At 44.3% G+C, this 120223-nt stretch overlaps 3 protein-coding genes across 11 annotated transcripts; all 3 read left to right on the forward strand.

The window, feature by feature from the left end:
- Positions 1–7280: 7280 nt before the first annotated feature.
- Positions 7281–72708, forward strand: RPRD2 (regulation of nuclear pre-mRNA domain containing 2). 2 transcript variants are annotated; one of them, XM_019739934.3, is made up of 11 exons: positions 7281–8526; positions 36490–36619; positions 47474–47574; positions 48426–48503; positions 49774–49826; positions 50397–50523; positions 51890–52065; positions 59928–60210; positions 61451–61711; positions 63200–63400; positions 66548–72708. In XM_019739934.3, the coding sequence occupies exons 1-11, from the start codon at positions 8322–8324 to the stop codon at positions 69316–69318; spliced, it is 4386 nt and encodes a 1461-aa protein (XP_019595493.1). In that variant the 5' UTR covers positions 7281–8321; the 3' UTR covers positions 69319–72708. The 2 variants fall into 2 exon arrangements, with proteins under 2 accessions (XP_019595493.1, XP_019595494.1); XM_019739935.3 differs by lacking the exon at positions 48426–48503.
- A 4094-nt stretch (positions 72709–76802) lies between these two features.
- Positions 76803–89409, forward strand: TARS2 (threonyl-tRNA synthetase 2, mitochondrial). 7 transcript variants are annotated; one of them, XM_088799586.1, is made up of 18 exons: positions 76803–76991; positions 78659–78855; positions 79168–79291; positions 80199–80323; positions 81120–81237; positions 81334–81398; positions 81646–81724; positions 82832–82978; positions 83157–83255; positions 83549–83748; positions 84365–84527; positions 84742–84879; positions 85034–85111; positions 86771–86871; positions 87079–87180; positions 87323–87395; positions 87938–88052; positions 89044–89409. In XM_088799586.1, the coding sequence occupies exons 2-18, from the start codon at positions 78749–78751 to the stop codon at positions 89190–89192; spliced, it is 1983 nt and encodes a 660-aa protein (XP_088655712.1). In that variant the 5' UTR covers positions 76803–76991; positions 78659–78748; the 3' UTR covers positions 89193–89409. The 7 variants fall into 7 exon arrangements, 5 of the variants coding, with proteins under 5 accessions (XP_088655712.1, XP_088655711.1, XP_088655710.1 ...); XM_088799585.1 differs by lacking the exon at positions 76803–76991 and adding an exon at positions 78215–78361; XM_088799584.1 differs by lacking the exon at positions 76803–76991 and adding an exon at positions 78251–78370.
- Positions 89410–89544: 135 nt separating this feature from the next.
- Positions 89545–95378, forward strand: ECM1 (extracellular matrix protein 1). Of its 2 annotated transcripts, none has more exons than XM_019739942.3 (12): positions 89545–90066; positions 91227–91277; positions 91358–91459; positions 91615–91695; positions 91797–91886; positions 92179–92235; positions 92393–92407; positions 92558–92880; positions 93143–93517; positions 94022–94242; positions 94400–94487; positions 94896–95378. In XM_019739942.3, exons 1-12 carry the CDS (start codon positions 89997–89999, stop codon positions 95124–95126), a joined length of 1704 nt encoding a protein of 567 aa, XP_019595501.1. In that variant the 5' UTR covers positions 89545–89996; the 3' UTR covers positions 95127–95378. The 2 variants fall into 2 exon arrangements, with proteins under 2 accessions (XP_019595501.1, XP_074174872.1); XM_074318771.2 differs by having other exon boundaries at positions 92182–92235.
- Positions 95379–120223: the final 24845 nt, after the last annotated feature.

Genomic DNA, 120223 nt, shown 5'->3' on the forward strand with positions numbered 1-120223 from the left:
GCAGCACGTGACTGTACTTTTGTTCATTATAAAGTGCTCACAATGAGACTTCTTCTTCTTGTCTTGAGCAAGTCTTTCATCTTCCTGTGCCTCAAAGTGTTTTTTGTTTTTTTAAGGAGGGCACAGCTCACAGTGGCCCGTGTGGGGATCGAACCGGCAACCTTGGTGTTATTAGCACCACGCTCTAAACAACTGAGCTAACTGGCCAACACCCTGGGTTTTGTTTTTTTTTTTTAATTTTCTTGACCCCATACCGTATTGAGCAGTGTGCTCAATAAGGATTGCCTCCTATATGAGCAGGCATATGAGCAAAACAGATTTTAGAGGTGAGGAATCCGAGGCTTAGAGTGAGTACGTAATTTGGCCCAAGGTTGTGGTAAGTGGTGGAGCTTAATTTGAACCCAGGTTTGTTTGACTAGAGCCCAAATGCTTAGCCCCTACATATATTGCATACGAAATACGGAGAAAGGAATAGATGTGTTCTTTCAAATGAATGTTAATCTCAGAATAGTTCCTATTTGGGATGCTGTTATCACCTAAAATACTTTGCAAACTTTAGTAATTTCTTTCATAATCTGTTTCAAATTACATACAATGTCTTTCATTAATGGCAGTTATTTGTCCTCTGCAGAATTCTGGAAACAATTTTAAGTCATTTGAAATTTACAATAAAGTAAGGTGATCAAGGTAGATAATGTTTAGCGTTCTTCCTTCAAAAAAATCTGAATATAAAGTCATTGAACTGATTGTTCCCCCACATATGTGGCTTACTTCATGAATTTCCAAAAATATCTTGAACCATGGCAATATCATTGGAATAGATACCCAACAACTATTTTCAGACAAGACAATACAGTAATAATTAACACTGTTCAGCAATTTCCAGTTTTCAAGGTGCTTTTGCATGCTATTCAATGCAATATTCCTGGGGGTAAGAGGAAGATACAAATAATTTCATTTGGGGCAGAAGATGCTATTGTACAAAAGAGAAATTCCATCCAGTTGGAATGATCAGGGAAGTTTTCATGAAAGAGGCAATTTAAGGTAGCACTCGAAAGATGGGTAGAATTTTTATAATAGAAGAGGACATTTTAGTCAGAAAGAACAGAATTAATTATAAATAGAAAACTACAGGATATATTTAAGGAAAACAACAGTTTGCAGCCCAAGGAACTTGGAGGAAAAGCATTTGAGACAATACTGGGAAGTTAGATGGAAACAATCGTGGAAGGTCTTAAAAGCCAGGACTTTTACTTAACTTGGTAGGTAACAAGAAACGTGTGTGTGTGTGTGTGTGTGTGTGTGTGTGTGTGTGTGTGCAGAACTAGGAGATTAATCTGGTAATGGTATATAAGCTGAAGAGATAGACTGGGAAGCTGATTGCAATGCTGATACACAGTTCATTAGAATGGTAATGATAATGTTAAGTAGGGAGAAGAAGGGAATTCATGCAAGAGATTTCTACGTAGATGTCTATAGAATTTGATAACTAGATGGGAGGGCTGGAATCAATAATAACTAGATATCCAACTTAAATAAATCTGAATGCAGGTGATAAACTTAATCGTTGGGAGAGGATGAGGAGAAAGAATGAGAGAAGGGCTTAAAAATGAAACTTTGGTAAACACAAGGGGTGAGAAAACTAGCAGAGCCTGAATTTGAGTAGTCTGGTTGTAGAGGTCTTGCTCTTAATGGTCACACTCTCTAAGAGAAGAGTGAAAGGCTAAGATTGTAAACAATGCACTAAAATTGGCAATGAACAGGTCATTGGTGCCCTTGAATAGGGTGTTTCCTCAGCACCTGCTACTACAGTGCTTACCTATTTCACTGAGAAAAGAGAAGCAACTGAGGAGAATTCTGCACATTCTCACCAACAAATCTACCTGCCTACATAAACCTTTTACCTAGATTCTCTACCTTCCTGTCACAAGAAAAGAACTGTCTGTGGATCTATCACTTGATCCTATCCTCTTCTATCTACTTACTCAAGGAAATCAATCCAGAAATTGTCCCATCTCTATCTTGTATCAACATTCCCCCCAAATGTACCATTTGCATCAGCTACAATTATTTCTCATCTTGAAAAAAATAAACGACCCCTTGATCCCGCATTTCCCTTCATCTTCTGCTCCCTTTCTCTGTTCCCATTTTATTTCTTGAAAGAGTTGTGATATTTCTACTTCTCCTATTCTCTCTAGAAGCCTCTCCAATCACTTCACTTCCCTTGTCAAGATCCCCAATGATCACCTTGTGGCCAAATTCACTGGTTATCTCAGTCCTCATTTTATGCCACCTGTATAGCAATACCTGACAGCTGATTACTCCCTCCTTCTTGACAAATTTTCATTACTTGGCTTTTAGAACATTTTTCTCTGGTTTCTGATTTCACTGCTCATTCCTTTTCAATCTCCTTTGCAAGTTGCTCTTTATCTCAGTCCTTGGACCTCTCTTCTATCTATACTCACTCACTTCCTGGGCAACCTCATCCATCTCACAGCTTTGAAGGTCATCCATATACAGATAATTCTTAAATTGATGTTTCCTACCTACACCTCTCTCATGAACTTCAGACTCACATAGCTGATGCCATTTATGTGTCTGGTTTCTCAGCCTCGAGATGTCCATAATTGAAATCCTGATTCCTACTCATTTCTCACAAGACTGCTCCTCCCTCTTTCCTCCCCTGGTCCATCTGAGAAAATGGCAACTCCATTCTTCTAGTTCATGTAGTCTCAATGGGGCCAATATCACCCCATAGGGGAAAAATAATTGGTTCTTGGGGCATAAAAAATAATCTTAGGCATTACAATGCTTTGTCACCCTCCAAAGCTCAACTCTACCCAACAAAATCTTATTCCTCAATTTCTCTCATTTTTCGGGGTATGACACAAGCAGCAGTGACACTGAACTCACGGATGATACACAAAATGTATGCAAGGCCAGTGCTACAAAACTATGAGAAATAGGTGGCTGTGACTGGAGAACTTTCTCTCCCTCATTTGCCCTATTTTGAAGCCATAACACAGGAAGTGGTCTACACATGACTATTGGCTGCCATTTACTACCTTGTGAATGTTATGATTCTCAGTGCTTTGCATCTGACTTGGGCTTTGAGAAGCAAATAAATATAGCTTATATTTTATTATTTAATTCTACAAGTTACTCAATTAATCTTTAGCTATGTCAAATGCCGAGAAGAAAAAATGTCAACAATAGCTCAATGAATATCTAGCAGCTAGTAATTTTCTCATGCCAAATAAAAGTTAAAAGTTCACTAAAATTTTAGTATATTTTCAATTGTTTTACTTTATCTGTAAAATAAGTTTTTTAAATTAAATTTATTGAGATGACATTAGTTAATAACATTATATAAGTTTCAAGGGTACAATTCTATAATACAGTATGTTGTATTGTGTGCTCACCACCCAAAGTCTAGTCTCCTTCCATTACCATATATTTGACCCCCTTTACCTTCATCATCCACCTTCCACCTCCCTTCCCCTCTGGTAACCACCATACTGTTGTCTGTGTCTGAGTTTTTGTGTGTGGGTTTGTTGCTTTCAATTTTATATCCCATATATGAGTAAAATCATATGGTTCTTGTCTTTTTCCGTCTGATTTTTCCCCCTTAGCATGATACTCTCAAGATCCATCCATGTTGTGGCAAATGTATTTCATCCTTTCTTATGGCTGAGTTGTATTCCCTTAAATATATGTACCACATCTTCCTTATCCAATCATTCATTGTAGGACACTTAGGTTGTTTCCATGTCTTGGCTATTGTGACTAATATTGCAATGAACATAGGGGTACATATATCTTTATGAATAAATGTTTTCAAAATTTTGGGGTAGATGCCCAGAAGAGGAATTGCTAGGTCATCTGGTAGCGCTATTCTTAATTTTTTGAGGAAACTCCATACTGTTTTCCATAGTGGCTGTACCAGTTTAAATTCCCCTGCTGTGTAGGTGGGTTCCTTTTTCTCCACATCCTCTCCAACACTTGTTATTTCTTGTCTTATTGATAATAGCCATTCAAACAGGTGTGAGATGGTGTCTCATTGTGGTTTTGATTTGCATTTCCTGAAGAGCTAGTGAAGTTGAGCATCTTTTCATATATCTGTTGGCCATTTATATGTCTTCTTTGAAGAAGTGTCTGTTTAGGTCCTCTGTGCATTTTTTTTTTTTTTGAACAGGACTTTATTGGGGAACAGTGTGTACTTCCAGGACTTTTTCTAAGTCAAGTTGTTGTCCTTTCAATCTTAGCTGTGGAGGGTGCAGCTCAGCTCCAGGTCCAGTTGCCATTGTTAGTTGCAGGGGGCACAGCCCACCATCCCTTACGGGAGTCGAGAAATTGAACCGGCAACCTTGTGGTTGAGAGGACACGCTCCAACCAACTGAGCCATCCGGGAGCTCAGCAGCAGCTCAGCTCAAGATGCTGTGTTCAATCTTAGTTGCAGGGGGCACAGCCTACCATCCCTTGCGGGAGTCGAAGAATTGAATCGACAACCTTGTGGTTGAGAGCCCACTGGCCCATGTGGGAATCAAACTGGCAGCCTTCGGCATTAGGAGCATTGAGCTCCAACTGCCTGAGCCACCAGGCTGGCCCCACTCTGTGCATTTTTTTTTTTTTTTTTTGTATTAGTTTTAGGTGCACAAGACAAAGTAATACTTAGATGTTTATCATTTATATCCCTCACACTGTGTGAACCCCCCTCCCCCATCCACTATCCCTCTGACATCGCACAGAGCCATTACATTTCCACTGTCTCTCTTCCTAACGCTGTACTCCGCTTCTTTTAAGTATATACATACATATATATACATACATATATATAAAATTATAGTTGGCATTCATTATTGTTCAGCTTCAGCTTCAGGTGTACAGTGCAGTGATCAGGCGTCTATGTCTTCCCTGAGGTGGTCTCCTAAATGGGACAAGTGTCCATCGGATACCCTACAAAATCTTTAGCATTTTTTAATTGGATTGTTTATTTGTTGTTGTTGTTGTTGTGGAAATATAATAGTTTTGAATCATTTAAAAAAATGATTACATTGCTATTATTATATGTTTGTTTAAGTTGTAATTTACATATGTAATACATTACAATTTATGTAAGTAAAGTTTACTCAGCAAATACAGTTATAAAGTTGTTAAATATTAATAGTTTTAACATTTAAAATATTTAACTTAAAGATTTTAGTCATTCTTAACTGCATTGAATAGAAAGAGTAAGGTCTGGGTGGCCAGTTAGCTCAGTTGGTTAGAGCATGGTGCTGGTAGCACCAAGGTTGCCGGTTCGAGCCCCACATGGGCCACTGTGAGCTGTGCCCTCCTTAAAAAAAAAAAAAAAGAGTAAACTTCATGTTTACTCTTGCAGAAAGCACAGATATACACATAGTATTATACATATACAGATACACAGCATATCTGTGGCATTAAAATTTCACAGGGGTTGAGGGGATTAGGAAAAAATATCTAAAATGAATCTTTAGCGACAATGATAAGGCAAAAAAGGCTTTGAGAGTTGCTCAGGTCAAAAGCCTTGGTGTCAGACTTGTTTCTCCCACACTCCCCTTAAATCCATGGACATGCTTTAGGCTCTTCCCTCAAAATAGATCCAGGATCTGACACCACTTCTCGTTATCTTTTTTGTTCACACTCTGGTACAGATCACCATCATTTCCTTGCCTGGATTATTCCAACAGCCTCCTTAACTGGTGGCTCCGAAGTCTATTTTCAACATAGCAACCAATGTGATCATTTAAAAAGATCACCATGTAACTTCTCTGCTTAAAAGGACTCCCCATCTCATTTCAAAGCCAACATCCTTCCAGTGGCTTTGCAAGGTTCCACATGCACTCTCTCCCGTCACTTCTCAGACCTCATACTGTGCCACTTGTCCCCTCTCTTACTCTTCTCCAGCCACACTGGCCTCCTTATTCTTCCTTTAATATGTCAAGACATTCTGTTTTAAGAGCCTCTGCACTTGCCGTTCCTTCTGCCAGCATGTTCTCCTCCTCCTTTTCCATATCTGCTTGGTTACCTTGTTCTCGACATTCAGATTGACAAGGAGAAAATTCTGAGAAGTCCTAAATTAAATTACAGCAGGCCAGAGAGTGGAAGGAAGAGACAAAAAGGGGTTAATCAGGTAACAACGGCAGTGCAAAACCAACAAAAGACTGATTACACTGCCTTAGTGTGTCTTGGAACTATTAAATTAACTTCCAGGTGGCCATTTCCAGATTATCTAAAAAAAGAGAATAGCTGGGCTGTGACTGAACCTCAGGGGTCTCTGTTAGTTGTTTACGCATGAGTTTTATGGACTCTCTTGGGCCTATCCCCTTTGTCTATAGCTAATGTAAATTCTTTCAGAATGGCTTACAAATTTCTCCTCCCTACTCCATGTATAAAAATGCCCGCAAAACTCAGAGACTTGGACATGTTGTCTTTCCTACCTAGATATGTTGCTGGTGGTTTAGACTCCACGCCCCAAGACCTGTCTTCTTTTTTCACCAGCAATAGGCTAGTAAACTTTCTTTTAAAAAGGCTTTCAGCCATGAAGTTCAAAATTTTTTGTTTATCAAGATAAAGTGTCACTTCCTTCCAAAAGCCCTCCGGATTCATTAAACCACCATTCCCATGCCCATCTAGGATCACCCACACAATACCACCCATCTCCCTTACTCTGCTTCATACTTCTTAATAGAACTTACTACTCCCTGACATGTATTTGGTTGTGGTCTCCTGACACTAAGCCCTAGAGGGAAGGAATTTTTGTCCGTTTTGCTCTATCCAACATGTAGAACAGTGAGTGCTTGGTTCAACACGTTCAACAACTTTCTGTTGAATACTAGATATGCTTGAAAAACAGATTCTCTGCCTCAAGAAAAGTGAGTCTACTGGGGTGACATAAAAGAATTGAAATATAATAATTACATGTGTTCAGTGGGACACGGAAGCCTCCAAATCTGCCCAGAGGATTTACACAGACAGATGTGATAGAATGATGCTAATCAATATTACTTAAGGCTCTTGTAAATTATAATGTATTATGGAATTCTGAGATTGTGCCGAAGGTGGGACCATATTCTGTCTTTTATCTTTTACTCGTCTCCAAAATTTTACGGGGAAATTTTCGTTTCACTTACTTTACTTCCTCTTCATATAATCCACATAGTCTAGCGGCTATGAATGGTATGGTCCAAGGGGAATGTAAAATGTTTCGTCTGGGAGTCTGCGTAGTGAATGGCTAGCTGGAGCTGGCGCATGCGCACCTGTCAGAGGCACTGCAAGATGGCTGCCAGCCACTTGGTCGAGCGTCGGTGCCCCGAGGAGTCAGCAGCGGCGGCGGCGGCGGCAGCCGCCAGAAAGTAATAGTGGCCGCTGAGTGGTGGGAGATTCCCGGCCTTGTTATGTGAGCTGGATAGCCCCAAGTGAGAGACCTCGCTGGGAAGCAAAAGGCGGGGCGGCGGTGTAACCCCCTCCCCCAACCTCTCCTTAGTTTGACCAGTTCCCTTACCCTCCCCTCCCCGCTTTTCCTCCCAGTCCGCTACACGCTGATGTGCTGCGCAGGCGCACAATTGAAGCGCCTCCTCGGCTCTAGGAGTTTGCGGGCTCCTGCGCGCGCTTCTCGTTCTTCTCCCTTGATTGGTCAGATTGCCCCGCCATGACACCTCCCTCTGCTCTCTAGGTTGAGAAGGAAACGGGGAGGCGGGGCCAAGCGGCGCGTGCGCGATACTGTTGCTGTTCCTTTGCTGCTATTGCGTTGCAAAAAAAAAAAAATCCTGACTAGGTAGCCTTGGGCCTTTTCTGTGCTAGAGGATCTAAAGGAGAGAAAAAGATTTCTGCAACCGAAGGGGCAGTCGGGTAGTATGAAATTTAAGCTATTAACAGCCGCCCTAACAGGAGTGTGGGGATAGGAGTGGGAAAGGGCCTTAGCGTAAAGAGCCCAAGAGTATAAAACCATTAGTTTCGGGGCCAGGCGTTTTGAAAGGCTTTGCAAGGACCTGTTTTCTGCGTAATTCTTCCCTGATTACTGACTGGTTTACACACAACCCCTTGAACAATTCTGATAAACCTTCGAAACCCGCAGCCCCTCCTTGCAGCGTGTAGGAGCCGCCAGCGTGCCTAGCAGCTGGCCCGCCGATCCTACCTCCAGAAGAGCCTAGCGCGTGCACCCCCCCCACCCCCCGGCCTCCTTCCCCACCTACGGCTTTCACGCACTCGCAGTGATTGTTTTGCCCGCTCCCGCCGCCGCCGCCGCCGCCGGCGCCGCCGCCGCCGCCTGAGGAGCAGCAGCGCTTGTGCAAACCGGGAAGATGGCGGCCGGCGGCGGCGGAGGCAGCAGTAAGGCCTCCTCCTCGTCGGCCTCTTCAGCAGGGGCTCTGGAGTCCTCGTTGGATCGAAAATTCCAGTCGGTAACTAACACCATGGAATCTATTCAAGGCCTGTCGTCTTGGTGTATAGAGAACAAGAAACACCACACTACTATCGTCTACCATTGGATGAAGTGGCTCCGGAGATGTGAGTGTTGGGGGTGCCTAGGGGAAGGGAAGACCGGGGAAATGGAAGGAAAGACCGCCCGAATCGCTTGAGGTTTTCCCAGGGAGCCACTGCATTCGGTTGGGGTTGTTCACAGTAAAGCTTTGACCCGAGTGTTCCCAAACCCACACTCCTCCATTCCTAGCCAGGGTTTTCCTGAATTGCGGGAAGCTTCGCATTTCGTGGATCTGTAGCCACTGACTTGGTGTGACCTTGGGCCGTTGGCCCCAGATCTATAGAGATTTACACATTATATCTTTTCAAAGCCTTGTGAGGTACCGTTGACTTGACTGAAGCTTCACGGAAATTGTCGCGTCCGTTCGTTTCTTCTATAGGCCGTGAGGTGTTAATGATTTCTGGTTTTCCTGATGCTAGACACGCTCTGATCTTAATCGCCACTAGTACATCCAACTGTTTCGCTGGAATATGTTGGACCACTCTGTTTTCTACTGACCTGAAACTTGGGATGTGTAATAAGAAGGGTTTATCCGGATGAATGTTAAATAACGTGCGCTCCACGTTAGAGCTGAGGCGACCACCTGGGAGGTTTCCCTGTTACCTGTGTTTGCTGCAATGAAATACAGGCTTCTTGATAGTGACCGGAAACTACTGTGTGTAGTCAAGTATTGTCAATAATACTTTAAAATGAAAAAAAAAGAAACCATATCCGACTACTTTTTAATCACTTGAAGTACCTTTTTAAGGAATTGAGTTTGGTTTCATAGGTAATCATCAAAACAGGAAATCAAGAAATGAGCTTTTTGAATATATAGTGCTCCCCCTCCCCCCAGTTATTACTTTTTTGCCTTTGTGGGGCAGTTTTTCCACTTTGCTGCTTTACTACAGAAAAGAGGTCTAGTAAACTGTCAGGAAACGTGGATGGTGTGTGCCAAGGATCTCAAATCTTTTAGGAGGAAGTGTGGAGAATTCACTGTTGCTTCCTGCTGAGAAGAGAGGGTTAACTCTCTTCTCAGGGATTTTTGAATTTTAGGTCTTTTGTTGCTTCTGTATTTGAATGTCAGCTCTTTTGCTCCCTGACCATGGCTTGTCATCAGTGATACCCATCATCGAGTTGTTCTTATTCCACTTCTGCCATGGCCTCTGAAGTGTTTTGATTTGTGTTTACCTTTTCGGGAACAGATGGATAAAACTCGCAAGATCATGGGCCCCAAGCTTTCAACCATTTGTATATGTAAAGTTAATGTTGGGAGAGATGTTTTGTGGCTCTTTGAATAATAAATGCTCAAAGGGTTGTAGAACCAAGACGGATTACCTATATTTGCCGATAGCAGATCAAAGTTACTTTCTTTTCAAGAGGTAAAATTAGAATGTATAAAACCAAATATGATAACAGTCCTCAAAGACCCTTACATATTAAGTATCTGCTATGTACCTAGACCTTTATTGTCATTTACAGTATATCTCCTACCTGAAAATAACCCTCAGAAATAGATTTATAAATCATTGATATACAGATGGGGAAAATAAGGCTTGGAATATTACCTAAATTGCTTAAAATTACACAGTAAAGTGGTGGAATTAGGATTTGACTTCACCATATCGGATGACAGTGGCCACATTTAACTTTGTAAAATAACGTTCTCAAGATTACTCCTTAATGCACTTGGTCCACCAGTGGGAGCAAGCAGTGTTCATGTGAGCCTGAGGACGTGTTTTCCTTAAACAGAGTCTCCTTCCTGTTTTAAAATATTTTTACTAAATTATGCGAGCATTTAACATTTTCTACCTTTGGGCTCTGGTGCTTTACCTGTATGGTTACATCATTTGCAAGAATACGTTGGTCCTCATCCCTGCTTTGTGGGATTACAAATGACAATTGCAATATTTTTTTCTAGTCAGCAGTGATGAGATACACTGGAGTCAGAATTTTTCTGTCTCTGCTATTGTTGATATTGTGCCTGAGTTTATTTCCCTTGTTGATCTCTTACAAGGGCAAAAAATGATTGGTCTGGGAAGAAAAGACATCATTTGAAGTGCATTATATATAGTTTATAAAGTTAAATGCTTTTGACTTTGTAAAAACCTGGTTTTTGTTTTTCCCTACTGGTATGCAACTTAACTTTATAAAATAGTTAAAGGTAATTTGTAGTCGATTTGTGTTTACAGTTGACCCTTGAACAATGCAATGTTTTGGGGTGCCAATGCCTGAGCAGTCAAAACTCTGTATAACGATTGACTCCCCTCAGACTCAACTACAAATAGCCTACTGTTGACTGGAAGCCTTACCAATAACATAAACAGTCAATTAACATGTATTTTGTATGTTACATGTATTATATACTGTGTTCTTACAATAAAGTAAGCTAGAGAAATAAAATGTCATTAAGAAAAATCATAAGGAAGAGAAAATACAATATTACACGTATTTGTTGACAAGTACAGCCATGTGTAATAACTTCATATTTCTTCACAGTTGGAATTATTTTAGTTTGAGTTTGGTTTCTAAGTCAGCTTTAGGCAAATTTGTGAAGTAGGTGTTTTTGGCATTCCTGCCTTTCTGTCCATTTTCCTGATGGCACTTTTGCTTCTCTTTTTTTTCTGGCATCCGTTATTTAGTAATTTTTATTTAGATCTCTGAATTTAAGTAACTATGTTAGCTCTTCCAGAGATATTTTCATTTTGTCCTTTATTTCATAATGTATAATAAGAAATTTTTGTTCACTTTAAAGGAAATAATTTAGAGAAGGCAAAATATATTCCATGGGTGGGTCCTACTGATTTTATTTAGGCCTTTAATTTGTTTGACGGAGGCATTCATTACCGACATTTCTTAAGTGATCTTTCTGTAGCATAAACAGATGTCATTCCTGTGCTGTAAAATCCTCCAGTGATATCCCATTGCAGCAGGGTTAAGATCTAAACTTCTCTTACTATGGTCAACAAGTTCCTACACTATCTGCCCTGCCTACGACGGCGCAAGCTTCTAATCCCGTCTTCTCATTTAGGTGCAAGCTCAAATATTAACTCCTCAGAACGGCCTTCCATAAGGACCTTATTTCAAGTGGCCTTTTCAGTTGCTTTCTAGTACATCACTTTATCTGCACTATGAAATTAGCTTATTTATTCACATATTTATTGTCTGTCTGCTCCCACTACATGACAGGGCTATGCCTTCTTGGCTGTCGTATCCTCAAGCAGCTGGAACAGTATTTAGCACAGAGTAAGCAATCAGTAAATATTTGCTCACATAATTTTGTGAAATAGTTAATCGAGAACTTGAATTGTTCTAATTTGTTAATCAGAAAGAAACAGTTATAATTTAGTGAAAGAAATCGTAGATGGTTGTCGGCAGGTTGAAGATACAGCTTGTATATGGACTTGATGTGTAATTTGACCAGATTATCATTTCTGTACTTCATTTGTCACTCCCATTTTTAATGTAAAATGGGAAGCAGTACGGAACAGTAGAAAAATACATACTTTAGAATTAGACCTAAGTTCAGATCATAATTCCATCACTTAATACCTGGGTGACTATGCAAAGTACTTAAATTGTGAGCCTCAATTTCTGATCTGTAAATAGAGATAATAGTCTCTCAGGATTGTTGTCTAGATTTAAGAAGATAATACATGTATTTTAGCATATGTCCTGGCGTAAGGAAAACATTCAGATTATTATGTTGACGATCATGACGCAGAAAAAGATAGTCTTAAGATCTTGGGTATTTAGAATAATTACGGCAGAACTTCGTTTTGGGTATAGTGCTGGAAATTACATTCCCAGTCAGGGGCCGATGAATTGGACCTGCCTCTGTAGTGAATTAGCAAGTGCTCTGAAGAACTAGTAGGACAAAATGGAAAGTAATTGTGTTTATGATATCTCCATGTTGTCTTGTTTCTAAACATCGAATAGTTGGTCTGTTTTCTGTAAGGTGGTATGAGAACTTAAGTGAGTTTTTGAAGGAAAGGGGATATAGGAAAGTAGAATTATTTGTACTGCAGAAAATCTGCTAAGCTTACCCTTGAGTTATTTTCGGTACAAACTAAATATGTACAAGATTCAGAAAGTATAATACCTACCCCTCTACTGATCAACCCACTTTACCGTGTTTCCCCGAAAATAAGACCTAGCCGGACAATCAGCTCTAATGCATCTTTTGGAGAAGAAATTAATACAAGACCCTGTCTTACCCGGTCTTATAAGACCGGGTCTTATATAATAAAATGTATTACATAATGCCGGGTATAATATAATATCGGATCTTATATTAATCTTTGCTCCAAAAGACGCGTTAGAGCTGATTGTCTGGCTAGGTCTTATTTTCGGGTAGTAGTTATCAACTTAATGGTCAAATCTTTTTTCACTTAATGGTCAAATCAACTTAATGGTCAAATCAACTTAATGGTCAAATCTTTTTTCTTCTATCCCCTTTCTTTTTCCCCTCCCCCCTTGAAGCAAATCTCAGTGCAGTCTGGTATTTTTTTCTGTAAGAAAGACTGCTATATAAACATGGACTAGCAAAAAGAAATCTCTTCATACAGGATTAATTTTTTGCAGAGAATATGCAAAGTGTAGTTACCATTTTTGATCTATGGCAATGGTTTCTCTGTATGGGTCTCAGGATCCTTAGCTGGACCGTGACGATGGTGTTCAACAAAAAATTTTAACTTCCATGGCTGAGAGTCTTTTTGAAAGAAAGGGTTTATTAGGTCATTGCTAGCCAAACGGAAGACCAGTCTTGGATGTGGAGTCTAAACCACCAGCAGCTTGGCTAGGTAGGGAAGACAGCGTGTCCGTGGTCTCTGGGGTTTGCAAGCATTTTTATACATCAGGTAGCAGGAAGGGGGAAGAAAGGTGTAAACTGTCTGAGGGAATTTACATTCCATTAGCTATACGCATGGGGTGGGAAGTGGGGCCAGCTCTGGGATAGGCTCAGAGTCCACAAGAAGCAATGTCCCCTCCTGTGGATTGGCTGTGGGCAGCAGTCCGGAAAGCCCACGTGTAAACAAAAAGCGGAGGCTCCTGGAGTTCAGGGGTGCTTGGCTGGAATAATTTGCGGAAATAGCCACCTGGAAATTAATCTGAAATTCCAACAAACACAGAAGGAATATGAGCAGTCTTTTGTTTTTCGGTCCGCAGCCATGAACAGACTAACAGTTCTGTGTCCTTCTCGCATTCTCTGGTCGTGTATTTTAATTTAGGATATCTCAGAGTTTTCTCCTTGTCATTTGTAGCTGGACCATGAAGATGGTCATAATTTTATAACTAACTTTTATCAAGTGCTTACCATGGGTCATGCACTGTTTCAAGCATTTTACACACATTAATTCATTCAAGCCTCACAACTCTTTGAAGCAGGTATTATTATGATCCCCATTTTACAGATGAGAAAACAAAGGCACTGCGAGGTTCAGTAATTTGCCATGGTTACAGAGCTAATACATGGTGGAGCCAGAATTCAACCAGGCAACCTTGGTTTCTAGTGTGCACTCTTAGCCACTGTACCAGACAGCCTTTCCCACTCATAAAATACTTTCTACAATGCAGCAAACCCTTGATAACCTTATTTCTTCAAGATTAGGCCGTGTAGATGAACTAGAATGTTGAGATTTTAAATCTTAGTGGGTTTTGTGTGTGTGTGTGTGTGTGTTTGCTTTTTGTGGCCAAACTGATTATTTTGTGTGGACTTGAAGTTCTGATAGGCATTTATTTATGTTTTTGATTAATAATAAAAGGGGAAAACAAGTTGAACATGTTGGTTATTAAAGCTGCCTACTAGATAAAAATCTTTAAATGTGAGGTACATTTAGATTAAATAATAAACGGTTTTCTGGTGGCCAACACTGGTTGGATACAACAGTGGTAAGTGGGGAGTGCAGTCTGCCATCTTATATTTGATATTTCAAAAATCTGAGGGTCTAGGACCATTTTCTGCAGCGGTGGCCTCCGAAAAGGAGCTATTCCTTTAACTGTTTACTTTGTAATCCATCCTGTGTAGGAGACAGGTAGAGTATAACAATGCTGCCGTAGGCAGAAAGGTTTGTAATCACATATCATATGGGTACAAATGACTAATACAGGTGGGCTAGCTCTAGATTCTAACCGAGTTCCAAGGTAAATTTTGCTTATAAGTCCCTAGTTTACATTCAGTTCTTTTCACAAATATTTATTGAATATCTACTGTGCCGGGCACTGAGGATACAGCAGGTGAACAAAATGGAGAGATTTTTTTTTTTTTGCCCTCATGGCGCTTGTACTCTAGTAAGAGGAGACAAATAAAATTAATTAGTAAGATATTAAATATATTAGGAGCTAAAATATTAGAAGTGCCGTAGGGAAATGAAAAGCAGGGAAGGGGGATACAGCATGTTCAAGGGAGTTTGGAGTTTTAAATTAGGTGGTAAGGGGAGGCCTCCCCGAGGTGGTGATGCCGAGTAGGGAGGGGAGGGGAGAATGTTCCAAGAGAAAGAGAACAGAAAAAGACGAATATTTTGAGGTTAGAGTGTGCCAGCTGAGTTTAAGGAACAGCAAGAAAGCTTTTGTGGCTGGAAAGGAGTTGTTAAAATGCGGGTTAGCAGATGAACTCAGAGGTTATGGGGGTGGGGAAGGCAGGTCACAAAGAGTTTTCGAGGCATTGTAAGGACTTTGGCTTTTATTCTGCATGAGATGAGGAGCCATTTGAGCAGAGGAACTGAACTGATTTATGTTTTTCAGTGGCCACTCAGGTTGCTGCAGAACAGATACCAGTTAGGGGGCTGTTGTAGGAATCCCGGGGTAGGATGGTGGTTTGGACCAGGCTGTGGCCAGTGCAAGTGAGAAGTAACTTATTTCTGGATCTCTTTTGAAGGTAGATTCTACCAGATTTCCAGATGGGTTAAATGGGGGGTAAGAGAGGAGAATACCCCCCCATTCTGAAATTATATCCAGAAATAATTTTGGGGGGCCTCTGTGATTAGAAAGAGTTGACATTTATTGATATGGGAAAGGCTGTAAGTGGAGAGATTTTGGGAGGAAAATCAGAGATTTAGTTTTGAATATGTTAGGTTTGGGTTGTCTACATTTAATATCTTTATTAAGATATAATTCACAAATAGAAACTTCAGTCACAGTGTACGAGGCGGTTGTTTCAGGATATTCACAGAGCTGGGCAACAGTCAGCACAGGGTGTCTGTTTAATGTGTAGATTGTCCTTAGAGCCACCAGGCTGGAAGGGAGCTACAGGCGGTGCGACCATCACAGCGTGTCACCTGCTGCACACCTGGGCTACGGGCCTGTGCGCACGTCACCGTACTGAGTACTGCAGGCAGTGGTATTTGTGGATCTAGGCCTCTCGAACACAGGAAAGGTACTGTGCAAAGCGGGATAAAAGCTGGTGCACTGGTACCGGAGTGCCTTACTGGTCCCCCTTACCGTGAATGGAGCGGGCAGGACTGGACGTTCCTCTGGGTGGGTCAGTGAGTGAGCGGGGAGTGACCGTGAAGGCCTCGGACGTAGTGTGAGTCTGTAGACGACACACTCTGTACACTTAGACTACACTCCATTTGTAAAGCGACGGGGCATGAAATCAGGCACAAGAGAAAATGATGCGATCGAGAGACGTGGTGAGCACGAGGTCCTGAGGCTGCCGCCGCCGTAACACGGCACCGTCTACAGCGGACTTGTTAAGTGGAAAGCGTGCACTCGAACGATCACATGAGTCTCGTATAGTAAATACGTCAACCAGTAACAGTCATGTATTGTCATTTTCACGTAGTATGTACTGTACATGATTGTATACGTAACTGTGTACTTTGATACACGTGGCAGCACAGCAGGTCCGTTTACAGCGGCGTCACCACCCACAGGGATTACCTAGAGCTGCGATGTTACGGGCTCTGTCACTAGGCGATAGGTGTTTTCCGGCTCCATTATAATCTTACAGGACCACCGGGTATGTTCGGGCTGTCACTGCCGCGTTAGAAGTCAGTGTGGCATGAGGACCACGAGGAGATAGAGAAGAGGGTCAGAGAGGAGGCCTGGGGCACGCGGTGTTTTAGATGCCTCTTTCTACTTACTTAATCTGATGTGTTCTTGGCTGTAGTTCTTTTTGAGGTTCAAGGTAAACCTGAGCTTAGCTTCCCAAAGAAGTAATAAATCTGTTTCGATCTCTTGCATGTTTCCACTCTCATTTTAGGCTTAATAGCACATCTGGATTAGTGAGGCATAAGCTCTACTGCGATTCCCAATTGTAAAATTATTGCATCATCGGTCCTCTCCCTCCAGTTGGATGCACAGGCCACCTTTTCTTCATTCCATCGCCCTAGCTTCATACAGATGTGGGTGATAGTTTCCATATTTCCTGACAATGTTTCAGAACGTGGAACTACCTTAATTATAATGTATAATGATTGCAATCGTATAAACTAAAGGAGCATTTTTATCTATATTACGAGACTTTACAAGCCTTTAAGTTCTTCGTTTAGCTGCTGTATCTCAAATGCAGAAGAGTGGTATGATATACATGGCCCCAGGTGCATCTGATAGAATATGTAAGAAATAATTCCGCTGTACATCCGGTAGTAAACTGAATGAATTATGGAGCACATAGACATTCCCATAACTCAGTGTGAAGCAATATTGACAAACTTCAAACAGTCTGTGGTATGGAAATATCTTGAAAGGAAAATTTCGTTGGCAATGGAAAAATACTAATATTAAAATTTGCTCAAACAGGCCAGTCCAAAATTACAGGTTTGGCTGTAGAGAAGGGATGAGTGGATGTATGTGTGTAATTTCTGAGGGAACAGAGACTTTCCGATTTTATTCTGAGTGATTGGGCTTCCTGCGTTTCATAAACTGGTAAGTAGTTCCTCCTAGGCTTTGTCAAGCATTTATGATCATGTTTTTCACTTTTCTCAAGTATTTATTGTTTTATAGCTGTATTTTGTAAAGTCCAAAGGGGCTAGGTAAGTTAGTTGTTTTAAAATTTCAGGTTAATTTTAAAATTTCAACTATCTGAGAAATGAGGACAAAATGAGGCTTTTTAATGCGCAGAAGGCACTTAGAGACCCTAGTTAAAATTACTCAAAAACTTATCACTTGTACAAACCAGCTTGACGTGAGTTTCTCATCTGTTTGTCAAGGAAATATAGTAGTTGGTGTTTTGTTGTGTTTTCAGATTTCACTGTCCCCACAGATTTAATTATAGAACACTGGGAAAATGCACATCTTGTAGAGAAAGTAGTAGAACCTAGTTACTCCTTTTGGGAAAAGGCACCAATTCCATCTGTGCTTTGAAACATTAAAAGTCTTTCTGGCAAAGCTAAAGACAGTTTAAAAAATACTTCATTCTCTGTATTCTTCTCAGAGAGGAACATTGAAATAGAGGCTCTTTGATGAAAGAAGTGAAATGTGTAGTAAGCTGGGTGTAAGTTTTGGTTGTGGCTTTTATCTTTTCCCTCATCTCTTTTCGTCCCTCCTCCTCACTCGCTAGTGTAGTTTCACTTACTTTCACTGTATGGTTCTTGGGTACCCACTAGCAGAGAGAGAGGGAGAGGGAGAGAGAGAGAGAGAGAGAGACTTTATTACCCCTTAGTTAAAGTTGCATTGTTAGAGGTGAAAAGATCTTTTAATGTTAGGAATTATAACTTAACAATGTTTAATTTTAAAAAGGCCAGAATGAATCCTGTGCTGTTGTGTTCCCCTTACCATCACAATAGGTTTAAAACTGTAGTATAATGCATCATTTTTAAAAAGCTAATGCATAGAAAGTGCCCCAACTAGAATGTAAGCCCACGACAGCAGGGACTTTTTTTTGTCCACCATTCTGTCCTCAGCACCTGGAAGAGGGTGTAGAACATACAAAAGGCTCAATTAATGAATCTTCCTTAAATCTGACCCCAGACCACAATTCGAGAAATGCTGCTATAGACGTTACACAGTTTTGTCAGATTTACGTACGTAAGGAGATGTACAGTATTGTACGCCGTTAGCTGGCCGATAACAGGACTTTGGACTCCAAGAAGCATTGTTATAGTCAGTACTTCACCTCTTAAAGCCTCCAAACGGGGATGAGAATAGTACAGCCCACCTTATCTGATTGTCGGTGATATTAAACATAATTCATATAAAGTGCTTTGCAAGCTACCTAATATTTGGAAAGCACAGCAAATGGTAGCTGTTGTCATTTTTAAATGCAATTATGGTATGTCTACATTGTATTACACCATGTTTCTCATTCAGGCCTGTCTACTTAAGTTTTTTAAATTCTTCCAGTTAATCCTGCATACTCGAGGTGAAATTTTAAGGTTCATAATCCAAAGGAATGAACTTGGATTTTTATTAATACTAGTGAATGCCTGGAGAACACATTAATTTGAAAACTGTTTACCTATTTTGATTATTTTAAGTACCTATTTATATAACAACATCTTACAGTTCCAGAAATTCATAGCATTTAACAATCTTTCATATGTTTTCGTAATTATTATGCCAATAAGAAAATACATCTCAAAGAAGGGATTTCAAAGGTATAACAATGTTTTAGTATTGCTGGATTTTTAAAATAAATAACCTATTAAAAACAAGAGGGTTTCTAAAAAATTGAAGTTGGAGTAATAAAGACCAAATATTAATCATATTTTTATTTAAATTTAAAAAATTTAAATTAAAGATTTTCTTTTTTTTTAAAGAAAATTTCATACCAAGACATTTTAGAAGCTCCCTCTCACTTTTTAAAAGATTTAAAAAACCTGATCATAGAAAAGAGGTTTGAAATTCATTTATAGGGCTTCCTTACACGTATATACTGTGGTGAGTATCAACTAGGTTAAGAATTCATTTTCATCTCTCAGATTGCCATGTGCAGTACTTATGTGTAAACTGACAAATGTGGATAAGATACAGAGAAAAGAAAACATAGCAATGAACAAAAATAACAGTATGACTTTGTACTTTGTACAACAGCAAAAAGTGGTGATGTTTAGTTTAGGATTTCACTGTCAAAGTTTAGAAACTAGCGAATTAGAGTTAAACCTCGTTTCATGCTACTGGACTTTAGTACCTTTACCAAAATGCTTCATGAATTTCCAAGGAGGGTGATGGGGGATAGGATAGTCAGCATTTTCTAAATTCACTTGACCATGGAATCGTTTTTTTTTTTTTTCTTTCTCGTTATCTCACGTGATTAGCGTTGCAAGAAACATGCTTTGGGAAGCTTTGTTATGGAAATTTTTCTAGGAAACCCCCAATTAAAGAACAGCACTAATTTATATTTGTGTATAGTAAAAAAGGCTTCATGGAGGAAACAGTCATTCAAAAAGATGGGATGCAGGTGAAAGAAGGCATCCCAAATATAAATAAAGGTCTGCATCAGAAGCAGGGAGTGACCGTCAGAGGTACACATGGCCAAGTGAGGAAGGAAAAGACAGAGAAGGAATAAAAGGCATGATTTTTAAGGCATAAGGGGCAGAACGTATGTTAAAAAGAAAGTAACTGTGTGTAGGCATTCAAGCTACCATAGCGATTGTAACACTGGAGCAGTTATTTTTTTGTAATACTGATTCAGTATAATTTGGGATTTTATTCAAAGCTTTTAGAATTCCAACACCGAAATCAAATCAGCAAGGTCAGATATTGAATATATTTCATACTTTTAAAATAATCATATTCTAAAACATCAAGTAAAATATGAATTGATAAACATAAATATTAAACAGATTAGCACTCTAATAGGAATCATCAGCTGCTCCCAGCTTTGCTGCTTCCTTTGACCTTGGTCTTTTTGCCTGAGACGCCCTTATAATTGTCTAGTGTGGTGCAAATGGTTGGGTTGGACTTTTTGCATATTTCACTCCCTGACTGGTGCTTTGAGAACCATCCGTCTCTGGTTAGTTGTTCAAAACTGCTTGAAGTTTTGATTCTTTTCTTGGCCAACTTGGGAAAGCTTGCCCTAATGGAGGTCTAAATCCTTTCTTTCCTCAAGGAGAGATACTTTTTTTTATGGAGGGTTTATTCCCTTAGGTGCAGACCCACCCTGTAAGTGGGAGGTGACAAGGTAGAGGGGACTTAGTCCGGGGTTGCCTGAGCTGGTAACTAGAGTGAAGACTTTGTGGTGCAAGTTAGAGGGAAGGCGGTGGGTGAGTGGATAGGAAACAGATAGAGATAACCAAGAAAGGTGAGCAAAGCTGCTTTGTTTTATGCCAAAAAAAATACTGTGTTTGGCCTTTAAAACAACACAGTAAACTGCAATATCTGACACTGATATTATGGTTAAAAAAAAGAAATAATACATTTGGGCTAAATGTTAGGGTGCCATTATGATGATCTAACCAAATGACAAAGATCTGAATTAGTACAGTGGTAGTGGAGAGGGCAGACAGGATCTAAGGTGTTTAGAAAGTAGAATTTGGTAGAACTTGCTGACCAGTTGCGTGTTGGGGAAGAAGTTAGAGGAAAGCTTGGAAGACGGATGCTGTAGATTCGTTCTTGGGTGACAGGGAATTTGGGAGGAAGAGCTAGACGATGAAAGCAGGTTTGAACATATGACGTAGGAATGTTTCCCCGAAAATAAGACCGGATCTTATATTCATCTGTGCTCCAAAAGACGCATTAGGGCTTATGTTCAGGGGATGTCATCCTGCAAAGTCATGCTAGGGCTTATTTTCAGGTTAGGTCTTATTTTCAGGGAAACACGGTAGAGGCCGTGTGAGAAGAGTTGTTAGTAGATAATTAGCCATTTAGATAATGCTTATAATCCTAATGTTGGCTAATATTTGTTGATAGTTCTGTACTTGATGCTATGCAGGGAGTTTTGCGAGGATTATGTCATGTGATATTGACACCCTTTGAATAGGTAGGCGCTGTTGGTGTCCTGTTGTGTAGCTAAGGGGAGCAGTGTTTCGAAAGGGGCGTGCCGTTGGAAATGGGGGCTGCGCTTTGAAGCCAGGTCTGACGGACTGAAATCTGTTCGTAACGTAACCACATACCGTATTGCGGAGGGAGCTTTGGGCTAGAGAGGTAGACTGGGAATTGTAAGCCTATTGATAGCAGGTCATGGCTGAGCCCTTCGAGGGGCAGTGTTTTAAGTGAGAAGAGAATAGGGCCAATCAAAGAACGGGAGAAACACCAGTTTCGGGGGTTAGCAGAAGAACAGGTGTCCTGGGTGGGTGGAGGAGAGAATCAGAACAAGTGATTGCCCAGAAACTCAGCGTGGAGCAAGCTTCCCAGAGGAGCTTCAGGGGAGCATGGTTCTGAGGAGGCGCACAATTGTACTGGGCAGAAGGGTGAATGGGACGACTGCTGTGTCTGGTTAGATGGCACGCTAGCTATTTTGCAGGATCCTGCCACTAAAAACATAACTAAATCCTGCAAAAATTGCAGCTAACGTAATTTCATTTTAATTTTTAATTTATTTTTTTTTAAAGATTTTTATTGGGGAAGGGGAACAAGACTGTATTGGGGAACAGTGTGTACATCCAGGACTTTTTTCCAAGTCAAGTTGTTGTCCTTTCAGTCTTAGTTGTGGAGGGTGCTGTTCACTTTCAAGTTGTTGTCCTTTCAGTCTTAGTTGTGGAGGGCACAGCTCAGCTCCAGGTCCAGTTGCCATTGCCAGTTGCAGGGGGCGGAGCCCACCATCCCTTGTGGGAGTCAAACCAGCAACCTTGTGGTTGAGAGGATGCGCTCCAACCAACTGAGCCATCTGGGAGGCAGCTCAGCTCAAGGTGCCGTGTTCAATCTTAGTTGCAGGGGGCAGAGCCCACCATCCCTTGTGGGACTCGAGGAGTTGAACCAGCAACCTTGTGGTTGAGAGCCCACTGGCCCATGTGGGAATCGAACCGGCAGCCTTCGGAGTTAGGAGCATTGAGCTCTAACTGCCTGAGCCACCGGGCCGGCCCCAACAGCTATCGTAATTTTAAAAAATAAACTTTAGCATAGCTTTGGATTTACAGAAAAGTTGCAGCGATAATACAGAATTCTCGTATACCCTGCATCGTGTTAACATCTGACATTAGTAGAGGCTGTACTTTATTTGTGGAATTCCTTGATTTTTGCCTAATGTCTTTTTCTGTCCCAGTATCCTGTCCAGAATTCCACGTTATGTTTAGTCATCCCGTCTCTTAGAGTCCTTCAGTCTTTAACAGTTTTGAGGAGTACTGATCAGCTATTTTGTAGAATGTCCCTCAGTTTGGGTTTCTTTGTTGTTTTATGGATTAGTTGGGTTGTAGTTTCCTGGGAAGAAGAACATAGAGGTAAAGTGGCGTTTTCATCACATCGTACCAAAGGTATCCTAGCAACATGACATCGCTGATGATGCAGGCCGCGATCACCTACCGCAGTAGTGTTTGTCAGGTTTCTTCACTGTAAAGTTACTCTTTTCCCCCCTTGTCCTGCTGTACACGTTGGGAAGAAGTCACTGTACACTACACGTGCAGGAGTGGGAAGAGGTTCCCCCTGGAGGGGGCAGTGTATGTGGAAATTATTTGAAAGTCTATGTATGGAAACTTATAGGCGTCATTTTGATGCTCAGCGTCTGGTGTCACTTACAAAAGTGAAGACTCAGCTCATATTCTTCACTGTGAAGACTCAGTTCACAGGAAAGCCAAGGTTGCCTTAAAGGCAAATGCCCATATAAGCACAAAAGAGAGACTGGCTTTGGGCCCCAGCCCGTGAAAGCTCTGTGAGGAGGATGGTACATCAGACCAAGGTCAGTACCACCCCTGACTTTGCCAGAGCAAATGCAGATAATGTGTTGAGAGGAAGCGCCTTCTGATTAGGCTCTCTGACTTCCCACAGATAAAATGCAACAAAATATAAGCTCGCAATAAAAGAGAATTATGAAACACAAGGAAATCAGCCACTATGAGTGAGATCTGGTAGAAACAAACCCCTAAAGACTTAAACTGTTGGAATAGTAAGATATAAAATATAAAACAATTGTGTATAAAATGTTTAAATTAATAAAAGATGGAATCTAAAAGACAGTAAGAAATTAAAGGCTCTCAGACGTGCTTACGTAGATTTGTAGAAGAACCAAAGTGAAGTGTTACAAATGAAAAATAACAGTTGTTGAAATTAAAAGTTCAGTGAATGTATGGATGAATGAAATGAAAGATGGATCGAAAGTAAATTCCCAGGTTGTAAGCTTACAGTTTTAAAGGCTCTTCCACCGCCGTGGTAAGATTAGACTACTGGGAGCAAAGGACAGAAGCAGAGAGACCTATTATAATAGCACTGTAATGGCCCCGGGGAGAGGTGATTGTGGCTTTCACTGACTGGCAGGAATCAAGGTGATAAGAAGTCAATGATTTCTCGATATCTTTTAAAGATAGAACAGATTGCTAACAGCATGAGAAAAAAGAGAGGAATTCGAGATAATTCCCAGGTTTGTGTCCTGAGTGATAGAAGGATGGAGTTGTCATTGACTAAGTGAGGAAGGCTTTGAGTGGACCAGATTTGGGGGAGATCAAGAGTGTAGGTTTTGCGTTTGTTTTTGTTTTAAATTTTTCGTGGGGAATGTTGGGGAACAGTGTGGTTTTCCAGGACCCATCAGTCATTGACCTTCAATGTAGTTGTGGAGGGTGCAGCTCAGCTCCAAGTCCAGTCGCCGTTTTCAATCTTAGTTACAGGGGGCGCAGCCCGCCATCCCACAACCAACTGAGCCATCCGGCCGTCCCTCCGGCCGCTCAGCGGCAGCTCGTTGTCTTCAATCTAGTTGTGGAGGGCGCAGCTCACTGGCCCGTGTGGGAATCGAACCAGCAACCCTGTTGTTCAGAGCTCACGCTCAAACCAACTGAGCCATTAAGGCGCCCAAGAGTTTAGTTTTTAACATGTTGATTTTGCGATGTCTTTTAGGTAGTAGTTAATGGAGATGTCCAGTTAGATAGGTAGGTACGTGGGTCTTGAGTTAAGGGAGAAGGTCTGGGCCTTTGCCAAGGGGAAAATGCGAAAGCATAAATAAACAATATTGGGAATGGAAAAGGAGACATGCCTATAAATAAGTAGAAATTTAAAAATTATATGAACAACTTTATGCCAAGAAATTTGAAAATTCAAATGAAATGGACAAATTCCTGTAAAAAAAAATTTAAGAGCGATCCAAGAAGAATTAGTAAATTTGAGTAGTTCTGTAAATACTAACCAGATTGAATCAGTAGTTTATAAAATCTTCCTATGAAGAAAACATCAGGCCCAAGGAACAAACATCTTGGGCCAGAGAGCAAGAAGGTGCTTAAAGATGAATGTGATCATATCCAAAGTATGTAGAAGTTTACTCGGAAAGGATTTTACTGACTGCGTGTGGGACAGTTTGTGTCAAAAAGAATAACAGTAATGAATGAAGAAACCCCCCCCCCCTTGAATCCATAGGCATGTTATTAAAAGAAAAGAAAGAGAACAGGGAGGGGCAAAAAGGGGAAACTCTTCTTTATAGAAGAATGTCAACCAATAAGTTGCATATGATTTTTTTTGTATGTTCAATATTAAATGACGAAAAAAAAAATTTTTTTAATAGTGAATGGTAAGTGAGGAAGTAGAGAGATATCTGGCCATTGTAACAGACGGTTAGTTCCAAGTATTTGAATGAAAAGGTAGCTGCGATGGATTATGTAGTTAAACAGTGGTTATTTTCAAATGTGAGTGACTTCAGTATACTGGGAGCCATTACCTAGTTTTTTAAAGCTGTATTACTAAAGTACATGGTAAATAAAAGTTAAACAATACACGTGTTATAAAATGAAAAGGAAAAGTAAGTTGCCTTCTGTCTTCTTCCTCTATATGCCCAGTCCCATTATTAACAATTTCTTGTGTACATTAAAATCGTTGTGCAAACATCACTACAATCCATCTCCAGAACTTGGTTCGTCTTCCTAAACTAACTCTGTACCCATTAAACAATAACTCCCATTCCTCTGTCCTTAGCACCATTCTACTTTCTGTCTCTGAATTTGACCATTCTAGGTGCCTCATATAAGCGGGATCATACAGTATTTGGGCTTTTGTGACTGGCGTATTTGATTTAGCGCGATGTCAGGGTTCATCCATGTTAGGCTTGTGTCAGAGTCTCTGCCTTTTCTAAGGCTGAGCAGGATTCCACTACACACACACGCGGACACACATCCATATCCCGTTTTGTTTACCCATGTGTTCTTAAAAGAGGACTATCTATACACAGAGATTTTTTAAAATTATAAACAGATGTTCAACTTTACAATTAATAATTTTGAAAGCCTAGAGACAATGTCCATGAAAATAATAACCCTACTAGCTCAGGAAATGGAAAACCTGAAAAACGCCTCAGACCCAGCCGGTACTCAGCCACATTTGTGTGATCGTGTATGTGTGTTTGCTTTTATTAACGTGTGTTTTATGGCTAAGTATTAATTTGAAATAATGTTTTGTACTTTCAAAATTTAAACAAGGATGTTTTTCATATCCAAGTGGATGTTTTTCTCAGGGTGCATCAGATCTCATCAAATTTTAAAAAACCAGAAAAACTCTGTAACTTATATTCATGAGCTCTAACTATTCAGCATTTAGTCTATATTACATTTTTCTATGATGAGTAATGCTGTTTAGATCCTTTTATACCTATATCTTGAGGCAAGAGTGGAAATGCTGGATTGAAGGGGATGCAGCTGTTTAACTTTACAAGTACTGCCAACTTGTTTCCCATTTAAAACCTCATCGAAAGTACTTTGAAGCGATCAATACAATTGATAAATCTTTAGCCAGACTAACTAAGGAGAAGATATAAATTACTAATAAGAAGAATGAAAAAAGTACAGCTCCTGCAGACATTCAACTTCTAGAAGTTGTATAGTTAGGTTTTACATTTAGGTCTATAATGCATTTTGAGTTAGGTTTTGCAGATGGTATGAGGTACAAGTCGTGTTTTTTTTTTAATGGATGTCCAACTGATTCAACACCGTTTGTTGAAAAGATAGTGCTTTCATCATTTTTTCATTGAATTGTCTATGCACCGTTGTCAAAAATCAATTAACGATATGAGTCTATTTTCTGGACTCTGTTTTTCTTATTAGATAGGTAGAGAAAAAGTCAGGGCACAGTATCTAACTGTGACAACTGGTTGACAACAAGTTCTGTGGAAACTAATTCTTCTAAATTTTTTGTAAATGTATAATTTTACAACTCCTGGGCTCAGATGTGCTTTGTTCGGGGTGTTGGCACTGATAGTGACATGTCAGATGATACGCTGGTTAATATATTGTTTTCTCACGAGTTATGCTTTCCTGCTCTTTGCAGCATCTGTCTTCCTCGCCTGTTAGAGAAGTGTAAGGCGTGGGGAGTGAGATAGATTGTCGTGATGTACGTAAGCTTAAGCATATAGTCACCAAGGTAAATTTCTTAAAAGAATCCGTACGATATATTCTAGGTATTCAAGGGAAATGTTTTGGGAATTAATTTGTTTGGATCAGCCACACTAGTGTTTCCCTGCATTAATGTAAATAGTCAATAGTTGTCTTGTGCTATGATACTCATTGAAGATGAAAAGAAGTAATCGGACGTTTGGGGGCCCCAAGTTAGACTAAGGCACATAGGCAGTCAACAAATACATAGAAAAGAAGTAAAAGGTATAATTCTGTCTTCAAAGAGTTTACAGTTTAGCCGAGGAAAAGCTGATACGTGAAACACTGCATGATATTAACTCTAAGAGCAGTCCGAGTTCGGAGCAGAGAAAGATGGAAGTGTTTTGAAGAGCTTTCATTGAGGACCAGGAATTTGACTTGGATTTTGAGATGAGAATTCTAATGAATGGAAGGAGAAGAGTAAGATCATTTTAGATGGGAGAAAGTGTGAACATTTTTAAAAATCTTTGAGCAAACAGTTCAGCTATGTGATTAACCGACATTTGTATTATGCATGAACAGAGTTTTGGTTTGATCAACTCTTTAGAACATTTTGCTGATTAAATATATGTGCATAGTTATTATCCTGCATAGCTATTAGGTACGAACAGTTAAACAAGTCCTGTAAATATATTCAGTATCGCTACAGGCACACCAGCCATTGCTGAAGTCAGCTGAGAAAACAATTGGCTTGAAGCTCTAAGACTTCTTTGGAGACGAGGGTTCCCAAGTGGTTGGGCCTCTGAGTTTTTGGCAGCCTACACGTTTCCCGGGCCTCCTACATGTTAGCAGCCAGAAACGGAGCAAGGGGAGTCCTGGGAGTGGGCGAGTTAAGAATCATAAAGCCTTTTTTCTCCCCGTTTTCAGAGGCGAGAGTTAAAGAAGAAACTGTTATCATATCTTAATTTAGATGAGTTTAATTAGATGGCGTTCTCTCTATACCCATCTGATGCATACTAGCTTAGGAGGAAGGGAAACTGGGAGAAAACAACTACTGTCAGGGAAGTGTTTGGGTTGCTCTGCAACAAGTACAGCTATTCAACATAAATTACTGATTCCTTCCAAAAGCCGTTTGGGCTATTATATTCATTTTAAGATATGGAAATAAAGGCGCAGTGACATATAATTTCAGCCAAGGTCCTGACCCAGTTACCGCGTTTCCCCAAAAATAAGACCTAGCTGGACCATCAGCTTGAATGCGTCTTCTGGAGCAAAAATTAATGTTAGACTGGTCTTATTTTACTATAAGACTGGGTCTTATATAATGTAATACATAATATAATATAACATAACATAACAACATAATATAATATAAAATACTGGGTCTATAATATAATATAATATACCGGGTCTTATGTTAATTTTGCTCCAAAAGACACGTTAGAGCTGAAGGTCCGGCGAGGTCTTATTTTCGGGGCAACGCGGTAGACTTATAGAAGATGGGCTTGGTTAACAAGGGATGGGAGTAAAAGATGATTTCTTCACATCTTAGATCATTGTGTGGTGTTATCCATGAGATTCCAGAATATGCGTATTTGGGGGTAATTGATAGAGAGAAGCAGAGAATTTGGAGCATGGGGGAAGATTTTGGAAGGGAGGCGTGGCTGGTATTCATTTACCCAACAGAAGAGATTTATTGTATACCTGCTAAGTAGCTGATTGGCACGGAGGTGGGTACAAAGCCACAGGGGTCTGGTGGGCTCCGAGGGACCAGTGCAGCATCTGCAAATGAGCTGTTTAGCCGTCTTGAGGAAGGGCATAAAATGGAGCAGCAGAGGAGTACTTTCTTTTTAATCTTTAAGGTATTATTTTAACTACATAAATACTTGCCTAAGGCAAATTCCAAAAGGTGTACAATAAAAAATAAATTAGTCTATCATGACTGCCCTGGTCTCTTGATGGCTCGGTTTCCTTCTGTAGCGGCATCACTGTAGCAGTTACTTGTCTGTCTTCCCAGAGGCATTCTCTGTGAATATAAAGTATGTGCTTGTCGGTATTTTTTATACATGTAGAGTAGCACACTAGACCCGCTGTATCTTGTGGTTTTCACTTTACATCTTGGAGCTAGTTCTACAGGGACTATAGAATGTCCTTGTGTTTTTTAATAGTTATGTGTAACTCAGTTGGGTGACGGTAACCTTATTTAGCCAGGCCCCTGTTCATGGATTTTTAGGATACTTCCAGATGTTTGTTGGAAATAGTGTTGCGAAGAATATCTATACTCAGATCTTTGCACAGAGAGGAAAGCGCATCCGTGAGATAAGTTCCCCGCAGTCTGGCTACCGTATCGAAGGCGGTGAAACGAGACGCAGAGATCAGTGCTCAGCAGGTTTGTTGTAGTAACGATGAGAGACCGATAAGGTGCTGGCACAGGGAATGGGGCGGGAGAGGATGCAAGAAATGATGTCATCCATCAATTCTAAGTTGCACATGGTTTTTTCACATTTTTGCATGTTTGAAATCAGTGTGCATTTTCCAGTTGATGGCTTCAGTCAACTAATTGGAAGTACTTGTAAAATTTCTTGGTGGCACACAAAATGGCGCATGTTATAAACAATGGTTCCTTAAATTCAGAAAAAATATCGTTATAAGGAGGTAGGATTGACAGGACTTAGATATAGAAAATAAGGGGTAGCAAGAGTCGAGGTTGATGCAGCATTTTTGTTTTCACTTTCAGTATGTAAACGGTTTTTCTATTTTCTGTATGGTCTTCATATTTAATAGTTACATTAACTTTGTGAATTTAATAAACCAACTCCACTATGGTGATTATTTAGGTTCTAAGGTTTTTTTTGGCTCTTTGCAGATCACTGATAACACTGAAGAGATTTGTTCAGAATTGGGCAATATTTGGATTTAGTAGGTTTCTAGATAATTGTGTATAATGATATTTAACAAATGTTCTGAGTGCAAAATCATTTAAAGAACTTCTGAGTTGATACCTTATAAATGTTAAGAGACGACTTTGAAAGTTTTCGTTGATCGAAGTCATTTTATTTGGGACTCCAGTTCTAAAATAGTACTTAAGACCACAGACGAGCCTTAAAATTTGTTCCTAATTACAGTATTTATGGTTTTTTTTTTATAAACAACCTTGTACAGACATATACGCATGACGTATGTAATTGGTAAGATATAATTCCATGGAGTGAATCACTCAGAAATGAAATCAGTTGAATGTTTTGATGCTTGGAATTCCACCAGCAAATTTAGGGAGATGCAAACTTACTGGTTCTTCTGTTTCTCTTCATCTTTGTGAAGATAATTTTATTATTTCTTCCAGTTCATTAGTTAGTATTTTTCTGTGGCCTCTAATTGCTTTCTGAAAATAATTGCCGTTGTCCCTGAACGTTTAACTTTGTTGTTAATTGTTCTTGCTCTTAAGTTCTGACTACTTATAGATGAATTCTGATAAGTGTAACTATGATGTGACTTCCATTAACCTATAGACCTTGAGATCTCTAATTTCTGTGTTGGGATGTTCCTTGTACTTCACTTTATGGAGCATGTGCCAGGCTTCCCATACTGTGTATCACTGAGTTAGTATGTTGTTTTCCAGTTCCAACAAGGACACCTGATCAAGAGAGAATTTTACGTACATTCAAGTTTGTTGGTAAATCTGTTCCCAGGTAAACTAATTGTAAATCTAGGCCCCAAACAAAATATTAAAGCTGTTTGTTTTTTAAAAAAATAGTTCAGTAAACAAAGTAAGCACCTCTGACATCTGTACGTATACCACTGTTCAGTATTTTAAGTTCATAAAAGAGAAATAAAATTGTAGTTTAGCTTTAAAAGGGGCCTTAGAAACCATTTGAATGCATTAATTTTACAGAAGCTTAGGCTAGGTCTTAGCTTAGCACTACACGTAGGTGACCACGTCCTGATGTGATCAACTCCCCTTTCACACTCATAGTGTCCAGTTAGATGCTGTATGGGACGTTAGATGCTATGTGGGACGTTAGCTGCTCTGCGGGACGTTAGATGCTGTGTGGGACGTTAGATGCTGTGTGGGACGTTAGATGCTCTGCTGGATGTTAGATGATCTGTGGGACGTCAGATGCTCTGTGGGATGTTAGATGCTCTGTGGGACATTAGATGCTGTGTGGGACGTTAGATGCTGTATGGGATGTTAGATGCTCTGCTGGACGTTAGATGATCTGTGGGATGTCAGATGCTCTATGTGACGTTAGATGCTCTGTGGGACATTAGATGCTGTGTGGGAAAGAATGTTCCGTCCTCATGTAGTGGTTGGTGGAGCAGTGTGGCACTCAGATTTCCTCTAAAGTTCAGTGTTCTATTACCTTGATGTAGTAGATAATTATTCTTGTTGACCCTCAACAGAACAACTAAGTGATTTTAAGGAAGTCAGGATTTATATTTTTAAAGAGAAGATACAGATTCTTTGGAAAAAGGTGTAATTTTCTTTTGATTTGTGTGGCACTGCCATTTTTGTACTAAATATTCTCACAAATAAATATTTATTTAATTATAGGGTATTAAAGCCAGAGGATATATTATAGATAATCTAATACAAATCAGTTATCTTATATGTTCTTTTTTCAATACAAAAAATCATATTGTAGAAATTTTGGGAAATAACTGTGCGGTTTTATATGTGGTATATGTACATTTTTCTTTCCTGTGTTTTTCACTAATTCTAATGCAACGATCTGTATGTTATTTACAGACACTTATCAACTGCATAATAATGGATGTACCTTTACTTAGCTACTATTGTTATTCTTCAGGGTACTTCTCGTTTTTTCTATAATTATAAACAACATTTTTGTCCATGTGGCCTTTTCTTTTTGTTTTTCCTTTCAACATCCATCCTCGTTTTACAAATGGAGTCAGATTAAAGCTAGTGGAAGTTAATCCTTCCCAAGGGTTACAACTCAGGTGTTCTGACGCTTCTTCTGCTGCGCCCTTTCCCTTGTACCGTCATGCTTGTTCTCTGTGATTGAAGGGCCACTTGGGGTGAAAACACTTTCTACGTTATATCAGCTGCCTTAACCCATTTGTGGAACAAGGCAGGGCAGACATAAAATATTAATAATATGTCGAGTTAAAATTATGTAACCCTTCTGCCATCAGGTTAATTTAACAATTTTATTTTGAAGATACTTCAGCTTAAATCAGTAACCCTCCTTTTCCTACTGTCAGTCTCTTTCCCCTTCTTCATAATGCTTTCAAGAGGGTTTAGTACTTAGTTTCTAGATTGTTGAGGAATTACTGTTGTGAGAACACTAACTTTATATCTAGATGAATTCATACAGCAGCCCCTAGAAACCTAACTGTACCTCCAGGGAAGTAGTCGCTTTCTATTCTGTAGTTTTGCAGAAGGCAGCTGCCTGTGGGATTATTAACCAAACCAAATGGAAACTACGCGTTGTTCTTCACTCCTTTTCTTTTCCTTGTATTTTCCTTCTCTTTTTTTCTGATTTATTCATTCATGAAATAGTTACAAAAGCCTGTTATGTGTTTGGCATGGTCCTAAGTGCTGAGAATTCAGCCATAAACAAAACTGACAAAAATCCTTCCCCTCACGAGGCTTATGTTCTCATGGGTTGGGGGGTGACCGGCAAAACAATCAATTATGTAGCATATTGGGAAATTACGTGTTATGTGGGAAAAGAAAGCAAGGAAGGGTGATAGGAGTGCTGCGGCCTGGTGTTGCAGTTTTCCTGGTCAGGGAAATAGAGCAAGTCACTGAGAAAGTGACATTTAGGCAGAGATTTAAAGGTGATGGGAGAGCAAAGCATGAGAATACATGGGCAGAGGGAGCGAAGAGCTCCAAGGACCCAAAGGCAGGGAGCGTGCTGGGTGTGGTGCACAGTGGCCAGGATGGGGCGAAGGGTGACCAGGACCTGGGAGCGGAAAGAGAAAGCGGGCGGAGAGAGAAAGCAGGCCGGTGTTCAGACCTTCAGGCCATTGGAAGGACTTGGATCTTTTCTCTGAGTGAGGAGGAGAGCAATTATTGGAGGGATTTAAGCAGGGGAGCAATATGGTCACATTTCTGCTTTCAGAGGATCACTTTCTGAGTTGAGATTAGACTGAAGTGGGACAAAGGTAGAAGCAGGGAGACCAGTTAGGTGGCTACTACAGTAATTCGCGCGAAAGGTGATTGTGACTCAGATCGGTAGGCAAGACGTGTTTTGTTTTGTTTTAATTTGTAGTTTTTAAGTAATTTAAAACTGGTTAGTCCAAACCTATATCTGATACACAAATTAATCACATCAGATTGCTATGTCCCTTGAGTCTCGTACATTTTATGCCACTGATTTGTTGATGAGACTGGGCCAGTTGTCTTGTGGAATATCTCACCATCTGGATTTGTCTGGTTTCTTCGGTGCAGTGCTATTAGCTCTTTGTATTATTTCTAACAATAAAATTGTTTGCTGCTTTTTCTAAAACACCCTTCTGTATAAAAGCTTTTCATAGCTTCTTGATAGCCACAGAATAAAGGCTAACACTTTTTAGCTCATTATTTAAATCCCACCAGAAATTACCATCTTTGCCTAATCTCCCGCTGTTCTTCCACCCGAGCCTTTCTGGTCAGGCAGAAATAGAAATAGACAGTGGTTAAGAACGAAGATTCTGGAGCCAGCTGTCGTTAAATCCCAGCTTTACCGTTTATTAGCTGTGGATTCAGACAATTTACTTCACTCTGTCTCTTAAGTGGAGATAACAAATCAGTTGATATTTGCATCACCTTTAGAACAGTGTTTCATAAGTATTTGTCAAATAAATTAAAAATGCTGGCCTAAATTTCCCCTTCTCCAAAACAAACCCTTATTGCACTGTCCTATTCAGCACCTTTGCTCATGACTTTTCTCACCGGACTGCTCTTCCCTTTCCTGCCTACCCACGGAAATTTAAATTCTCCTTCAAACATTGAACTGATATTAATTGAACACCTATGGAACCACGGCTCTGATCCAGGTGCAGATGCTGACTTAGTCCTCGAGGACGTGACAGTGTCTCACCTTCAGTAAGTTTCTAGAACTCTACGGAGGATGCAGACTAACGAGGTCCCTGCAGCGTGCTAAGTGTTATGACAGGTTGAGTTCAGGGTGCACCAAAGGCAAAGTCACATGGAGTCAGGAAGCTTCTGGGAAGACGTGAGGTGTAAGCTGAGACTTGAAGAAAGAAAAGGAACTAGCCCATTGAAATGGGCGGCAAGACCGAGGCAGAGGGTGGCGCTTGGAGATTAGAACAAAGTGCAGTTCTCCAGACGGGAGCTTTTGGGGAGAGAGCGGCTAACGGTGAGGCCAAACAGGGAAGCAAGAGGCAGGTGCCAGTGGGTTTGAAAAGTGTTAGGATGGGCCTTCTCACCTCCCACGCCTGTGGGCATCTTCCCAGGCTCCGCAGCCAGCTTCTCTCATTGCTCCTGAACTTCTTCTGTGCTCTGACTACAGTGGGGGGTTGGCATTGGGGAAAGTGGCAGTAAAATAGTCTGAGGTGACTTGTTTTGGGAAGAAGTAGAAATGAGATAGGGGGTCAGACTCTGACATGAGTTAAATAGAAAATTTTGGACTTTTTCCTATGGATGAGAAGAAAATACTAAAGATTATTCAGGTTGGGTAATCACAGAAAAGGAAAATTCTCAGAGTGGGAGGGAGAGGTTTCTAGGAACTGTAATTCATTAAAAATGGAACTTTGGTTTTTGAAGGGGAGAACAGATGAGACTGGAAGAGAAGGTTAAGATCCAGGTTATAATGGAGACTAAGGTATTTGGGCATTTTCCAGTAAGAAGTTGGAAATCATTGACAGATTTGATATGAGAGGATAATGTTTGCATATCTGACTTAAAACCTGAAATCTTGAAACACTGTCCTGTGGGTGAATAGAGAAGAGCGCTCAGGTGAGAACCCCGGGGAGCAGTGACATTTAAAGCATGCCCGGAGGCAGAGCTGCCTCTGTACCTGCCCACCTGTGTATATGGGGGAGGAGCCAGGGAGGTTGGGGGGAGGAGTCAGGAGAATGGTTATGATAGAAACCCAAGGAGGAATTACTAACAAATGATTCTGTCTGCCCAAAGCCACAAAGAAATAACATTTTAAAAAATCTCCATTGGGTTTTAATAAGTTGGAATTTATTGTTAACCTTGGTAATTGCTGTAACCTTGGAGTAATGGCAACATAAATGAGATAGCATAATTTATATGAAGCTCTTAGTATAGTAGATTGCGTATTTGAGTTACAGAATGAAAAGGTAGCTTCTGTAATTAGGGCATTAAGAGCAGTCACAGTGGAGACAGCGAGTACATAAAACTCTGAAAGATCTTGACTGACGCAGATGTGTTGATCTGGATGGATTTAAATATGGATGGATAGATACACTTTTTTGAGAGAAGTAATTCCCATCTAATGAATTCTGCTTTCTCTGTGAAATTGCATGGAAGCTTCTCGCCTGAGAGTGAGAAGGAATGCGGTAACTCGGGGCTTGACAAGAGTGGTCAAAGTTTGAAATGGCTCTTACAGCAAATGAGAAGAGATGCTGACTGAGGGCGTTGAGGGTCCAACTGAAGGAGCCTGAATTTATATGGTTTCAGTCCTCCTGGTGTGATTTTTCTTCAGCAGGACCCAGGAGCAGAAAGAAAGGTGAAGTAAAGGCATTCTGTTAGATGAATCCGGATTTAGGATTTTGTCGCATATGCTAGAAAGGATAAATTTCGGGGGAGGAAGAAAAGACAATGAAGGTTTAAATAATGAATCAAAGACTCTGGAATTGATTGAGAAAGAATTGAATATTGGAAGAGACTGTAGAGAAAATAAAGAACTAAGAGTTTGTTGAAATTGAAGAACAAATACAATGGAAATGGGAGGTTGTGGTCAGAAATGGGGATTTTGAAATGTACAAAGGAGTGGTTCTTGGAAGTCACTGAATTTGAGATCAAGAAATCGAGAGGCCAGAAAACATGATGGACCATCCATATGAATATGAAAAGTGTCCAGGATAACAATGAAACTTGGGGTGGCGTTGCTCAAGGTTCCAGATGGTGAATTGATTGGGCCTCGTCATGGGCCTTTGAGAAAGGTGGATGTAGGTGTGTTTAGGGGATCAAATTGCCGACTTACCAGAACATCATCTAGCGGTGAAAGTAGCAGCATTAGCAGTGGGGCCTGTCTTCCTTCCGGTAGATGGGAGGACTTGGGTGTGTTTGAGTGGTATCTGGACTGGCTGATGAAAGGGGTCTGTCTGCAGTAATCATGGAGATAAGAGGAGGTGAAGCAATTTGCCCAAGGTCACATTCCGATTGGATTCTAAAGCCCTTGCTCTTTCCACTAGCCCTGGTGTTTTTGCAGCAAGTCGAGCTGCTTCCACTCAATTTTTTATCTTCCTAAATGTTTGGGAGAACAGTTTAGTTTTGTTTTAGCTTCTCCAGAGTTAATGAGTTTTTTTAGTGCCAAGTATCTACAAAGTGAAGTAGAAATTACTCGAGTACCTTTGAACAAAACCTTAACCTGAAGCAGACAAGGGTTTTAGGCATTAGGTTCAATAAATTAATCACATTAGTTCAATTATCGTCCATCCATCCATCCAATCACGGTTACACAGTTTGAGAACACTATTTGGAATAAGTTGAACTAAGTATAAATGGACTCATTTGCTTTTCTTGTCTTTTGTCATGTCTAGCTGCCTATCCCCACCGTTTGAATCTCTTTTACCTTGCCAATGATGTCATACAGAACTGTAAAAGGAAAAACGCAATCATATTCCGTGAATCATTTGCTGATGTACTTCCTGAAGCAGCTGCTCTGGTGAAGTAAGTAAATTCCTACTGCTCTTGGGATCTAAGCTTAGAAAATTTGGAATTTTAGTTTTCCTTTTGACTCATTATTCGTAAGAATTGTAATAGTTGCACATGCTTGGAGAGCCAGGGATATTTTGCCGAAATTGTTCATTGCAACTTTCCAGCTAGTACACACATTTTTCCTTTGTTCCCTTTTTGGAAGCTTGTCTTTTATTTACTGTCTGCCTCCTCTCTCCTAACTTGACCATGTATATCTCCTGGTGGTACTCTCTGGCTGTACTTCTTTCAGACTGCTGCTTTTGTTTTTGTGGTTTTGTTTTTTTCACACATTTTCATACTTCTTTCAGAGTCTGAAATCTTGCCCCCTCCATGAAATCTGTGTAATTAAAGGGAAATGGAAATATGTATTCCCAACTCCACATTGATTTACTCCATTCTTAGCAAAATTGTATCCAGTATTTCCTGAAGTACTGGAATACTTATTTCCGATCTTATTTTTGTCCTGTATTAATTGTTTTTCTTGTGTTTCGTTCATATTTGTAAGTTGTTTGGTCAAGAGAGACACACACAATTGGAGGATAAACAGTTATATGGAACAATCAAAATAGCTAAATATTTCCTCAAATTATATATAACGTATAACGTATAAATATATGAATATTATATGTTATTGATCCATTTGTCAGCATTAACCCTGTCAGAACTGAATGATCCTGTTCCTTTGGATCGTTAACTTGAGATGTCTACTTAGGTATTACAAAAGATTAAAATAGGGTCCTACTTGAATGTACTAAGTAATAAAGATTTATACACATGTCAGAAGTACATAAAATAATAATAATAGCACCTAACATTTATTGGACACTTGAAATTGACCAGATATTATACAATATTGTATATGTGTGCCTTAAGTCATTTAATCCTAGAACAGCTTAGAAAGTGGTTACTACTATTACCCCATTTTAAGGAGGAGGAAACAGTGGCTTAGATTAAGTCGGTTGCCTAAGTTCTCAGAGCTCCCTGGGTGGCGGTGCCGGGCCATGGAGGGTGGGGCTTGCAGAATTCCCACCCACTCCGTGGAGACCCCAAAGCCCATGCTGTTTGCCACTTAACCACTAATCCATGCTGCCGCTCTACATAAAGAAACCCAGTAATTTTGAAAAAGAAAAGCAGAATGCTGGATGATCTCCACTTAGAGTTTCTGCTGTATATATCACTGTAGTCTTTTTAAAACTTAAACTAGTATTTCCTAGATTTAGATTTCATGACCTAGTTCACCGATTAATATAGGGTTGTCAGCTTCTATTTTACCGTCTAAAGATACTTCAAAAATAATTACTTTGTATTACTATTACTATTTCACAGGAAAAGGTGGGAAGGACTAATCTCAGAATAAAGAACAGTCCTTTAATTAAAATTTTAAGCTTTGAAAAGGTTCTTAATGAAGGGTATCTTCAGAAACCTCTAGTACATAAAAAAAAAAAAAAAGTGAATTAAAACATTCCGAGACGGCTGCCTTCTGTCCTCATTATTATTCACCATTGTGTTGGAGATGCCATTCATTTCTAAATAAAGGATGCATTTAGAAGAGACAGAATTGCATTGTTTGAGGACAATATGATAGCCTACATCAGAGGTAGGCAGCCTTTTTCTGTGAAGGTCCAGATAGTAAGTATTTTCGGCTTTGCAGGCCATAGGATCTCTGTCACCACCACTCTGCCATTCTAGCATGAAAGCAGCCATAGACAACACATAAACGAGTTGGTGTGGCTGTGCTCCAATAAAACTGTCTTTACAGAAACAGGACGCAGGCCAGATAATGGCCCAAGGTTGGTAGTTTGCCACCCCTGGCCTACATAGAATCAATTCATAAGCGAGTTCCGTTAATTAGCCAGATTCAAGTTCAACATAGAAAAGTAGCTTTTCTGTACGTGGTAGCAGTACCCAGTTTAAAAATGTAAGTCCCAGGCAGGTAAGACAGATGAGGGAAGTGGGTTGAATGAGAGGAAAAATACATCTAAAGGGGCAGCAGTTCCTCATAAAGAAATATGGATCCAGTGCTAACACTTGCTGCCAGACGTTCCAAAGACTTTCCTCATTTTAAAAGGTCAAAATCTGGATTTTTATATGCAGTCTCCAACTTTTAAATGTGTGAAGCTAAGTCACATTTTAAAAATGTGTATTGTTAGCCAAACTAAACGCACCTGATAACTACATTTGAGCCATGGGCAACCTATTAGAGACCTCTGCATGAAAGCGTTTATTCCTGTAATCCCTTTAAGGAGTTACTTGACTTCACTTGATTGAAAGTTGCTATGGGGTGGACTCACTCATCTTAAGAGAGATGAGCCATCTTCCAGATGAGTTGGGGAACTTTTTTTGCTTTCCAAATAATTGTCTAATTATTCCAGTTCCTTTTTATTAAATTGCAGCGTATCCTTCCCTCACTGGTTTGAAATTCCATAGGCTGAGAACCTGGAGATTTTGTTTTAGACATGCTGGTTACTATTGTCATGAAAATATATGTGAAAGGGAGGGTCATAAATGAAGCTAAACCATCCTGATGAGATTTATTTGCCATTTATGTCCTAGACATCCTAGCTGAGGGACAAAAATGCCAGTTCATCTGCATGTGTCCATCATTGTGAGAACAGTATAGTTGAAACTCCAATTTGAAGTACAAGGAGAGTGTCTGTGAATGTCTGAGTCGAGTTACCACCTGGAAAACTATGGACTATTCTTCCATTTCTATAAGTGTTACACACACACACACACACACAGTTGTAGAAAAATCCCTATAATAAATGAAGGTTTGCTTGTATTATGTCAGGATTGTGTGATAGTAGATATCTTTGATGTTGGTGGAACTTTCCTAAGGCCTGTTGCTATCCCAGGCTTCCATAAAAGGCAGTCATTTTTGCTTTAAAATTCTCACCTTTAATTGAACTGAAAAGTGAATTTATGCTTGTTATCATCAGAGCTGTGTGTGTGTGTGTGTGTGTGTGTTTTGACTCTGATGGTATGGAGAGAATTGTGTGTATGACCTTTGTTGGGAAAAGATGTCACGACAGATTTTGCGGAAACAATGAGCTTGGTACTCTGAAATAAAGCCAACATAAGAAGGGTTTGGGGTGTCCTCACAGCTAGTTGTTGGTTAGGGAAGAAAGTCTTGAAACTATTTGGAGTTTGAATTTTGGCAGTTTTCTTACTTTTTTACTAAACTGTCAGACCTGCCTTTCACTGTCTTTACACACTTTCTCTCAGAGACTTATCTACTCATGGTTTTAACTGTTACTCGCGTAGTAATAACTGCTATATCTATATCTCTGTTGTCTAAAACAGCAGTGCGCCTTATATTTGTATAAAGCCCCACTCCTATAATTTATGTGAAAATGTTATAAATTGAAATTGTTATACAATGTTATGTGAAACTCACAGTAACCAACTTTGTAGGTGAGCAGACTGGATTTTATTATTCCGTTTTACAAAATGAGAACACTGAAGCCCTGAACAGTTAAGAAATTGCCCCGAGTAAAATGACAACTTAGTAAAAGAGCTGAGACTGGAACTGAGGTTTTTTTTGACTCTTAGTCCTCTATTATTTCTGTTCTACCACATAGTCCTAAACCTAACTTAAAGATTTTTATCTTATAATGGCCCCTTAGTCATTTTAAATTCTTATCCCTTCATTTCTAGTCTCTTACTAGGGGCTGATTCTTGTTTCTTCCTCTTTTTCTCTCTGCCTTCTAATCTCTATTTGTATTATCTCTGTTTGATACATATGTATTATTAGAACAGTCTTCTAACTAGTTTCTCAGTTTCTGATCTTTTCATTCACTTAAGGCTACATACATTTTGGTGTCCAGAGATCTAATGGTTTAAGAGCATAGGCCCTGGAACCACGGTACATGGGTTTGAATCCTCTTCCGCCACCTCCCAGCTCTGTAACTTTAGGCAATTTAAATTAGCCTCACTTTTCTTATCTGTATACTGGAGCCAATAATAGGCCCTACCTTACAGAGTTTGGGAACTAGATGAGTTAATAATACATACAAAGAGCTTAGAATAGTAACTGGCATATAATAATAAATGTTAGCTGCTGCTATGAGGATGAGGATGAGGATGGTTACTTCTACTATTAACCAACTAATGTCGCCAAATCACTGCTCTGATCATTCTTTAACGTACCTTTTTATATCGCTTTATGATTTAACAAATTCCTTTCCACCTTTGTTATTTTCTTTGATTCTCAGACTAATGATATGATATAATTAGGGCAAAGATTATTATCTTCATTTTACAGGTGAGGATACTGAAAATAAATGATATAAAACTACTTTAAGATAGGTAATTGAACATTTAAAAAAATAAGAAAGAATGAGGTCATGTCACTCGGTAGCCTTCACGGAGCTTTTTTTTTCACTGTGCAAGTACCATCATCCAGGCTCCTTGGAAAGGTCCTTACAGCCCTCTGCCATCAAATCAACCTTCCTTCCATCCCGTCACCAGCTCTCCCATGTCCAAATAATGAACCATTGCTCTAGCCAAATACTCATACGTTTTAATGTAAGTGCTTGGGAATTTTTCTTCCTGGAATCTCTCTTCTTTCTTGGGAAGCAGTAGAGCTTAGAAGTTAAGAATGCAGTCTTTGGAATCAGGTTGCCTAGGTTCAAATCCTGGATCTACCACTTGTTAGACTAGTTATTTTTCTGGGCTTCAGTTTTTTCACCTGTAAAATGTGAATCATAATCCAGCTTGCGCATTTCGTGCCAACTGCGCTGTCCTGATTGTTGCCGGTGGTGTTGGTGAGTTCGAAGCAGGTTCTCTCCAAGCCTGGGCAGACCCATGGGCATCCCCTTCTGGCTTATACAGTGGCTGTGAAACAACTACTGGTTGGTGTTAATAAAATGGATTCGATGGAGCCACCCTTCAGCCAGAAGGGATTCAAGGAAATCGGTAAGGAAGTCAGCACCTACGTTGAGAAAATTGGCGACAACCCTGACCTAGTAGCATTGGTGCCAATTTCTGGTTGGAATGGTGACAACATATTAGAGCCAAGTACTAACATGCCTTGATTCAAGGGATAGAAAGTCACCCGTGAAGACGGCAATGCCAGTGGAACCACGCTGCTTGGAGCTGTGGGTTGCATTCTGTCACCAGCTTGTCCAACTGCCAAGCCCTCGTGTCTGCCACTCCAGGATGCCGACGAAATTGGTGGTGTCCCTGTGGGCTGAGTAGGCAGGTGTTCTCAAATCCAACATGGTCGCCTGTATTCTGATCAGAGTTATAGCTCAAGTCCCGTCTGTGGAAATGCACTGTAAAGCTCGGAGTGGACTTCTTCCTGGGGACACTGGGGGGTTCCGTGTCAAGGATGTGTTGAAAACATTTATCGTGGCTCAGGTGATTATCCTGAACCATCCAGACCAAATCAGTGCTGGCTATGCACCTGTGCTGGGTAGCCACTCAGCTCACGTTGCCTGTAAGTTCACTGATCTAAAGGAGAAGATTGACCACCATTCTGGTAAGAAGCAGGAAGATGGTCCCAAACGCTTGAAGTTACTAATTTTGTTTCTGGCAAGCCGATATATGTGGAGAGCTTCTTTGACTATTCTCCTCTGAGACTTTTTTGTTGTTGTCCTCTCGTGAATATGGGACAGACCGTTTCCGTGGGTGTCATCAAAGCAGTGGACAAAAAGGCTGCTGGAGCTGGCAAAGTCACCACGTCTGCCCAGGAAGCTCAGAAGGCTAAGTGAATACCTGCCACCCCACACTTAATCAGTGGTTGGAAAAGCTATCTCAGAACTATTTGTCTCAATTGGCCATTTAAGGTTAATAGTAAAAGAACGGTCAGTGCCTGTAAAACATAAAGTCTATTAAATTAAAACCATATAAAATACATGATAATTAAAGCTAAAAGGACAACAGTGCATCAAAAAACCAGAAGGAAAGGAGGATGTTTTATGGACCATCTGATTTTTTGTGTGGCAGTTTTATTAGTTTTCAAAATTAGTGCTTTTTAATGGAAACAACCAAAAATCTGTCACAGAATTTTGAGAGCCATTAAAAACTTCCATGAGGAAAAAAAGAAAAAGAACATCCCTGACCTAGATCCTTCACCAGCAAGTTCATCAAATATGGAAGGAAGAAATCATTCCAATCTGTACACACTTGGTCAGAGAAAAAAGAAGAGAGACAATGCTTCTCACCTTATCTAAATGAGACTTAGCATGACCTTGACACCAAAACTGGCCCAAGAGTGTATGAGAAAATTATAGACCGGTCTTATTCATGAACACACATGTAAGAAACAACCTGAGACAAGCAGAACATAAAGAGTATAATACATCATAACCGTGTGGGGTTTGTCCCAGGAATGGAAGCATGGTTTAATATTGGAAAATTTAAATTCATATAATTCACTGTGCTCACAAATGAGAACAGAAAAATTGAATGATGATCTCAAAAGGTGCAGAAAAAGTGAATGAAAAATTCATTTATTAGAAAACAAACCAGAAATAGCAAAGAACTTTTCGTCTAAGAAACACATCTCCCCAAAATAAAAATCTATAGCAAACATGTTACCTAAGAGGAACAAAACTAGGATGGTGCCCAATAGCAACATTTCTCTTTAACTTTGTAATGGAGTGCCTACCTAGAGCAGTAAGGGAAGAAAAAAAAAGAACGTGCACGTAAGAGAGAGAAGATATAAATGAAAGAATTGAAAAGAGAAAAAAAACAAAATTGTCATTAATTGCAGATGATATGATTGTACGCATGGAAAATGAAAAAAATCTACAGATAAATCATTACCATTAATTGAGAGAGTTTAGCAAGATTGCTGGACTTACTGTAGTAAAATTATTTTAACTATATATATGCCAGAAACAAAGTAAGAAAATGAAAAACATTTTAATTCTTTATACTGGGAAAAAAAGAAAAGAAACACAATTGATTCTTGTTACTCACGGTAATTATGTTCCACAAAGCTGTCATGAACTCAATTAACAAACACTGAATCATTGTTCCTGGGGGAAATACAGGTGCGAACAAGGCCTTGGTTACATTTTCATCAGTGGATCACTACATAACCTTCCTTTATGTGTGTTTGCATATAAAAATACCTTATTTCATATATATTAATGTATTGTTGATTCATTAACACTGACCTCACAGCTAACAACACTATAATGCCTAAACAAAGTTTAATACATGTGCTTAATAACACTACACAGAACTTTACCACTAAGCTTGGAGGCCATTTTAAACAGCAAAATCATCAACAAAAGCACAAAAATGCAAGGAAATTTGGCACTAAATAAACTATGAAAAAGACATTTGTTTCCCGTTTAATAGCTGAAACAAGATGACAGGGATTACCTTGTTTGAGCCTCATCTGGAACATACACATCAGCCAACTCAAAATTTTCGCTACACGTCCAAGAATGACTGCAAAAGCAAAAGTATTTCTGTTGGGGTTACAAATAAATTTTAGCAAGTGAATTTAGCAATTGCATTTGCAAATATAGAATGTGCGATTACTGAGGATCAACTAGAAATCTTAAAAGATATGCTAAAGATCTCTATAGGAAAAATTATAAAACATAATTGAGAAACATTGTAGAAAACCTAAATAAATATTTGTGGATCGGGAAGACTGAATATTTAACAATGTCAGTTCTTCCCAAATTGATTTTATGAATCCAATGCAGTCTTTATTAAAATCTTAGGAGGGGTTTTCCCCCCAATTTTACAAATTGACTTTGAATTTTATACAGAGCTATAGAGAATTCCCACCACCACCACTCCACAAAGAGAGAGAGAGAGAGAGAGAGAGAGACAGAGAGAGACAGAGAGAGAGAAAGAGAGAGAGAAAGCCGAGAAACTCTGGAAGAATGACAAGGTGGGAAGACTGGCTTTACCAGATTTCAAGACATAACCATGAAGCTATGATAAATAAGGCAGTTTGGTATTGGCCCAGAGATAGCCAAAGAAACTAGTGGAATATAATACAAAGTCTAAAAACCGACCAATGTATATGAATATTTGATTTGTGTATAAAACTACACATAGTGAAAAAAGCTTTTTCATAAATATTGCTGGCACAGTTGGCTGTTTATATAGAAAAAAAGAAATTAGATCCCATTCGCACCATACAGAAAAATTAATTCCACTTATTTTGGAATTAATTACCTAAACATGAAAGAACTATAAATCTTTTTGAAGACAATGTAGGAGAATATCTCATGACCTCACCTCATAAGATTGATAAGTTCAGCTGCATTAAAATGAAGAACTTCCATTTATCAAAAGACACCATAAAGAATGAAAAAACAAGCCACACAGTGGGAGGAAATATTTGCAGTGCAGTCAACAGTGGGATTATAAAGAATGACGAAATAAGAAAAAGACAAAAAAAGGGAAGTTTACCTGGCACTTACATTAGAAATTAAATTGCTTAAATATTTATTAATATCACTTTTATTTTTTATTTTTATTTTTTAAGATTTTTTTTTTTTATTGGGGAAGGGGTATAGGACTTTATTGGGGAACAGTATGTACTTCCAGGACTTTTTCCCAAGTCAACTTGTTGTCCTTTCAGTCTTAGTTGTGGAGGGCGCAGCTCAGCTCCAGGTCCAGTTGCCGTTTTCTAGTTGCAGGGGGCACTGCCCACCATCCCTTGCGGGAGTCGAACCAGCCATCCGGGAGCTCAGCAGCAGCTCAGCTCAAGGTGCCACGTTCAATCTTAGTTGCAGGGGGTGCTGCCCACCATCCCTTGCGGGACTCGAGGAATTGAACTGGCAACTTTGTGGTTGAGAGCCCACTGGCCCGTGTGGGAATCGAACCGGCAACCTTCAGAGTTAGGAGCATGGAGCTCTAACGTCTTGAGCCACCGGGCCGGCCCCATTAATATCACTTTTAAAACAATAAATGTGAATAACAAAATTTTTTTTTTTTACAAAATTTTTTTTAAAGTTTAGTGAGGAGAGTGGTGGTGGTTTGAGTTCTTAAAGATCTCTAATACATGGCTTAATAGCAGACAGCTAAATTCTCTTTGATGCTTCTGCGTTCAGTCTGTTGTGATATCATGTGTCATACAACCTTAGAATTGCCGAGATATAGCGTTACATATAAGTTCAGTCAGGAGAGAGAAACCCCACACCAGTAATTTAAACGAGGAAAATGTAACTTAAAGAATTGTTAAGTAGGGGTGGCCAGTTAGCTCAGTTGGTTAGAGCTCTGAACGACAGAGTTGCCGGTTCGGTTCCCACATGAGCCAGGGAGCTGCGCCCTCCACAACTAGATTGAAGAAGAACGACTTGGAGCTGATGGGCCCTGGAGAAACACACCATCCCCCAATATTCCCCAATAAAATTTAAAAAAAAAAAAAAGGAAGAATTGTTAAGTAGAGAAAAGGTAACTAACTACTAGAAAGAATAAAAGAACTCTAAGGTGTGACAGATGATATAGTATTTGCAGAAAGCAGGTACTCACTTCCTCTTCTGGACCCAAGGGAAAAGTGAGAAAGGAGCCCCCCTCTCCTCCCAGCTGAGATTCAGAACTGAGGAAAAAGTGGATTGAGACAAGAATATGCCACCTGCCACTATAGTGGCCAAGAAACAAGGTGGAGCGCACTCACCACTTAACGCTAAAGCAACCCTCCCCCACTCCCTCTGTGCTAAAGACACGCTGCCAGGATGCCTGAATGCAGCGTGAAGCTCTCTGGTCCAAAAGAATCCCTACCGCCTCTTCCAGCCTCTCATTGTCACTCCAGGGCCCTCTGTTGGCACTCTCACAGTGAGCCAAGGGGAAGTAGAGTGCAGTCTGGCTCCAGTGTCACTAAGAAGGGGCATTTAGAGCGGAGAGGCAATAAATTAATAACTGGCACACACCTACCACGTAGGGTATAAAATTGTGAAGTCCACCAATACCAACAGTAGCAAGATTGTGGCATGATGGGAACTTTCATACACTGTTGGTTTGAGGGTTGATTGGTATAAAACAACCTCCTTTTACAAAACAGTTTATTTATGAACACCCTGTGACCGTGCACTTCTACCCCTCCCGAGTCATCCTCTGGGAAACTTGCATGTGTGCAGAAAGTCTATGGAAGAGAATTTTTGTAGCACTATTATTCGTGGTAATAAAAATATGTAAACGCCCCACATCTTTTCTGCAGTAAAATGGATGCTAGTAACCTCCCTGCATTGTTTTTATGTTTCTTCTACAGTTCCTATAAGATAGGATTTTAATTTTTGCTTCTGATGGTTTTTTTGTCAAGCATTTTTATTTTAACAATTTTCCTGCTAAAGTAAGATGGCCAACCTGACACAGAAGCCCACCTGTGAAGCAGGATAAAGTGATGCTCCTTACCTCCACCCTTCTAGATATGTATTGTTATAATATTAAGTGATAGCTTTTTGGAAAACATGTTATAGTATGTGATTGATTCATATTTTCAACCTAACCTTTAAGAAAAAACGAACTATTCACATTGTTAAGCCTTGCCTTACTCTGTACTAGTGCAATTGGTTTTTTTGGACCAGGTTCTTCATTGTTAGATTTCACCTTACTAGATTCAGTCTATCTTTTGGGATACCAGTTGTGTCAGTGAGTGCACTGAGTAGCCCTCTCAACTTTTCATCCATCAAAAAGTTTAGTGTGTCGTCCTCATCTATGCTATTGATAAAAAGTATTGAGTAAGAGTACTTAAGGTTTTAGTCTTAGACACTGTAGAAAAGCATTGTTTTAAGTAAACATCAAAAGACATTTGGAAAATAATTGGTTGACAACTTTATTTTCAGATTTCTAGTTTGAGATATAAGTGAACATTTTTATATATGTATCTCACTTTTTCTTTCTCCTCAGGGATCCATCTGTCTCTAAGTCTATAGAACGGATCTTTAAAATCTGGGAAGATAGAAATGTATACCCAGAAGAAATGATTACGGCATTAAGAGAAGCTTTGAGTAAGTGTCTTTTCTCTCCTAAAAGAAAATTGGAGTCATTGTTCAGTCTTTAAAATTATATGTATTTTTATAGAGCTGGTCCTATTGCGTAATAATGGAAAATAAAATTTTGGATCTGGTCTTATTTGTTTAAAATTAAATACTTCTAAAAATGTGAATTAAAATTGAAATAGAATTGATTTGGGGAGGGTTGGATTTTGTTTTTGACTAAAGAAAGTCAAGCATATTAAGTGATGATGGCCATCTGGTTATTTTCCTCCTTTTGAGTGTTTAAACTGTTCATTTTTTGTGTGTTTAATAATTACTACCCTGTTCTCTTACTGTTGGAGAATTTTTGGAAAGGGTTTCAGTTTTCACTAAGTATTTAATATTAAACATATATTGATATTCTTCAGTCTCTATTTTGGTTTAGATTTGCGGTAAGTTGGGTACCTGTTTTTTAAAAAGTTATTTAGTTCCTGTGTATTAGATGCATGGAATTAAGTCATTGAATAGAAGCTGGTAATATCTGATATCATGACCATTATTTGGTTAGAAATTTGTTTTGAAAATAGCATCTTCTAAGAAGCTGTTAAATTCTTCATTGAATGTGTTAACTGGTATTTTTAAGCTTCCTGCCCTATACTTCTCAAAATCTGTAATTTCATTTACTATAGAAATCATGTTTATTTGACGGCTTCTTAGAGATCTGGTAGGTATTTTTAGTTTTTTAATAAAAGTGGCAGTAAAGGGAAGAAAGAAGCGGCACACAGTCTCGGATTGCCTTTTTTCATGCTACAATTTTGGCACTGAAGTGGACAGACAGACAGCTTCCCATAATGCCAGATTGCAAAAACTGAAATGTTTTCCAGGTACCACTTTCAAAACTCAGAAGCAGCTGAAAGAAAATCTGAACAAACAACCGAATAAGCAGTGGAAGAAATCACAAAGTAAGGAACAAAATCTCAACTAATATAAAATTAACTCCTCTTTTGGGAGCAGAAGAAAATGTAGACCATTTGACATCGTACGTCCATAAACCATGGGCAAGCCTGTGTTTTCCAGGCCTGGGAGGCCCCCAGTGACTTACACTAAACAAGCCATCATGGAGTCACTTCTTTAAAAACAAACAAACAAAACAAAACTACCTTTAAGCAAAGGACATGCAGGAAAAGGGTTTAAATGAGTGAAGATTCAAGAGTAGTTGGGGGATTGAAAGAAGAACATGATACTTGGTAGTGGCCAGGCTGCCTCTCGGGTTGAAAGATGTCCGAATTAGAGGCAGCTGGCATTAAACAGCAGAGCTCAAGAGGAGCCTAGGCATTCAGAAGCATTTCTGTGGGAGCCATGACATCCTTCAGATTGGGGGACACACTCTGCCAGATTAGACATGGGCCTCAAATCCTGGCCAGAAGCTCGTTCTCTAACAGGAGCTCCTGCTATGTCTGTCATGCTTACCCAGCATGGGACCAAGGGAGTGGAATACTGCATGCGATAGACGGCCGTGGGCCACACTGAGGAATATTGAGAAAGACGTGAAGGTGTGGAGGGAACAAGGTAAAAGGACAGTGAGAAGTGGGAGGTGAAACAAGACACTTGGGATGGTTTTGCTCCAGCAAGCGCATGGCACTCATCAGGATTAAGGGAATCCTCTGACATCATTTTGGTTCTAAGTTGCATGCCTAGGAACCCCAGGAGCCGCCATTTCAGCCACAGTTCAACCACAGTGATAATGTACTTAGAGCTTGTCTTGCCTGTTTTGCTGAGAACTGAGTCAGCAGGAAAAGAAATCCAAAGCTAAATAACATAGGAATAGAGTTGATGTCTGTAAGTGATTGTCTTCAGCCAGTGCGAGGATTATTGGATGTCCTGCTCCTGGACACTCTTAATTTGAGGTATTGAGATCCTTTTATACGCAGTCAGACTAGGACAAACGGTACTACACGTGTCTCCCAATCAGTAATTCTAGGACTTGATGACTTAAAGGGTCTGTTGGAGGTAAGTAGGTCAGTCCTCTCTAAACAATATATTTTTATATTGACCATACTTGGCGGGGTTGACATTTGATAATCCTGTTTATTTTAGGAATTATGCTATGATTTAAATATGCATGTTTGGCGTATGTTCAAAGTACACCCTTAACTAGAAAAGCTAAAATTTTCCTGAATATTAGTCAACTTTTTCTATCTGTATTGATGACTTTTTGTTTCATTCCAACAGCATCCACGAATCCAAAAGCTGCTCTCAAGTCTAAGATAGTTGCTGAATTTCGAGTAAGTTACAGCATATGTTTGACATGCCAAAGCATTTTACCCCCTTTTTGTGTTACCGTTGTCTGTGTAGTCCAGTAAGATTTCTTTTTACACAGTTGTACATCAGTTATATTTTAAGTTCTAAAGGAATCCAGATTGGGATCAGATTACTTGGAGTTTCATCTGTTCCCCTAATGGAAGAAACAACCTTCTTAGAGAATACCTATTACGGGCTTTCTGTACTGAACCCCCCAGCTGGGAGTTCATCTTTCTGTGAAGCTCTACTAAATTAGAATTTGCTTAGAATTAACATAATAAAACTATTTATATAATTGAAATGTAAAGAAGATATAAGTAGACCTTTGTTTTAGTCTTAACTCTATAACCATAAATTAGATATGAATAATTAAGGAAAAGGATCTTTTAAAGCATATGACTAAAAATAGGGTTTTGACATGAGAATTGACATCGCTATCTCTGACTATGAGGAAATGTGAAGGGTTTTTCCCTCTTGGGGTTTTGTTAGGTTTTAATGGGGAAAGATAAATAAGTCAATCTCGTAAGTGCAATTGGACTCTGCTCTGTGTTCAGTCTCAGGCGCTCATTGAAGAGCTGTTGCTGTACAAGCGCTCAGAAGATCAGATCGAATTGAAGGAAAAGCAGCTGTCGACTATGAGGGTGGATGTGTGCAGTACAGAAACTCTCAAATGCTTAAAAGGTAATTTGTACCTCCTTTTACCTAGAATAACTCATATTTTCTTTCCAGGTTTGTCATTTTCTAATGATGAGACTGGCTTCCCCAGGAAGACAACCTTAGTTTGTAGAGAGCAGCTTGGGGCTCCCAGGATTTCTTAAGTGAAGTCCTGCCCTTCACGCTGTGCCCCTTAGACTGGCACAGTGGTACATGCAGGTTACATCTCCACAAAGCTGGAGAAAAAGAAATTTAAAAAACCCCAAGAAATTCTGCCATTTTCATCACTTCTAGTGCTTTCTTGATGTATTGGCTTACATATAGACAGCTGTATTTCACGTGTGTGGTTCAGTGGTTCGGGTATGTTCTTTCATGAGGTTACTGTATTGCCTCATAAAATCTAGTTGGTTGCTCTCTTTTCCTTACATTGTAAATTACAAGGACTAATCATATTAATAATTAATTAGAATATAAATCTCATGGAAGTAGAAATTATCTTATTTGTTCACTGCTATATCCAGCGCCTAGAGCAGTGCTTAGTCCGTAATAGGCTTTTCATAAATACTTTTGAAATAACAAGTAAATGGCTACTAGATATTCATTTTGGTATCTATTCTTTGCTTGCACCATGCTTTAAATTTAACATGTTACCTAATTTAATCTACACAACAACCCAGAAGCATAGTAAAATCCTCCGTTTTGGACATGAGAAATCCAGGGCTTCATAAGGAGATGAGTAGCTTATCTCAGTTACCCAGCTGGTAAGAGCCAAAGCCAAAATTTGTGCCGTTATCTAAAGCCATATTGCAACAGTCATGAGAACGAAGTATACTTACTTAGGAGCATAAGTAGTAGTTTGTAATGTCACTGTTGTTACAAAGCATAATTCATGCTTTGTGCTCTTCTGATACGAAATTATCAGGGGTCTTTTTCTGATAGGAAAGATGAATTTTTAGTGTGATTCACACAGAGGTCATTTATCTTTTCTGAGCCTAAGCTTTCTCATCTGAGAGCCTATCTTCTGCATTCCATAGGGTAAAAGTTAATGGTAGAAGTGAACAGAATCCAGCTTCATCCATTATTCCTAAGTAGCAGTGTGGCGTCAAGTTTGTGAAAAAAACTAATCAGCAGATTTTCTTTTAGTTGGACTTTCTTTTGTTTACCTTAATTACACGTGCCTTCGTCATGCCCTCTTGTTTAACTTGCAAATTCACAGGAATCATTTTAATGATGTCCTGTGATTTGGAGAAGCTTTTTAAAGGTGAAACTATGAGACTAAGATTATTACACACTAAGGCAGCAAGAACAGGTTCACAGATCACCTAGAGTGGGGTTTTCTTCAAAAGATTACACTTTTTTTATCCTGAAATGAATACTTCCTCTATTATTTTAGATAAGACAGGTGGGAAGAAGTTCTCCAAGGAATTTGAAGAGGCAAGCGCCAAGCTGGAGGAATTTGTGAATGGATTAGATAAGCAGGTGAAAAATGGGCCCTCACTAACAGAAGCACTGGAAAATGCTGGAATTTTCTATGAAGCACAGTACAAAGAAGTAAAAGTGGTGGCCAATGTAAGTAGTAATTAATTAAAGCTCTTCCATGGATTGCTTACTACGTGGCAGTGACTGTTCTCTGTGTTATCTAAGTCTGTGAGGATAAGCAGTTATTACCTTCAGTTCACAGGTTAAGAAGTTACTTTTGAAGAGGGTCGGTAACCTTGTGCAGCTAACGTACAGAGGACATCCCAAAAAATGTAGACACATTTTAAGAAAGGAAAAAACTATTAAAATTTGCTGATAGGAACCACTTTGAGCACCTCTTGTAATTGCAGAAGTCAAACGTGACTTGTATTCATCTTTTGTGTTCGGTATATATTGAGTATTACAATTTTAAGACAGTTTTTTCCTTTCTTAAAATGTGTGTACATTTTTTTGACACCGTCTGTATATGGCTAACAAGTGGTGGAGTCTAAATGAAGACCTGGGTCTTTCTGACGCTGAAGCTCATTCCCGCCCTGATTGTTAGGCCTCAAGGTCTTAGCATTTCAGGGAGGTACTGTTACAAGATATAAAATCAAGCTGAAGTATGTGTACCTTTTTTTAAAAAAAAACACAGAAAAACTCAATAGAAACATTCTGTTACTAAATTTCATGTAAGTGGACTGAATTAAGGGCCCTCTTTGTCCCCATCTCCAGTGGAAGGGGAGTTGATAATTAGACATTTGTCGAATGGCCTCTGCATGTACTTACGTAATTTTTTCTTACGTTTTAATCACTATCTATGATCGTAAAAGCACATGGTATTATAGATCCCACCAGTCCCACTTCCTAGGCGCAGTTCCTTTTTAACTCATTTAGCTGTTTTTTTTTCTGGCATTTGCCTCCATATTTCTAAATAATAATGCCCATATTGTTCTTTGTTGGTTTGTCCTATTTAATAAATATCTATTAACTTCTTGATATGACAAAGGAGGATTTAGCTTATACATTTCTATCCCTTTTCCTAATATTATTATATAACTTTTAAATCTGTGGCTTACTGTTGCAAGTTGAAGTATAGTTGAACCTTGAACAGTGTGAGGTTTAGGGGTGCCGACCCCCATTCCCTGTGCAGTCAAAAATCTCCATATAACTTTTGACTTCCCCCCAGACTTAACTACCATGCAGCCACCCCTCAGTACTCACTAGGGATTGGTTCCAGAACCCCCTGCAGATACCAGAATTTGTAGTGCCCATGTAAAATGGCACAAAATAATGCACACTTTCAGCCCTACTCATCTGCAGATTGAAAATAGCTATTTTTGATCCGTGGTTGGTTGAATCTGCCGGTGTAAAACACAGGGTTACAGAGGGCTGGCTGATTATATATTTACTGAAAAAAATCACGTATAAGTGGACCCGTGTTGTTCAAGGGTCAACTCGACTGTTTGTGACTGCTAACTCTAGACTCGCCCCATTTTGTAAGAGAGGATATTAACATCCCTATGGTTTCCCATTAGTTTTCATCCAGCCATTTTCCAACTTCAGTGAGCTATATACTTTTATTTTGTCAAGGTTAATGATAGTTACATTCCATTCTATAATCATATTTGTCTTACTTCCTTGCTGTAAAGGTTGAAAATTAATAAACAAAGCCTACATCATAATGTTATAAACATGGTTCACTGCAAGGTCTTATGGTAACTGTGATTATGTTAATAGATGTTTGGGTTTTTTCCCCCTAGAGTTTCTTTTTTTCTTGCATTGTTTGCCTTCTCATAGGCCCCACTGCCCAATTCTCTTATCACATCAGATATTTTGAACCTACATTTTCCCCAAAGGCCTCCCTGCCCAAACTTCCATTCTCCTGCTTCAGTTTTATGTCTTAGATTCTATCCTAGGACTTCTCTTTACTGCTGTTCTTAGATGAGCCCTCTATTTTTCAGATTCCGTGTCTTCTTTTCTTGGTACCTCTCGTTGTGCTGGAGCACATCCTCAATTAATTTCCCCAAAACGGGTTTTCAAGAGAGAAATTTTCTGAATCCTTATGTCTAAAAATGTCTTTCTTTTTTTCACATATACTTTGATATTTTTGGCTGGGTAGAAAGTGTTTCACTCCGCAGTTTAGAAGACATCATTTCATTGTTGATATGAAGTCTTTGCAAGATCCTTTGTAGATGACTGCTGTGTTTTTTTTGTCTGGAAGCTTTTAGGGACTTTATCCATGGTGTTCTGAGATTCTTACAATGATGCATGCGTGTAAGATTCTGTTTTTCATTCATTATCGGTTACTTGGTGTGCTCTTTCAGTCTAAAGATTGGTATTCTTCAACTCTAGGATAATTTCTTTCTCTCCATTTTCTTTACTTTCTCTTTCTGGAACATTGATTCATCAGATGTTAGACCTTCTAGATCAGGGGTGTCCAAACTTTTTTCAACGTTTTTCATCAAGGGCCATATGCGGTAAAATACATAAACAGCCAAGCCACTCGCTCGAGGTGAAGTACGTATTGCCTCACCTGGTTTATTTAAGTAAACTAAATATATTTTTGGAATTTGCTGCGGGCCAATTAACAATGGATTGCGGACCTCATTTGGCCCGCGGGCCACAGTTTGGACACCCCTGTGTCCCATGTTTTCTCAATCTTGATCTTTTTGTTCTGCTTTGTTGAAGATTTCAACTTTATCTTCCAGCTTCATCTTTTCGTATTTTTATACTTGACACTCATATTTTAAATTTCTAAGAATTCTGTTTTATTCTGTTCCATTTTTTTATTTTTTTTACAGCAATTCTTTCTGATTTTATGGATATCTAGGGCCCCTGAAGATAACAAAACCTTTTTCTCTTTCCTGAATTGTCTTATTTCCCTCTGGAGTCTTTTTTTTTTTTTTTTCCTCCTTGGTCTTCCTCTTTTATAATTTTGACTTGCATCAAAAACTCAGGTATCTCTTTGTCCATTCATATTGAAGAATGAGGTATGAAAAAGTTGATTGGGGAGTCTGTATCCATGGGTAGGAATTATCGGCTCCTTGGGTTTAACCTTTTAAGTCTGTGTAGTGAGGAGCTGGCTAGGAGGGCAGGAAGAGCCCTAAATGCCAGAAGGCTGGAGGCTTTTTGCCAGGCTATTTTACCTCTAGAGAAGATCTCATATTTTTTGCCTGGGACTTAGGGCCATGGCCACCAAGTATGAAGGTTGCAGAGGGGTGTGTATTGAGTGATTGGTACTCCCACTTTTAATTAATTGTCCTGATTTCAACCCCACTTCTCAATGCCACCCTTTTATACTCATCATTTTCTGGATCAAAGCTTTTCAGGGATTCTGCAGACAGATCACCTCTCCCAGGTGTCGCTCCCCTTCTCGTATTCCTAACCTCATTTTCCTCCACCCTGCCTCATCACATCTCATGTCTTCCATTCACTTTTTGCCTTCTAAAAATCTGTAGAAATCTTTTTCTCAAGGATGCTTCTTCTTGTTGGTTTATAGCTTTGTATCCCTTTATTATTTTATAGGCGGCTCAGAAGGTAGAAAGCATGAATGGGAATGGTGAGTTCATCACTTTGACCCAAAAGACCATTTTATCATTTTGAATAGTGACCTGTAATCCCTAGCCTGTCATTTATATAAAATCATTTAGTCTGCTTTGGAGGCTCCTCATCAAATGACTGGGAGAGGTTTATTCAGCAAGCATTTATTGAGCACTGATTCTGTGCCAAGCATTGTGCAATAACAGAGGAAAGAGACACTACTCTCATAGAAGTCTTTGAGCTGATGGAAAAAATAGAGTGAAATACAAAATTGCAATTCTGTGTGATAAATGCTATAATAGAGGTAACTACAGGGTACTCTGAGAACAGATTGAATAGATACTTCCCGTAGTTTGGGAGTGGTGTGGAAGATAGGGATAAAAAGGACTTTCCCAAAGGAGCTGAAATTGCAGTAAATCGATAAATGAAAGCCCATCGTCTCTGAAGAGCATTGTCAAAAGCATGGGCACCTAAGAGCGAGGCAAAATTGGTGGCTCTGAGAGCAGTTTCTTGTTGCTGGGTATGTATGAGAACATGATAAATAAAACTGAACAAATAGTCAGGAACAAGAGTCTCAAAGTGGTAGGAGGCAGTTTGAGGATTTCAGTTTTGCTAGTGACGTGATCACATTTACATTTCAGAATCAAGACAGCAGAATGGCAAATAAGAGAATATGAGGGGCAGGGAGACAAGTTGTTTTCTCTCTGTCGCTGGTTTTCAGCAGTTACACAATGCTATGCCTGGGTGTGGTCTTCATAGTCATCTGGTTTGGCGTTTGCAGAACTTTTAAAATCAGTGGTGTATTAGTTTGTTGGGGCTGCTATAACAAAGTACCTCAGATTGAGTGGCTTAAACAACATTAATTTATTGTCTCTACTTCTGGACGCCAGGAGTCCAGAATCAAGGTGTCGGCATGGTTGATTTTTTTCTGGGACTGTGAGGGAAGGTTCTGTTCCTGGCTTCTCTCTTTGGCTTTTCATGGTGGTTTTCTCCCATGTTTCTTCGCATTGTCTTCCCTCTGTGTGTGTCTCTGTGTCCAAATGTCCCCTTTTTATAATACCAGTCATACTGGATTAGCCCGTCCTAATGACCTCATTTCAACTTGATTACTTCTGAAAAAACTCTATCTCCAAATAAGGTCACATTCTGAGGTACAGGGTTAGGACTTCAACATACGATTTGGGAGGCGGGGCAGGGGGAGGACACAATTCAACCCATAATAAATGGCAGGATGGTTTTCATAAATTTTAGGAAATTCTTAGCTGTTACCTCTTCAAGAATTGTTTCTATTCCATTCTCTTTCCTTTCTTCCTGGAACTCTATTAATATGTGTATTAGGTCTCATCACTGTGTTCCAAATGGCTTTTTTTATGTTCCTTTTGTGTTTTCTATCCTTTTAATCTCAGTGCTTCTTTCTAGGTATTTTCTATTAACCAGTCTTCTAATTCATTAATTCTCTCTTCTGCAGAATCTTATCTACTGTTAAGCCCATCTATTAATTTTGGTTATTGATTTTTCAGTTCTAGAATTGCCATTTGATTCTTTTTTAGAAAGAATTCAATTTTCTGGTAAAATTCTGTGGATCTGTTTTTGTTTTTCATCTTTGCTGCTCTTTTTTTTTTTTCAGTCTTATTTTTTTATTTGGCAACAATCTCAACCTTAAAGAAATATCTTATGTACATTATGAAGATCTTTTTTCCTGAATCATTTGAAAATAAGTTGCTAAAACCCCATCATCATATATTTTCATGTGTGTTTCCTGCCAATTTTATTCTCCTTCATAACTATAAGGTATAGCTATTTAATCAGGAAATTAATCAGTACATTGACACACTATTATTATGTAATCCTCAGATCCTGTTCAAATTGACCACTTTTTAATAGCAAAAGATCCAGTTCAGAGTCACAGTTTGCATTTATTGCATTTCTCTTTATTTTCCTTTGATCGGGAATAATTCTTCAGGCTTTTCCTTGACTTTCATGACCTGAATGTATTCAAAGTCAAATATTTTGTTTAGTGTCCCCTGATTTGGATTTCTGTGGTGTTTCTTTGTGATTGAGTGTATGCATCGTTAGTAGGAATATCACAGACGTGATCCTGTGTTGTTCTTATTTTATTCTTTCAGTTAGCACACAAGTTTGATTTGTCTCCCTACCTGTAATATTCCCTTTGATATCTTTTACTAATGTGGCATTGTCTGGGCTTGTCCACTGAAAAGTTTTCCCTTGGTAATTGCTTTGGGTTGAGTTGTGTACCCCAAAAAGATATGTTTACACTCTGACTGCTAGTACATGTGAGTGTCACCCTTCTTGGAAATAGGGTCTTTGCAGATATAATCAAGTTAAGATGAGGACATTCCGGGTGTAACTGACGTCCTCATAAGAAGAAGGAAATTTTGGATACACACACATGACAACTGAGAACATCATGTGACAAATGAGACATATTGTAGCGATGCACCTGCAAGCCAAAGAAAGCCAAGGGCCAAGGCCACCACCAGAAGTCAGGAAAAGGCAAGAAAGGATTCTGCCCTGTCTCAGAGGGAGCTTCTGCCGGCTGACGCCTTGATTTTGGACTTCTAGCCTCCAGAACTATGAGACAGTAAATTACTGTTGTTTTAAGGCACCCATTTGTGGTACTTTATCACCACAACCCTAGGAAACTAATACAATAATCAGTAAGTGTTTTATACAGAAGTATTTTGAAACTATGTAAATGTTTCTCATCAAACTTACAATTTATTCATTTATTTATATCATCATGGACTCATAGTGTCCTATTTATTCATTGTTTTAATTCATTACTACCGATATTTATTTTGATGTTCAAATTTTCCCACATTTGGCCAGTGAGAGCTCCTTTCAAGCCGCTTTCTTTGTTCTTTTGACATGTCCCCATCATTTTTGAGCATTTCCTTACTTTTGGAACAAGGTGTTCCAGACTCATCTTGCACTTTCCCACTCAGCCCTGAATCAGTCGTTCCTCCAAGGAGCCTTGCTTCCTTTTCGTGAAGAAGCGTATGTAGAAACCAAGGATTGAGTACTAGGCTTACTCATTGCTACTGGGCTAGCACTGCTGCCAGACTGTATCAGTGTACAGAGTCAGGAACTCATGTTTGTATGTATGTGCATACGACTTACGTACACACACATTTACGTCTATATTGATTTCTGCATCTGTATACTCGTATGTTGAAAACCAGGAGTTCATGCTATTGTCACCAATCCAGCCCAACACCACAGGTTTGTTCTAGTTTCCTTCCTTCCCACATGTGTAAATGCTTTTCTGTCCGTGTAAAACCTTGCTCCCCTTGTCTTCAGCATAGTCACTTACCTGGTCAAGCCCCTGCCTGCGTGTCGCCGCTCTCCCGGCACTTCTCTGCCCACTCGCCTCTGGCCTTGCCCTTCACCTTGCTTAGGCTTCCGTCCCCCATGCAGTGCCTTTCTCCCATGCAGCCATTTTTCTCACCCCATTTGGGCTCCGTTTTCTTACTCTAGGCTATCGATGCTTCCCCATTAGCTCCAGCGAATGAGTTTTGGGCCGAATTGTTCAAGAAGGGAAGAAGGAAAGATTTTTCTCTAATTTCTTGAATATATAAAACATAACTATTTGGTTTTTGTCAGGTAATTCCAGTCTTGGCTTCCCCTGTTCTGTTTCTACTCTTCGGTCATTTGGGCCTCCCTCTTAGCACGCGTGCTGCGTTGTTATTGAACTCCAAACACTGTACATGACAATTCTGACAGCGTCTTCGGGTGATTTCTCTTCCTCTAGGAAGGATTCACCCTTACCTTTGCTGAACAGATGTTGTGAGAGCCAATCGTATTGATCAAATTGAACCTGAATTGACGTAAAGCTGAATTGCAGTTTGGCAAGGCTTTGTCTTCCTCTGGTTCATCCAGCTTCTGGGACGACTAAGAGCCTGGAATGGTCGCGCGGGCCCCTTCTCCATGGCACAACTTGAACTCTAATCCTTGCCTCCTCCGCACCATCTGACTGCGTTCAGCCCCGCTTTGTTTTTCGGAGGCTTTCTTCTTGGCTTCTTCATTCCCTCCTAAGCTGCTTCAGAATTCAGCAACTATCCTGAGGGAAAAAACAATAGCATATTGTTGAGCCGGTTCTGTCCTTCCTCTTTCATCAGAATCTTAGCCTTTCAAGTATATTGGTTGATTAGATGGATAGAAAAAAGCAAGGGAGAATGAATTACAGATATAACCTCTAGGTTTCTAACTCAGACACCTGCATGGATGGTAATATTCACTTAGGGAATACAATAAGTAGAGATTGGAAACTACCCCAGGCTTGACAGATGACGATATTTTCTTTTTTTATACCAGTGATTTAGTTAATAATAATGAGGAAATCTGATCAAAGTCAGAAAGTAACTTCTTGGTCCTTTTCTCAGAGGAATAAACGTTTTTTTATCTTTTAGGCATACAAAACCTTTGCTAATCGAGTGAACAATTTAAAGAAAAAGCTGGATCAATTGAAGTCAACCCTTCCGGATCCAGAAGAATCACCAGTCCCTTCCCCAAGCATGGATGCTCCCTCCCCAACTGGTTCTGAGTCTCCTTTTCAAGGAATGGGAGGTGAGGAATCCCATTCGCCAGCCGCAGAGAGTGAGAAATCTGCTACACCTGAGCCTGCAACCGATAATCGTGATGTGGAAGACATGGAACTCTCAGATGTGGAAGATGATGGGTCAAAAATCATTGGTATGTCCTTACGTGATTAGCAGACAACTTGTTCCTTATCTCTTACCTGCTTTACTTTCCTAGCAATGAATCTATCACAGGCAAGTGTTAAAAGATAGTTCAGACACCAAGGTAGCGTTATGGTCTCTAGAGCAGTCAGGATTTGGTCAGCCACGTGGCCTAAGTATCATTGCTCAAGCTCTGTGTTGTTCAATATGGTAGCCACCGAGCTACATGTGACCACTGAGCATCTGAAATACGGCTTGTCCAACGTGAGATGGGCTCTAATTATAAAATTCACACTGGATTCCAGAAACTTAGTACCCCAAAAAAGAGGGAAAGTATCTCATTAATTATATTGAGATAAAACATTATTAAAATTAAATTTTGTAATGGGGCTACCAGAAAATGTACACTTACATATGTGGCTTGAATTATATTTCTATTGAGCAGCATTGCTCTAGGGGGAGGGGCACTTATGCTGCAATTCCTTATTCTCTGTCACTCTTGACTTTCAAGATTCTAAAGCCAGAGATTATTAATTATACTTTCAAAATTAACCTGAATTGGTGAATTATTTCTCTGACATTCCCCTGCTTTTATAATTATTAGGGAGTTCGACTTCTGTTGAATTTAATGCACTATGCATACAGTGCATAGCCTTTTAAGTATTAAAAAGACATCAAGAGTTAAAACATTTCAGTTTCGGGGCGGCCAGTTAGCTTAGTTGGTTAAGGTTGCCTGTTCGATCCCCACATGGGCCACCGGGAGCTGCGCCCTCCACAACTAGATTGAAACAACTACTTGACTTGGAGCTGATGGGTCCTGGAAAAACACACTTAAAATAAAAATAAAAAAGAAAGAAAGCTCTCAGGTTAATGAAAAAGTGAAAAAACAGGACAATTTATGACATAAGTATCATTACCAAAAGCCAGAACACAAATGTGTACCAAATAATAGCATGCTTCCAGAAATGCACAAATTTAATACACAGATACTGAGAAAAGATGCAAAGAAGTCATTGAAAGGTAAGATAAAAGATGAATTTGGGAAATTGATTTTAAGCAGGTGTTGGAGTCAGGAAGGATCATAGATTATAAAGAGCACGACTTTTTAAAAAGTCATGAACTGAGTGGTTTTCTCTAAAGCATAGTGGTTTTTACCCCCAAATCAGGAAATGTTAGGACATATCGTTGCATACTGGAAGCAGAGTCTGGAAAGTAGTAGGACGCAATAATATCTGTTTTCTTTGTTTAAATAGTAGAGGACAGGAAGGAAAAACCTGTGGAGAAGTCAGCTGTTTCCACTTCTGTACCTACAAAGCCAACGGAAAGTACCCCAAAGGCGTCTTCGTGTACCCCAGTGCCTGTGACCGTGGCAGCAACCCCGCCTCTTCCAAAGCCTGTGACTACTTCTCTTCTGGCCCCTTCTCCAGCACTGGCTTTGCCAAACCTGGCTAATGTGGATCTGGCCAAAATCAGTTCCATCCTTAGCAGCCTGACATCAGTCATGAAAAATACTGGTAAGTGAGCCCAGGAAGAAAGACAAAAGGCTGACTTCAAGCGTTTTTATTGAACCGTCAGTCTGGTTTTTTGGTTTACTTTTTAAAATTAAAAGTAATAGTTTTAATTAAAAAATAAAACCAACGCTTAGTCATTATAGGAAAATTAGAAAATAAGAAAATAAAATAAATACCTATAATCCTACCCCAAAGGAAACCACTGTGTCTAACCTTACCAGTGTATGTATAGATGAATGTTTGGGGAGATTAAATATTTGTAATAATTTTTCTTGCAATAATTCAAGCATGTTGCATATACTGTGTTAAAAGCAGCTATTTAAAATTTAGCTGTATATCATTCAATGGTATACAGCTAAATATAAACCTTTTTATTATTAGACGTACAGTGTGTTTCCAACTTTTTGTTTGTTTCCAACTGTTCACTGTTAAAAAGAATAATGAGCAACCTTGATGTTAAAATTTTATGCACAACTCTTCCTATAAGTGTTGAAGAGTAAATAGGGCTTTTTTTTTTAATGGAAATTTTAATGAAAATGCTAAACAGCAGCTCCATGTACTCATCACTATCTTCAACTGTATAAACACATGGCCTACCCAGTCCTGATTATTTTGAAGAAAATCCCAGTTATTTCATTTCTTCATGAATACTTAAATATAATTTCTAAAAGACAAAGACAAAAAAATTAGCATCTAAGTTTTTTAAGTCTTTTCATGTTATAACTAAAAGATCTCCAAAAACTATTTATATTCCAAGTACTATATGAAAGTTCCCGTCAGTTCCTCAGCTTCTCCAAAACTATTTTGTGTGATTTTAATCTTTGTCAAACTCAGTCTTAAAAAATTGTTTGTTTTAATTTGCATTCCTTTGATTAAAGTATTTTTCATTTGCTTATCATTTATTTTTCTTTATGAAATACATGTTCACATTTTTTATCATTAAAAAAATAAAAATTAGTTTATTTTTATATACATTTTCCCCATGTTAAAAATCAATCCAGTGTTTTAAAATGTAAAAATGTAAAGGAGGTTGCTTATATAATCTCATTTTATAGGCCATTTGAAAAGCACAGAACTCACTAATCACAGACTTACGCAATGGCTGAGTTCCACAATTGCAGTGCCTCTGCTCGTTATAATCAGCCAGTAGTATTTATCGAGCGCCCACGCGACTCTGAGGTGTAGGTTTCATTCGTGAGAGAAGAAAGAAATGGGTTCCTTAGTCTATTTCTATTGGAGCTGTCAAAACTAATGGAATACATATAAAAAAAAAACTTCATAGGTGTTTATTTTAGGAGTGTTCCAACTAGACGGGAGCAAATCTTAATCCAATTTTCAAATTTGTGTCTTTGTACAAATGATGATATGGACCATTTGTGAATCAGTCACAGAATAATTCCCGTTAAAAATAGCAAACTCGTTTGAGTGGAAAGTACGGATTTAAAGGTCATTTTGAATTGCATTTTCTTAAATTAATCTTTCTGCCACTAGGGGTCAGTCCTGCATCAAGACCTTCTCCGGGAACGCCCGCAAGTCCCGGAAGTCTCTCCAGTGGCCTGAAAACACCTGCACCTGCCACGACAGCGTCGCACAATCCTCTGGCAAACATCCTCTCGAAGGTGGAGATCACCCCAGAGAGCATTCTGTCTGCTCTTTCCAAAACCCAGACACAGTCAGCCCCTGCCCTGCAAGGTAACGGACATGTACCCAAGGGACTTGAAGGATGAGTGTTTGTCTCGGGCTCAAACCTGCGTCCCATGTCTGAGGAATCCCAAGCCACGAAATATACAATACAGTGAATTCATTATTCTATTTATATTTATCATCTCCGAGCTGACATTTCTAGAATCACAAAATGTCAAAGCTGAAAGAGACTTTTAAAATCATCTAGTCTAATCCTCTCCTGTTCAGGTGAGGAAATGAAGGCTCAGTGAGGCGGTGTGACCTGCTCAAGGTCACTGATGACCAGAGACTAAACCCAGGTTTCTTGACTAGAGTCCAGTGTTCTTTTTCCTACTCCATGACCCTCCGAGGGGCTGCATTTGTCCCAGCTCTTAGTACAGGTCAGTGTATGTTGAGGTTTATGTATTTTAATGTTAACTGAAGCTAAAGGCAGTGAGAAAGATCAGTGTACGATCAATACCTTATGAGATATGATTGGCTCCTGTTTTATAAGGGCCTCTGTGGTAACGTAGTAGGTCTGTTTTCTTTTTGCCTACGTATAATCTCTACCATATTTTAACCTCTCTATTCAACTTTACTGGTTATCTCTTTTATGCCTAAAACTGCTTCTAACATTTTTTAATAAAACTTAACCTGCTCTCTGTTCTCAGACCTTCCAGATACCAATACGGCTTTTTATTTTCAGCATCTCAATAAAATTATGCAATGAATTACAAATACCAGAAGAATATCTTTAATATAGTGATTTACTCAATGTCAGGTTCTCTACCAGGAGCCTCCAGGGGCCATTTGACAATGTCTCTGAAGACATTTTTTGTCACAGCTGGAGTGCTACTACATCTAGTGGGTGGAGACCAGGGTTGCTGCTAAACATCCTACAATGTACAGGACGGCCCCCACAATAAGGAATTTTCAGCCCCAAATGTCAGTAGTGCTGAGGTTTATATGAATACGGAGCGGTACAGGTATCTGTTAATTTTCCTATTTCCTAAACTGTTCTGTAGGTGGTTCAGCCAAGCATTGTGTTTTAGTGAACTCTGTCTTAAGATACAAGAGAATTCTGTTAATAGAACTAAATACTAATCCACAGCCCCCATGTGTTGGCACCAGCAATAAAGAATGATAATACAACAGCCCATTTTATGCTACTGATTTCAGGGATGGTTAGCCTGAGAGATTGGCGTGTTTGTGATTTCTCCCTCCTAGTCCTATAGTTAGAGTAAAAACCTTGAGCTCACTTCTGTTGTAGCTTCTTACCTGGATACAAGACTTATATCTCAAAGAAGCAGCTTTTCCTTTCCGCAGATCGTTACAACACTGTCACGTGGACTTTGTCATCAGGCAAAATTTGAACAGAACTAGGGGTGTGCGCTGACAAAATGAGAAGTGGGAACCCCAGAAAACAGCCTTTGTGGGCTAACGGATTAGTTCATCACCTTTCATTTCCTTACAGAAAGTGGAATTCTCCTTGACTTTTAAAAGACTGTGTCCAGCAACTTAAATACATGTATTTCTTCAAAGACTGTAAAGGAAATCTCTTAGAACTTTTCCTCTGATTGTGTCACCCACAGCCCTTACTGACAGATTTTCAAAACAAAAGAACAACCTGAGTGGGCAAAGGGTGTGGAGAAAAGTAGTATGTAGTAGCACTAGACTGTACCACCTGTCACCAGAAATCTGAGTAGTAGCTTTCCTAACAGCGTGGTCTTTTGAAGAATTTATCCCTCAACAGCTGAAAGATACGCTGAAATAGCTTTTAAATCATATGAAATTGTCATATATCACATTCTAGTGCCTGAGGACTTCCGGTTTGGGTAAGAACAGTCACTACTAAGAATTAAATCATACCGTTAGAAGGGGGAAAATTACATAGCTAGGGAACTTTTTGGAAATGAAACATGGATTTTTTTTTTTCAGGAGGAGAGCTGAAACGATATTTCAGTTATTTGGATATTATTGAATATTCGATAACAATACAAACCATGCACCATTATTTAGAAGTAGATGGCAGTTAAAAATGTTACAAGGATGGAGCCTTAAAATTCTTCAGACCTTACACTTCTTAGCAAATATACGTTAAAATTAAAATTTTGAAGAAACATTAATTGAGCTATTATATGAAATATTTTCTTTCACCATATCATTATGAAGGAGCAGTTTTAGCATATGGCTAAAAGCTGTAAATTTGGGTGAAGTGTACACAAATTTTCATTTATAACCAGAAATTGGGTAAATTTTCCAAAATACGATTGAATTTATAGGACCTTCTCTTACCTTTTTGTCAAGTGTTTTTCTGAAAAATTTTCTTCAGGCACAGTTTGCTTTGGTGGAATTCAGCAAAGAATTCCTTCTCAGTGCTTCTGAGAAGGTTTTGTCTGTCAGTGAGTAGGATTGACTCTTACCAGAGTCATCCTAGGTAGAGCAATAATCCTTGAGTTTTCCAAGCCAGAAGATAGAAATTGTGTGTTTTCTTATGAGAGGATCAGTGCACCCAATGGTCTAGTTTTGTAAGTCTTTGTGGCGTGTGTTTGTATGTTTATTATTGCTACATTTTACAACCAAAAATGATAGCTGAGAGCATTGTTTCCCCAGAGGTAACACCAGTCTAGCAAGAGATCTTGAAAAAAGTGTCCTGTTCAAATAAATTGCTGCAATTTGCATATGCTATCTCTCACTTGAGAATAATAGTGTACATTAACTTACTAGAGACAATTGTGGTTGGAAAGAAAGGGTAAGGCAGAATATCTGTATTTAGAGAAGCAGTTCCACATACCAAACATTAAGAAATACTGGCTTAAAGTGTTATTTTAAGAGTGATTTTGCTTCATTTCTCTTCCTGCTTTGTCTTGTTTAAACTGTGAATGATTCTGACACTAAAATCTCCCCCTTCCGGTTCCCTTTTGTTATGCTGTGTTGGACTCATTTCATGACTGTACTGGAAACTTTTCAGTGGTTTGCTTTCTTTATATTAACAAATAGGTCCAGTGTTTTCTATGACATTCAGCCATTGCTTGTCTGGTCTGGATTCCCTTTGGCCTCATACTTTAATATCTGTCTGGTTCCCACTGGAATGAATGACAATATCCTATTGGCCTCAATTGTTTTTATTATGAGGTAGGGAGTTCTTTTTAACTCATCTAATCCTTGTTTCCACAGGCCTGTCATCTTTGCTTCAGAGTGTTACTGGGAACCCAGTTCCAGCCAGTGAAGCCGCATCCCAGAGCACGTCAGCTTCCCCGGCCAACACCACAGTCTCCAGCATAAAAGGAAGAAATGTGCCCTCCAATACCCAATCCTTTATTCCCAAAAGCTTCAACTATTCTCCTAGTTCATCAACATCCGAAGTCTCTTCATCTTCAGCCAGCAAGGCCTCAATTGGGCAAAGCCCAGGGCTCCCAAGCACCACTTTCAAGCTCCCGTCCAACTCTCTGGGGTTCACAGGTGCCCACAATGCCAGCCCTGCTGCGCCGCCTTCTGAGGTCGCCATGTGCCAGTCTTCAGAGATCTCCAAGCCAAAGCTGGAGTCCGAGTCCACCTCCCCGAGCCTGGAAATGAAAATCCACAACTTCTTAAAGGGCAATCCTGGTTTCAGCGGCTTAAACCTAAACATCCCCATCCTGAGCAGTTTGGGGTCCAGCGCCCCAGCAGAAAGCCATCCCCCGGACTTCCAGCGTGGCCCGACTAGCACGTCCATCGACAACATCGATGGAACCCCTGTGCGGGATGAGCGCAGCGGGACGCCCACCCAGGATGAGATGATGGACAAGCCCACATCCAGCAGTGTGGACACCATGTCCCTGCTTTCGAAGATCATTAGCCCGGGTTCCTCGACCCCCAGCAGTACGCGGTCACCACCGCCCGGGAGAGAGGAAAGCTACCCGCGGGAGCTCGCCAACTCTGTCTCCACATATCGACCCTTTGGCCTGGGCAGTGAATCGCCCTATAAGCAGCCTTCGGATGGAATGGAGAGACCATCATCCCTGATGGACTCTTCACAGGAAAAGTTCTATCCAGATACTTCTTTCCAGGAAGATGAGGATTACCGAGATTTTGAGTATTCCGGGCCTCCACCCTCTGCCATGATGAACCTCGAGAAGAAACCAGCCAAGTCCATCCTGAAATCAAGCAAGCTTTCTGATACTACGGAGTACCAGCCAATCCTGTCCAGTTACAGCCACAGGGCCCAAGAATTTGGGGTCAAGTCTGCTTTTCCTCCATCTGTCAGGGCTCTTCTGGACTCTAGTGAGAACTGCGGCCGACTGTCCTCGTCCCCTGGGCTCTTTGGTGCCTTCAACATCAGAGGGAATGAACCTGGGTCTAACCGGTCCCCGTCACCGAGTAAGAGCGATTCATTTTTCACCCCCGACTCCAACCACAATAGCCTGTCTCAGTCTACCACTGGGCACCTCAGTCTGCCACAGAAGCAGTACCCAGACTCTCCTCACCCAGTCCCACATCGTTCCCTTTTCTCTCCGCAGAACACCCTTGCTGCCCCCACGGGCCACCCACCCACATCAGGCGTGGAAAAAGTCCTGGCCGCCACCATTTCCACCACTTCGACCATTGAGTTTAAGAATATGCTTAAAAACGCCTCGCGAAAGCCCTCCGATGAGAATAAGCATTTCAGCCAGACCCCCAGCAAAAGCGCTTCCAGCGATGGTGTCAGCCTGTCAAGCCTCGCCCAGCCCAGCCTGCCGGCCACTGAGCAGCAGCAACAAGAAGAGCACTTCCGCATAGAAACGCGCGTGTCCTCCTCCTGCTTAGACTTGCCTGACAGCACCGAAGAGAAAGGGGCGCCGATAGAAACCTTGGGTTACCATAACGCAGCCAATAGGAGAATGTCTGGGGAGCCAATACAGACTGTAGAGTCCATCCGAGTTCCTGGGAAGGGAAACAGAGGACACGGGCGTGAGGCTTCACGGGTGGGTTGGTTTGATCTGAGCGCCTCGGGCAGCTCTTTTGACAATGGCCCCTCAAGTGCCTCTGAGTTGGCCTCCCTTGGGGGTGGGGGCAGCGGAGGCCTCACTGGCTTTAAAGCAGCACCATACAAGGAACGGGCACCCCAATTTCAGGAAAGTGTCGGCAGCTTTCGTTCCAACAGTTTCAACTCGACATTTGAGCATCATCTCCCCCCGTCCCCCTTGGAACACGGGGCACCCTTCCAGAGAGAGCCAGTGGGGCCGTCATCTGCCCCACCTGCCCCTCCTAAGGATCACGGTGGTATCTTCTCTCGAGATGCACCCACGCATCTACCCTCTGTGGATCTTTCGAACCCCTTCACCAAGGAGGCAGCCTTGGCCCATGCTGCCCCACCCCCTCCTGGAGAGCACAGCGGAGTTCCTTTCCCCACCCCTCCCCCTCCTCCACCCCCGGGGGAACATAGCAGCAGTGGTGGGAGCGGTGTCCCCTTTTCTACTCCACCCCCTCCTCCCCCTGTTGACCACTCTGGGGTCGTACCCTTCCCAGCCCCACCACTGGCAGAGCATGGAGTGGCAGGGGCAGTGGCAGTGTTTCCCAAGGACCATAGTTCCCTCCTTCCAGGGACCCTGGCTGATCATTTTGGGGTGCTCCCAGGACCCAGGGACCATGGGGGCCCCGCCCAACGGGACCTCAACGGCCCTGGCCTTAGCCGTGTACGAGAGAGCCTGAGCCTACCCTCCCATTCTCTGGAGCACCTGGGCCCAGCCCATGGAGGAGGAGGTGGGGGAGGCAGCAGCAGCAGCAGTGGCCTGCCCTTGGGTCCCTCACACAGAGACACCATCAACCGGAGTGGTATGATTTTGCGGAATCCCCGGCCAGACTTTCGGCCTAGGGAGCCTTTTCTCGGCAGAGACCCGTTCCACAGTTTAAAGAGACCCAGGCCCCCTTTCATTAGGGGCCCTCCGTTCTTTGCACCAAAACGCCCATTCTTCCCTCCCAGGTACTGATGGAAACCAAGGGCAAGGCGTTTTGAACAGTCTAGAGAGCAATGGAAGTAGGAGTTTGGTTTATTGTTGTTTTTATTTGTTTCCCTCCTTTGATTTTTTTTTTTTTTTTTACTATGACAAAGGGCCTCCCTTCCAAAGTAAAAAGTCGTATACGCTTACATTTCACTATTTCATCCAGTCCTCCCTCCCACTGCACTTAACTACCTTCCCCAAGTTGTTTGTATTTTAAAGGGGGTGGGGGGCAGGCAAAGAAACACAACCAAAGCCACTTCCTTTGGCTGGGGATTTGACTGGCGGGGAAGAAAACATCTTACTTTACCCATCTCCTGAAGAGTATTATTACATTTGAAATAAAACTTCCGTCAGTACAGATCATAACATGTGCAATGTTGGGGTGTTATTTTGGGCTTGGCTTATCAGTAGTCAGTGAAGGGGTTCCGCTCCCCTTCTCTCTCCAGCTGAGTTAACAGCTGTGACAAACAAGCTTGGCTCCCTTCCCTGTGTGCTCTCTGCTGACAGCCAAGAGACGTTGCCGGAGAGGAAATGTGGGAGACCTTGGACCTGTCAAGCTGTTTTGTTTTGTTTTGTTTTGTTTGAAAGGCATGTTGAAGTTAAGTTCTTTACTGAGTTGCTCCTAAAATCTGTCTTTAAAAAGCCTGTTCTAAAGTACTGTGAGGTGGTAACTTTGAGGAGATTCAAACCTCATTCTGTCCTAGTAAAAAATGTTCCCCCTTTATCCCTGGAATGAAAGAGGGAGCTGGATGTAATTGGGAGGTTAAAATAAGGAGTCATTACAATGGGGAGAGTTAGAGACAGGAACCCTTAGCGGTGTGAAGTGACCTGCTCATCCTCCATAAACTTTCTTGAGGTAGCGTCACCCACCGAGCTCTTGCTTCCTGCTTTTCTTGCTTGGCTTTTCTTTTTCTCCTTCAGTTTTCACTTCTACTTTGCCCAGCACCTACAGTTGACAGTTGTTACAAAGGTGCAACTGTAGTGTTACCCCTGTATCTTTAAATATAAGTAGACATTGTTACCACGGTGCCTCCCTGACGTAAGTGATACTTGGTGGTGGTTTTCAGCAACGCTATTAGGAAAGGGAAGTACTTGTCTTCTGTCTTCCCTTTCGCCTTGTCCTGCCCCGTGTTCACCCACATGCTTGGTATTTCAAGGGGGGAGGGTCAGCAGCGTCTTTCTTTACGTGATACCTCTTCAGATGTGTCTGAGTAGCAAGTGGATGTCACTGTCATTACAGAGAAACAGGAGCACCTGGTAAATGCAACTGCACCCCATTCTGCAGAGAGCAGCCTGTCACACGTCAAGAATCCTCACCTCCCGCTCCCACCAGGAAATAAGAACGTTTCTGCCCGTAGTCATTTCACACAACAGAGAAGTTCTGTTCTTTTCCCTGGATTGAAAGGCTTCCTATTTGTATTTCTGCAACTAGTACTGGGAAAAAGACAATCACCGCACTTTGAGTGTTTATATCTTTATATCTAGGGACACCGAAAAGCAAATGTTGTTTTACTGCTGTTTTTTGTTAATTAGTGTCTTACCCCAAGGTACACACTGGTAATCTCCAGCTAGATAAGTAAAACAGTAGGCGTTGAGTTTTTTAGCGAATCCTGGTAAGTTTCCTATTTTCTCCCAAGTTAGTACGATGTGAAACTAAGCGTGGGGTTGCTTTGGGGTCCTGCAATGACAGTGAAGTTGGGGGGCATGGCCAGTGTAGTGACCGAAGGTGATTCTTTGTCTCCGAATGAACTTGCTTTTCCGATAAAGATCAGCATCAGCCAGGTGTGCGTCATAGTTTGGGAGTTTCGTGTAATTTATTCCATGTTATTTATTTGGGCTTGACGTGTGTTCTGTGGTTAGGAGGCTGCAAATCATTCGTCTCCCTAATGCATTTCTGGTCCTAAGCCTATTAACTGTTCTTTCTTTGACCCTCTCAAGCCTCTACCCTGTAGCTCTCCCCACAAAAATGCATGATACCTACCATGGCCTTGTAGGTGGGATAGGGGACATAGTGTAGCAAAGCAAAGAAACAGCATAGTGACCTTGAGTCCTAAGACATTTGTTTAGGAAAAAGGAGAAGAGACTGGGTCTGGGCAGGGGGAGGGGGGAAGAGTTCTGTTTGGCTCAAAACTGAACTAGAATTTTATTTTTTTTGTTGCAGAAATTAGGTGGGATGTTTTTCATTCTAGAATAAAAGAATGTGAATTCTTTCTGCTGCTCTTGTTTAAGCTAAAAGTAGTGTTTACTTGAAAAGGCTCTCTGACCATTTGATTTTATCAGAAAATGTGGGGCTGTCAGGAAAGTGGCTTCTTGAATGTTGGGGCAAGGTAATTGTCCTTGAAAGCACGATCGCTAATACATGAAAGGAAGACCTTGTTGTACTGTTTAAAAGATGGACTTTTTTTAAGGGTTGGGTTTTTTTTGTGGGAGTTTTGTTTTTTAAGCCACAAAATCCTCAGTGCACTTGTTTCGGGGTGGAAGTGAGGATTTGTGACTGTCAGCTGTTAACTTTAAGGAAATCTGTCTACAGCAGTAAATGAAGACAATGTATATATGTGATATAGCGAAACAAAAAAGACAATTCTGGCATTCATAACATGAAACAAAGGGGTTTTATTTCTGTGTCTGTGATTTAAAATTCGGTGCCCATGCTCTGACTTTTGTATTTCAATCTGAGTTTCAAAAATAAACAAGATATTTTTTAAAGAAAGCATAGCATAGTGTGTCTTGGCAAGGACATGATTCATGAAAGTATATGCGAAGTTAACTGAGGTCCTTGGTGCTCACTGTAAAATCACAGACAGAGAACCGGTAGGGGTCGCGAATACACTGGTACCTTAAAACTCAGTGACAGTATCAGAAATAGAGTCCTTCGGTATTTCAGAAGTGTTTGCTCTTCAGTCAGCTCGAATGAAAGCTCTCCCTGCTTGCCTCTGCCCTCCCAGAGCAAGGAGGATTTGGTTTGATTCCAGGCAGGGTGAAATGATCAGAGAATAGGACTTTGATCCTTTCCGGTCCCGGGAATACAATGTCTGTGATATATATGGTACCGCAAACCTATCTAGATAATGTGAATATGCTAAACTTCCTAACTGCAGAATATTCACTATCCTGAAGTTACTGGTTCGTGCAGAATTTAAGCTTCAGCTGTTATTGTTTTGAAGCCGCTGTAAATTACTGCTTTCCCCCTCCCTTTCTCCTCCCCTCCCCCCTTTTTTGAATCGGGGGTGCCTGTTATGATTAAAATTAGACATGTTGGATTGATACTCTCACGTGTTCAGTGTGGAAAACAAAACAAGTACGTGCTTTAGAGGCAACAACAATGAAATCCTTTTGAAATGTGTATTAATATCATTTAATAAAATAACTAGTTCTAAAGGTTTGACATTTTTCTTTGAGATTTGGGGCTTTAACCAGGGGCCCCTGGTTTCTCTGGTGAGTCAAGTAGGAGGAAACCTCCAGGAGCTGAAACTGCCGTTTTGTGTTTGGAAAACCTACATTTTTCTTCAGCAAAGACCCTACATGACTGTCCAGGGCTGAAGGTGACACGAGCTACAGAATGCAGAAAGAAAAGCCTGGATATCTCTCTGAAGATATGATTGGATTGGCTTTTGGTCTCAGAGTGCGTGGGGGGAGAGTGGGTGGTGGGTCTGTCCGCACATTTCCGAGGCGCGCACACAGATACCACAGACCACCCATCTCGCCCTTCCCTTGTGACCACTTGCACTTTCCTCTCTTCCGGCCATTCCTTTTTTTTTTTTTTTCAGGTCTGTTTGTCCCAGTATTATGGTTTTGTTTTCCAGTTTAATAAAGTGTGGTTTCCTTTGTTGTGTGGTTCACTCTTCCCCTCTCACATGGATCTTGTCCAGCTGTCGCCTTTGACTTCTGCCCTCGGTGTCACTGAAGGCACTAGGATCTCCATGGCCTCGCAGGTTTTCTGTTTGATCCTTTGTGTAACGCAGTTTTGGAAAGCGATGAATGATGGGTGGGGTGAGATCAGAGACGGTCAGAATGGAGGGTATTGAAGGGGGATGTACTGTATGGATAGTTCTTGTGTGTGCCTTCCAAAAGTTGTGCAACTGTGAGCAAAGAAGCATTTTTAAAGCAAGCATAGAATCGGGGTGGTGGTGACAGGTCCTGGCCAACTCTTCGCCCACATCTCCCCTTCTCGCTGCAAATTGGCAGTCTCATGCGGAAGCCACACACCCTGCCCCATCCCTTTTTCATAGTTCAGTGCGGTTTAATAAATGCATTGTTGGATTTAGGGGTAGAGAGAGTCACAACTTCCAGATCAGGCCTGGGTCACTGGCAGGGTAGAGGCTCTGAATAGCAGCCTTGATTACGTGTCACTTCACATATGTCAGCAGACACTTCAGAAATAGCATCGGCCTGGGAACTCACCCAGCAGGTAGGGTGTACCTCTGAACTGGCTGCTTCTGGAATCAGGCTCACCTTTCCTTCAGGTCCCATCATGGGACCTTGACTTGCCCACCTGATTTCTTGTCTCCACCTCCAAGGAAGCAAATGTTTAGACTTCCTCACTGGCCTCTCTGGACGTGTTCAAAATGTCTCCTCTCCCCTAAATTGTTTCACGTAAGCTGATCTGGTATAGGAGGGATGAGTGAGTTACCCCCTCATGTAGGTAGACACAGTAACAAACTATCCGAATGCGTGTAGGGTACTGGGGTGTTCGTCATACTTGTTTATGAGTAACTGGGTGGGCAAGTCCGGTCAGCTGCTGCTCGCAATTGCTGAGTAATAACTCACTGAGGCTGCACAGACAAAGCTACAAGAAGGATATAAGGGAGCTATCGCCTCTTAAGTAAACATCCTGTCCCCCCCGCCGCCCCGCCCCACGTAGAAATAAAGAGGCACATAGGCTTTAAAGGAAAAGAGCAAGTGCAGTGTAAAACCATCCAATTATTCCTGACCGACTGCTGGGGGAGAACAGGAGAAACCTTGAATGCTTAGTTACAAGTTTGAGGGGAAGGGGACAAGAAGACCGAGATATATTTAGAAATTGATATTGCAGTTACCTTACGGTTCTTTTATTTTTTTTTTCTGTCCTTTCCCTTTGTTCTCCCTGTGGCAAGAGTCCAAAGTTGAGAACACAGCTGTGCATGGAGGGGCTAGTGAGCAATGCCAACAAACAACTACAGGCTGCAGCTTTTTGTGTTTGACTCAAGGGTGTTGGCTAAACCAGTCCACACTGGACCTGTTGGGATTCATAGCACATGAGATGTCCCAGCAACTTCCTTTCTCATCCCGGTTGTAGCCCCTTATTTCTGAGAATGATTCAAGTTCTTTGCCACGTAATTTGTGGAAAAGAAAGAAGAGGACTTGCGACTTCATGCATTTTCCTTGGGGTAATTCCGTTGGAATGGGTAGAAAGAAGAGATGGGCAACAAGCAGTTCCTTCTGTGTCGCCTGCCCCTGGCTAGGAACCCTTTGCGCCTGCGTGACAACACGTAAGGTCCCCTACCTTCTGGGTGGCCAGTCATTGCTAGGGCAGTAGAGATGATTGAAGGATTAATTTGAAATCTTTGTTACCAGATAGTTGGCCTTAGTTGTATATTGCCTTCTATAGATGTATCTAGGACCTGGCAGAATACTTTGCTCTTTCCTTAGTTTTTTACTTCAGCTTTGAACCTAAGTTGATATCCCTGCACTGGCTCCTGAGTTTGGGAGACGTCCCTGTTTTTTTTTCCCCTTGGCCTTGACCTGACAAACCAGGGATGTTTAAAAGGTGGGGCTAGAGAAGGCTCTGCCCTTGTTTCTCTTCTACAGACTCAGGAGATGTCTTGGGGAAGGGAAATGTTACTAGAGGTTTTAGATGAGCCCAAGGCTTTTTCAAAGCCAAGTTCAACTTATCCCCCTGCTCCTGATAGAAAATTTTCCCCTCCTTATTTGCTTGGCAAATTTGGCTGGATTTTTGCTCTTTTTGTGGCATCTTAAAGCAGTGTTAAAGAAAAGCTTGGCCCCATCCCAGATCTTTATTATTAAGGGGGAAAAAATTTAATAACCCTAACCTCCCCACACCACCTACTGTACCTTTAGCCACTTGGCTAGTTCTTTGAGCCTCAAGCATTTGGTGGCAATGAGATAAACGTTGATATATTTTACCTTCTTAAATTTCTCTTACCTCAAGTATCTTTTCTACCTCTGATGCAGGGAAATTTTGCTTGTAAGAGCTAAGATTGATTTGGGGGTATGTGTTGATCTGACGACAAGTGGAAAATGTGCTTTGCCTTCCGTGGAGAGTATTCTTACATAAAGTTTAAGATTATAAAAATACCACTTCACCCAAAGCTTTACCTAACTTAGGGTGTCTATTCTAAAAGTGGAGTAAAGCTGAGAATTTACCAAAACGTGACTAAGGGTCTGGGATACCCTTTACTGAGAATTCCCTTTTCCCTAGACTTCTGTGAAATCTGGCATTATTTCATTTGGTAGAACAAAATTGGTAAGACACCTCTTTTCCTGGCTTTTGATTGGACCCCTCTCTTCACCGTATGTTAAGGGCCTTTGGTACCCCAAAGGCTCCCAGTAATGTACCTGGACAGAAAAGGGGAGCTGTGCTACCAAACATGATGCATGCTGACTCTTCGTGTCTGAGAGGCAGTGGAGCATGGCGTATACAGGTTCTGAATTCAGATGGATTGGAGCTTCTCTCAGGGTCATTTTCCATGTTTTAAAGGGAACATACGAAGAGCTTCTATTTGTCAGGGTTATTCTAGGAATTGAAGATAGTAAAGGCGCAGCAAGTAGTACATAGTAGGTGTTCGGTGATGTTCTGGGTGGAAGGTAAGAAGAGTTTTAGCGATAGATGTTTGCCACGCAGACTAACGGGTTAACATTCCCTGAGGCGGAGACATGCTAGGCACCAGTCAGAAGTTGTAGAACTGGCTACTGATGAATTGACCTTAGCTAGCTTGTTCTGCTGGTTTGCTTGCTACGGGGGGAGAAATGGGTCACTTGGCATTCCTTCCTCCACTGTAACACAAGCTGCATGGGTGATGATGTAGTAGTCGACTGATCAGCATTGCCTGAGCACCCAGCTCTGCGTTGCGCATAGTGAACAGTCAGCAGATGTCTGAGGGATGAGTGCAGAGAGCCACCATAACAGTGATGCTTACTTACTCCACCATCCCTCTACTGTCCGCACGAAAGAGGGCAAGGCAGAATGATGAACGAATGTGGGTGTCAGTATATGTATCATTTGGAGTTCAAGTCAGTACAGTGATTGGTACATTCTTAATTCGGTAATTATTTACTAAGCACCTACCATTTTGTTGCTGGCAGTGTAACACTCCCCTGTCCCAGTTGGTGCAGGGCCACGGGAAAAGTTCTGCCTGTTGTCACATTTTTTGAATGCCATTTAAAAATTCTCACTACCTTTTCCCAACTACACACACACGTAATCTTCCTCTTGCACAGTCTTTTTTTTTTTTTGTATTTCAGGGTGTCTGACATCAGAAGGTGGAGCCAAGATCCAGAGTGGTGCCTGTGACACATCAACTGCTGCCTTCCCCAGACAGAACCTCTGGCCTCTGGAAACCTAGATTCAACAGCTTTCTCTGACAGCACTTCCTTCCTGCACAATCCTTGGTTCCATCACCACTGGAAACTTGAGAACCAGCTCTAACTGTCCCCACTCCCAGGTGAGGGGACTAATGGGAATTACTGAGAACCTCACAGCTGCCCCCAAGTCCATTTCCCCTCACACTTGACTACAAATCTGCCCGTGTTTCTGTTTTTTACTGGGTAAAATACATCAATATACTTAGTCCCATGTCCTAGATACAGCAGGGAGAGGGAAGAGAAGGGATAAAGGAAGTTGAGAGCTGAAATGGGAACCAGAGGCAAAAGTCTTGCATAGGAAGTAGACCTCTTTCTGAAGTGATGGGGGAGTATATAGGGAGTAAACGCTATTACCAGCAAAAGCCTTGTGTGGAAGAAGAATACAAGACTTGGATTGAATCCAGCAGCGGCACTTAACTGTTTGACCTTAAATCATTTACCTTCTCTGACCTTAAATTCCTCGTCTGTAAGAAAGGACTCTTAAGAAGTGCCCGCTGCAGATTCTCTGTTCCAATCCTTCATGCTGTTAACATTCATTTATTCTAATACTAGCTTGTCACTATTGTTGCTCGTTACCATGTACCACGCATTATATTAGATGATTTACAAAAAATCAACCTCAACAATGGGAGTGGTGCTATTATTCTCTTTTCATAGATGAGAAAATTGAAGCATAGAAGAAATTAAATAATTTACCTAGAATTACATAGTGAATGGCAGGCAGATCCAGGATTTACACTAGTTGTGTCTGGTTGCAAATCTATGCTCTTAACTTTTCTACCTCAGCAAAGACTACGTAACAGAAAACTTAACGTTTAAAAGGAAATGACTAACTGCCCTTTCCGGTCCGTTTTTTTCTCCCACTGTGACTAGAGTTCTCCTACAGTACCCCTGTCCTCAAAGCCTCAGGACACCTTATAGCTACTTTGGGCTGAAACTGCAACCGTATTTCCCGGAAAATAAGACCTAGCCGGACAATCAGCTGTAATGCGTCTTTTGGAGCAAAAATTAATATAGGACCCAGTCTTATTTTACTATAACATAAGACTGGCTCTTATATAAGACCGGGTCTTATATTCATTTTTGCTGCAAAAGATGCCTTACAGCTGATTGTCCCGCTAGGTCTTATTTTGGGGGAAACACGGAAGTCTCGCTCTTGCCGGTGTAACAGTTTAGGTCTTCCCGTCAGCCGGAACCACCCACACCACTGCTCATGCTGTGTGGGGTGTACCTCTCCGGAGTTCCTGGAGGTGGGCCCAGGCCAGAGTGGCAGCTGCAGTAACCAATTGTCATGGGGATTGTTGGGCCAGAAGCCAATGAGGCGTCTGGTGAAGGACAAGAGGCGTTGATTTGTTTGAGGATGTAGGCACCGGTCTGAAGGAACATGGGGCTGTATCAGAGGTGGCGACGGCTCCGGCTCGCAGGGTTACACGCCTGCGCGCTACACACGGTGCGTGAGGTATCCAAAAGTTCCGAACCTGCCGAAGCACGAGGTGTAGGTGGTCAACCCAGCCTGACACCCCCTGCTCCCGCCCTGAGTCCCCGGGCCCGGCTACGCTCGCATTTAGATGCTCTCTTTCCCAGGGTCAACAGCCTGGGGCGCGCAGGACGCCCAGCGCAGGGCCCTGTATCCTCTTAAAAACTAGGGATTAGAACCACGGCCACTTAAATGTCCTCATCTCCCGCCATCCCCAGTCGCAAGAATGACTGATGGGGCCGGGATTAACTCCTAACATCTTTCCTCCAGGCAGCTGTGTCGACCCCTCCACAGTGGTTGGTAGAGCGGCTGGGCCTTTTTGAAGAGCTATGGGCTGCTCACGTAAAGAGGTTAAAAAGCATGGCACAGAAGGAAAACCGGACTATTAAGATAACACTTCCCGGAGGCCAGAAAGTGGAGGCTGTGGCATGGAACACAACCCCTTACCAACTAGCCAAGCAGATCAGGTACCAGGCCCACTTATTACCTACCAATGTTATCCTTCTATCTCTGTACTCTGAACCTGAGCAGGGAAAGAAAACTTCCTGTTTCTGTTCCATCCCATCAAGACAGCTTTTCCTGAGGATTCATGTATTATATGCATTTGTTTCAGAGTCTGCCCTTCCTCTATTATCTATTGGGGAAAAAATGATAGGTTCTATTGCTCTGGTAACACATTTCCCCTTTGCAAGTTTGGAGTTGCTAAGTGATCAGCCCCTCTCTTCCCCTGTGGTTTGTAACCCTGTCTTTTTCTTTATCCCCACCCCCTACTGCTGAAGTTCAACACTGGCAGATGCTGCAGTAGCTGCTCAAGTGAATGGAGAACCTTATGATCTGGAACGGCCCTTGGAGACAGATTCTGACCTCAGATTTCTGACATTTGATTCCACAGAGGGGAAAGCGGTAAGTTTCTTCCTTATGGCAAATACAGTGGCTACTAAACTAAAAAATATTTAAGTAGGCATTTCTAACATTTATTTCTTTTGCCTCAGTTTCTCCATTTGCATTTGGGAGGGAGACCTACCACAGATTGCTTGTCTTGACTATTCCTGGCTAAGCTGGAAACTTATGATGAAAGTTTTTGCGTAGCGTAGGTCCATTAAGCAGACATCATTTGTGCTAGTGAAAGGGAGAGAAAATACATTGAAAACAGCAGGATTTATGCCAGGTCAGCCAACGCACCCCCAACTCTTGAGACACCCATTATAAGTCACCTGTAGCGTATATTTAATTCTAACGTGGCTTCTACAACTGAGCTGCACAACCTGGCCTGCTCCCCATTTTGTCCTCTTAATGTCAGCTTAGGTAATGTAGATGTCATCTATTAGGATCCAGAAAATGGAGTTCTCATGTCACCTATGTGACACGGTGACCAATAAATGGTGACCAAATCCTAGAGCAGTGGTTACATCACACTAGATTCGTGGGATAGAAAAAAAAAAAGGACTAAAAGACTGAGCAGTGCCCTTAGGAATCAGTCCTAAGAAAGTAGTTTACTCTGAAATCCTAAAGGAGATGTTATGGAAGAGCAAAGGAAGACCGGCCAGCCTCCTACAACTGTGCTCTGGGACCGGGAAGCACCGAGGAGTGGGGCTGGGGGCATTCTCTCCTTCGCACTGCTTCTACTGGCGTGCTTTCTTTTCTAGTCACTCTTTTCCTTTTTAACTATGTAGTGGTCACCACCTCTGTTTTGTGGTAGTTATTCCTAAAAGAGCCGGGCTCACTTCACACCAGCTTCTCGGAGAAGATCAGAGAGCTAGTGTGAAAGGAGAAGGTTGTGAACTATTGAGCTCCTTTCTTGTGAATGCAGGTGTTCTGGCACTCCAGCACCCACGTTTTGGGGGCAGCAGCTGAACAACTCCTGGGTGCCGTACTCTGCCGAGGTCCAAGCACGGAATGTGGCTTCTACCATGATTTCTTCCTGGGAAAGGAGCGGTGAGCAGTGCAAGGAAGGAGGAGGGTGATACTGGGTGGTTTCTTTTTTTTTAGAGACTTCACCATATTTTATTTTTTCAGGTGTTTTGAGATATAATTGACAAAATTATATTTTTAAAGTGTACGATGTAATAAGGAGGTATTCGTATACATTGTGAAAACATTCCCACAATCGAGTTAATTAATACATCCATCACCTCACTTTTGTTTATTTTCCGGTGAGACCGCTTAAGATCTACTCTAAGCAAATTTCAATTATACAATACAGAATTATCAACTGTAGTCACCATGCTATACATTAGTTTCTCAGCATTGCCTTTAGCTTATAACAGCAAGTTTGTACCTTTTTCCTGAGGTGCTTTCAGAGACCCTTTTCTGGGGCCCCAGGCATGTTCGGTTTGAAGGAGCAAACTGGGAGGAGGGCCTCCAGGCCTCAACTGTGACATTGGTGCCGCCTTCTCCATTCATTCCTGTTCCTTCCCTTCTATCTAATTCTGCTGGAAACTTACCTCCTCTAGACTTTAGGAATTCTTCAGCTTTCACTTCATCCTTCATTACTATTGCTTTCATTTTGTCCATCCAGGTTGCCTGCCTTCATCTTTTCATTTCATACCTAGAGCATTTGCTCCGGCTGTAAAATTTGTACCTGATTTCCGATGCATGTTTTCTGTCAGATTGTCTTTGCCAATCATGCTAGATGTTTCTGGAGGGCAGGATTTCACCCCCTAGCCAACAGGTATGTCACCCAGGTGATGCTTCTAGGAGGATGCAAGCCAAGCAAGTTTCATCTTCCCAGGACTCTCCGGGGCTCAGAGCTGCCTGTTTTGGAGCGGATTTGCCAGGAACTTACCGCTGCTGCTCAGCCGTTCCGGAGGCTAGAAGCTTCCCAGGATCAGCTTCGCCAACTCTTCAAGGTGGGGAGGGAATAGCAGAGGCAGGACAAGGAGTGGCTCTCTCGCAGGACATCTTTGTGGGGGTCAAACCTTGTCTTCACTCTTCCCTTCTTCCAGGATAACCCCTTCAAGCTTCGCCTGATCGAGGAGAAAGTGACGGGTCCAACAGCAACGGTGTATGGGTGAGAGTTGCGAAGAGGGAGAAAAACCGGGCGAGGTGGGGATGGCCAGAAGGAGGATAAGGAAAAGAAGATAGAATCCGTTGCTCCAGAAAAAGAAATGGGATCACAAATTGATTTTTTATCTCCCGTTGCGCTCTCTGTGAAACAGTTCTTCACTTCCTCTTTCTGGCAGCTAAAGGCCATGAGAGGGAGACAAGGAGAAGCCCAAGAATTGGGGAACCACTCACTGGCCCCTTCTGTCCCACAGGTGTGGCATGTTGGTTGATCTTTGCCGGGGCCCCCACCTTCGGCATACAGGACAGATTGGAGGACTGAAGCTGCTCACGGTCAGTTATGAGGACAGACAGGCTGACATGCCTGCCTTCACTGGAGTGAGCAGGGGAGGGGGAGTGGGAAAATGGTCCTCTCAGCCCCTTCTCCACTCTGACAGCTAAGTGGGGAGTCCAGGAGGAGAAAGACACTTAGTCCCTGCCTTCTCTTATAGAAACCTTGAGTCTGATGGCAGGTACAAGACACCCTGCCAGGGCCCAGAAGCCAATTCAAATCCCATGGTAGGACATCGATGCTAAAGGAGACGGAGGGACAGGGTCATGGAGGGCGAGCTCCTGTGACTAGAGGGGGCGTGGGACGTCATGTGACAGGCACAGGGAGAATACGCTAAGGCAAGGGAAGGCCTTTTATGAAAATACTGTCCCTGGGCAAGGTGAGTTATTAGATGGAATGGGAGCTTCTATGTAGAGCAAAAAGCCCTGGACTGCAAACCTGGCCCTCTGTGCTTCGTCCTGGCTCTGCCACATAGGAGGTGTGTGGCCTGGGGCAAATCTCCTTACCCATTTTTAGCATCTAAGAAATGAGGCTGTTCATTCCTGTCCTACGAGTATATCCACATGTAGAGACAGAACCACCAACAAACGCAGGGGGAAGTGTTTGAGGAAAAGTAAAAGTGCTGTGAGACTGTTTCTTGGTGGTACTTACTGTTCAAGGAAAGAACAGCAGAAGCGTTTGATTACATGTGGCCAGGAACAGGGAATAGTGCGGGAGATGGAGTTTTCTAGCAGCTCCGTGGGAAATGAGGGAGGGACTGAGAGGCCGACATTTGGCCAGAGCTCCTGGTCACTGTCCTGAGCACTCACTGATCAGAAGGGGAGGAAGTGAGTACAGGGTGCTGGCAGGGCCGCGGCCGTGAGTATGGGGAGAAAAAGGCACAGGATAAGGCTCAGCTTAGGCAGGACACATGTAGGAATCAAGAGCCGGGCACCTCCAAGGCTGTAAACATGGTAAAGGGCGTCTGGAGGACCATCCTGCTGGGGCGATGGTGGGAACAGTGGTGTGTGCCTGCGGGGCTTATGCTGACAGCATCCTGAGGGCTTTGAAAGGGGTTGGGTGGCTTCAGTGGTCCCCGCCTTCCCTTTGACTCCCTGTGTCCTCCACAGAACTCCTCCTCCGTGTGGAGGTCTCCAGGTGCCCCCGAGACTGTGCAGCGAGTGTCAGGGATTTCCTTCCCCACAGCGGAGGAGCTGAAGGCCTGGGAAGAGTGGAGAGAGGGAGCAGAGCTACGGGACCACCGGCGCATTGGGAAGGTACAGAGACTGGGAAGATGGGGGATGATGAGAAGGCTGGAGAGAGATGAAGGAACCCGACTGTGAAGCTGGGAGCAGATTCATAGCCCAACAGACTCAGCAGCTCCGTCACGTATCTCTTCTGGGTCCCACATCCCTGCATCCCCCTTGAAGTGACCACGGCTATTCCTGATCCCAGGAACAGGAGCTCTTCTTCTTCCATGAGCTGAGTCCTGGGAGCTGCTTCTTCCTGCCTCGAGGGACGAGGGTGTATAACGCACTGGTGACTTTCATCAGGGTAGGGGCCCAGGGCCGGGGCAGGGAGGACTCGGGAGGGGCCGAGGGCCTGGAAGAAGCCAAGTGTTAAGGGAGGGGGATCGGAAGCACAAACACAAATACTGTAAAGTGTGGCGATCGGACTGAGGCACTAGCAATGTGTGGTCTGCCGCGGGGGCGTGTGGAGTTTACTTGGTACCTAGTAGGTGTGGCTGCGATCAGTATGACCTGAGGGCCCAGGACAGTCACACAGCTGCCACCTCTCTTCTCTCCTGCAGTCACTGTGACCTGCCATGTCTGTACCCTGCTTTCCAGGCTGAGTACACCCGCCGTGGTTTCTCAGAAGTGAAAACCCCCACACTGTTTTCTACGAAGCTCTGGGAAGTGTCAGGGCACTGGGAGCATTATCAGGAGGACATGTTTGCCCTGCAGCCCCCGGGTCCCCAGAGGAACCACCCCACCAGTCACCCCACAGACACACTCGCCCTCAAGCCCATGAACTGCCCTGCACACTGGTGAGCCGGATCCTGGAGGCCTGGGTCCTCCCCGGGCTGGGGGTCCTCTCAGGGCTGGGGCCTCCCAGGGCTGGAGTCCTCCCAGGCTGGGGTCCTCCCAGGGCTGGAGCCTTCCAGGGCTGGAGCCTCCCAGGCTGGGGTCCTCTCAGGGCTGGGGCCTTCCAGAGCTGGGGGCCTCCCAGGGCTGGGGGCCTCCCAAGGCTGGGGCCTCCCAGGCAGCAGGTTGCTGAGTATAAAGTAGCAGGAAGCCACTTGCAGGAGTAGCGGGATGCCTGACTCGAGTCTGGAGTGTGCCCTGTAGCTCCCGTGTGAATCGGGCAAATCATTGAACCTCTAGGCCTCAGCCTAGAGCTTAAAGTTGCTGTCCAAGCTTTGTTTCACCTCAGTGCCTGTCACAGCGCGGGGCACAGTAACTGATGTCTGTCATTGTCGTTACTGAGAAGTCCCCGTGGAGCCAGGCAGGGCTCTGACCGTGATGTGTGGAGTTGACAGGAGTCGGAGGGCACGCAGAGGGCGTTGGCGGCGGTGCAGGGAGAGGAGGCACGGGGCGGGCTCAGGAGCAGACTTCAGAGCGAGTGCTCCCTGCGCCGCTGACCCCTCTGCACCCCAACCTCAGCCTGATGTTCGCCCACCGGCCCAGATCCTGGCGAGAGCTACCCCTGCGCCTGGCGGACTTCGGGGTCCTGCACAGGGCCGAGGCCTCTGGCAGTCTGGGGGGACTGACCCGGCTGCGGTGCTTCCAGCAGGATGACGCCCACATCTTCTGTGCGCAGGATCAGGTGGCGCTTCCCCAGCTGCTCCAGGGCCTCTGCCCACCTGCCCACCTCCCTGTGAACCGCCCACATCCCAGCCCTTGGCTGCCCTCTATATGCTGTAGTGCAGCTGCGTGCCACCCCCGCCTCTCCTCTCTGTTTTTGCCCTGTTCCCCCAACCGCCCTGGCCCCAGCGCTCTAGCTGGCACTCAGCTCACCCACCCTCATTTCCTGCCCCCAGCTGGAAGCAGAGATCCGAGGCTGTCTGGATTTCCTCCGCTCTGTCTACGCTGTCCTTGGCTTCTCCTTCCGCCTGGCACTGTCCACCCGGCCGTCCGGCTTCCTGGGAGAGCCTTGTCTCTGGGACCAGGCTGAGCAGGTAGAGCGGAAGCAGAGGCAGAGAAACCGCTCTGCGATGGAAGGGGAGGGAGGCCGGAGTCAGGGTCCTCAGTAGAGAGGCCTGTGCTGGAGGGTCGTTTGCTGGGGCCCAGGATACGCTGCTTATCGTCCTGTTTGTCTCATTCCCGCCAAAGGTCCTGCAGCGGGCCCTGGAGGAATTTGGAGAACCCTGGGACCTCAACCCTGGAGATGGTGCTTTCTATGGGCCTAAGGTAAGCTGGCGACTCTCGAGAGGGTTTCATTTATTCATTTTGTGTTTTTTATTAAATATTTAATAGATACAAAGGAGTCGTTTTTAACTTGTGTAGGATATAAGGAGTGATGTAGGTCTGCCCCACAGGACGTCTGCTCTGGTGAGGGCTGTGGGAGGTAATGGGGGTTCCAGCCCTGTGGGATCAGGGCTGCACAGGCTCTCAGGGAGCGTGTTCCCCAGAAGGGTCGGGGAGGGCTTCCTGCAGGACTCCCTTTCCACTCCAAGGGTCATCGCTGGCCAAGTAAAGAGGTGTTTCAGGAGCGAAGCGGGTTGGCAGAGGCTGGGGGAAGGGTGAAAATGCACATGGTGAGCTGGAAGAAGTCAGGGAAGGAAAGAACAGAAAAGTGTCTGCTGGATTTAGTAAAAAGGCTGTTAGGTTTTAAAGGACTAGTTTTGGTAAAGTGGAGACGGGGAGTGGAGTCAAGTGAACGAATGAACATAACTCAAGAAGTGTGGCTCTTAGCAAAGCAGAGGAGACAGCTAAGGGCCTGGGTAGTCATGTGTGTGAAGGGAGAGACGAGCACGTTTAAATGCTGTGATGAGAGGGCGCGTATTTGGGGCGGGAGAAGGTGAAGTCGTTGAAGGTTTCAGTAGAGGGACGTTCCTGGGGAGGCTTGGGGGTGGGATTGAGAGCTCTCCACAGAAGGGACCACCTTTGCCATTGTTTGGGGGGCAGAAGGAAAGGCTGGGGGAGATGCAAGGAAGTGTATAGGTGTGGGAATAGAAGTTGAGACATTTTCCTGTCTCATGATATTAATTATCTGAATTCTCCATGAGATACGAGAAAGGATCATTTGATGAGAGGGAACGGGGGAGAGGAGGGTTGGGGGTGAGGGGGTGAAGACATGAAGGGAGAGGAGAGAGCTTGAAAAGGCTGGAGGAGAACAGGACACAGAGCTGACTGGCGCAGCCAAAGGACTGGTGGCCGCAGTCGGGGTTCAGCTGAGGTTCAGAACAGTGACTTGCATGGTGGCATCAATTCCTGGTTTTGCGTCTGTGTGACATATGACATGTTGGGCAGCACCGAGCAGTGGTGTTGCAGGGCCAAGGAGGAGGAAGGTGATGGTGCCGCCAGGGTGGGCTTTTGCCATGTGGATGTGACAGAACAGGGACGTGGGGACCAGGGAGAGGGGTTACAACTAAGTTGGGAGGAGTCATGTGGGCGGGGCCTGTGAATGGGAAGAAGAAAGAGGTGTTAAGGGATGGAGACATTGAAGAGCTATTAACAGGAATAATTGTTAGAGCTATAAAACCAAGAGATGGTACCCAGAGCAGGTGGCCGATGCATCGTCCAGGTGCAGCCATCTGGACGATGACAGGACGAAGGGTGGAGCCACGGTGTGGGTGTGGGTGCAGGTCTCTGAGTAGGTTTTCAGGAATCACGAGGCCAGCGTGTGGGTAGGTCACTCATGGAAATGTGGAGGTCCCCTCATATAAATGCCACTGTTGAGTGGAAAGAGCCACCGAGAGTCACTGCTCAAGTCCCCAGGGAGTGGAGTATACAGCCGGGTGACATGTCTCAGAGCAGCCTGGGACGTGGGTGGGGAGGAGGGGTGGTGCGCACAGCGGAGGGTACAGGTTCTGGCTCCTCTCAGGCCCTCCCGTTCGTCTCCTGCAGATCGACGTGCGTCTGCACGATGCCCTGGGTCGGCCCCATCAGTGTGGGACAATCCAGCTCGACTTCCAACTGCCCCTGAGATTTGACCTCCAGTACAAGGGGTACGGAACCCTGCCTGTCCCCGTCCCCTCAGCTGCCCACGGACTAGCTGGAGAACAATCTCCCTTTACACCTTTAAGCCCAGAAACAATCACATCCTCCACCCTCTCCCCTGCGGAACCGAAATATTTCTAAACACTGGAAGCTGATATTGGTTACACAGTCTGTGCGCTTTCTCCATTCCATGCACCCCTCGTTTTCCCTCTAAGGCAGGCGGGGGCCCTGGAGCGTCCAGTCCTCATTCACCGAGCCGTCCTAGGCTCTGTGGAAAGGATGCTGGGAGTGCTGGCGGAGAGCTGCGGGGGGAAATGGTGAGCCCCGGCCCCCACGCCCCGCTGCAGATCCTGGCCCCCTCACACTCTGCTTCTGCTTCCCTCCCGAATCTGCTCCCTGCAGCCACGCTTGTCGGAGTCAGAACAAATCATTTGCCCTCCTCTGTCCTCTCCCACGCAGGCCACTGTGGCTGTCCCCGTTCCAGGTGGTGGTCATCCCTGTGGGGCCCGAGCAAGAGGCGTATGCCAGGGAGGTGAGGAGGGGGTGGTAAGGACAGGGCTGAAGCAAGACCATTAGGGGAGGGACATGGCACGTGGAGGCGCCAGGCAGCTGGAATGGCTGTGGCCTGGGTGCTAGAAAGTCAACAGCTGAGAAGTGAGACAGATCCTGCCTTGTGGAGATGTGTGAAAATTAAACAAATCGGCATACGTGAAATGCTCGCATTAGAACTTGGCATAGGAGGAGGCTTGGGTACCTGCTGGTTTTAGTTTTCCTTTCTAGGGAGAAGTAAGGATATGGATGGGCCCACAGTGGAGCCGCTGCTTGGGTGGAGTGGTGGCGAGAGGCAGGCGAGCCCAGGCACGTACTGGCCGGCTCAGCTCCTGTAGGAGGCAGGCAGAGGAGCCTCAGGGGTGCGGGCAGGGGGCGCCTCAGTGTAGACGGATGAGATGGGGCCATCTGTGAGAACCGGAGAGCCTCGAGTACAGTGCAGGGCTTGGGAAGCTTGCTATCAGACTGTTCTCACTCCCCAGCCTCCCATTAAATGAAGTCCCTGTCACCAAACCTCTGTCCCAGGCACAGCAGGGCCTGCGGGCTGCAGGGCTGGTCGGCGACCTGGATGCGGACTCTACAATGACCCTCAGCCGGAGAGTCCGCCGGGCTCAGCTCGCCAACTACAATTTTCAGTTTGGTGAGTGACTGTGTCCCGTGCCTGCCTTCTACACTGTTCTTTCCCGTCGAGTACGCTGGTCATCTGCATGTTTGGGTTCACTGGGTCTCAGTTCCTGAGCTGGGGCGGAGCTAGGATTCGGGACGCCTGAGCCATTTGGGCCCTCAGTTTCTTCACCCCCTGACAGCCACCTCTGACCCCCAGGACGGTTTTCTTCTGCCCTTAACATAGCTCTTGCTGTCTGTTAGCTTAATTACCCAAGGCATCATCAGAGCGAAAGGGACAGGAAGGGTTATTAAGGCATTAATTAGTTCACTTTGTTTATTCTAGACTAGATGGAGTCAGCCCCACGGGATGAGGAGAAAGGCCTTGTGGAGAAGAGGCTGGCCCTGCCTGTTCTTTTATCATTTTCCAAGGTTCAGAGCTCTGTCTAGAAAGCAAGGAGCAGACACTCCTCAGCTGATTCTCTAGTTTTACACACCCACCCACACCGCCAGCGCTGGGCACAAGCTGCCCCCTGATCCTGTGGACTTGTACATGTGTCTTCCACCCCTGCCACCTCCCCTTTGTCCAATGTCCCACACACGTGCATGCACATGCACACAGACATACAGAGACACACACGCACACGTATGCACACAAATACAGACATCCACGGAGACAGACACACAGACACAAGTGGACATGCACACACACACACACAGACACACACACATGCACAGTTTCTCTCTGGTCACTTCTTGATCTTTGTCTTTCTCTGGCTGACCCTACTATCTCTGACCCCTGGGCTCCTGACTGGAAGTGATAATGCCTGGAACATTCTTTATCTCCTCAGGATGAGCAGGGAACTGAAAAGCAAGAGACAGCTAAATATATCCTTCCCTGAACTAGATCTGGGCTCTGCTGTCACCCCGCCTAAAGATTCGGGTCTCTTCAGTTCCTGCCCAGCAAAGGGCCACATCCCCTGTGGGTGAGTGTGCCCGAGAGTCCCAAACCTCCCCTCTTCCTGCAGTTGTTGGCCAGAGAGAGCAGAGCAAGAAAACAGTGAACATTCGAACCCGGGATAATCGCCGACTTGGAGAACGGGATCTGACGGAGGCCGTGCGGCGGCTGGTGGAGCTACAGAGCAGCAGGGTCCCGGATGCTGAGGAGATCTTCTGAGCGTTTGCACAAGGACGTGGCGGAGACCTGCAGGAGCCACCAGCCTCCCTGAACACAGGGGAGGCCAACCTCACTGACAGAGTCCCCTCTGGAGTCCCCAGAGCCCTCGGAACTCGTGTGGGGAGTCTGCCCTGGAAAGAGAGTTGGTCCCAGGAAGCTGTAGCTGTTTGGATGTGAGGAGAATGAAACGAAAAATAATAAACTGGAAGCTACTGAGGATGTGTCTTCATCTCTGACTCTCATGGGGGATAAAAAGGAGTTTGACTTTGTCTCCCTCTCTTTTGTCCCAGGGTGTTGGGGAAACTGAAAAGGTCTCTCACTGGTAGGGGAACCCCTGGGGTCACTGTCCTGCTCCCCACTCTAAACTCCTTAGTGCCCTGTTCCCCCAACCCCAGTTCAGCAGGTTGTCAGATCCCTTCTCCACCTGCAAGTGGAGAAACTGAGGCACAAAACAAGCCCTCGGACACGCCTTGCTCCATGATTCTCAGAATCAGTTTCTCTGGGGCCCACAAGAATGCTCCCCTCTCATCACCCCCATTCTTCTCAATCCAGTCAGGAGGCCTCAGGGTGAGTCTGGGAGGAGTGGCTGCCAGAGGAGGAGCCACGGGCCTGAGTCACGCAGGAAGCTGAGGAGGGCGGGAGCAGTTCCCAGACAGCCATATAAAAAGAAGAACGAGGCCCTGAGGTTCACAACAGCAGTAATAGCCACAGAGAAGCAGGCTTCCAGCAGCCCAGCCACCCCAGTCCACATCTGCCTGAGCAGACGCACCTCCTGGGTGGCCACTGACCAGTCCTCGCCCCAGGATGGGGACCGTGTCCAGAGCAGCCTTGGTCTTGGCCTGTTTGGCTACTGCTTCTGTAGCCTCCGAGGAAGGTGAGTTAGGGTTGGAGTCAGCACTTGGGAAGGGGTCCTGGCCAGCAGGGGCCTGGGCCCCGAGGCCGCTGTCCTAGCCGGCTCCTCATCAGCAGGGCAGTTCTCCATTTGGCCTCCTGTCTCAGCAGGCCCAAGTGGCCCAGGCTCTGGGGCCGTAACCAGGGATGGGGAGCAGCGGTGCAGGGGGAGAGTGCTCGAGAATGCTGCCAGGAAACAAAATTGGAGTCAAAGGACAACTCCCGGGGTGGGGGGGGTGGGGGGGTTCCTAGGGACGGGCCTCTGCCTGAGGGGGATCTGTAGGGGACCTGTTAGGCCGGGGAGAGAGGAAGGGGCCCCCAGGCTGCTCTAAACGGTGTGCTGACTTAGAGCCTTGGCTGACTACCTGCCTGGTTAGGAGAGGAGTAAAGGGGGTGTCCATCCACAGGGGACTAGACACAGCCCCCCTTTATCTAGCACACACACCTTACCTACTTGGATGCTGAACAGAAACGCCTCTGTTGAGAGCATCGTAGATCTATCTAGTCTCTATGACCCCATCCTGACGTCCCTCCTGCGTCCTAGTCTTTGTGACTGCAGGCCAGCTACAAGCCATTCCTTTCCCCGCAGCCGTAGGGTGATTGGGTCCTGACTCATCCCTGGTCCCCATCCTAAACTGAGACCTAAACTAAGGAGGATCTGGGACGAGCAAAAGGGGAAGCACTTGAGCTTCTGGATGCTCCTTGTCAGAAGGTCCAAGGTGGTCAAAGGGGCTGAGGGGATCTGGGGGAGGCAGTGGACAGTGGAGGCGCCGGACTTCTTCCTCTGAGAGGCAGGAAGCATCACGGCAGAGGGGCTATGGGGAGGGGAGCCAGAAGCCGGGGACAGGCACTGACAGGAGATGAGGGCCATCCCCGCAGCGGTATGCCACATTCCCTTTAGGCCCAGACTTGGGGAACCCAAGGCTTTGAGCCGGGAGAGGTGAGGCTGTCTCAGAACCCAGTGAGTCACAGCTAGGTGTGTTTGGGAGCGGATTAGGAGACATGGGGCAAGAGTAATACAGAAGGGCGTCTGGTGTCTTGGTGGTCTTTCCTACACTCATGACCTCTACGGCCTCCCCACCCCGGCTCAGGGCCAGGAAGGGCCCCTCAAAATGACCCCTGACTCACCCTTCCTCACTCCAGGCTCCAAGCCTTCAGGGCAGAGGGAGCTGGGGCCAGAGTATCTTCATGAAGGTAAGAGTCTGGGGAAATGGCGTGGGGTTGGGGGTGGAGCAGGAGCTATAGGCTCTGACCACCTCCCCTCTTGCCTCTAGTTGGCTATGCAGCACCCCCATCCCCACCGCTGACCCGAGTCTTCCCCGGGGATCACCATGACACCTCCCTGCATGGCTTTCACTTTGAGGGCCAGAGTGAAGGTAAGTCCACCCCTGCCCTGCTCAGTTACCCCTCCGCGTTCCTAGCCTGGCTTCCTTCCCTGGGTCTTCAGACTGGGAGGGGAAAGAAGCCCCTGCCCCCTCTCCTGGCCTGCTAGGAGAAGAGGTGGGCTCCTCACGCACTCCCCCTTCTGTAGTGCAGCCCCCTCCCTTGCAGGACGCCTTTCTCGTCCTGGAAGAGGAGCTGACCTCTCCTGAACTCCTTGTGGAAAAGACAGGTGAGTGCTCGCCCAGTCCCTCACCTCCGGCCCACGAGGATCTTACTGACCTCAGTCTGATCCTTGCTCCCGTGTGTCCTTACCCTCACGGTCCCCCTCAGCCTCAGGAGTGGATGCCCAGCGCCCTCCGGAAGCCATCCCCCTCCAAGAAGAGGTGCCTCCTCCCCAGTACCCTGTTGAACAGAAGGAAAGTAAGTGACTCAGTCCCCCTGCCGGTGGCTTTGGGGGCTCTGCGGTTTCCTAGCTGTGTATCCCCGGGTAAGGGAACTGTCCTAGCCTTCCTTTCCTCATCTCTAAAACTGGGCACATACTACCTATTTTATAAAGTTAGCAGATTTTAATGGCTTTAAAAACAGCATTTATTTTCACTCGCTTCACTATTGAGTTCCTTTCTGTGAATGGAAACTGGCCAGGTCCCCCCTCTTCTAGAGCGACTCATCCCAACGTGGTTTGTGATTTGTGCTTGCACTTCTTCTACCCCAGTAGACTCATCTGTCACACCGCAGAAGGAGCAGGGCTCGCCACCTAAGCAGGGAAACAGTGAGTGACAGCTCTGGCCTGCCCATACCCCTGCGTTACTGCTCAGGATCCTGGGGAGGGGGCCAGGGAGCCTGCGCCTGGGGGGGCAGCACAGGGGGCAGGCCTGATTTCGGGGAGCTGTGATACCTTTCATGCCTCGGTTCTCTTTTCCTTTCAGACACTCAATCTGAAGGTAAGAGCCATAAATTCATTTCTTCTTTTCTCGTATCCTCCCAACCCTTCCTCCTCAACCCCAAGTTCTTTCAATCCTCCCAACTCATCCAGCCTTTCTCTATCCCCGCCCCCCATGTTCCCCCTGCCCACTCTGTTGTCCCCATTCTAGAAAAGCCAGCTCCCTTCATGCGCCAGGCTCCCTCAGAGCCCCAGTCTTCAAATGCAGCCCAGCACTGCCAGCAGGGCCGACCCCGAGGGGGCTGGGGCTACCGGCTGGATGGCTTCCCCCCTGGGCGGCCTTCTCCGGCCAATTTGGACCAGATCTGCCTTCCTACTCGTCAGCATGTGGTGTACGGCCCTTGGAACCTGCCACAGTCTGGCCACTCCCACCTTAGTCGCCAGGGTGAGACCCTCAATTTGCTGGAGACTGGATATTCCCGCTGCTGCCGCTGTCACAGCTACACACACCGCTTAGAATGTGCACAACTCGTGGTAAGGGCTGGGCGCATGATCCTGGGGGTGTCCTTTAATCCCCTGACATACGTGATGTTTTAAGGAGCAGAGGCCTAAGCCTGGGTATTCTGGAGCCTCAGGTCCCTTCGCGGGCCCAGTCCGGGGCCTCCCCAGCGTGCCAGGAGAGCAGACACAGCCTGTCCTTCCTTCTGATCCGTCCGCCCTGGGTCCTTTTCTGGAGCCTGGGAGGAAGCCGATGTGGACAGTGGGCTGCTGCGCTGACCCACCCCTCTTGCTCTAGTGGGAGAACGCAATGACCCAGTTCTGTGAGGCTGAGTTCTCGATTAAGACCCGAGCCCACTGGTGCTGCAAAGAGCAGGGAGAGGCTCGATTCTCCTGCTTCCAGGAGGAGGCTCCCCAGCCACACTACAAGCTCCGGGCCTGCCCCCGCCAGCAGTCTCTTCTTTCCTCGGGCCCCGAGCTGCCTTTCCCCCCTGGGGTACCCACACTGCACAATATCAAGAACATCTGCCACCTGAGACGTTTCCGCTCTGTGCCACGCAACCTCCCAGCTACTGACCCCATCCGAAGGCAGCTGCAGGCTCTGACCCGGTTGGAGGCGGAGTTCCAGCGTTGTTGCCGGCAGGGGGACAACCACACCTGTACTTGGAAGGCTGTAAGTGGGCGTTCCAGCCACTCTGAGAGCCTGCCCACCCATCTCTGAGCTCTGATCCCGCCAGTCCATTCCTCCACGCACCTCCCCACTGTGAGCACGTCTAACCATCCGTCTGCTTGTGAATGTCCGTCCATCCGTTGTGTTCGTCATCCGTTGTGTTCGTCATCCTGAGCCTGCATCCTGCCCTCCGGGCCTCGTCCACCCATGATCCCACACACATGCACCCGTCGGCCAGGCAGCCGTCCAGCTCTGGCCCCACGTGACCCTCTCCGTCTGCAGCTCATCCCCCAGGGCCAGCTCCGAACCTCACCTGTGCTCCTAGCCTGCACCTGCCCAACCGCACGCATCCACAGCTGCCTCCTTGCCCTCTGGCTCTTTGCCCTTCCCTTTCGGTACCTGGGGTTGGGGGTCCCTCACCTCAGCATGGAGCAAGCAGGGAAGCAGAGGGTAAGGAGAGAAGGGGCCATGTGTCCAGGCCTCTGACTTCGCTCTCTTTCGCCACAGTGGGAGGACACCCTCGACGAATACTGTGATAAGGAACAGGCTATAAAGACCCACCCCCACTCGTGTTGCCACTACCCTCCCAGTCCTGCCCGCGATGAGTGCTTTGCCCAGCAGGCTCCCTACCCCAACTACGACCGGGACATCTTGACCCTTGACCTTGGCCGAATCACCCCCAACCTCATGAACCATCTCTGTGGAAACCGAATAGTTATCTCCAAGCAGTGAGTCTTGCCTAGTTCTTCCCCAACTCTCTTCCCGTCCCAGAAACCTCCCCTCGGGTGCACTCATGGGAAGGGCAAAAGCATAGTCTCCCAGCACTGTTTTTTATTGCCTGGGGGTTCCCCAAGGCCCTGACCCCCCCTTTCCCCACTAACATAGTAAACAGATCCCTGGGCTGATCCGGAACATGACTGCCTACTGCTGTGACCTGCCATTTCCCGAGCAGGCCTGCTGTGCCCAGGAGCAGGTGAGTGTGGCTGCAGGCTGTCACAGTCTCCTAAGGGGCGGGAGATGGCTAGAACTGCAGGCTACCCCTTCTTTTAGTACCTCAAACCAGCCCACAGAAATAAAGAGGACCGGTGGGGGAGATCTTTTGTCTTGGCTTCAGAAGTCCTCATTCCTGACCTGACCCGCTCTCCACAGCTGTTATGCCTTCTCTGGGCCTCAAGCTCAGGCATTTCCAGGTGTGCACATCTGTCCATCACAGGACGTCTAGCTGTGCCAGGCAGCCTTGTACTCTCTCTGGGCCCCAAGAAGGGATCCAGGGAGAGAGCAGAAGCTGAGGGAAAGGGGACTTTGGGCACCCAAGTATCCATGCCTGATCACAGGGAAACCCCTCCCCCACCATCTCTGCTTTACTCTTTTCCTTCATCAGAAATCAGCCTTCATCAGTGACCTGTGTGGTCTCCAAAGTAACTGCTGGCGAGACTCCGCCTTCTGCTGCAAACTGAGTCCTGGGGACGAACAGACCAACTGCTTCAACATACATTACCTGAGGAATGTGGCCCTAGTGTCTGGAGACGTGAGGGATACCCAGGGCCAGGGGCACCAGGACCCAACCCAGGGAGCAAATATCAGCTCCACCTCTGAGCCCATGGAAGGATGAGTCACCCCAGAGCCTTGGAGGATCAGATTGGGGGAACCCCACCCCACCCCACCCTCCTGGAATATTCATTACAGTAAACACCTCTGGGATTTGGTGTGCTCATTGTCTGTAACATGTCACAGACAAACACACCCTAAACCTGCTGGGATTTTCTTGTGACTGGCCCCTGTGGCCCACTGCCCTGCCCCCACTGACTGAGCAGAAATCATTCCATAGGCTGTGATGGAACCATAACTAAATGGCTGAACTTCACTATGTGTCTTCTTGAATTTATTCACATACTTAAAAAGGAACATCACCTTGTTAGTTAGCTATCGGTGTCCAGAGGTGAAAAAGATACGGTTCATGTCTTTGGTGAGCCCTGCCTGTCATGTTTAAATCTTCCCTTTGAATACTTGGAGTCCATGCGTTGATTCATTCATTATCCATCTATTGAACTATCGACGTCCATCCACTGTGCTAGACCGGGATACACAATCCCATCCGTCAGGTTGCTCACATTCCAGGAAACTAGGCTTCCAGAGCGCCTGCATGCTCGGGGCCCAGAGGTGGGTAGGGGAGGGCTGGGAGCAGTCCGGGTGCACCGGGGAGGACTCAGGGTGCGGTCAAAGCTCCTCCAAGAGAGAAGCAGAGGGTGCAAGTGGCAGGTACAGCCCAGAGAGCTCGTGCAGAAGCACAAAGGCTGAAGGGCCTGACTCCGTGGTGTTCCTCCGAGATGTGGCTGGAAAGATAAACTGGAGCTCAGCACGAATGTCTCATCCGCAGCTTTTCAAGTGGATCTCGGCGCTTCAGCGGCGCGAGGGCACCGGCGGTTTCAGGCACAGGATATGTTCAGATTTGCCTTTCCCAACGTCTAGTCAGCAGCCAGCCAGGCAGGAACCTGGGAGGCCAGTTCGGAGAGTGTCGTGCTAACGCCGAGGGGAGGGGCTGTAGCCGTCAGACCTGAGCTGGACCACAGGGTAGCGGGACTCTCCAGCCCTTCGAGGCTGCCTCCAGGAATCGGAGCTGAAAGATGACTCGGGTCCCGTGGGGACGAGTCACTTGTGACCCCGCTGCCAGGACAACAATCCAGAAAGCCGCACTTCCCACGCCCAGGTTATGGCAGACAGAACAGGGTGAACCAAAGCCCACCGTCCTGCCCCAGCCGGGGACAAGCGGACAAGCCGAGCCCCAGGAGATCTCAAGCTGATACCGCCGCTCCCGCCTCCCCTCCTCCACAGCCTTTTGTTTATTTACTCATTTATATTTTGCCGGGATAGGTGTTTCTAACCTAGCAGCGTCTTGACAGCCTCTCGGCCAGTCCGCCAGCAGGGGAGCCAATAAGCGAGCGAGAGCCGCGCTGGGCTCCGCCCCTGCGCCGGCAACCCCGCCCTCCCGAGCCTGGGCGACCCCGGCCTCGCGTCACGTGCTCGAAGAGCATCACGTGCTCGAATGCGCTTACGACGGGCTTCCTCCGACTGATGCTGGGACTTACGGGTTAGACTGGGGCAGGCGGGGCCCGCTTCCCCCCCCATCCACCCACTGGTCCTTCGTGCGTGCCCGGGTCAGCATTAGCTCGCGGGCGGGGGCGGAGCCGCGGCCGATGCAGGGACGCGTGGGCGGATCCGCGGGCGGAGACGTCTTGAAAGAGCCCTATCCTTCCAGAAGCTTCCGGGAGGTGCTTTAGGCTGCATTTGGGAAGCGCGGCTTCCACTGCTGGAGGGGGTGTGTGAGAGGGTAGGACCGCCGTCCCGAGCTCTAGGAGTGACTGGCTACCGGGGTCGGGGGGAAAGGAAGCCGTAAAGCGATAGTGAGCAGCCGTGATGAAAGGATAGCGCTAGATAGATAGAAGCATCCTGAACTGGGTTAAAAGAAGTCATTGTCTCTAGTGGTCTGCGAACTATTAAATGATGGAGGTGGCTTTGGATAGAGCCCGGAAGCATGAATAGGATTACTGTTAGTTACCAAGATAAGGTGCGCGTGTTAATGTTTATTGCAAGTTCTGTTGATAAGCTATTAAAATGTAATTCATTAAGTTCAAGGGCAGCGGATAAAGGAGTCGGAGCCCTAAACTACTTGGAGTGGCCCGGGGAAGGTTCATGGAGTAATTCAAGTTTGATTGGGATTTTGCTGGAGGGGAAGGGGAGATTTACAAAGCCCAGGTTGTTTGCCAAGTTCAGCTAAAATAAAATAGTATCCTTTTGGTGTTAGGCAGAGCGCTAAGTAAGCTGGCTATAAAGAAGACTGAAACAGCGTCCTCAAGGGTTTTTAGCTCCATGGAGACTTGAATATCGAATGATAGACATATTCTCGGGATTCCATGGGAGACACCGAGCGTGGCTTTCAGGGAGTTCGTCTCGGAGGAGGCCCTAACGCAGAAAGTGGTTGGTATATATTTGAAGAGCCACTAAGTAGTAAACAATGGCGTGGGGGTGTAGTTAGGCATGAGATTGCAGAGGTAGGCCTCGTCATGCTTTCTGGAAGACGTTGAAGGTCTCTTGAAGTCATGCCAACTTGGAAATAAGCACCTGTGAAGGACTGAAAAAGAAAAGCGATGTGAACAGATTTTTTCTTTTCTACAGATAAATCAGATGGACAGACAGGTGGACAGGAATAGATAAGCTGGAGAGAGGGTAGAGACAGACCAGAGGTTGAAATTGTAGTTCTTCAGTGTCAATAAAACTGTGAGGAACCCTGAGATCCAGAACGTGGTTAATGGTACAGGGGATGAGAAGGGAGGGGGAACCTTTTAAAGCTATTTAGGAGATAAACCCTGTTTGCTGCAGATGTTCAGGATGATTCCCCAGTTTGAGGTTTGGGTAAGTAGGATAGGATATAGAAGAGAATAAGTTCAGTGTTGGAGTCCTCAATCTGTTCCCCGTGTTCCAGGCAGAATGAGCTGCTAACTGATTCAGTCAGGTCACGTCACTGCTTTAAAACCCCTCAGTGACATCGCACAGTTCCCTTAAGACAATGTCTACAACACCCACGTGTAGCTGTCCCGCCGTCCACCATCTGGCCTCTGCCCAGTCTTCTGGGTTTGTCACTCACATCTCTTCCCTCTCGTTCCCTAAGCCCCAGCAGAACTGGTCACCTTTCAGTTGCTCAGGGCCACCACATTCTCCTCTGTGTCTGCCCCTTTGCCGCACTGGTCTCTCCCAATAGAGCCTCGGCCGAGTGGGTGAGCTCTGTCCCCCTATGGCAGGCACTTGTCTACTCAGCAAGCCATCCTCCTCCAACCCCCCAATACTTCCTTCTTGCTGAAATTTAAATTTTAAAAAAGCACTATGAAAAATAACACGTTTAAAAAGTGTGCTAGGGGCCAGCCCGGTGGCTCAGGTGGTTAGAGCTCCATGCTCCTCACTCTGAAGGCTGCTGGTTGGATTCCCACATGGGCCAGTGGGCTCTCAACCACAAGGTTGCCGGTTCAACTCCTGGAGTCCCGCATGGGATGGTGGGCAGTGCTCCCTGCAACTAAGGTTGAACACGGCACCTTGAGCTGAGCTGCCACTGAGCTCCCGGATGGCTCAGTTGGTTGGAGCGCATCCTCTCAACCACAAGGTTGCCGGTTTGACTCCCACAAGGAATGGTGGGTTGTGCCCCCTGCAACTAGCAACGGCAACTGGACCTGGAGCTGAGCTGTGCCCTCCACAACTAAGACTGAAAGGACAACAACTTGACTTGGAAAAAAGTCCTGGAAGTACACACTGTTCCCCAATGAAGCCCTGTTCCCCTTCCCCAATAAAATCTTTAAAAAAAAAAAAAAAAAAAGTGTGCTAAACATAAATGTGTATAGTTCAATGGATTATTATAAAATGAAACCCTGCAACAACCACCCAGGTCAAGCAAAGGACATTGACAGCCCCCCGGGTGCACCCCCATAATGCCTTTTTCTGGTCACAGACTCCTCCCACCCCTGTAAAGTAACCACTGTCCTGCTGTCCTGGTATCAGGAGTAATCACTTACTTGGTTTTTATTTATAGTTTTACCACCTAAAAATGAATCCTAAAAATCATTCAAGTTTTATAAAACGTTATTGAAATATTTACATAACCATACAGTCTACCCATTTAAAGTGTGTAATTCAATGATCTTTGATACTATTTTTTTAAGATTATGGTAAAATATATATAACAAAATTTGCCATTTTAACCATTTTTTAAGTGTACGATTCAGGGGCATTAATTACATTCACATTGTTGTGCAGCCAGCACTATCTATTTCCAAACTTTTTCATCACCCCAAACAGAAACTCTATAACCATGAGGTGATAACCACCTCCCATTCCCACCTCCCCCAGCCACTGGTAACCTCTAATCCACTTTCTGTCTGTATGAATTTGCCTATTCTAGAAACCTCGTGTTAGTACCTTCAGTATTGGTAGGTACTTTTGTGTCGCTGATTTCACTTAGCCTGTTTTCAAGGTCCATCCACGTTATAGCATGTGTCTGAACTTCATTCCTTTTTATGGCTGAGTAATATTCTCTTGTATGGATAGACCACATTTTGTGTACCCATTTCTCTGATAACGGACATTGGGGTGTTTCCATCTTTGGCGATTGTGAATAAGGCACAATCATTTACTGTTGCCCCTTTTAAAAAAATATTTTAAGAATGGAATCAGACAGAATGTAGTTTTTCATGTTATTCCATATACCTATCTTCTTCCTCCTTTCCTCTTCCTCCTCCTTTGCTTTGAGGTATTCTTCACATACCAGCCTGTTTGTTTATTTAACTTTCACTTGCTTTTGCTTCCATTTTACATTGCTTAGACTTGTTTTTCTTTCTTTCTTTCTTTCTTTTTTTTTTTTGTAATCTGAAGATTTATCCTTTTCTAACTGTCTTTTTTTACTTAGCTCCAACTTTTTCAGGGCAGCTTTGCCCATCGCCTAGGACTTCTAACTCCCTTTCAGTGGAATTGGTTTTTGAAAAACAGGAAGGTGAGGGCTTAGGCTCAGAGGTGGCTATCGGAGGAAAAGAAGATGCCTCTTAGCTGTAGAGTCTTGAGCCTTGTGGTTTTTTTGTGTGCACACGATCACATCAGCTGTGAATACCAATAGTTTTGTTTCTTCATTCTAATCCTTTTGCGTCATTTCTTTTTCTTTTCTACTACCCTGGATTACCTCCAAGTAATGTTGACGGAAGTGGAGGTAGAGGGCATCCTGACCTTGTCTTGTTCCTGACTGGGGTAGCCAGCCTCCAAGCTGGCCCCCAGACAGCCTTGTCTACGGGTGTTCACACCCTTGTGTAGTCCCCTCATATTGTTGGTGTCACCAGCTGTGCATGGCAGAAGTGATGGTATGTCACTTCTGAGGCGGAACATAAAAGACAGTGGCATCTTCCTCTCTCTCTTGGAAACTGGTTCTGTGGGAAGCCAGCTGCCCTCTTGTGAGCAGAGGTCCATGTGGTGAGAAACTGAGGACACCAGCCAATAACCAGAAAAGAACTGAGGGCTTCTGCTAACAGCCATGTGAATGACTTGGAAGGGTCCCCCAGCCCCAGTCAGGCCTTCAGGTGACGCAGCCCCCAGCTGACTTCTGGACTGCAACCTCCTGAGAGACCCTGAGGCTCAGTGAAGCCACTTCCAGATTCCTAATACACAGAATGTGTGAGATAATGTTTGTTGTTTTAATCCATGAGGTGTTGAGGTAATTTGCTGCACAGCAGTAAATCACTGATCTCAAAGGAAAAGCTTTCACCATTTCCCCACTAATATGAGATTTGCTGTTGGTGCTTCACAAGTATCCATCATATTAAGAAAATCCTCTTTTATTCCTAAGAATTTATATCATAAATATATGTTGAATTTTATTAAGTGTTTTTTCCTGCAGCTATTGAGATAATCTATGATTTTTTTTTTATTTGGTTTGTTAATGGGGTAAATTCATGATTTTTGTTTTAAGTTAAATTTAGCTTGCATTACTAAAATAATAATAAACACAACGTGGATATGATATATCATTCTTTTTTTTTTAATTGCTGGATTCCACTTCCTCATACTTTGTTTAGAATTTTTGTGTCATTGTTCATGAATGAGATTTACCTGGAATTTTTCTTCCTCATTCTGTCTTTATCAGGTTTTGATATCAGGATTATGTGTTTTGTGGTTTTGATGGGCTGCTCAGTCAGATGAGTTCACAAGAAGAAAGGCTCAGGAAAAAAAAATTATTATACTCACAGGTCCTGGAGACAAGAGGCATTCCATGCCACACAGGGCCACATCTGAAAGACTAGTCAGGAGGCAGAAGACAGTGCAGTGGGGGAAGGTTATTGGGGTGTCTGTGGGAAAGGCAAGGCAGGGTCGGGTGAACAGTTTAGGACTGGCTCATTTGTGATTTGGACTGGCTGTGGGCTGTTGGGGTGGTCCCTAGTTACCTGGCAGCTGGCCCTGAGATGATTAAAGAAGAATGTTACCTCCTGGGTTGCAAGGGCCAGAGAGAGGAGGTCTGGCTCTGGCTTATGCTCCAGCCTGGGCCCTTTGCTATCTCTAAGAATTATCTCTCCCCAGCCAGAAAAGATTTTTCTTAGGATAGGATTTTTTAGGATTTTTTTTAAAGACATCAGACTATATAGAAAAAATTTTAAATACATATTTGCAATATATTATAATAGCCTCAAAATGAGTTGGCGAATGGAATTACTTCTATTCTCTAAAGAGTTTGTATGAGATTGACCTCATTTCTTTTGTAAATGATAGAAGTTGCTGATGAAGCCATGTGTGCCTGCATCATGCATTATGGGAAAATATTTAACTAGTATTTCAGTTCTTTTAAGTTATTGGTCTATTCAGAATTGCTGTTTCTTCTTTGGTAACATTTCGTAAACTGTCCTTCCCCATTAGAAATTTATCCATTTCATAAAAATTTCCAAATGCTCTAGCATAAAGCTCATAATATCCTCTTGGTTTCTTTTCACATTCTGCAGGAAGTATCGTAATGCCCTGTTTTTCATTCCTGATGGGGTTCATTTGTGCCCTTCTATTGTGTGTATGCTTTCAATGAGCTTATTATTTCCTTTCTAATTTCATCAAGTTTAATTTGCTATTCTTTTTCTACTTATTTTTGATATTTAGTTCATTAATTTCCAGCTTTTCTTTTTTTCTAATGTAACTATGCAAGGCTGTAAATTTCCCTCAAAAGAAGAGCTTGTAGCCCACAACTTCTAATATGTAATATATTTAAATTATTAAGTTCAGAGTTTTAAGTTTCATTATAATTTCTTCTTTGATCCATAGATTGTTTAGTAGTATATTGTTTTATTTCCAAACATATTTCCAAATATTTTCTCGTCATCCTTTTATTTTTGATTTCTAGCATAATTGCATTGTGGCTAAAAAATAAACTCTGAATGATTTCATTCCTTTGGATTTGTTGAAACTAGCTTTATGGCTCCGTATGTAGCCAATTATGGTAAATACTATATGTGTGTTTGAGAGTAATATGGATTTTGTAGTTTTTCAGGTAGAATGTTCTATACATTTATTTGGTAGTTAGTTAATAGTGTTATGCAAATCTCTTATCTTTACTGATTTTTTTTTTTTTGCAAGAGTGAAAATGTCTCCTATGATTTGATATTTGTTTATTTTTATTTTTATTTTTGCTTTAAACACACTGAGGTCATGTTACTAGGTACAACAAATTTAGAATTGTTATATCTTCCTGGTGAATTGAACCTTTTTGTAATTACGAAGTATCCCTCTTCGTTTCTAGAACACATAGCTGGATTTAAAATAGTTGGATTTTTAAAAATCCATATATGGTGACAGACAGAGATCAGACTCTGGGTGGTGAGTACACAATGCAACATACAGATGTTGTATTACAGAATTGTACACCTGAAACTTACATAATGTTATTAACCAAGGTTACCTTAATAAATTTAATTAAATTTTTAAAAATCCAGTCAGACAACCAGTGTCTTTTAACTGGTGCGTTGGTCCACTTACATTTAACATAATTAGTGATATTTTTGGATTTAAATTTATTAGTTTCGGGCTGGCCCGGTGGCTCAGGCGGTTGGAGCTCCATGCTCCTAACTCCGAAGGCTGCCGATTCGATTCCCACATGGGCCAGTGGGCTCTCAACCACAAGGTTGCTGGTTCAACTCCTTGAGTCCCGCAAGGGAAGCTGGGCTCCACCCCCTGCAACTAAGATTGAACACAGAACCTTGAGCTGAGCTGCCACTGAGCTCCCGATGGCTCAGTTGGTTGGAACATGTCCTCTCAACCACAAGGTTGCAGGTTCAACTCCCACAAGGAATGGTGGGCTGGGCCCTCTGCAACTAGCAACGGCAACTGGAGCTGGAGCTGAGCTGTGCCCTCCACAACTAAGACTGAAAGGACAACAACTTGACTTGGAAAAAAAAAGTCCTGGAAGTGCACACTGTTCCCCAATAAAGTCCTGTTCCCCTTCCCCAATAAAATCTAAAAAAAAAAAGAAAAGAACAAAATTTATTAGTTTCAGTTTGTCCCGCCTGTTCTGTGTTCTTTTTTATTTTTATTTTTTTGGTAACAGCTTCATTGAGATATAATTCATTTACCATATAACTCATTCATTTAAACTATACAATTCAAAGGTTCTTAGCATATTCACAAAAGTTGTGTAACCATCACCACAATAAATTTTAGAACACTTTTATCACCCCCAAAAGACTGTGGTCCTCAGTCCCCCGTCTACCCCCCCAGTCCTAGGCAACCTCTAATCTACTTTCTGTCCTTACAGGTATTTGCCTGTTCTGTAAATATCACATGAAGGGAATCATTCAATGTGTGGCCTTTTTTTTAAATTGGAGAACAGTGTGTTTTTCCAGGGCCCATCAGTTCCAAGTCAAGTCTTTGTTCTTCAATCTAGTTGTGGAGGGCGCAGCTCAGCTCCAAGTCCAGTCGCTATTTTCAATCTTTAGTTGTGGAACCAGCGACTTTGGTGTTATAAGCACTCACTGTCCCATGTGGGAATCGAACATTATAGTAAAATAAGACCGGGTCTTACATTAAGTTTTGCTCCAAAAGACGCAGTAGAGCTGCTTGTCCGGCTAGGTCTTATTTTCAGGGAAACACTGTAGTTGTTTTTTTACTATTGAGTTGTAAGAGTTCTTTATATATTCTTTCTTTCTTTCTCTCTTTCTTTTTTAAAGATTTTATTGGGGAAGAGGATCAGGGCTTTACTGGGGAACAGTGTGTACTCCCAGGACTTTTTTCCAAGTCAAGTTGTTGTCCTTTCAATCTTAGTTGTAGAGGGCACAGCTCAGCTCCAGGTCCAGTTGCCGTTGTTAGTTGCAGGGGGCGCAGCCCACCACCCCTTGCAGGAGTCGAACCAGCAACCTTGTGGTTGAGAGGATGCGCTCCAACCAACGGAGCCACCATGAGCTGAGCGGCAGCTCATTGATTTCATTCTAGTTGTGGAGGGCACAGCTCTCTGGCCCATGTGGGAATCAAACCGGCAGCCCCATTGCCCAGAGCTCATGCTCTAACCAACTGAGCCCCATCTTTATATATTCTAGGTAAAAGTCCCTTATCACATATATGATTTGCAAATATTTCCTCCCATTCTGTGGATTGTCTTTTCACATTTGTGATGGTATCTTTTTTCTTTTCTTTTTTTAATTTTATAGGGGAATATTGGGGAACAGTCTGTTTTTCCAGGACCCATCAGTTCTAAGTCAAGTCGTTTCTTTTTCTTTTTTCAATCTAGTTGTGGATGCACAGCTCACTGTCCCATGTGGGAATCGAACCAGCGACCTTGGAACCAGCGACCGGGGTGTTATGAGCACTGCGCTCTAACCAGCTGAGCCATCTGGCCGCTCTGTGATGGTATCTTTTGAAGTACAAAAACTTTTAATTTTCACTAATTTTTCTTTAGTTGCTTATGCGTTTGGTGTCGTGTCTAGAAAAACATTGCTTAACTCAAAGTCATGAAGATTTACTCTTATGTTTGTTTGCTTCTAAGAATTTTAGAGGGGCCAGCCCGGTGGCTCAGGTGGTTGGAGCCCTGTGCTCCTAATGTTGATTTCCGCTGCCTCAGCGGGGGGTAGGGTCGAGTACAAGGCTCATAACACCAGCATGGGCCAGGGAGCTGTGTCTTACACAACTAGACTGAGAAACAGTGGCCTGAACCAGAGTGTGTGGGGGAGGCAGAAGAAAGGGGGGGAAAAAAAAGAATTTCATAATTTTAGCTTCAGTCTTTGACCCATTTTGAGTTACTTTTTGGTAATCGCTTCACTGAATGTAATTCACTTACATGACATGAGATATAGGGGTCCAATTCCATTCATTTGTATGTGGATAAACAGTTGTCCCAGAACCATTTGTTGAAAAGACTTCTTTCCCCACTGAATTTTGGGCACCCATGTGGAAAATCAGTTGATCATAAATGTGAGGATTTAATCTGGACTCTGAAATCTATCCCACTGGCCTGTATTATATGTCTACCCTACGCCAATGTCACACTGTCTTCATTACTGTAGCTTTAGAGTAAGCTTTGAAATCCGGAAGTGTCAGTCCTTCAAATGTTGTGGCATTTGAAGGTAATTTGTTTTGTTCTGACTGCTTTTATGATTTTTTGTCTTTGCTTTCCTGCAGTTTCACTTTAATATGTAAGGCTGTGGGGTTGGGTTTTTTGTTTGTTTGTTTGTTTGTTTTGTTTTAATCCTGCTAAGGATTTGTTGGATTCTTAAATGCATGATTTGGAGTGTTTCATCAAATGTGGAAATTTTTGAGCCGTTTTTCCTTCAGCTATTGCCTATGTCCATTCTTTCCTTTCCTTATGGAACTCTGTTTAGACCTTTTCATTGTGGCATCCATGTCTCTTACCCACTCTGCATTTTCTGTCTTTTTACTCCATTATGCGTCATTCTGGATAGTTTCTTCTGATCTTTATTCCAGTTTTTTCACTTCTTAATTTTGGTTACTGTATGTTTAAATTCCAGAATTTACTTTTTTTTTTTCCTGTTTAAATTTGCTACATCGTTTTGTTTTTTTTCTTAAATTTCCAGTTCCCAGCCAAATTTTCCTTTTTGGCTTTTATTCCTTGAACATACAAACATACTTGTTTTGTAATCTACGCCGATAATTTCAATATCAGCGACCCTGTGAGTCTATTTCTATTATGTATTGTATCTGTGTTCTTATTCATGCTGTCTTATATCCTTGGGTTATCTTTGTGTACTAGACATTGTTTTTGAAAATTATTTTTAGAAATGCCTTGAGGCTCAAGATAATATTGTCTTCCTCTAAAGAGAACTTACTTTTTTGCTGGTTCCTGAGGGCACTAGCAATTGGGAACCACCTTAAATCAAGTTCAAGGGTTGAGATTTTCTGGGTCTGTCTTAGGCCTAGCATGCTTCCTGTCAGCATCACACCCAAAGCAGAGAAATGCTCACTAAGGTACTTAGTCTTGGCAGGGTTCTGACTCTGAAATTTTCACCCTAGCCACTTGAGGGTGTCAGAATTGCAGCTCAGACTTTCCCAGAACATAAACGTCCAAGTCATAAGCAGCCTTCAAGGAAGTTGTTACAGTGTTTCCCCGAAAATAAAACCTAGCCGGACACTCAGCTCTAATGCATTTTTTGGAGCAAAAATTAATATAAGACCCGGTATTATAATTATATTATATTATATTATATTACATTATATTATATATTATCTTTTTGCTCCAAAAGACATTGGAGGTGATGGTCCAGCTTGGTCTTATTTTCGGGGAAACACGGTGCTTCTCCATCCTGTTCAGTATCTCAGTATTTCAATTCAGCAGTTCCTCAAATCCTGTCACTTCTCCGATTCTTCTAAGATGACTTTTTAGGGTTTTGGATTTTTTTTAAAGTTTTTATTACTATAAGGGTTTGTGTGAATTATCTAGGCTTCCGTATCCAGAATTGGTGGTCCCTTTCACCCTCAATTGAGGGGTCCAGTAGGCAGCAGTATCTTCAGAGAAAGTAGGGTCTTCACTGTGCTTTGGGATAAATCATGATTGGTCTAAATAAATCAAGCCCCTTCCTCTTTGCCTGTCTGAGGTGGGCACAGGACCCATTTTAGGGTAAAAAGACACAAAAAGAAAGTTCCTGGGAACTTGTGAATGGATGTTTTGTGCCCATTTTAAAGACAGCTGTTTGGGAATCACAGCCCTTTCTCTCCTCTCTGTTTTGGGATGATGTTATGTAAGGAAGTCACACTTGAATCTGTGACAGCCCGGACTGCGGCTAAAAAATGACTGAGGGAAAAGCCCAGAAAATGGCAGAGATGTCAACTCATGGCTCTTGATATTGTGGAGCCACTTAAAAACCCTGGAACCTTTTGCTTCCAGGCTTCTCAAGGAAACAGGAAACATCGTCCTGGTTGCACTGTTTGGTTTTCTGTTGTGTGCAGCTCCAAGCATTTGTAACTGACATACCATCCTTCAAGACTGGGCTTTAAGTGTCACTCCTTCAGGGAGGGAGCCTTCCTGAATCCCCCAGGTCAATGTGTTTGATCATGTTCTCGCCTGTCACTTCAATAGTCTCATCATATTGTAATTATTGATGGAATGATAGTCTTTCGGTCTAGGCTGTAACCTCCATGAGAACAGAGACCATGGTTGGTAGCCCAGAGCCCAGCCCAGTGCCAGACAGGGTCGTCTCCAAAGAAATAGCTATCCAAATAAACAAAAGAGTCAAGAGCATAAGTGGAGGGAGAAACTGGATAAACATCTCAGAGGATGTTAAAATGTGTGCAGCTGTGCTTCTGCTAACACATGAAAACTTTGAAAGCTCAAAGAATCATTAAAGAAGGATTGGAATGGCCATTGTAAGAACTGGGTTTGTGTTGATCTGGTACAGGAAGAGGTCCAAGTAGTGTTAAAGACCCAGCTGGCATGAGAAGCCATAAGTTCATTGGCATAACTCAGCAGAATGATGAGATTTCCTCCAGCAGGGTTCAATTGTCTGGGGGTGGGAGAGAAGTGGGTCATGAGACTGCTCCAAAGATGGGGGCTCTCAGAACACTGCTTTCTGTTCTGTTCTCTGGTGAAGTAAATAAAAGGAGACACAGAATTTTGTTTCCACTCTCTCAATAAGTGAAACCTTCAGAACACAAAGGCTTGCCTTTTCTTTCCAGACTGGAGATTATCCCTAGGCTGAAGCCCTAACCCCAGAACTCTTCTGCCATCACCCACTTGCAATGGAAAGGCTTGAGGGGGATCTGTGACTTTCCTGAAGTGTGTGAAAATGGTGTGTGTGTGGGTCTGTGCATTTGTCTTGGGAGAGTGTCGACTGCTTCCACTAGGTTCTCTAAGGGGTATGAGATCCAGAAAAGCGAGATCCACTGACTTGGGGTTGGCTCCTAGCCGTGGGCCACTGTGTGGACCTACTGTGTGGATCAGGGCTGGTCTGATGGGTCGTCACCGCCCCGCGTGACAGGAGGTGGCATGGCACCGTGGGAAATATTTAGACTTCAGGGTCAGACAGAGGCCTGGACTGTTCCACTTGGCTCCTCAGTCTTCTTTCTATAAAATGGGAATGACTGTCACAGTTGCTTATTCAGAGGGCTGTTGTAAAGATTAAATGAGTTAATACATACAAATGTTCAGGACCATGCCTGGCACTTAGTAGGGCTGGTTTTTATTGTAACTAATGATTAGTAATGTGTCAGGAGACACATGCAAGGATAAAGGCAGCATTTAGGGGAGCGTAGTAACAGTTCATCTTATGCAAAGCATACAAATGAAGCTGTCTCTCCTCTCCCTGATACTTAGGGTGTGAACCTGGGCAAGTTCCTTGACTGCGCTGTGCCTCAGTTTTCTGTCCTGTAATATGGAGATAATATCCCATAGGATTATTGGGGGGGTTCTATGCAAGCTCAGAGCAGTGACTCAAACTCACTAAATGCTGGTATTATTACTATTATTATTTTATTATTATTGCCTAGGTCCATTCAGGTTCATGCTGATGAGAGAGGCCCTTTCCAGCCGCTTCCCATGGCTTTCCCTCACAATGAATCCTTCACAGCCCACAAAGCACCTTCACACACTCTGCGTCTGCCTCACAGTGGCTCTGTGGGGTGAAGAATGAGACCCAAGGAGAGTAAGTGACTGACCCTCTGGCCCCTCCTCACAGCGTGCCCTTCCAAGCGTCTCCCCTTTCTCTCCCTGTTTCCATCTATAGCAGCCCCACTGGTGAAATTCCACACTGACCATAAAGCCTTCCTAACTGCCTAATCAGAATTCCCTGTGAGACCTAGTCGTGGGACACGGTGCATAGCTCTGCAGTCATGGCAGCCCCCACCTCCCTCGCTAAACCGCTGACGGGACTCAGGGCCCGCCCAGCCCTATGCCTTATGCTGTACCTGTCGCCATTCTTTGTGCAGAGAATGCCTTCTCTAGAGAGCCGCTGAATGAAGGAAATGAAATGAAATACTGGATGATTCTACTATTCCAAGGCATTCATATGTTTGAGGGAAGTAAGGAAGAGTCACCGAACGGCTGACCTCTGCAGACTAAGGCTGAGCACACAAACAGACAATGGCCCGGCCATATAGAAAACTAGGACTCAGCTCCCCAGTCTGCAGCCACCTGCTCAGGAAACCAACTCCTTATCTAGAATAAACCATATAAATCTGTAAGTCAGATATGTAGGAAGTCAGACTATCTCTAGTAACAATCCAGGAAGTGAAACAAAAACTTCTGGAACAATTGGCTCAACTTGGCCAGGACCTGATTAATAACTGACCACTTCCTTAATTTTTGTCCCCGTTTCAACTTAGGACCAACCAGAGAAGGCCAAGTATGCACTCCAACCATGATGCCGGGCTGCTAGTCAGCCTGCCTACACCCTCCCCATGCCAACAGCCTCCCCGAGGGCACACCTGAAGCTCTTGTCACTATACAGCTTCCCCCCCTCCCCGCCTTTCCGTCTCTGCTAAAACACGAGTGACCATGGCTAACTCTTGCAAGCTCTGAATACATAGCCTTTGCTTTCCTTGTTTGGTTGGTCTTAGTTGATTTCCACAAGACCCAGGAATGAAAGGGCAGGGGGCGGAGGCCCACACTGGCCTCTGTCAGTTCCCTGGTTCCCCCTGGGGTGGAGCTCTGAGCCCTCTGACAACAGGGTTGCTGGCTGCTCTACTGGAAACGCTGATCAGACCTTTGGACTCAGCTGAGCTGGAGCTGGAGACGCCAAATTGACTCAGATGCGGTCCCCCAGGCATAAAATCACAAAAGACTTTTTGTTAGATGCTGATTGGGAGGGAGGGGCTCCAAAGATCTGGGGAAAGGGTAGGATAGCTGGGACTAGAGAAATGAGGGGAAGGCAGGAATTTTGCTGGAACAGGAGCCAGAGACTGCCTGGAGCTGCCTTGGTGGGATGGATAATGAGTCAAGATTTTTATCTAAACTCCACCAAGATTCTTTCCTCAGGCCACAGATATTTAGTGACTACTAGTGTGTTCCAGGCACTGTTCTAGGTGCTGGAAATGTGACAGACAAGCCACCGAGTTCACGGAGCTCCCACCCCAGTAGGGGCAGACAGGCAAGTAAATGATAGAAAAAATAAGATCATTTCAGAAATGGTAAGTACCCTGAGGACAATAAAATAGGATGAAGCGATTGGAGAAGGGTGCTGGGGGTGGGAGCACAGCACCAGGCAGGGTGGTTGGGGGAGCCCTGTCCGAGGTATGCCCTTTGTGCTGACACCAGAAGGAACCAGCAACACAACTCTCAGAGGACACAGTTTCCAGACAGAGAGAACAGCTTACACAAAGGATGGGACCTGATTTGACATGTTCAATAGGGAACAGAGGGTGGGCATGGCTAGAGCAGTGTGAGCAGAGGGTGGGCGTGGCTAGAGCAGTGTGAGCAGAGGGTGGGCGTGGCTAGAGCAGTGTGAGCAGAGGGTGGGCATGGCTAGAACTGTGAGTAGAGGGTGGGTGTGGATACAGCAGTGTGAGCAGAGTAGTCAGATGAGACCAGGAGGGGACTCAGGTTAGATCATGCACAGCGGGCCTTCCAGGACATGTTAAGAGTTTAGATCTCATTTTATTCTAAATATAATAGGCAGTTATGGAAAGAAGGCACAGCATGGCTGCCTGCCTGAGTCGTTTTATGTAGGCCTTAGAAAAGCTCCTGTGCTGAGATCTTGTGAAGACCCCAGCAGTTGGGGATGTGTGTATGTGGGGGGACAGTGTTAAAGAGATAGGATGTAGCCAGATCCAGTTACTTAGAAGCCATAACCAGAATCCCTTGTTGAGTAGAACAAAACGGGCCACAGAGTGTGTGTAAACCCCTGAAATTGTACACGACTTTTTTGTGTGTACCCTATTTTAAGGCAGAGCCCAGAGCATTTTTAGACTCTCAGAGGAGTCTCTGACTAAAAGAAGATAGAGACGGAGAATATTGACCATACGCTACCATGTGCACATGACAATTAGCAAGGACACGCACTTGTTGCCACAGAGGAGAGCGGGGGTTGGGAGGGAAGGAGACTTTTCACTGAGTGCCACATGCTTTACCTATTTTTAAAAATCCACTTCAGTGTAAAGGACTGAAGCTGGAGAAGAATGGGCAGGGTGGGGAGGGAGGTGCAAAAGTCTTGGTGTGGCCAGGGTGGGGCAGCGAGGAACCCACTGGTCCTAACTTGACCCACCCCACCCCTTAACCTGTGCTCACAGGTCTTACTCATCCCAGAGAGGCGGGTGTAGGCAGGGGGGCCACCCCTAGCCCTGAGCCCACAGAAGGCTGGGTTGCCCAGCGAGCACCAAGTACTCTGCTCTGGGAGAGTGGCCGGAACAGAGCCCCTGGAGATGCCCGTCGCTCGGGTCACTAAAGCTACTGTCCTCTGTCCGTGCCCCAGGCCCCCCTGAGCCCTCACCTTCTCGGAGGGAAGCCCGGGCCTCCTCAGCACAGCACCCTGCCAACCCCACCAGAAGCTCTTGGCTCAGATGGGGACAGCTCTCTCAGCTGCTTTTATGCAGAGTCCATTCCCAGAGTCTTGGTTGGTCATTTTGCTTTAAGTAAAAGTTCGTCTCGTTCTGCTTGGTATCCATGCCCAGTCCTAGCCGGGCAGATGGAGGCTGAGATGGGCATGTTTTCTCTAATTCTTGCCAGAATCTTGGCTTGGACTTGCTTTGCCTTCCACAAATAGGTCAGGCCTGGCCCTCAGGACCCACCTGTTGTCAGCGATCCGCCAGTGGGCAGGGACCCATTTCCCTGGGGTGTTCAGATCCCCAGTAATCTCAGGCCACGAGTCGGGGAGTGGAGTCAGCTGTGGGTGACAGGTCCCTGGCAGGGTGCAGAGCAGGCCAGGGCCTCCTGGTTCACGCTCAGGGAAGGTTCCAGGGTGTCTCTGTGCAGGTCTGTTAAACCACAGAGCTGCTCTCCTGCTGTGGAACAGTTCAGAACTTCCAACAGCTTCCTCCTGGGGCCACCTCCGGGGTGTCAGCACAGGTACCCATACTTGTGTAGCCAAATGGAATTTTATAGCCAGTCTTCTACCAATTGAATAATAATACCAGCCAATATTTGTGGGGACTCACTATAGGCCGAGCGTTGTTCAGTTAACACTATGTGTATCTCTCGTTTAAACTCCACAGAACCCCAATGCGGTAGCATGGTGACATCCCCCTTTCACACAGCCGGTTGGCCAGCGAGCTGGGCTGTGACCACAGATAGTCTGGGAGCGCTGTGCTGATAGCTGCTCACCAACAAAAACAAAGTGATTCGCAGAAGGGCTCCATAGCCTCTCACCAAATGGGATCCGATCTGCGGCCCAGCAACCGGAGAACAAAAGCGCAGGTCCTGACTGGTCCAAACACTGGGATCCAAGCACAGGGCGGGGCGTTTGCGACCTGGAGTCGGGAGACCGGCTCTGCTCAGCAGTCCGGACCCTGTGGACCCGGGCAAATCAAGACCTCCTGGTGGGTTCCTCTGTAAAATAAGGGGGCGGCCTGCATCTTTCCAGCCATCCCAGCTCAATGAAAGGCTGCTGCCACTTTGGATTGAAAGCGTGAGCTCCTACTGCTGGGGCGCTGGCCCATGAAAACCTTGGCTGAGCTGGCCAACCCTCTCCTTGCCCCAGCGTCCTCAGGAAGGTGCTAGGCCCAGGGTGGGATTGCTTGGGTTCTGGCTTGGGTTCTGCTTCCAAAGCCATGCGCTTGGCAACTCCTGCCTCGTCATTCTCATCTGGTAAATGAAAGCAGGTCCACCAGGCCACCCCCACTTTACAGGGCTTTGGGGGCACATCGAATGACGTGATGAATCTAAACTGTCCTTGGAGACCTTGAGGCCCCGTGCTCACTGAGGAGTTCGGGGCTGTGACGTCCTCTTACCCCTACCTATTGGTGTTTCCCAGTCACGGAGATGAGAACAGGACGTGAAATCAGAGAATGGCAGGTGGACCGGGTGGACTCGCCCCTCCTCCCATGCACAAAACAAGCAATGCCTGGGTCTGGCCACCCCTCCCGTGGCAGCGGGGGACTGAGCGCCTTCAGGGAGCTGACCCCAAGTGACAATTCTTTCGTTCAACAATGTAACTGAGCACCCACGATGTACCAGACACGAGAACCGTGAGCTCGGGGATGCCGAAGGTGGAAGCCACAATTCCCAGTGCCCTGTGCATCACCCAAGCCCGCACAGCCAAGAGACTGGCTGGGCCTCTCTGGAGACAGGACCTGAAGGGAAACAAGTTGGAGTGGCAGCCAGCGCCACCTAGGGAAGCTGAGGAGCCAAAGTCCCAGACTGAACGCAAGGCCACTGAGCTGGGACCAATACACTTCTCAGCCCCAGGGAGAGCCGTGGTCACTTTCGAGCCCCAGAAATCCCTCTGGGGCCAGTGGTGGCAGCCAGAGTCCAGGCGCGTCTGTGCTTCTGTGGGCGGATGACCCTGGGCCTGTGGTTACCTGCTGCCTCACTTGCAGCATCTCCACAAGCCTCCGCCCGGCCGTGTCCTCCATGTGTACAGTCTGTCCCTTTGCTCTGGAACGAGGTGCCTGCTGGGCTGACTCTCCAGCTCTTGCCCTCTCCTTCAGCCACTCAGGGAGCTTGCTTACTCCATGAATTAAGCATGTCCTTCTTAGTTTCTGTCCCCAGTTCACTTGGGCCAACGGCTCGGTGGACATTTCTAAGCATTTTGCTGAAGTCTGCGCTCTTGGCATCCACCACACAAGCCGTGACTGAAATGTTATCAGGTAGGTCCTCCTGCCAGGTCCTGCTGGGAACCCGGAAGTGCCAGGCGAGGCCCTGCTCTCAGGAATTTATAATCAAGTCACTGAAACTTCCTAGCATGAAGACACAGCCGAAACTCGCAGGAGCCCTGTGCATTCCTGCTGAACGCAGCTGCAGGAGTGAGCTCATGGCCAGCCAGCCCTTTACGCTTCTTGGAAGAGGTGGCATTTGAGCTGACCTTGAAGGATGAGTGGGATGTGAAGGGTGGGAAGCAGGACAGAGGCATTCATTCCATGGGTGCCAGGAGCAAAGTGTCACACATTTGTATTAGTCAGTGTCACTGGGACCCACATAGGAGGGGAGGAGAGGTTAGTCAGGTGCCCACAGAATGGATGGGGACACGTTACTATGTGAAGGACAGGCTGTCTTTGGGCCAAAAGCACTGAACTTCATGTGTATGACACGATCCGGGATCTAGTTCTGGGTTTGCCAGGAATTGCCACCATCTCTTCACCAGTAAAAGGAAGGGACTGGGCAAAATGACCTCTAACGTTCTGTACTGTTCTGGAATATGGAGAGAAAGGAGGAAAGGTGACTCTAGAATTTTGAAGAACAGTCCCCACAAGAGAAGGAGAGAGGTCAAGAGAGGAAGCAGGTTTGGGGAGAACACTTCAGTTTTAAGCAGATTGAGTGAACCCTTCATAACCCTTTCTTCCATGGGGTTATTTGTCTTGCCAGGGCCTCGGCCACTTCCCACCTCCGGGAGAGCGTAACCCTGGCTCCATCATGGCCAGAGCAAGAGAGGCACTGCCTTTGCTCGAAGAGCTTTTTCTGCTTCTCCCTCGGGGAATAAACACCTGCGTCATCAGCTACACGGTCTAAGTGTACTCACAGGTGAGGAGAGAATCCCCTAAACCGACAAGTTCCCAGGGGAAGGGGCACTTGAAACAGAAACTCAGCTGCTGCTGAGAAATAAATTGAAGTGTGGTTCCTGCATGTTTGCGTTCCAGACCCCAAACTAGTACCTGGTTCACAGGCAAACCTCCCAAAGAGGGTGTGAACCAGGGGGCCTGCTACATGGGTGCACACTGGACCTCCGTTGAGCTCAGGGACAAGATCACCCAGATTGGGGACCAGGCACCTGTATTTTAATAATCCCTGAGGCAACTGTCAGGCACACCTAAGAGAGAGGCTCCACAGCTGCTGAGGCCAAGGGTTTGAGAGAGGTGGTCCTGGCAGGTCTGGGCTCACTCAGAGACAGACTGAGTTGGGGCTTGGAGGGTGGATGTTCAAGTGTGTGTGAGGGGGTGCACTCCAGGCAAGAAGGCACACAGGCCTGGCTGGGGGCCTCGGCCTGTTTGGGGTGAGGCTGGAGAGTTGGGCAAGACTTTGAATGCCAAGCTAAGTGCCAGGACCAGGTCCTGAAGCTGCGAGGAGCAAGCGAGCTTGTGAGCAGAGAAGGGAGACCCATTCCGGCACCCATATCCCCTTCTTTATCCATGCTCAGGACCCTTGGGGTCTCTGAGATGAACCTGGGCCTCTGGTTAGAGGGACCAGCCCGCACTGCCTCCTGCGTCAGCGGCACCTTCACGGCAGGCCCTGACACTTTGCTTTCTGACTTCAAGTCTTTGGTATGTATGAAATTCCTGCCCTCCTTTAGCAGCTCTGCCCGCCTCTCTGGACACAGTTTTGAGTTTTGTACCTGTGGGGACAGAGTCCCAGAGAGCAGTTTCCAGGCTCTCGGTCTCACGTGGAAAGGTGCTGGCTCGAGTAGTAAATGGCCATCAACTGTGACTAGTTGGCCATCAGCCGTTACTGGTTAGCCATAACTGCCGTGGCTAAGCTAGCAAGCTCGGATTACAGTTAGCAAGTGAGGTCGGTTGGCAGAGAACCAGACGGCAGGCTGCGCATTGTGTGGCTCCTGCCTCCTGTGTCTCCAACCCAGCCGCCAGCGAGAATATAGTTGTATGACTCCCCTATCTAGGGCTCCATTGGGTTCCTTTCTGGCCTCACCATATCCTGCGTCCTTATGTGGGGAGCAGGACCAGAGACCCCACATGAGTCCCTGCATGACACATGGCACAGCAAGCAGGGTGTCATGTGGGGACTCAGGGACCCAAAATGCGGGTGGCACAGACCACCACCCTCACCAAGTGAGGTGCCTACTTGGAGCAACGTAGCACCCTTAGTTCAAGCCCTTTGAGCACAGAGCTACAACAGGTCCTGGGGCCTGTGGAGCTTGTAGCCCAGACTGAGCCAAGCGCTCTGCCTAGAGGGGAGGACTTGGAGCCCTCGCCCTACAAAGAAGAATAGCCCCCAGTACCTGAGGATGCCTGGTTTACTGATGGTTCTAGCCGAGGAGCTGCAGCCGTTTGGACGGCTATTGGTGTGCAGCCCAAAACAGACACTATTTGGTTTGATACTGGGATGGGCCAGAGTAGCTAGTGGGCTGAGCTACGGGCTGTGTGGATGATAATCAGCCACAAGCCCGGGCCCCTAGTTATTTGTACTGACAGCTGGGCGGTGTTCTGGGGCCTAACGTTGTGGCTCTCCACGTGGAAACACCAAAATTGGTTGGTAGGACACCGTCCATTGTGGGGTCAAACCATGTGGTAGGACCTCTGGGACCTAGGGCAGAGAAAGGAGGTGACCCTAATGCATGTCACAGGTCACTCCCCCTTAGTGTCCCCAGGTAATGATGAAGCAGATGCCCTAGCACGGGTCCGATGGTTAGAACGGGCTCCTGCCACTGATGTGGCCCATTGGCTACATAGGAAATTGCAGCACGCTGGAAGCCGAACCGTGTGGCAGGTGAGCAGATGCTGGGGTCTGCATTTGAAATCGCAGGAGATAGCAGATGCCTGCTATGACTGTGCCGTCTGTGCCCAGGACAGCCCCCAAAGGCGGAGGCTCCCCTGGGAGACACAGCAGATTACGCGAGGGAGGGTGCCCCTCACTCGCTGGCAAGTGGATTCCATTGGACCTCTGCCTAAGGCCCGCAATGCTATGTATGCGTTCACAGCAGTGGACACTGCTACAGGGTTGATGTTTGCTTGGCCGTGTCCAGCTGCGGATCAGCGGCATACAGTGGTCGCTCTTACATGGCTGTGCGCCCTCTATGGGTGCTCCCAAGTCATTGAAAGTGACAGGGGTACCCATTTTATGGGACAAGAAGTGCAGCGCTGGGCTGCCAGGATGGATGTGCAATGGTTGTTTCATGCTCCGTATAACCCACAAGCCGCTGGCATGATTGAATGCTACAACGGCCTTTTGAAGCAAGGCCTCCGGGTGTCAAAACACCCTCCCACGATGCGTGACTGGGCCTCACGTCTATGGGATGTCCTGAGAGTCCTGAATGAGAGACCACGGAAGGGAGGGCCCGCGCCAGTAGAAGCTCTGCTACATCGAACGGCCGCTCCCATTCAGTTACAGGTTACCACCAGTGAGACTCTGTTAAAGCCAGGCTACGGCAGAAATGGGAACATTTTGCTGCCAGCACCCACATGCTTGAAAGCAGGGGAACGGCAGCAATGGACTTGGCCCTGGCAGGTCAAAAGACCCCACTCTTGGTGGTTGGGCCTGATAGCCTCATGGGGAGCTGGTTTGGCCCATGATTTGCAAATGACGCCAGGGGTGATGGCCGAGTGGGCACCGCAAGTGATTGTGGTATACAGAGGTCCCGATGCTGGGATGATTTTGTGGGGAACTTACGTGCTCTCATTATGGCCTATTATGGGGTCCCCTGTTCTGTTACATGTTGAAACTATGCAAGGGACCCCAAGCACTGCCATAAAGATCTGGTACCACAAACCGGGAAAGGTACCAGTGGCAGCGACCCTCCTTTCCCAGGACAAAAAGCTGACATGTATTCTCCCAGATGGAAGGGATTTGCCATTGTTGGTTCCTAAGACTACTATTTCTAACCCCCAGCCCCCCATAGGTGCCTATAGGCTAATATGGCACAGGGCTCCTCGTGGAAGACGCTTGTCACATAGATTGTGAGGCAAGACCCTGTAGGGGTGGAGTGTGAGGACAGAGCCCCAGAGAGCAGTTTCCAGGCTCTCGGCCTCACGTAGAAAGGTGCTGGCTCGGGTAGTAGATGGCCATCAGTTGTGACTGGTTAGCCCTTACCCACTGATATAACTGCCGTGGCTAAGCTAGCAAGCGGGGATTGCAGTTAGCACAGCAGATTGCAGTTATCACGGTGGATTGCGGTTAGCATGGCGGATTGCGGTTAGCACGGTGGATTGCAGTTAGCAAGTGAGGTTGGCTGGCAGAGAAGCAGACGGCAGGCTGTGCATCGTGTGGCTCCTGTTTCCTGTGTCTCCAACCCAGCCGCCAGCAAGAATATAGTGGTGTGACTCCCCTATCTATGGCTCCGTGGGTGTTCCTTTTTGGCCTCACCATGCCCCGCATTCTCGTGTGGAGAGCAGGACCAGAGACCCCGCATGAGTCCCTGCATGACAGTACCCTAACTCCTACCCTTTTATGTCTGCCTTTTTCAGGCCTTCAGGACACTCTGTTGAGATTAGTTTGACCCCAAACTGGCTTTCTCTACAAAGTGCTGAGAAACTAGGATTTTCTGGGCACAAGAGCAAGACTGATATTGGGAGTCCTGAGGGCGGTCCTCTGTCTCCACTGACACCACACTGGAGAAAGAAGCTATTTCTTTTCTTTTTTTTTTTTTTTAAGATTTTATTGGGGAAGGGGAACAGGACTTTATTGGGGAACAATGTATACTTCCAGGCCTTTTTTCCAAGTCAAGTTGTTGTCCTTTCAATCTCAGTTGTGGAGGGTGCTGTTCAGCTTCAAATTGTTGTCCTTTCAGTCTTAGTTGTGGAGGGCGCAGCTCAGCTCCAGGTCCAGTTGCCGTTGCTAGTTGCAGGGGGCGCTGCCCACCATCCCTTGCGGGAGTCGAACCAGCAACCTTTGTGGTTGAGAGGACGTGCTCCAACCAACTGAGCCACCCGGGAGCTCAGCAGCAGCTCAGCTCAAGGTGCTGGGTTCAATTTTAGTTGCAGGGGGCGAAGCCCACCATCCCTTGTGGGACTGGAGGAGTTGAACCAGCAACCTTGTGGTTGAGAGCCCACTGGCCCACGTGGGAATTGAACCGGCAGCCTTCGGAGTCAGGAGCACGGAGCTCTAACCGCCTGAGCCACCGGGCCAGCCCCAAGAAGCCATTTCTTGAAGCTCAGTTGGTGGAGGTGACTTGCTCAGATTCTGGCCCCTGGAACCCAGCCCTCTCCTCTCCTTGATGATCTTCCCGGCTCTGCTCTGAGGATCGCCTTCCTCCAACAACAGAGAGGGCCACGTCACCTCCGAGCCTGCCTTTCTGTACACCTCAGTTCTGCGCAGAAAAAATCCTTCATTTACTTCCGGGTTTAGGCGAGAGGTTGAAGATTGGGCCCAGTTATCACACGGAGCTTTACTCTCTCACAGGAGCCTCTTTGGGGAGGGAAGATGGGCTTCTGTCACCTTCCTTGCTGGGGACAAAATGCTCTATTTCCTGTTCTTCATTCACATCTGCAGCGGATCTCGGAGTTGGTCACAGCTGTTGGTGTGGCCAGTGCATTACAGCAGTTGCAGACTCCAGGGAGAAACAATGAGCTGCTCTGTTTTCTGTGTGGAGTCTTCAGGTCTCATCCCCGCCACCTCTGGGCAGCATCGGCCCTTCTTTCTGTGACCTGGCCCATCTTCCCAGAGCATCTTTGTCCCCAGCAGCTGCTAAAACCTGTGCCAGCCCCCAGCCCCTCACATTCTGGTCCTGGAACCCCAAGGCACGAGGAGTCTGCCAAAGAGGATGACCTCACAGAACTGGGTCCTGGTGGCGCGTCTGCTGCCAGATTTCTCAGCAAGGCAGACCGGTCCTGCCCAAATGCGACATTACATTTTCCCCCAACCCCTGGCACAGAGGCTATTGCCAACCTGCTGTGAGAACACATGAACGTGTGCTCTCTGTCCCTGGCCCCTCCTGGAGGAGGCTTGCTGGGTTCCGA

The sequence above is a fragment of the Rhinolophus sinicus genome, chromosome 7 (assembly GCF_057876585.1).
Source record: "Rhinolophus sinicus isolate RSI-liver-muscle chromosome 7, RSI-T2T, whole genome shotgun sequence".
In the NCBI taxonomy this organism is placed as follows: Eukaryota; Metazoa; Chordata; class Mammalia; order Chiroptera; family Rhinolophidae; genus Rhinolophus; species Rhinolophus sinicus.

Excerpts from the sequence above, each read along its gene's own strand:
- RPRD2 (XM_019739934.3), top strand. The coding sequence starts at position 8,322 with ATGGCGGCCGGCGGCGGCGGAGGCAGCAGTAAGGCCTCCTCCTCGTCG. Across the intron at positions 60,211-61,450 it reads TGATGGGTCAAAAATCATTG|TAGAGGACAGGAAGGAAAAA; the intron begins GTATGTCCTTAC and ends TTGTTTAAATAG. Across the intron at positions 61,712-63,199 it reads ATCAGTCATGAAAAATACTG|GGGTCAGTCCTGCATCAAGA; the intron begins GTAAGTGAGCCC and ends TTCTGCCACTAG.
- TARS2 (XM_088799583.1), top strand. The coding sequence starts at position 78,296 with ATGGGGCTGTATCAGAGGTGGCGACGGCTCCGGCTCGCAGGGTTACAC. Across the intron at positions 81,399-81,645 it reads CCAACAGCAACGGTGTATGG|GTGTGGCATGTTGGTTGATC; the intron begins GTGAGAGTTGCG and ends TCTGTCCCACAG. Across the intron at positions 84,880-85,033 it reads TCTGGGACCAGGCTGAGCAG|GTCCTGCAGCGGGCCCTGGA; the intron begins GTAGAGCGGAAG and ends TTCCCGCCAAAG.
- ECM1 (XM_019739942.3), top strand. The coding sequence starts at position 89,997 with ATGGGGACCGTGTCCAGAGCAGCCTTGGTCTTGGCCTGTTTGGCTACT. Across the intron at positions 91,460-91,614 it reads CTTTGAGGGCCAGAGTGAAG|TGCAGCCCCCTCCCTTGCAG; the intron begins GTAAGTCCACCC and ends CCCCTTCTGTAG. Across the intron at positions 93,518-94,021 it reads ACACCTGTACTTGGAAGGCT|TGGGAGGACACCCTCGACGA; the intron begins GTAAGTGGGCGT and ends CTTTCGCCACAG.